This window comes from Conger conger, chromosome 4, assembly GCF_963514075.1.
Source record: "Conger conger chromosome 4, fConCon1.1, whole genome shotgun sequence".
Taxonomy (NCBI): Eukaryota; Metazoa; Chordata; class Actinopteri; order Anguilliformes; family Congridae; genus Conger; species Conger conger.
The window spans coordinates 32,254,121-32,398,299 of NC_083763.1; the positions used below are offsets into that span (position 1 = coordinate 32,254,121).

Consider the following 144,179-nt stretch of genomic DNA (forward strand, 5'->3'; position numbering starts at 1 on the left):
ACTCTGCTTCCAAGGTGAGGTTGCTGAAGACAGTTTAATGTCAGAAGTCTTACACCATGGTAAGACTGAGCACAGCAACAAGACGCAAGCAAGGTCTCTCCCAGACAGAAATTTCAAGGCAGACAGGGGTTTCCAGATGTGCTGTCCAAGCTCTGTTGAAGAAGCACAAAGAAACGGGCAACGTTGAGGACCGTAGACGCAGTGGTCGGCCAAGGAAACTTCATGCTTCATGAAAGACACATCATGCTTACTTCCCATCACAATCTTCAGATGTCCAGCAGTGCCATCAGCTCAGAATTGGCAGAAACCAATGGGACCCAGGTACTCCCATCTACTGTGTGGAGAAGTCTGGTCAGAATTGGTCTTCATGGAAGAATTCTGGCCAAAAAGCCAAGCGACTCAACGTGACTCAACGAGGTTCCTTGCAAGTTTGGGGCTGCATTTCTGAAAATGGAGTTGGGGATTAGGTCAGACTTAATGGTCTCCTCAATGCTTAGAAGTACAAGCAGATACTTATCCATCATGCAATACCACCATGGAGGCATCTGATTGACCCCAAATTTATTCTGCAGCAGGACAACAACCTCAAACATACAGCCAATGTCATTAAGAACCATCTTAAGCGTAAAGAAGAATGAGTCCTGGAAGTGATGGTATGGCCCCCACAGAGCCCTGATCTCAACATCATTAAGTGTGCCTGGGATTACATGGAGACAGAAGCATTTGAGGCTGCCTAAATCCACAGAAGAACTGTGGCTAGTTCTCCAAGATGTTTGGAACAACCTACCTGCAGAGTGAGACGGGTGCGTGGGGGTTGGACCCAAAATGCACGACTCAGAAACAATAGTAATATAAAGACCCCTCAGGGCTTTATTCGGGACGAATCCCAGGAGAGTAGTCAACACAAGCAAAGTCCATACACGTAGATCCAGCCAAACAAAAAGTAAACAAACAAAAAGCACGGTGCCGAGGGAAGAGGCAAACTCGTAGTCGGTAGACGTGCAGGGAGGTCCGGTAGCAGGAGAGCTGTCAGCGGGGCAGATGAACAGACGGACGGCAGGCAGAGGCGTAGTCGTGGACGAAGCGGGAGTCGAAACCATGAAACAATCAGCGGGGCAAAAGTACAAAAACGGTAGGCGGGGACGTAGTCAATAAACAAACGAAGGTCACAAAACAGAAATCAATAATCGATGGTCAGTAAACAGGCGTGGATCGTAACGTGTAATCAACCAGTAAATAATGCTCAAGCGTTGCGTGGAAAACAGAGGCAGACAAATTCGCAGTGAACAGTTGCGCGACTGGGCTATAAATGCAGGTGTAGACAGGTGTAGACAATTAGTTAGAGCGTAGCAAGGAAATGGAAAACAGGTGCGATGGATGACAAGTTTAACAAGGAGATTAGTAATCGTTAGTAATAAACCTATCCTGCCCTAGCATTAGTAAATTAGTAAATGACATGCACGAGAAACGTAAGGTAACATGAACACATGATTAGTCTTGTTAGTTTCTACCCAATCCTGATCTAGCGTTAGTAGTTTTAGTAAATAGACAAATAGGAACACTAGGGGAGTGAAGGACAGAACGAGAGAGAGAGAGAGAGAGAGAGAGAGAGAGAGAGAAAAGGCGGAACGCAAGGTTTGCGGAAAAACATGTAAAAGTGTATGCATAACAACGACCAGTTAACGTAACAATAAACATGCATCGAAACATAACACAAAGCGAAACTAAGACGATAATCACTCAACATAACCAGGTAATATAATCGTAACAAGAAATAAACTAAACAACATGACGAACCTAGACTAACATAATACATGATAAGACACTACGTGACTAAGACAACATGAAAAAACATAAATCAACATAAAACATGGTGAGACAGACCTGAAACGTGACAGGACCCCCCCCTTAACGACCGACTCCTGGCGGTCCTTGGAATTTATCAGGGTGGTCACGATGGAAGTCTCTGATGAGCGATTTGTCCAGAATGAGACTGGGAGCGACCCAGGAACGCTCCTCAGGGCCATAGCCCTCCCAGTCAACCAAGTATTGCACCCCACGGCCCCTCTTACGAATGTTCAAGAGTTTCTTAACAGTGAATGCGGGGTGGTTGTCAATAATGCGGGGGGGAGGTGGTGGGGGATCCGGGGGACATATGGGGTGAGAGGATACAGGCTTAATACATGAGACATGGAATGTGGGGTGAATCTTAAGGGAAGCAGGGAGTGACAGTTTAACAGAGGAAGGGTTAATGATTCTGTGGATCTTAAAGGGACCAATAAAGCGGGGTTGTAGCTTGTGAGAGGTGGCTTGGAGGGGAATGTCCTTAGTGGACAGCCAGACGGAGTCACCTGGTTTGTAGACTGGAGCTGGAGTGTGGTGGCGATCAGCAAAACGCCGATTGCGGTCTGCCGTGCTTAGCAGCGCGGCCTTGGCATCCCTCCAAACCTTGGCGCACCGTTTCATGTGGATGGCGAGGGAGGGAACAGCGATCTCGGCTTCTTGGTCAGGGAACAGTGGAGGTTGGTAGCCCAGGGAGACCTCAAAAGGTGATTTCCCGGTGGCAGCGCAGGGTAGGGTGTTGTGAGCGTACTCCACCCAGGTAAGCATCTTGCTCCAGCCGGCTGGGTTCTTGGCCGATACGCAGCGTAGAGCGGCCCCCAGGTCCTGATTGGCCCTCTCAGTTTGGCCATTGGATTGAGGGTGGTAGCCCGAAGAGAGGCTAGCTGTGGCCCCGAGGGCCACGCAGAACGCTTTCCAGACTTGGGAAATGAATTGGGGGCCGCGGTCAGATACGATGTCTGATGGAAGTCCGTGGATGCGGAACACCTCTCTCACCAGAACATCCGCGGTCTCTTGGGCGGTGGGCAATCCAGCCAGGGGGATGAAGTGTGCCGCCTTGCTGAATCGGTCCACCACCGTCAGGATGGCGGTGTTACCCTCGGAAAGGGGAAGTCCGGTCACGAAGTCCACTCCGATGTGACTCCAGGGTCGGCTGGGCACCGGCAAAGGTTGAAGCAGTCCAGCAGGGGCCTGGTGAGATGCTTTGCTTCTGGCGCATGTGGTGCAAGCCTTGATGAAGCATCTGGTGTCGGGGATCATGGCACTCCACCAGAATCTCCGCTTCAGCACCGCCAAGGTGCGGGTAAAGCCGGGATGGCAGGAAAGGAGGGATGAATGGGCCCATTGCAGCACCTGTGTCCGAGCGGCTGAGGGGACGTATAGGCGTAATCCGGGGTTGGACCTGGGATCGGGATCCTCCCGTAGAGCCCTCTGGATCACCGCCTCGATCTTCCATGTGACAGATCCGATGGTGCAGGAGGTAGGAAGGATGTTTTCGGGGATCTCACGCTCAGAACAGGTGTTGAATTGACGGGACAGGGCATCGGGCTTCACGTTCTTCGAACCTGGAGGGTAGGTCAGAGAGAAAAGGCGGAACGCAAGGTTTGCGGAAAAACATGTAAAAGTGTATGCATAACAACGACCAGTTAACGTAACTATAAACATGCATCGAAACATAACACAAAGCGAAACTAAGACGATAATCACTCAACATAACCAGGTAATATAATCGTAACAAGAAATAAACTAAACAACATGACGAACCTAGACTAACATAATACATGATAAGACACTACGTGACTAAGACAACATGAAAAAACATAAATCAACATAAAACATGGTGAGACAGACCTGAAACGTGACACAGAGTTCCTTAAGAAACGGTGTGCAAGAATACCTAGAAGAAGTGATGCTGTTTTCAAGGCAAAGAATGCTCACACCAAATATTGATTTGATTTAGATTTTTCTTCTGTTCATGCAATTGTTAATTGATCAAAATAAACTATTAATGTTTCTATTTTTGAAAGCATTCTTATTTTACAGCATTTTTTCACACCTACCTAAAACTTTTGCACAGTACTGTGTATTGTGAGCAAGCAAGTTATTTGGCTACGTAACTAGCTGTCTATATGCCTATAACTAAGATATGATAGTCTACCACAAACAATGCAAATAAAGGTTTATGGATGATTGAACACGTAAAGAGACAAAAGGAACGTGTAGCTGCCCAAATTGCACTCCAGACAAGCGATCATTGAAACTGTATACTATTGCTTTTCTAGTTCGCAATAACAAGCAAATTAGTGATTACTAGTTAGCTTCCCGTCTGTACAAATATCCGCCTGAAGCCAAACGCTTGTGCAATCGCTGTTCCTATTGCCTATATTTTATTATAAGTGGATATCTGTAAATTCTTCAAGCTAAAAAGCCTATCGCAAATTTGTTGCTACCGATAACAAACTGGTACTGTTTTATAACTAGATATGTAGTCTTCGCTTGGATAATAAGCAATAGTACACAGAGTTTCAGCGATTGCTTGTCTGGAGTGCAATTTGGGCATCTACACAAAGAATCAGAATAAGCCCCACGCCATTGGCTGTGACGGTTAGAACCAATTTTCAACCAATGAGCTTGAATTCTTGTACAGCTGTACAATGTTTTGATACATTTGACAGCTGGACAAATGTAGGCCTACACTTTGAAACCCGAATTTAAGGGCTATAAACACAGGCAGAGGGTGAGTCAACATGTCAGTGAGCCTTTTTCAATGATAGGAAGGGATTTACAATGGTCTTGTAACAATGTTTTAACACAAAAATCGTACCTATTGTACCTTTAAGGCATAGCTTCTACGTGTAATGTTACTAGGCCCATAAATTACTTTGTATTCAGTGTTGATTTGCCAGAAGCGCAATCTCATTACTGGTGTAATTCACTATTTTCTCTGATTAGCTGACGTTTTCAATAAAAGCGCCCCCATAAGCAAGACGCACCAACACGAAGAAAACAAAGCTTCACATCGACAACGAAATGGAGATATTGTTAGAGGACGTGGTGTTTTAGGACTACGGTGTCCAACAAAACAAAGAACGACCTATGGTTAAACATCGCTCCAGCCCACAGAGACAGTGAAATCGTCAGTTTATAAATATGAGGCAACATGTTCAATAAAGTGCAACATGCATCCTTCGTAATGTGCACTTTTATTCTTTGCATGAAAACAGTCCCATTTATGTGGTATTTTAGTATATTATTTGCCAACTACAACTGTAGAATTATTAGTGTACATATTGCTTAACAGACTGAAATGTAACTAAGAGCAACAGCTGATTTCAGTGGCTTGTGGTCGTAACAGTGGTGGCCACTAGCGGAGTGAGATGACAACATCGATAAGGTATAGCTAAGAGTGGTCCAGACCAACCTTACGAAAGTACCACTTACAGAAGGTAGCCTATACTTAGCTAAGGACGCTTCGGGAAACGCGCTGAAACGTTAAGGTAGAGCTTAAGGTATAATTTACAAACGACGTAGCGTTCTGAAGGCTTCGGGAAACGCAGCCCAAAGGTCTCTGGGAGTGCCCTGGAGAGACGGCGATTTCCAAGGAGTTTATTGGTCAAAGGGCGGTGCTTCTATGTTTCAAATCGATCGCCTGAACATAACCTGCCCGGGACCAGTTTATCCGTGCAGCATATGTTGCCCCGGAGATATACCCAGATTTAAAGTAACTCATCTTCGTAGTACGCGAAACCCAGGCGATCTAGGCCTACCTCCCAAACGCCGTAATCTCGAATCGTAGTATGGATCGTTCGTAATGTACATCATAAACCATGTGACCTTACCTCATCCGCTGTGTTGGAGGACAAGCTGCCCATTAACTCAAAATACTTTTTTTTTTTTTTTTCAGCTCAGGTCAACGAAAACGAATATAAATACAGCGACAACAGATTCATTATGGTTCATTTCTGCGCAGTTTATGATTGCTCAAATCGAGCTGGCCGGGAGAGAGACGTTGTTTTGTTTGCCAAAGATTATTACCCACCAGGGATAATAAAATTGAAGGTTGTCAACAGAAGGAAGAGCAAGGTGGATTTGCAATATAAGTAGGCCTAGGCAAGATCTTACACCAGAAAAATGCAATATATACGAGTTTGTTCGGATGACTTTGCTACTGGTAAATTACGTTTTAATGCGTTCTATCGTATAACTTCCTCACATTCAGCATGAGCCAGTAAGCAGAAAACCCCTAAGGACCAGTTTTACCAAGTGTATAGCCCAAACTAGCGAGCTACGATGTTCTTTACAACAAAATCAGCTAATACATTTCGTGGCACCATTATTACTTATATATCCTAGCGAACTGGTTATATCTGTTTTGGACGGAGTCATAACTAAAACTAATCGACTATGAACACGTTGTCTCCTCGTGGTTAAGTTACATCTTCTACTTGGCATCGTAGCTGGTTTTCTAGCTTGATCACAACTGAAATTTCATATCCATAAATGAAACCTCTACTTGATTACCCAGTTGCAAAATGATGCTGTACGATGAATACCGTTAGTGACTGTGTGATCATACCTGCTGAGTGTAGGTGTAGGCTTTATGACTGTTAGCTAGTTGTTTTTTATTTCCGTTGCGTCAGCGCTTTTATGTTAGTAATGCATAAATCATGAGTATTAGTAAAATTTAAAGTTATACCTAACTAGGCTACGTTTGAACTGATGCAACCCAGTCCTATAGATGGCACGCAGAGGGTTGCTGCAGCAGTGAAGTCCCTCCCCCCTTAGATCTTTGTTTTCTTGTTACAGGTCAAACATCCAATCTTTACATGAAAACTGATATTGACTGGGCACCATCATAGTATTTTTTAATGGATTCCATGTCATCTAGGCCTAGTTTAACCCGCTTTTTACCGCAAAAATGAATAGGTTGCTATGGCCGCTTGTCCTCAACACGTCAGTGAAATTGTCACGTGATTAAGAACGATCAATACACCCGCCAACCAGGACAAGGAGTGAGGACCACTGTCAAGCCATCGAAAACCCCATGTGTTCATCACCAGTTGCAGCTGGTCATCCGGATATAACTATCCTTGGTGAAAGTGCATTGTGTGTAGGCCTAGTCAGCCAGCGGTCTGGTGACCATGCTGACCGTAAACTGTGATTGCATTGGCATTCATAGACAAAGTGTCATATCAATGGGACTCCCGGACACAAATTGGGGACCCCTGCAAAATGAAGCCATCAACTGAACAATGCATGCTTCAAGAGAACCAGAGTGGGTCCTGTAGATGTTCTGCTAGATTCCCACACTCACCTCGTGGAGACAAAGGCCAACCTCGCTGCTTCATATTGCTACAACATAGCAGTAGAAAACTATCATTTATTGATCATTGCATTACATGTTTTAAATCGTGGCAGTGAATATACCAGCAAGAACATGGAGCTTACTTTTCAAGCAACTTCAACTGTCAACATCACAATTGTAATTCATGACTCCCCCCCCCCCCCCCCCCCCCACAAAAAATGAAGAAAATAGCATTTGCCGTTTATCTAGTTGCAGACTACCTTTACCTGTTCTAAACTGTGAGGAATTGCTTAGATATTACGACAGTTGGAGCCCTAAGAATAGCATCACCAACCATTTTAGTACAACTCTGCAACAGATGAAATGTTTACCACTCTTGTTTATACCACTTCTCTAATAATAGCACAGTGAAGCAGTAAAAGTCTTTCAATCACCAATTCTGATTTGGATTGTTTTGAATTTTTCTTAAGTTTCTTTTTGGTCAACACACAGGAATCACAATACAAATGAAAACTTAAGCCTAAAATGAAAATCTAAAATTACAACCAAAAGGTCACTGAGGTATTTGCGGGGCAAAACATAAAAGGTGTGCAAGGTTTAAAAAATAAAAAATAAAAACACACACAAAAACTACATAGCATTTTCCAAGGTTTGCTTGTTTTCAAAAAATATTTTTGCCCACCAAAAAATGCTTACAACCCAAAACATAGGAAAACTATGTAGACTGGACACAAATGACATTGTCTTTCCTATGGCTTCAAAAACACTACCTGACCACATTCACAGGATGTGCCACCAGGGGGCGTGTTTCAGTCTGTGATCGCAACCGGACCAGGCAGAAGACATTCGGTCAATAGCCAATCAGTCATGACCAAAACTCTAAACACTCCTCTGTCCATGAGGTCCAGGTGTGGTCACGATGTGAGAGGACTCCCTGGGATAAAACTACTGATTTCCAAAGGGTGCCATTAAATTGGTCATAGCAAAAGACACCTGAACATTCTTTTACTTTTCTACACTGGGTGAAGTATTGTTGTGTGTGCATTCTGTGTGCAAAATCAAAAGGCTCCTCTACCAAGAAGTTGCACCTGGCATTGATGCAAACAATAACCCCATCCTACAAGAATTTGAAATACAGCATTTCCTTCCTGGCACTACCACCCTAAGAACAGGGATTGGTATTTGTCAATGATGAGAAAATGTATACTTAAAAGGGCTCTCCCTGCTCACACACCCCTTATGTTCTGCTGATACAACTGTTAATATTATGCACTCCCAACCCTCGGGAACCTGAGGAAATGTGTTTGGGGGGTAAGCAAGGGTCATCAGTTTCAATGTGCCATGTGAGAAAAACCACAGAAGCAATGGATGGGCGCGCATCATGTGGGGAACAAGGCGCAGAGCCTCAAGAGGGGGTCTTTTTAAATGGTCTGTAATGTTGTTGCCGTAGTTACCAAGTCAGTCAGTACTTATTAATCATGTTAAGTGCTTAATCCCACAGTCCTTGCCTACAAGAGGAGCAGATAAGGCCAGTGCACACCTCTTTAATTAAGCCACAGACTATTTCTGTGCTTTATTGGCCGGCTTATCAAACAAAGTGTCTGTGACTGGATCATGCTTTGGGAGTTTTTTTTTTTTTTTTTTTTTTTTTTTTTTTTTTTTTCTCACCTCTTCTCCTCCCCCCCATTGCTGTGTGTGCTCTGTAGTACATAAAACACGTCATCTAATACATTCAAGATGAAAATGCAGAGAACAAAGTAAGAATAAAATCAACAATGATAATAAGGTTTTCCTTTTCATTTTTGTGGAAATATGTTACATTTATATTACAGTTTTTAAATGCCCCACGGGAAAAAATACAATGTTTTTTCTGAGACAGCAGAAACTAGCACAAACAGGACAGCAACATAATTTAGACAGAAACCGTAGGTACTGCATCTCTCTTCTTTGCATCTGTAGAAATGGTATCCTGATGGTGCCCTATAGACAGTACTCTATGTTAGATGACATCCAATAAATACTGCAAATGTTGTTAATGTAACTTATAAAATATATCATAAAATGTATCTTTAAATGGAATTTGATAAGTCTGTGTACAAAAAAAACAAAGAAAAAAGATAGATTATAAATACAACCAGTTTCTACTGACATTGCAGGTACCATTTCTCGAACACATCTGCATTTATTTATTTTTTTGTAACCTGAACCGTTCATTCGATTCTGCACATATCATGACCCACAACAACGAGGTCGAGTTTCTCTTGCCAAAGATCATGTACCATAAACCACTTGTAGTATTAAAAATAAAAAAAGAAAGAAAACTTACAGCAATATTCCTTCCCCCTTTTCAAACCTGCAGCAGTGTCTAAGACAGAATGCACAATACAAGTGATTCACAGGCATGAGCTTTGGCAATTTACTAATTTACTACTAATCTGAACTGGAACACAGTAGCTGCCATATTGTAGGACCCCCCCCTCCTGACTCCGACTCTTTTCCCTCCCCCATCCGACCTCACAGAAAATGTATATGGGCGGTAGAGGGAAAAGGGGGAGGGCAATATCGTCACGTCCACATGGCTCAGCAGTCAAACCTCATGTCGAGAGTTTCATCAAAGCTCTTGTCGTCATGAGGGCTGGTGGCCAGGAACGAAGTGACGGGGGAACCGGCCGTGACATTGAGGACGCTGGGGCTGGCACCTGCGTTCCGCACGGCGATACTGGTGACATTAATGCCTAGCGTGAGCCGGGTCTGCTCCAGGGCCTTCTCCGGCACTGCGAAGGCCTCCAGCTTCTTCTCGCCGTTGGCCATGTAGGAGTTCTGGCAGCCCCGGCAGATGCAGTCCAGGCAGGCCTTGCGGTTGGAGTAGCACGGGCACCGCTGGCCGCGGCACGTAAGAACACTTGGGTTTTGGGTGGCCCGGCCGCACTTACAGCCCTTCTTCTCCTGGGGCTTCTTGTAGACCACTTTTGTGGGGCTCCCTGGAATCAAGCTATTGTTGGGGGTCCTCTCTCTAATCTTGTCCTTGGTCTTAGGGACCCCCTGCTTGGCCTTGGTGTAGGCCTTCTTGGCCCCATGTTCAGGGGCTTTCTTAATGCCCTTGCTGGACAACAGTAGGGTCTTGGTGACCTTAGGCGCCCCGCCGTTGGGAACCGCGGCTACAGGCTGGACCAAGGCCTTGGGCTCCCGCTTGATCGCAATGGGCGCTGTGCCGAGGGGCGGGCCCCGGATGATGGTGGAGATGGGCAGGGGCTGGATCTTCTCGCTGTCGCTTTCCGACCGCGAGCGCTTCCTGTTGGGCCGTGCCCTGGGCGTGGCGGCGGAGCAGGACATCCCAGACAGGGGGGGCTGTAGATGACAGGGGGCGAAGGCCCCAGAGTCCATGGGGAGGGAAGGCTGCCGGTGCGCCTCGAGGAAAGGCCCGTTGAGGGTCCCAGAGGCCTGCAAGCAGGAGGGGGACAGGACCTCAGGCTCGTCCTCAGCTAGCAGGTCGGGGTCGGGGTCAGGTTCGAGGCTCCGAAGCACCTCCTCCACGCTCAGCAGCAGAGGGTCGCTCCCGTGCTTAATGTCCTCGCCGAAGCTGCATATGTGGATGCCGTCCGTGCACAGTTCTCCCGCTGCCACCGCCTCGCAGACGGGAATCTCACGGCTGAAACTCTCCACCTTCAGCTCTTCCTCCTCCTCGTCCTCATCCTCCTCCTCCTCCACCACCGCCACCGTGCCGCACACGTCAATTGCGACAGATGCCGCCGTCCCCGGGGAGGGCAAAATGGCCGCCAGCTCATCCGCCGTGGTCAGGCCGTTGCAGTCATGCAGCCCGTTGACGCTCGGCGGCGTCAGCGGGGCCTCCGGGAGTTCGCCGGGGGCCTCCAGCTGGGCCGCGCTTTGCTCCTCTGAAGTGGAGGGACTCGGGGAATGTGACAGGTCGGGCGACAGGCAGACCTCGGTCTCTTCGGGTTTCACCTCAGTCAACGACAGGCCCTCTCTCAGCATAGCCAAAATGTCAGACGAGCCACCGACAACGCTGGCGATCTGCTGGGCCAGGGGCGACTCGGTGATGTACTCGCAGAGCTTCCTGTAACACTCCACCAGGATGCAGAGCTGCTTGTTTTCCTCAAACTGCTCGTAGTCCTTACACCAGCTACACGATGGCTTCATCATCATCTTCTTTCCCTTGCAGGCTTTGCAAACATAGTGCTGGCAAGAGGAGTTAGTGGGAGCTATAGGATCTTGCAGCAGATTCCCTAAACAAACAAAGAAAATAAGAAAATTAATACTGAACACTTACAATCAAGCCTCCATTGTTGAGCTATGGTAATATAAAAAAATTATTCTGGTAATATACACTGACAACATGCAATTAAGCACAAAATAGCATACTTAATTCCAGTGATATTGAATACAAAAATGTTGCTGCATCTTCTGAACAATAGGAAGCACCACCACTGCCCACATAGCCAACAAGCGGAAAATACTGCACAGGTGTAAAAGTAATGAATATGGTAAAATAAAAGATGGAGCTAACGCCCAGACAACCACAAATGCAAATCTTTTCTTCAGTTAGGCTTCCTTAGCAACGCCGGTTGGTAGGGAATGTGGCTGATGGGCCATTGTTTGCTGCAGCCTGAAGAGCACGGGATTCCTTGGAGATCCAGAGCAACAACAAAAAAACGCTTGTACAGAGCTCGTGAGAACCAGCTGAGCGAGGTGACTGTTGCTACACGCCGGGTGGGCATGTAGATGGACAACGATACATTTCGTTGGAAATATATAGCTAACCGAAATCACGTGTCGATAAAGTACACTGCGAGCAACATTCACACAGTAATAGTCACGTAAAACGAGGATCTACGGACACCAAACTATCTGGTTAGGTAGCTAGCTACTTCATTAGGAGCTAAGTTTAGCTTAGTAGTTAGTTATTGACAGTGTTTGACAGACCATGCACGTTTGCATTTCTAAATCGCTTTTAAGTTACTCAAAGCCCTTCTCCAGTCCCAGTTGACATTATTATTAATAAAGTTCATATGTATCCCTTAAAAGATGTACAAGTCATTCGCCACACATTTTAAAGACAGCATAAGCGCTGTAATAAACAACGGAAACAGGGGCACCACGTGTCTTTAAAGCAGAACCATAACTCCAGGAAAAGGGGTAGATTTGCTCGCCCGCTAGTGATCTTAGGCATAAAACCGCACGGACACGTAAACGCGTGGAACATTGGCGAACCCAGACACAAGTACATTAAAGCCCCATGATGAGAGAACACAAAAGCGGGATTTTTTCAGTTAGATTGCAATGCACTCGAGTACAAACCACAGCTGTGATTTAAACCAGTTGTGGAACTTATCAATGATATCAGCAGCTAAAACGTATTCAGTTATTTATTGTTAATAATGAATGGGCGATGTGAATATGGCTGGAAAGCGAAATTATTAGTTCTGCAGATCTATGTTGTTCAATCTTATAAAAACATCATCAAACTTCCTTTGGCTAACGGAATTTATTAGCTAGCTAGTGGTGACCTTAAAAAACTGCACGCCTATTCACAATAGACCGCTCCCAAGTATGATACGCTGATTGGCAAAGTAAACTACATTAGTTAACAGTCGATCAAGTTTATCATCAAGACTAACTTGTGATATAACTTGTTAACGTTATATCACAACAAGCAATTACCTAGCTATATCATAAGTCTAACATTACCTCATTCATGATGTTTAGCATAACCAACGTTAGAACGCACCATGTCGCAATTGGTAACTAAGCAGGTAATGTTAGTTTAGCTACCATACGTTAGACAATTAAAAAAACGACTTAAAAACTATCCAGCTGGACTGGGCTTTCAAACCTATAACGATAGCAGTCGGATTGCAGGTCCTTCCGTTGCGTTTTTCGCGTGACAGTGGCGTCATGATGCTCCCGCCAGCAAATCCACCCATGCCAATCTGTCAAACACCGGCCAGTTTCACAGGTGCAGATTGAGCCTAGACATAGATTAATTTAATTTTGAATGAAAAATTCTCCATACAAGACCCAGTTTAGTCCAGGACTAAGATTATTCTGTGTGAAACCGACCCGATGACTAACGTTACCAAACCAGCGTTGGTGTATTTACATCTCCTCATTCGTAATAATCCACCAGGTCATTATAGCTCGTGTAATTGTGCCATACTGGCTAATGGCTGCTCGTGAAACTAGCGACACACAACTACAGAAATGGCAACATTTGAAAGAAAAAACTCACCGCAAACGAGGCATGAGAGGGACTGCCTGAAAAAAGGCAGGAGCTTACAAAGCTCGGCAAAGGACTGAGGGTCCCGCGGATCACACTGCAGCACCGAACGACAAGCTGACACGTAGAGAGCGGTGGCATTCACCGGGTTCATTTCAGCAGCTTCACACCAGATAGATCCAGTTCTGGAGAAATTGAAGACACGCTACAGATCCGCCGTTTGACACAGGAGATGATTTCCTTTATTTCGGTCAAATGTTGATAATGTGGTAGACCTGGTTCGATACTTCGTCGACCCTAGCTTCCAAGGAGGGCGAGGAGCTCGCTACTCTTGCCGTGAGCATGGATGTATAAAATGTATCGTGGCAGTATCAGTTCTGGGGGATAAAAAGATGAATAGGTGGCTCGTTGCTGTATCCCAAATGTTAGGGACGATGCAATGTGATCCCTCTAACTCAAGCTGTCACTACACACATAAAACAGTCTGTATTTAGGAGCAAAATGTAAAACAACAGCGTGTCATCATCAGTTAGCTTTAGCGCTTTCCCCTCTTCCATGGCACGAAATACGCCCAAACCATCATCATCAAATGGACGTCTTTAACTTGAATATATATATTTAAAAATAATAATGACATACAAGGAAAAAATTATTCCAATTGTATTTCCTTTCAAAACAGATCACTTGTCTTCCATAACAGCCGCACTAGCTACTCCTATTTTGAGCTATAATTCAACAACAAAACGCTAGTGGCGCTCTATTACTGTCGAGTCAAATCTGGCTTCCAATTACTAGCTAGCTGGTAGTACGCAGGCTGTACCAGAATTCAAACCGAGCCCTTAGATCCCAGTCGTTCTCTTTTTCTTGCTCCTCTGTGATTTCGATGTTTGCTTCTGGAGTAATACCACTTCTTCCTCCCCCGGATACTGCACCGATCCAAAGCATTAAGAGACCTCCGAAAAAATATTAAGATGGAAAAAAAATGTTTATTGTCCGCCGTTTCTCATGGCGGTGTCGTTGCAAAAACAAAACAGGCCGCTCCACACAATCCCCTCCTACTTCGTTACTTTTAAAGCTGGCTAGCTAGCTAAACAGCTAGCTGGCTTATAGATCAAACGCAGACAAAGCAAGAAATCGACGCAAGGACTTGTTAAACCAGTTAACAAATAAAGCAAACGACAGAAACGCTGCTAGATGTTTACTGCGACCGCGAGTCTGCAGCAGCGGCTCCTGGATATCGGAAACAAAATAGGCCGCTTTTTCTTTTCTTTGGAATTATCCCTCCATTTCACCTCCTATCCGATAGGTGTCGAGTAGCCAGCGAGTTAATGCGACGTTGTTCAGGTTTTTAATCTTGGTTCCAATGAGCTTCCGTTTTTGTATTTAAAATAATTATTTTGGTGCGATATTAATAATTATTTATAATTCAGCTATAGCTTGCTTATGGAGGCTTCTCCCCTCCTTTTTCCTCTCCGCATAAGAATGAGGAGGGGGGGCGCTGCGGTTCACTTCTCGCGAGAATACACATGAAAAGTCCCGCGAGACACTTGTTCCCTTGGTTACATAAGATTTTCCTGTACTCTGTGAATATATAGCTACTCTACTACGTAAGGATGTAGGCGAAGTCTTTTTGTCCTGGTGGATTAGTTTGCGAATTTGGTTGGCCCGTACTTTCTACACCTTTTCAGCGCTTTATGTACACATACAAGCTGCTACGACCGTCGATGTTCAGTTTTAAATGTAATGTATCTGATGTTAACTAACAATAGCTAGCTATCCATTTACTAGTGAGCTAGCTAACTGTAACATAGCCGACGTTACCGAGCTAGGGCGAATTGCATAATAAAACGAAATAATTCGATTAATGTTAACTTGGTCTAGCTAGCGAGTTCAAATTTGTTGATCTGTCAGAGATCATGCTGGATGGGCAGTAACGTTACACTCTACGTTTAAAGCGAAATTATCCATATTTTTCTATTGCTGGTATACAGCTAGCTTGTTGTTGTCGTGGTGATTATAGCCTGATATCACCGTGTGTTATTGTTGTGAAATAGATAATTTACTCGAAGCTAATTCCGTTAATAATGTACCAGTTTTAGAGATGTTCTTTATCCAATCCCCATACTTAACACATCACCACAACTGCATTTGTAGCAATTTACTGATTCAATGCTTTTTTAAATGTGGGCGTGTTGTGGGTGTTGTTAGAATTGACCACTCACGCCACACCAAAACAAACGGATTTCCTCTGATTGGATAGATGGAAATGGTAGCTGGGATTTATAGTTCTGTCGTGCAGCTGCGTGGACTAACGTTATATACATTTCCTATAATCTTGAGATTATAAAAAAGAAACAACACGCCCAAGTAAAAAAAAGAAATGCAACGAAGCTCACGCACACGATACAGTCAGATCAAATCAGGCGTTATGTCAGGCTTTTGTAATAAAGTTGGTCCTCATTCCCCACATGACGCAATGAGTGAACATTTTTTCTTCAACAATTTGTTCACACTGCAGTAATTTGAAGGCTCAGACCAACGGTCCTCAGCTGGAGAAATCGAAGCTGCATAATAACGTGTACTTTAGTAGAAGAGAATTTCAACGGAATATATAATATTGATACACAACAGCCACAATCATTTGGCGTAATTCACAGCTCCAAAAGACTTGAATGAAAAAAGGCTCTTAGGCGCATCATTTAGAGGTGTTTCTCTGAATAATTTGATAAGGGCTGCATGAGTTATTCCTTTCATGCTCTGTTCCCAGATCTTGTCCTAACCTGGTCCTAATACAGCACTGCTTGTCCTTCCTAGTAATGAATCTGGGAAAGGGGGACGTTTCTTTTCAGTTTCGTGTGTCTGGCATTGCAAGACGTTCATGGAATTTCCTTCTGTACTCAAGCACATTGTATTTGAAATGAAGCAATGAATATGAGGCTAAAGTGAAGGCTGTCAACTTTAATTCAAGGGTATTTACATTGATATTTGTTGACCCATGTTGGAATTGCCTTCAAAAAGTATTTGCCCCCTTTCTAATTTCCTCTTATTGCATATTTCTTGCACTGAATGGTTTCTGGTTTTTAGACAAAATGTAATCTTAGACTAAAGGAACCTGGGTAAACACAGAACACTATATCTTTCATTTATTTAAAGAAAAAAGATATGGGAATAATAGAGGAAATCAGGAAAGGGGCACATACTATTTCATGGCACTGTATATAGTCCCCCATTTTGGGAAACCAAAAGTAATTGGGCTGTTAGCTACCTAGCTATTTCTTCGCTATCTCTGTGTTGTATCATCATTAATTAATGCAAAGAAAGTGAACAAAAGTCCTTGAGTTGATTCTAGGCATGGAATTTGCATTTGGAGTTTGTTCCTGTTGTCTCAACAACTGTGTCACTGTCCAAATATTTATGGACTGTACAAGCTCCTTGCAAAATCAGTGAATTTCAGCTTCAAGTGAGGTGGTATGACAGGTAGCTACAAGGAAATTATTATTGATACTGTCACATACCAAATGAATGATTTGAGAGAACTTGGCGCATTCACCAATTTTCAGATATTTAGACATTTTTGACAAAATATGTAAGTGGTCCCAAACTGTCATACAAATCCTGTACACTAAAGGTACTCACACGGCGACCATGCATGGTGACACATTGGACCCCCAAGCTGTCTGTTTTATGGGCGGTACTGTTAGTGGGTTCTGTCAGATAGATGGCTCCATGGGATCAGTATGATTGGACATAGTCTACCACGGAACACTGTAGGCACCTGATTGGTAGATGCACTGCTTTCGTTGGCTTTGGCGAAACAGAAGAATATGTTCAAGCTGTTGATAAACTTTCTCTTAATTCCTCCTACAGGAATAGGAACAGTCCACTAAAATACTGAAAACCTCAATTTTTTCACATTTGAGCTGTGAAAAGGCAAATATTTAAGGCATGAGTGAGAAGTGACATGATTTAAATTATGATAGTCAAAATATTATTGGAAATGATGTGCAGTTCTTAAACGCGTAGTAATCATGGTAAAACATTTCAGGTCAGAGCATTGGTGTACAGAAAATCTGAGGGATCCATTTCTACAGTGAAGTTGCTATTTATTGATAAGACTTCTGAGCCATGTAAACCAAAATGAGTGAATTAATAATATGCTCTAAAAATAAGCCCTGACAGAATGATGTGACCCTGATGAGAACCAGATGGGATTAAATGACCTGAAGGGATTAAAAAAAAATTGTACCACTTCTTAAAATGTGATTATAATAAAGTATAATATAAAAACTGTATATTATACAGTCGGCGTACAAAAACATCACTCTTATTTTAGAGAATTGCCATCTTTGGCTCATAATGTCACAGTGATATCATGAGAAAATGTGTTGTGATGTGTTCAGGTTACAAGACTAGAACTGACATAATTAAATTCCAGTTTAAAAAGTGGATAATTGTCCTAAAGTAAAGCATTTTGGGACATGTGAATTTGTAAAGTTTTATTGATAGCTGCACCCACCAAATTTGGCATTTCACGTCAGCAGGCAACAGTCTTTCTGATGTTTAAAATATAACACAATCTGTTACTCACCAGTCCTCAAATCTTGTGATCCAAGACAGATAGTATATGGGGTATCAAAAGTGTAGGACATTGTTGGAAGACATTAAGAGTTCAAAAAAATGACTATCCATCCACACCATGGCATAAATCTAATTGACCTCATTCAGTGATTTCAAATTTGAGGCGGAATTCACAAAGCCTCTAAATACCCCAAGCAGCACAGTAAAATGTCAGTTGCATGATTAAATAGATAGATCATCATTTGTAGACTGTAAAATGCCCAGTGTTAATCCCATGGTATCACTGGGCATTTTACAGTCTACACATGATGATCTATCTATTTAATCATGCAACTGAAATGCTTGCCAAGTACTGAATCCCTGAAAAAGAAAACACAGTTCAGCCAGTCAGGTTTTTTTTACCGTCTACAAGTTTACAGCCTGGATGTAGAAAACCTCTACTTAGTTATATATTCCAGGCTTGAAAAGGACTGTCACTCTGAATGCCAAAATTACAAAGGGTTACAAATTACTTTGGATCAGTTCTGGGATACATGCATCTATAAAAAAATCCCAGTATAACAGAGAGGCAAACATAACAGGCAAAATGTTACTCTGTATCCTTTAATGGATCATTTCATTTCATCAGTGTGAATCAGTCAATCCATGAAAGTAGACACTAAACCAACTGACAATTATTACATGCAACTACAAGATTTAAAGCGTTGACTTTTTCCTTTAATTCACAGCTGCCCCTGTTTTTATTTATGTGCCCCTGCTACAGCTTGCTTTTTTCACATTACAATATTTATTCACATATACAGCAGACTGCTCATTTGAACGTTTTCCATATTTCATCACATATTTTAATGCAACAATATCTCACAAGAATCAGGATAGACAATACACCAATCTTAGTTGTTAAATAAAATGATAGAATAAAATGGTTGGGTACTTGGGAACTTCACCAGGACACCAGGAATCCCCTACACTTCACGATGAGTGTCATGGGATCTTTAATGACCTCATTTTTACGTCTCATCCAAAAGATGAAATCTCCTATAGCATGGTGTCCCCATCACTGCACACAGGTTTATTTGGTGACCCCCTACTGGCCCACCAACACCAGTCCCAACAGCATTTTCCAAGGTGGTTTACAATCCAAGTACTAACAAAGCCCACACATGCTTAGCTTCTGCCATTCAGCCGGAGCATAGTACACAGGACACAGACTGCTGGCTAAATGTGATCCAATTTTATACTTCACTACCTCATTCTGACATTAGGAGCCAGGGCAAAATTGAGCTTTAGAATGTAGGCCTGTGTGTGCACGTGAACTCATCAGTACATTGGCCATTCGAACGATAGAAATTAAAGCATTCGATTTCATCCATCCATCCATCCATCCATTATCTGAACCTGCTTATCCTGAACAGGGTTGCAGGGGGGCTGGAGCCTATCCCAGCATACATTGGGCGAAAGGCAGGAATACACCCTGGACAGGTCACCAGTCCATCGCAGGGCACACACACCATTCACTCACACACTCATACCTACGGGCAATTTAGACTCTCCAATCAGCCTAACCTGCATGTCTTTGGACTGTGGGAGGAAACCGGAGTACCCGGAGGAAACCCACGCAGACACGGGGAGAACATTCAAACTCCGCACAGAGAGGCCCCGGCCAACGGGGATTCGAACCCCGGACCTCCTCGCTGTGAGGCGCCAGTGCTACCCACTGCACCATCCGTGCCGCCGCATTCGTTTTCAGTCAACAAAATTTCTGTCGCACCGTGCATAAATATTAATAATAATATAGTACCACCATAGGACCGATCTTTTAAAAGTTATAAATTTTCTAGTCATTGGTTTCTCTCGGCCGCTATTGGTTCGCCAGTGTGATCCGAGAGTTCAGTTGCTATGTAAATTACATCAGGAAGACGTTATTTGCTACCTAAACTTTGGCGCACGCTCGAAAGAGTTAACATGATGACATGTCTATTATCAAAATCCATTTAAATTATTCACAAATCACTAGGGACTTTGGACTTATAAGGCGGGACAGACCGATTCACACCAAATGTCCTGCTGAATATCAGGTTACGTTACTTCAAAGGGTACCACCACTGTAGCCCAGTTCCTTGACATCCACCACTGCACTCACAGGTGAAAGCTTTGGCTGGCTTTCGTAGTATGTGGCAGCCTGTAGCCAAGTGAATAAGTGCATGTGATCGAAACAAAGTGATGGCCCTAGTCATCATTTCTGAAGAAACAGGAATCTAAACTACTAGATTTAAAATGTATTTTATTTTATTTTTTCAGAATTACACTTGCAAAGACATGACTTCTGGTCCTTGTCATGACAGAGAACACCATTAAGCTGGGCAATATTTTGTTAGAGAATATCTTACCATCTGTTTTGTCACATTATAAAAAGTTGCCCAAGATTCATATTTATGTTCATGGGAATGCCTGGGCCATCGGATAAAAGGTTTCTAAGGTTCAAATAACAGAAGATAATGTTGGAGAAAGGTATCCACGATAAGACTCCATTGCTGTGCATACTTTCTTTTGAAGGCAGAATTGAAATATTTGGAGACATGAACAGAACAGCCTACATCACATTTTTATTCTTTGTGGCATGCATAGCCATTTCTGATATAATAGCTTAAATGGGGAAATGATCCATTAAAACATGGAAAGTGTAAAGTTAAAAAAGTTATGTTTTAGCTCAGCATTATGACACATGATTCAACTAATTAATCACAGTCTCCAATAAAAACCTTGATATGTAGAGCCAGGTGTTTTTGTATTGGGATAGAACAAAAACCTGCACCCAACTGACCCTTTTTGTCAGAGGTGTCAAATTTCAGTCCACACCACAGTTCCTTTCAATCAGCATCCACAGCTTTGAGAATAAAGTGTGTGGACTCTTTAGCCAATCAATGACTTAAATTAATCATGTGTGCTGAAACAAACCAAAAGCTAGCAAGACTGTGGCCATCCAGTACAATGCACCTGGTTTATGTTGTTTTACCTTGATCTTGATGGCATGTACCTTTGAACACCAATATTTAGCACCACAATTTAGCCTTCTATTTGGACAGTCTTGATACTTCTTCTTCATCACCCTTTGCAGTTTTACTTTAGATGAATCACATTTAAAAAAATAAAATCTGTGTTTAAACTTGCAAATGAAGATGGTAAAACTGTGCCCTCTAGTGGTACTGTTCCACAATAGCAGAAATCCTCAAAATTTTACATGAACGTCAGACCTGTCACTGACTATCTTATTCTGAGATTGGACACAATAGTTTCTTCCAAAAGATTGATGTGTTTAATGGGTTTATGTGTTCATGTGTTTAAAGAGAGCCATATGCTGCATTCACAGTAGTGAATTCTAGTGTTATCAACCTTAAATAAACCATAAAAACAGCAGCATGCATTACTTAGAGTGAACGCTAATGCAAATATGCCGTGCTGATTGGTCAAGACATGTGACGTGGGTAGTCAATAATTTATTCTAACCTTGCTAGTGAGAACAGATCAAACAGGTGTGTAGAACAAATATCAATTACATATTCTACTATGCAATGCATTTCTAATTCATGCAAGTAGGTTATCATAGCCGACCTGGTGACAAAAATCTGTTAATGTAGGTTACATTGCATTGAATTACACTTTGTGTTTTCGGAAATATAACTATGGGAGTATGGCGTTTCTTAAATGTTAAAAGTTGAGCGTGCAAGAAATTAATTTGAGAGCAGAACTCCTCTTGCCCGCAAACAGATGTATTCTGTCCACGCTCAAGCCTCTGAGGGCACACTCAGATTTGGCCTGCCTACACACAGATGTATTCCCTATGCTCTCAAAACTTAATCTCCTCACTCTCAAAATTTAGCCCTCTCACATTCAGATTTTCGGAGCTGCAACATTACCGCCAAAGCATATTAAAAAGATTTCTTATACCGTAAAAATTTAAATAGTTTTAAAGGGACAATAGGTAAGATTTTTGTGTTAAAACATTGTTACAAGACCATTGTAAATCCTTTGAAAAAGGCTCACTGACATGTTGACTCACCCTCTGCCTGTGTTTATACTCCTTAAATTCGGGTTTCAAAATATACGGTTGATGGGCTGTCACTCTATCAAAACATTGTACAGCTGTACAATAATTCAAGCTCATTTGTTGAAAGATTGCCACAGTTGGTTCCAGTTGCCACAGCCAATGACATGGGGGCTTATTCTGATTGTTTACATGTAGCTTCCCAAATTGCACTCCAGACAAGCGATCACTGAAACTCTTTGTACGATTGCTCATTATCCAAGTGAAGACAACATATCTATTCATAAAACAATACCAGTTTGCTTTCGGTAGCAATGGATATTTGTGAATTTGGCAAGCTAACTAACAGCTAATTTGCTTGTTGCTACCGATAGTGAACTGCTATCGTTTTATAACTTGAAATGTAATTTTCACTTGAATAATAAGCAATAGTATACAGAGTTTCAGTGATCGCTTGTCTGGAGTGCAATTTGGGCAGCTGCACGTTTATTTCATCTCTTTACGTCTTCAATCATGCGTGTTTAGCTAAATCTTTATTTCTCTCAAACTGTAAGTTACAGTTGTATCGTTTGTGGTAGACTATCATATCTTAGTTATATAGCCAGCTAGTTACGTATCCAAATAAAGTGGTTGCTCACGATATAGTTGGTTAGCTAAAGTTTAACAAAAAATAACAAAAAATATAAAAGTCAACATTTCGGGCGGCCTGTAGCGTTGTGGTTAAGGTACATGATTGGGACACAAGGTCGGTGGTTTGATCCCCGGTGTAGCCAGAATAAGATCTGCACAGCCGTTGGGCCCTTGAGCAAGGTCCTTACCCCTGCATTGCTCCAGGGGTGGATTGTCTCCTAATCAATGAAAAGACAGGAGGCTCTGTTGCGTTTGTCACAGTCAGCTTTCCAAAACAGTGCATTACAACACTGAACTGTATAATCGGCTTTATATTACCCGTTATATTCATAGACGGGGGGATAGAATAAACAGTGGTTTGAGGGTGTTTGTTGCTGTAATTCCTCTCTTGACCATTAGGAGTCTGAAATTACCTATTGTATTATTACTTCTTTGTATAATAAAGCTGAAAGAAATTATGGATATAAAGCCTCAGAGATGGCACTAATATCTTATACTGAAGCGATATAACTTATTAAGTCTTGACAGTTTTATACAGGTTTCTTACCTTTTTAAATGCTGGAACGTCTAGTGCCCGATACACAAAGTAAATTAATTTGTAAATTGGGGAAGAACAGCATTACCAATGTCAGGTTCTGTGTTTTCTGTTATCTGTTTCGTCTAAGTCCAGTACTCGTCTAAGTGTTTTTGTTCATTGTTACCCTCTGTACCCTAGTCTGTCTGTCAGGTCATTCATTCCCTGTCATTCGTCTCCCACTTCCTGATCGTTTCCACACCTGATTGTAATTCCCTCTCATTACCTATGTATAAAAACCCCTCTGTTTGTGTAGCTAATTGCCAGATTGTCATGAGCCTTTGTCATACTTTCCAGCGGTTTTTCCTGTCTGATTTCCGGTGACTGACCCGTTTTGTTTTTCAGATTTTGATTTTGGATTTAGTTTCTGCCTGGACTGTCTGTGTGTTTTCAACCCTTTGCCTGTGACATCAACCATTCTCTGGATCATCCTTTATCCGTTATCAAACTATTGCCCGGACTCTTGTTTTTGAACTGCCTTATCTTCATCTCCTTTGCTCTTGCTATTGGGTTCAGTGTTCTGGAGTCTGACAGAACAATCTGACCAAGCGTCAACCCAGTGAGCCTAACCCCGATCCAGGAGGTACTGAGACTGCAGGGACAGGGGCTCATCTTTCCCACCAGGTGGCCACCTTGCCTAACACCCTGGCCGGTGCACAAGCCCCACTGCCCCTGTCCATTCCTGCACCTGAACCTATCCGGTCCTGTCCAGAACCTCGTCTGCCACCACCTACGATGGTGCTACGATGGAGAACCCCGCTACTGCGCCTCATTCCTGTCCCAGTGTTCGCTGAAATTCGAGCTTCAGCTGTCTACATTCCTCACTGAATGCTCCTGTGTGGCATGCGTCATCACCCTCCTGTCTGGCAGCGCTTGGGACTCTGCCGCCCTAGAGTGCTGTAGGTTCCGAAGGGTAATATCGTATTTCAAATCAGTCTCATTTAGTTATTTCAATTTAGCTACGTTATTAATAACAGACGCAATAGTAATGATTGAATAAATCATTCAACAGTCATACAGTTGAATTAATACTATGAATTCAACAACAACTTATATGAGTTCGATTTTATATAAGCAGCCTAAAATATCGTTCTTAAATAGCTAGTTGGCTTAGTTCAGTGTTGGAAAAACATTGAGACGGACAACTGGTTACAATAAAGAGTATTTATTGAACACAAATTTTAATCATAAACACAGCTAAATAAAAAGGGCGTGACGGAAAAGTAATGTATTGAAGAGGGAAGAAAGATGGAGGACAAAGGAATGCGTGTACACGTATGCCCGCGTCGAGAAAGCGAGGGAAGGAGACAAAGGAAGAGAGAAAGAGCGCGTGCACGTGAGTACACGTAGAGGATGAGGATGGGGGAAGGAAGAGGATGGGGGAAGGAATTGGTAGAGAATATAGCTTGGGCCTTATAATGGTGGACTATGGTTATAGCGCGTAATGGTGCGTACACCTAGTTGAAATTTGGGTGGTCAAGAGACAAATTAATGAAATTACCGCAACAAGGGTACTTACGCTTTGGGGAGCGTTTCTGCGAGTTTGCGGTGCTTGATTAAATTCATTTAGAAACTTAGTTCACCTAATTTAACAGTCCACTGACTATAAGCCCGGAGAGCCGTAGGCCATTCTCTAAGGGTTATTTGTACGGAAGAGAGAGAGTACAATGTAATGGATGATAATGCGTCAGTTGTAAACAAGAAAAACAATTTAAACAAAGTTACACAAACAATTAATCTAGAAGATACAATGTATTATAACATGAACAAGACTAATGCCCAGATGCGCAGCCTTACTTGGTGGCGAATATCCGATGATATTCGACCAGTCTCAAATAGCTGACCGTTGTCAGTAGGCAAAGTTTCTTGTTTGGAGAATCTGGGATGCTCCAGGGAATGAACGCTGCCCAGGTACCGTTGTCCCGTGGGAAGGGCATCTCTGGCGGGACCAGGGAAATCCGTCTCTGGCCTGACCAGGGTAAGGCGTCGTCGACTCACGCGTGGGTGGAGTTGGAAGAGAGGCCGGCCGTCTTCTGGCTCCAAAGGTGATTAAAACCGCACAATGTATGTGCGATCTCCGATAAAATATCGGGTCCTTGCAAGTATTCGGATGTATATAATTTCAGAACTAGCAGGCCCAATGAATAGAACCATGATCAAGGGTTCAGACACAAAGGGAGTGTTCTTAAAATTAATTAGGTGGGAGTCTCTTTTGGAACGAACAGCACGGGATAGCCATAGGTTAGGAAGAGGCCGTTAAATTCGCGCCTGAGGCTTTTGTGAGGTCCAGCAGTTCCGTATTTCCGGCTGTTACTGTATTGGTTAAATTTCCATTAAAATTACAGTGGGAGGAGGTGGATTGCGTCATCAATGGTATCGACAAATGTGTTTCCCTGTTTCAAAAAGTTCTTATGTTGGCCCCAACAGTGCTATGAATTCACCCTTTTAGCCATGAAGAGGGTGTTTGACCAGGCTGTATTGGGACCTGTTGCCATGCATGAGCTCTTCCGCATCTGCCAGGGCAATCGTTCTGTCTCAGACTACTCCATTGAGTTCCGGACCCTGGCGGCCTCGGCCGGTTGCAGGCACACCGCCCTTCTTGGTGCCTTCCAGAATGGACTGTCGGAGCAGATCTTCCTCCACCTGTAAGCTGCAAACCTCCCTCAACGCCCTCATTGATCTCACCATCCAAGTGGACTCCTGACTGAGGGAATGGCATGCTACCTGACGTGACCGGGAACCTGACGGCTGGAGCCCCAGGTGTTACCAATCCTGTCTCCTGTCTGCCTCCAGCCAGCCCGCGTCCTCTCCTGTCATTCCTGAGACCCCTCCTGACCTGTCCTCTGTCTCTCCTGTCTACCACGACATCGAACAAGTATTCAGCAAGTCTCGAGCCTGCTCCCTGCCACACCAGTTTTACGACTTCGCCATAGACTTGCTACCCGGCTCCACTCCCCCTAGGGGTTGTTCTTCCTGTCTGCTCCTGAGACCCAAGCCATAGAGAATTATGTCAATGAGTCCCTGGCTGCTGGTCTGATTTGCCCCTCCTCTTCTCCAGCGGGAGACTTCTTCTTTATGAAGTTCCTATGCTACCCCATTCCACTCATCTCCTCTGCATTCTTCACTAACACCCCCACTGTATTCCAGAACCTCATCAACAACATCCTCCGGGACATTATATCCAAATCTGTGTTCATTTACCTTGATGACATCCTGATCTTCTCGGCCTCCTTGGAAGAACACATCTGTCACATCCGCCAAGTCCTCCATTGTCTCCTGGAGAATCAACTTTTTGTCAAAGCCGAAAAGTACAAATTCCACTGCTCCACCGTCCAGTAAGTCGGGTTTGTCGTCTCGAGGGGGCAGATCAAGATGGACCCCGAAAAATCCTCCGCCGCAGCCAATTGGCCTCCTTCCACCAACCACATGGAGCTTCAATGCTTGTGAATTTACCGGTTCATCAGGAACTACAGTTCTGTTGTTGCCCCCCTGACCTCCAGCAAGGTTACCTTTGGCTGGATTCCTGAAGCCAACTCTGCCTTCCTTGAGCTCAAGAAGCACTTTTCCTCTGCCCCTGTCCTGCCCTGACCATGCCTGATCCCGAGAAACAGTTCAACCTCGAGGTGGACGCCTCCGACACAGGTGTCAGAGCAGTACTCTCCCAGAGGTCCCCGGACAACAAGGTCCATTACTGTACCTTCTTCTCTCGCCGTCTCTCCTCTACTGAGATAAATTACAGCATCGGCAACCATGAGCTTCTGGCGGTGACGTTGGTGTTCGAAGAATGGTGCCATCAGTTGGAAGGATGGTCCGGTTCATTGTCTGGACTGACCACCGCAATCTAGAGTACCTGAGGTCAGCCAAGAGACTCAACCCCTGCCAGGCCTGGTGGTCCCTTGTTAACCAGTTTAAGTTTACCCTTACCTACCGGCCTGGCTCCAAGAACGTTAAGCCTGATGCTCTGATTGGTGACCAGTGCCCTCAGTTCTCCAGTTAGTTTTGGAATGCCTTCTGCACGCTCATCGGCAACCAAGACCAACTTGTCAGGTTTCCACCCCCAGACCAACGGGCAGACGGAGCGCCTCAACCAGAAGTCGGAGAAGACCCTGCGTTGCATGGTGGAGAAATTGCCTTCCTCTTGGGTCGAGTATACCCACAACCGTCTCCTCTACTGGCCTGTCTCCTTTTGCCTGCTGTCTGGGCTATCAGCCACCCCTGCTTGGATGTGGAGGTGCCAGCCGCCCAACTTCTGGTTCGACATGCTCATGGAGTCTGGAAAAGGGCCCAAACCCCATATTTGATGAGTAAGAAAGAATGACATGGATTGGTAAAAAAATGGATGGCCACAACAAGTCCTTATTGGTCAGAAATGGAGCACAGAGAGGGGGAGATTTCATTGGCAAAACATGGACAGAGTAGAGCATGTGATTGGAAAGAAATGGAATTGAAAATGGAACTTGGACCACATGATTGGTTTTCACTTGCCAGACTCTCCTGGTCCAGTGGTTAGCTCAGTTGCCTCCAAGAACAAAAGCCATGGGTTTGAATCCAGTCAGGGCCCTTTCTGGATAGTGTTTGCATATTCTCCAGGTACCTGTGTGGGTTCCCTTAATTGCATTTGATGGACCAAGGTCAAATCCTCTTGAAATTTGGTCCATGTGTTACTACTGTGACATTTGGTCCATGTGTTACCTACTGGTCAGCGTGTCCTAGAAATGGACCAATAGGGGGACTACAATCATTTATCAAACAAGCACAAAGTTTAAGAAATAATGTTGGCAATCTCTTTCCTCCATTTCTAAATCTTTTTTTTGCTTCTACAAACTTGATCTAATCTTGAAAGAGTGTACCTTTGGCTATTCTTAAGGGAAAATACAATAACTTACATCAATCAGCCTCAGGGATTTGCAAATAGTTGAGGTCAGGGATTTGGATGCTTTTTCTTGTCAGCATATTGTACTCTAAGCTCTAAGTTAAAACAGAAGTACCCCTTTTTCTTTTTAGACACTTCTGGCTTGAAAAGTGTAAATTATTTCAGTCTGAGACCAAGAGATTATCTAGAAATAGAATGAGAGTGTCAAGAAATAATTCCGTACAGAATAATTCAGGCCTACAGAGACTTTAATTTTGGTCCAGCATTATTTCATGATCATGGAGAGAAATACAAGCATTCGTAGTTCTCTGAAACTGTTCAGGTTTTCCTATCTTAATACCTAGACAGACACTTTCCCAAACAGAAAAGGGATCCATGAGAACAATAAGCCATTATTGGTTAACCAGTGAGATAGGAGCCTCCCAGTTCAAATCATTTTCCAAATTCCTCTACAGTCAGCCCCCAGACTTATAACCACTGTGATGAAGTGATGTGATGCTCTCCCATCAGGCTGAGGAGAGTGACTGCAGTGTATTTCTCCATCTGTTCAAACTGAAATATGAGCAGATGTCCTGAAGTTGTTTTCAAGTCTAGATTTCTATCAAATTATATGAGGGCAGTCAGCCTTTTTATGTACCTATTTTCAGTGTAGAGACCAGAGGGTAGTGCCCTCTCTTCTGTGATTCCATTCCACTCTGGCCTAGCTCAGTGGTTCATAAAATATTTCACAAAATAAAATAACACAAAAGAACATTTGTTTCGTTGGGAAGCAATTCATCAGAGGTGGACAATCCAGGTTAGAAAGTAAAAGCCCACCTCAGTATTTCCTGGATTTGCTAATGAGCACAGCTCTTCAGCCCGGAGATACAACTAACCAGTGAAATCAGCTGGCTGAGTTCATAGGTGGAAGAAACACATGGCAGAAACTTTCTGATTCTTGGACTTTCTACCACCTCTGCATTGAAAGTGTGACAGTGAAATCATTAAGGCTTCATTCAGTAGGCTACATGTGATGTTCCATTCATCAGTCAGCATCAGAGCTGAAAACCTGGTATAAAACACCACATTAAGAAGGCTGATCTCAGATCAGTTTTCCGCCATCTGCATTTGGGTGTTATTCAATGTTTAAGAGATCTGAAGTGCAAATATTTCACTACATAATCTCAACAAGCTTGTACAAAAACAGCAGGACCATCCATCAGCTAGACAGCTTCAACAGATTATGTGCCTCTGAACAATGCTTTGCATAAAATCTTAATTAAAGCACAGTCAACTGACAACTGACAGCACATCTGTGGTCATGGACAAATTAACAGAGGAGACAGGCAATTATGTTTTACATTTATTTTTTTATTTGTTCTTAAGTAAAATCCATCAAACTATTTGAAAGTTTTCCTTGTTGTTGCAATATCTTACTTCTGTGACTTTTTTCCACAGTTGCAAATGGTAATGAGTTTAGAGCAGGTCTTGGTCATAGAGTTCCGCAGGGTGTGCTGGTTTTTGTTTTTGCCTTATCAGCGACCAATTCAGACCCAAGAAACCAGGTGAGGTGACAATTTATCAATTTATCAATTTATCCATCTACTAAAGTAGTTAATTGCAGTGATGAGTAACAGCAAAAGTCAGTACACCCTGCTACCCTGCTGATTTAGAGGAATCCAATGTTAATACATTTGTTTGTGTAGGACAGGGAGTTGTTTGTTAAACGCATATAAGGCATATTTATACAGCTATATAGTCCAGTGCCGTTATTTGTACATAATACTGACATTTTTAAATATTGCCTAAGTCGAAGCATATTAGCAGCGATATTACATAGAAACCCTCTTCGTCATCAATACAACTCCCCTGTAAATCATATACAGTAAAACTAGGAGACAGTTGGCATGGAGAGTACCAAAGTTTGTCAGTTCTTACCCCAGACTTTTGGAAATGTAGATCAATATCACACCAAAAAGAAAGTGTGCTGACAGAACAGAAGCATTGTTGTGGGGAAAAAAAGGGTTTGTAGTTTAGGCTCTTCATAGCTGAAAATGTCAGGGTCTGATTGATACTGTCTGGGGGTTTGAAAGTCAAAATCTGTAAAACCTAAAATAAAAATTAACTGTTCACAAATAAATCTCATGTAGATGCAACACAATGAACCACCAATGCATTCAAATGTTAAATTAAGTTGCAGAGAAACACATTACAACACTGATTGTAAGTCACTTCTCTCTACCAGCTCACACATTTCTGCCCAAACTTCTAAGGGAGGGTGCAAACTCAACCTGACATCTCTTCCACTAGCCTCTAGTTCTTTTGGCTAGAACTGGCTAGAAATAACTGGGTGAATTCTGAGATACAATGAAATAATTATTTCTAAAATGTTAGTTAATTAAAAGGCAAAATGATACTTGTCTATTGAAACCAAATGTGTCAATCTAGAAAGGTCACTTTATATGGACATTTTCACAAAGCACCATCAATCGATGACAACTTAAACAATTGACCTGGATCAAACTTAAGTCTTTAATTTGTCTCATCAGACCAGATAATCATTTTATTTATGCTCTCAGGGTCCTTTAAATGCTGGCATATGCCTTTTACACAAGTGGCTTCTGTCTAGCCACTCTACCATAAAGGCCTGATTGATAGAGTGCTGCTGAGATGGCCATCCTTCTGGCAGGTTCTCCCATCTCTGCAGAGGACTTCCAAAGAGTGACCTTTGGGTTCTTGGTCACCTCCCTGACTAAGGCCCTTCTTGCCCAGTTATTCAGTTTGCCTGGCCAGCCAAATCTAGGAAGAGTCCTGGTGGTCCAAACTTCTTCCATTTCAGTTATTGAGGCCACTGTGCACCTGGGAACAGCTTCAGAAATGGTTTTATACCCTTACCCTGATCTATGCCTCACCACACTTTTATCACAGTGGTCTACAGAGTGTTTCTGAGACCTCAAGGCCTGGTTCTCATTCTGACCTGCAGTGTGAATTGTGGGACCTTATATACACAGGTGTGCCTTCCTAAACTATGTCCAATCAATTCAATTTGCTACAGGTGAATTCCAATCAAGTTCTAGACCAATCTCAAGGATAATTAAAGCAAACAGGATGTACCTGACCACAAGGGTCTGAATACTTACTGTATGTAAAAGAGATTTCAGTGTTTGATTTTTAATAAATTAGTAAATTAGCAAAAATGTCTATAAACATGTTTTCACTTTGTCATTTGATGGGCAAAAAAGATTGATGGGCAAAAAAGGCAATTTGATCAATTCAAAATTAAATCTACAACACAATAAATTGTGCAAAAAGTAAAGGGGTCTGAATATTTTTTGAAGCCACTGTACATGCAACAAAAGGAGACAAACTGGTGACCCTAATAGTGTTAGTAGATCATTTCATCTACAGGCATTCAGCACATGTTTAATGTGCAATTCATTCACACAGCAATGCCCTTAGAAGCTCAGTTCCTTTCCAGTCAAGCTACTCGGCCTCAGCACACAATAGCAGCTCTCCCCATATGCTACCCTGTGCTCCTTCAGTTATTCTAGCTGCCTGATCCCACGTTCCCAGACCTCCATAGAAACAGTTTGCCTCTTAAATAGGAATGGTCCCAGCTACCCCAGTCAGAACAGCAGTAATTGGTCAGACTCCCGCAAGCTTGTCAAACTTGTCAAGATGCTGCAGCTGACTGATCCTGGGACAGCAGAGTCACTTACCACCTTCAGAAAACACCCGAAACACATTCACAAAACACCTGAAACATGAGTTAGCATTTTCAATTCGTATTTATGATTCATATTGGAGTTCCTAAACGTTGATTGTCCTGCACTTGCTTAGTAAGTAAATACTAGAAAACACTGGTAACCATTTTCAGAGATTAGTTTATATTTAATATATCGGAGCCATTTCTAACGTCCGGATCACAAGCAATTTCACATAATTTTGATATTTAGTTCACACTAGCAATGTGAATAACTTTGAATGACAATGTACAAGATTTAACACACACAGGAAAGATTACATATTTTATTTCAAAAACAAAAATGTTAAATTTTCTCAAATTCACAAAAACAAAGTATAAGAACAGTTTATTAAAGAAAAAACAAATGTATTTCTTTTGAGGTGTACAAATAAAAAAGGCAGTTGTTTCAATATGAAAAATGTCCAATATACAGGATTAACAATCATGGTGACACTGCGAATATAAAAAGTTGGCAAACGGAATCAAACAGGGAAGTACAATGCTGGCTGGATTTAAGTGCTACTCTTCAAGCTTTGAATGCAAGTAACACTTTTAACTGAATTAACTGAAAGAGTTTAAGCACCCTGTGAACCTCCAGGCAGATTTGTCCATATGGTAGAGAGTCATTTCTTCAGATTTTGGGTCATTGCCGATAAGATGCTTTCTGAATTTCCCTTGGAAGAGGATTCACACTTTTTTTGAGAAGTCTGCTGCCAGTTCCATGTGCTGGGATTATCACCAAGTCGCCAAAGAAAATGGGATAAAGTTCAACTGGCTGATTAAATCTGGACTACAAGTCATCCCTAACTGTAGCACTGTGTGGCCGAGAAACGGTGCTGCTCCTCAATTTTGTATGTTGGCACTGAAATGTGGGCCTCTACAGTTAGGCAATCAGAGGATGAATATTTGAATCTCTCTCCAAAGGACAACCTCCACCCTGCAAGAACAGACTGGCTACAGGGATACATTCCATGACAGCAAGGGCACAGATTCCCAAACTGTGGAAATTGCAGCACATTGTTTCCAAGGCTAAACTGGCTGCTGATTTGAAAGGGAACAACAAAAGCAGACAAGGTGGCCCTTGGGGACTCGCAATCGGCTTGGTTTGGGGATTTCTGTGGCCAGCCCAGCCCTGTACACCGCCCGCCTCCTCTCCCACAGGCTGGTGAGTGCTTGGGAGCATTCCACAGGCATATAGTCTACGATTTGACAGCAGAGCTGTACAGCAATATATAAATCCAAAAATAACAATCACACTTGATTTTACTTTTACTAAAAACTACTAAACTCTTATATATATTTCATATTGAATTTGTCTTTCAAACAATTTCTTTAAAACTCACTCCCCTCACCAGGCTGGATAATCTGTGATTGTATTGGAAAATAAAGAGCATTACACTCATCATTAATCTGTTTACCTTAAAAAGGCTTGAGTTTAAGAGTTGGGCGAGATATGAGTCCCTGTCTTTTCTCAGGAATCTCCTGAATCCGAAAACATGCTACCCAGTATCATCTGACATTCCAGTGTTTTTATCCCCCCACATACAAATAAATGCATCCCAGCAAATAATTACCTATCATCTGGCCCCTTTGATAGTTGGAAGCAGTTCCCAATCGACGGGCAATATCCTCAACAGGCAAGAGTTGCCGCAATATTGGAACATAACCAACAAGGCCGATCTCTGTCAGGGGCGAAACCTTCATATTTTCAACAACTGCGCAATCAAAGTGTCTGACAAATTGCAACACCCTACAACAGACACAATACTTTTTGTGCATTAGTCACATCACACCACAATATTAACATTTTGTTGGGGGGGAGAGCGGGGGCATTTTTACTTTGATCTTGATATTTCCGTTTTCCAGTGTAAGAAATTTAAATAAGACGATTACAAATCCATCAAAGACAAAGGAGTACATCAGTCTGTTCAGAGAAGGGCATCGTCTCCCCATTGTAAAATGGCATACCTCAGTAATGCCTTGCTGTTCTTACTATAGGTATGCTAATGTGAGGCATACATTTGAAACTCTTTTTTCCCCATTTTGTCATAAGTATGACTTGTTAAATCATTTAAAAAATATTCAGATGAAAGGGGTCTCAGGGTCATGCAGTATGACGGCAGAGTGCCCAGCACAAGGTGAGGTGCTCCATTGCCTCTGGTCACCCAGGTGAGGGGATGTACTTGTAGATTTGAGGTTTTTTTTGGGAAGGGGGGATCCACTGGAGTCCCCATCCCTCATCTCCATTTTAACTGCATCACTGACTGCTCTGCATGTCCCACATATAATGAATCTTTTCTAAAGTGTCCCAAGCAGTTGTCACAGTATGAAGGCCACCATTGCTGCAACCCCCTAACAATCCACCCCCAACACCATTTTCTCTTCTTTCAATGCAACTTCAGCATCTTCAGAACATCTGCATTCCGAACCCCTGTATCCAAAAATTAGAAAACAAAAAATCAGCATGCACATTGTTTTCATGTCTCACTTTGTCCCTGATTTTGATATTCCAAGATCAGGCTCGGCTGCACGTTTGGCCAAAGCTTAAAGATTGCACCTCACACATTTCCTCTATAACTGTAATATTTGAATTAATCTTAAACCAACACCTTAAACACTTGCAACACAGCACAGCAAGTGTTTGTAACAAGGGATAACCACATGCCTTACAGTTCAGGGAGGGCTCTGGCTGCTTTGAGGATTTTTTCTGGCCATACTCACCGAGTCATCCTCTATGATGGCTGCAGAGTCAAAGAAGTCCGGTCTCAGCTCTGCCCTCTCACGTCGGTTTCTGGAGGGTGGCTAGAAAGCAGAGTGACTGTAAATGACAGCATTCTGCTGTTCAGAAGGATGCTTAACCCCCTGCAGTCAGAATTATCTGGGGTCCAGAAAAAAGAATCCTTATCATTTGCTGCCTTTCAGTGGTTTTAGAAAGATTCCCATTCCACTTCACACACAACAAAAAACTGCCTCTGGGTGTCAAGACAATCTGGATGTCATTATTATAACAATATTCATCTCATAAACATTCATATGCAAGTATTTAAAACTGGGCTTAAGCATAGCTCCCTATATGCATTTTCTTTAGGAGACTTCCTGTGGTGAAATCTTGTGGGTGTGACAAGATCGCAAAACTGAACTTCCTATAAAGCCAGAATGAACCTTTATTGTTTTTTTTCTTAGTCATTTTTCCCATAGTATACTAAACCAGGCACCACTGATCAGGATTTAAAGTAGTAGGGCCAAACATTGCAGCTTGCGGGAGTGACAGCAGGAGGTTTACTGGGGAGCGCTGCCAGCTGGGGATAGAAGAGAAGCTCACCAGATCAATGACCATGGTGTCCTCAAACTCCTCGTTCATGTCCTCCAGCTGGCCACGGGATGACATCATCACGTCTTCAAAGATCGGCTCGGCGTCATCCTCCATGAGACCCCGGCTGGAACGCAGATCTGCCTTTATACCCCTCTCTCTCCTGCTTTTATACCCCTCACTCTCCTGCTTTTATACCCCTCACTCTCCTGCTTTTATACCCCTCGCTCTCCTGCTTTTATACCCCTCACTCTCCTGCTTTTATATCCCTCACTCCCCTGCTTTTATACCCCTCGCTCTACTGCTTTTATACCCCTCGCTCTCCTGCTTTTATACCCCTCGCTCTCCTGCTTTATACCCCATCACAATCCCGCTTTCATACCCCTCACTCCAGCTTTTATTTCTTGTTTCAGCTTAATTTTAAGAGCCCAACATTGTAAGTATGGCTATTGGCTCAACTTGGCTATTGAATACCTCTAACATTAATGTACTCTGTGCCATCTACAACATAGATGTACGTATAATAAAATTGAGTCCCCTCTACATTGAAATCACCATTTTTAGAGGAGAATATCCAACAAAGTCTGTTGGCAATGTTTAGACTTACAGCTTACACTGTACTTACACTGTTTGTCGAACTCCTGCAGTCCTGCCTTTCATGTAGTTCATATTGGCTCTGTCTTTTCTGTTCAACTCCTCCAGTTTCTGCTGTCCGAGCCAGGACATTTGCATCTGTGGACTGAAAGCACCACCCCTGGTTGACACTGTGAGCGAACCACCAGAACCAGAAGAGTGAAACGAATCAAACAAAGGGTGAAGGGTGAACCTGCAGCCATCGCAGTTCCTTACTTGTGCATGTAGTCTGGTTCAGAGCTGGGCTCGGAGTCCTGGTCTGGGAGGTGCTGGGGTGCCTGGCGGGGGTTCTCTCTCAGGACAGTGGAGGTGAGCTGAGGTGTCTGCAGTGCACTCGGCGTGGGGAGAGTGTCGTTCCTCACCAGCCACGAGCCCTCCACACTCTCCTCTGCAACAGAGAACACCACAGAGGAAGAAGTTCAGCAGGGGGGCTCAGAGGGCAACGTGCTGAATTAGCTTAATAACTCACCGCCTCTCCAACTCAACACAGCTCAGGTCTGTATGTGAACCACAGCACAGTTTAATATACAATCAGTGACCACTTTATTAGAAAGACCTGTACACCAGCTTGTTAATGCACAGCAACTCAATGCATAAAGGCATGCAGACATGGTCAAAAAGTTCAATTGTTGTTCAGACCAAATATCAGAATGGGGAAGTAATATGATCAAAGTGAATTTGGCTGTGGATTGATTGTTGGTGCCAGATGAGGTGGTTTGGGTATCACAGAAACGGCTGATCTCCTGAGATATTCATGCACAACAGTCTCTAGAGTTTACAGAGAATGGTAGAAAAAACGAACAAAAGAATACATCCAATGAGCAGCAGATGGACGAAAACAGCTTGTTATTGAGAGAGTTCAAAGGAGAATGGGCAGACTGGTCAAAGCTGACAGGAAGGTGACAGTAACACAAATAACAACACATTACAACAGTGGTATGCAGAAGAGCATCTCTTAACAGACAACATGAAGTGGATGGGCCAATTATACCTCAAAAATAAATCTAATAAGTACCTAATAGGGCCTAATAGTTCACATAAGTACCTAACAGGGGCGACATGGGCGACATGGCTCAGGCAGTAAGAGCAGTCGTCTGGCAGTTGGAGGGTTGCCGGTTCGATCCTCTGCCCGGGCTGTGTCGAAGTGTCCCTGAGCAAGACACCTAACCCCTAAATGCTCCTGACGAGCTGGTCGGCGCCTTGCATGGCAGCCAACCGCCGTTGGTGTTTCAATGTGTGTATGAATGGGTTAATGAGAAGCATTAATTGTACAGCGCTTTGGATAAAGGCGCTATATAAATGCCAACCATTTACCAACCATTTAATATACCGGTAACTGAGTGAGTGAAGCTCAGCACAGCACAGTTTAATATAGCTCAGCAAGCTTGTGTCTGTGTGAAGCACAGCACAGTTTAATATAGCTCAGCAAGCTTGTGTGTGTGAAGCACAGCACAGTGTAATATAGCTCAGCACAGCATAGGTCTGTGTATAGCTCAGCACAGTAATTTCATTGTGCACCAGCGATACCCACTAGTTGATGGGGCACTGTCACCCTCCAACTTGTGAACTGCGGTGTGATAAGTGGTGCTTGGCATCACATGCTTGTCTGCAGCCAGTCCACCAATATATTATGTAAATAATAACATTAAAATGAAAAAAAGAAAAAAAAAGGCTTGGCTCTTTGCGTGTGAATCTCGTTCTCATTGCTAGTGCTTTAATTTTTTTATTTATTATTTCTTCCCACCACACCACCATCCCGCAGGACATTTTTGTTATTACTTCAATATTTCAGCCATTGTGGCCCCTTGGTGTCCAACCCTGCCCCTGATCCTTTACCGAGCTAATATTTAATATCAAACTGCATCGTATTTGTATGACAGATTGGTGGTAGTAATAATAATAATAACACTTTATTTTTTATTTTTATTATTATCATTACTATGATTATTAGGATTATTATTATTTTTTAAAAACTACAGCAACATTTTGTACAACAATAATAAGGATAATACTAATAACAAGGACAGTACCTGCAAGAACATTTTCATATTCTTATCATAAATTTACTGTGGCAAGGGCACGGTTTGGAAGCAGGGCAATCTGAGGACCATGCCTACTGGTTAAGTAAGCACACCTGGACTGTGTTTCAAATTAGTCCAGGCTGTTAAAGTGTCTGGTCTTTTCCACAGTAGGTGGCTGAGACCAAGGAACCACCGTACAAGAGAGCCGTACCTGGGAGAGCTATGTTTGTGTGAGTTGCAAGCAAAGCTGAAAAGCTACCATTAAAATTTTGGTTTACTTTGCCTGTCTATCCTTTCAGGGGTGTGTCATGGCGTGTGACACTTACAGAGGGCTCATACAAGAGTGCCACGGCAGATTCAACAAACGCCCATTCAGACAACTGTCAAATAGATGGCCAACAGGATTAACAAGAAGAAGGGACATCTGCCATGTAGTCGGTACCTCATTGGGTAGACTGCGGTTCCTTGGTTTTTAGCAAATAATATGGGGGACTATTGATAAACTTTCCTATTCCTCCTAGACAGTACACTACAATAAGTTTCTGAAAACTTTTGAGGCGGAAAATAAGTAATGCAGTTGCAGAATCTGCATTTATATTTGATCTGCAACGCCTAGTTTGAAAGTTTCTGTTTGCCAGGTGAGCTGCGCTGATATGCACCATAAGCCTCTCAATAGGTAGTGAATGGAATGGGCTGCACGACAGGTCTGGACCACTCATAAATCTTGCTCCTTCATAAGAATAAATTGGTGAATTACCAAGTTCTCTTAAATCACTCGTACAAGAGAAAGACCAAATCTGTTCGCAAGGGTGGTTCTTGCATGAGGCCCAATGTAGCAGAAGTGCTCTGACCGTCTATCTTCTTCTTGTTCAGGGGTGGTCGGCCCTTCTTGCTGCGGACCGAGCCAGTCTTGTTGCTGCTGCTGCCGCTGATGAGGGACACGCGGTCGTCGTCTCCGCCCGTCAGCAGGGAGTTCCTGTAGGCGATCAGCGGCAGCCAAATGTCCTCCCTCCTCTCCATCATCTGCTCCGTCATGAACTTCTCCAGGTACGAGTGACTGTAGGCACATTACAGGATATGAGAGGGACTTTCCACCACTGAGGAAGCAAAACAGCCGTGAACGTGCCCGACCACCTGGTGCTCGTAATTAGTACACACATTCTACTGGAGGAGACAAGGTAACGTGGACATACGGCGCTTCTGTACTTACACTGTCTTCTTGTCTTGCCGCAGGAGTTTGGAGGAGAACTCGCAGAGCACTTCCAGAAAAGCCAGGTTTGGAGGAGGGAAATCTGGCCCTTTCGGGTTCTGATATTTGAAGGCAAACTCAATTCCATCCCTGATTGACAGGGAAGCAGTAGGAGAATTAACAACAAAAGGAAAAAAAGCCGCCTTTTTCCACACTCACCAGTTGAATAGTTCATGTAGCTGCTAACCTAACCAACAAGCAGACACATTGGGCCTCATGCAAGAACCACTCGTACAAATAGATTTGTTCTGGAATTGCTTGTACAAGTGATTTAAGAGAACTTGGTAAATTCAGCAATATTTTGAATTTTAGGTAGGAACAACATTTATCCCTTCGAGTGGTCCCGACCAGTCATACAAATCATGTAAACGACACATTGCTTATTTCTCGCCTCCAATATTTTTATGAAACCTATTTTAGTGGACGGTTTAGGATAAATAAGAGGAAGTTTATCAAAACAAATGAATCAGGTACCAACTACGTGGTAGACTTGGTTGTGCCTTGTTCTTGTTAATCCCATTGGCCATGATGGAGCCCACCTACTGTATATACTGCATTATAACTGACATCTGAATTTAGGACAGTTGTCGGAAGTTGGTGAGTTTGTTGAGTCTGACGTGGCACACTTGAGCACTCTTATCAAATTTATATGAATATATATATATATATATTATATATATAATATATATAATGAATATGAAAATGTTCTTGCATGAGGCACATTTTCCTGAAACGTGGCATCACGCTCCAGTAATGTTAAGCCCTGCTGTAGGGAAGAGGGGGGCACTCACTTGTGCAGTGTGGCCACAGCCTCTCTGGTCTTTATCTGATCAAGGCCGAAGGTGAGGGCAAAGCGGCGGGCCAGCTCCTTGATCCCGCTCACGTGGGACGAGGTACGGTCCAGGTTGGGTCCCTGGTCCTGCAGGAGCTCATTAAAGAGCTGGGGATTGGGAAATGGAGGTGGTCACCTCAGTGTCTTTCAACCACGGTATCTGACACTCCAAGCCCATTACCCACTTCAAAGAAAACATTTTATGTGACCAATGCCATATTCTCAGTAAGATCCACCCATTCATGCCATCACACAACACCTTTACCTGCTTGTTAACTAAAACATAAGTTTGGGGAACACCAATTTTGCTTTAAGCTTACCTGCTGTAAGCTGAGGATCAGAGTCTTGGCGCAAAGGATCTTGTCTATCTGTCTGGTCTTACTCAGCGTCTCCTTGATGATGTCACCATAATCGTTGTAGTACTGAGAGAAAAAACAAGAGCAGTGACGATCAAAACAGTTCAGATGAATGCAGATAGAACCTTATATTTCCAAGGTCATACTTTCCAAGGCCAGTAATACTTTCAGAACCAATATGAAACAACATGCAATCACAAACATGTCTTCTCTCTCAAAGCTCTCACCTTCATGTAGTGTTTGAAGATGTCGGCGGCGGCAGGCATGTCTACAATGTCATATATGATGAGCTTGCTGAAGGCAGCCAGCAGGTTCCTTCTCTTGTGCAAGGCCTCGATCTTATTTGCCTCGTCCTCTTCATCACCCTCTAGGGGATGAGCACAGGACAGTCAGGGAGAGGCACTTCAAAGAACCACAAAAATGCGCAGGACCCTCATGGGTTATGTGCATATTCCCTGATTAGAACAGATTACTAATGGCGGTTGAGGTGAGCATCCCCCTTTCACTTTGAAATGAGATTCTGAGATATGGAGCTCTATATACATGCTTTACAGAATGTTTTGCAATGGACTCTGCTGTCAAATCTTGCTATGCCAGCCTAACCAGCTTCAAAATTGAGCGGGTAAAGCTGGTCATAAGGTGAATCTAGCTGGGTATGAGCTGGCCAACCAGCTAGTGCTGGTAAGCCTGTCTGAGCTTATAACTGGTCAACCAACTACCAGCTGTTTCAAAACATAGCTTGAGCTGGTCTGAACTGAGGTGCGTTCAAGATCGCAAACATTAGCTAACATTCGCGAACATAGTCAAACTTTTTTCTGTTCACCACAAACTATTTGAAAAGGTAGTGCACCGCGAACAGAAATGGCTGCCGACGGGGGAAGACAAGGAGAAAACAAGGTGTGTGGTCTATGCTACCGGAACGCAAGGCACGGGACAGGTAGGAAGCATGGGGTGAGGGTTGAGAGGGGCTCACCCATGCTCTGGTTTTCCTCGTCCTGGTCGACGAAGACGTGGTCGAGGATGAAGCCGAGGAGCTCGTTCTGCAGAGGGCCATCAGGGTTGAAGACCAGTGGCTGCAGGCCCTCCCGCCCTCCGGTGGTCAGCTGGTGGCTGAAGATCATCAGGAGGTCGCACAGCAGCATGAATGCCTGGGGAAGGGAGTGGGATTAGGGTAGGGCCGTTCAACCGATCAGCTCCCATCTGTGGCAGGACAAAATGTTTGTAACTGTATGTTTGTCTTAGTGCATAGGGTCAGGGGTCAGGGGAGGGGGGTGAGATGACTCAGTCAATCAATATCAATCAATGAATACTTCAATTTGTGAGAGGGTTTCAAAAATAATTGTATTACCACAAAATGATTGGAGATAGAATGTTTACCAAACTGAATCATAACCACAAAAACCTGTTAGAAAGCCAAGTACGGGATGCACATACAGATGTGTACTGGTACAGAAAAAATATAATTTTGCATAAACATAACATGCATAAAGTACATACAAGTACAATAAAGCAAAATCCAATTCAAGCCATTTCATTACCTGCATTTGTCACATTCAAAAGTTTTTGTGTTCCTTGACTGTCAACTCATGTTGACAAACGACAACAACGGACCCCAAAGGAAATTATAAGCCTAGAATCAAGACTCGATACTGAAAGATTTCTTATACCTGCACTAAGGAAGCATTTGAATACACCTGACTATTCAGAAGCAACTGAGAAGTCAAGTGTCCAATCACTTATGGTCCCTTACAATTGGGGGGACAATGTAATAAAAAAGGATTAAAGGGGGCAGTCTGCACTTTAACCTCACCTTTCATTTCAAATCCAGTGCGTTGGACTACAGAGCCAAGACAATATAAATTGTGGCAACTCTACAAATACATATCAACTGCACTGTACAGTTTGGAAACCCATGAGAACCCCTTTCACCATATGATAATAATTATGGGGGTGCTAAAACAAAGGAACCCTGCATCCCTGGACAACCTTTGGATGGTGATTCCAGACACACCTGCTCTTTGACCGGAGTGTTGACGTTTGACAGGCACTGTTGGCAAATGGCCAGGAAGGACTTGACTACCCTCCTCAGAGCGATGAGGTCATCCTGTACAGACAGAAACGGGAACACCACGTCCACTTAACGTATGCATGGGAATTCCTGTGTGACTGAGAGATGTTGATTTGAACATGAAGAATAACATTGTTGCAGTGCATGAGGATATCAGAAAGCCTTATATGAGGAGCCCACTACAGCACGTTATTTGGCTTTAATCAAGACCAAATACAGCAGGGATAGTGAAATGTGGCCCGCAAGTCCAAATCCGGCCCTGGGTTTCTTTCCTCCCAGGTAATGACATGAACAATTAGTGCTACTGGCAGAACAATCAGTGCTAATTGGCCAGACTGTCCTCACACCAAACTCTCAGGTAAAGGGAGGGTGGAAAACCAGCAGTCTGTGGCCCTTGAGGACAGAGGTACAATTTCCAGCTAATTAACACATTTATAACTGTTAGAGAAAGGCTTGTTTCAAGCTCATTTACACTTCACATCTTCAAGTGTAACCAGGTAATTTCTAAAACCTCTCCTTTTTTAAAGTTTTTAGAAACTTCACGTGTGTGTGTGTGTGTGTGGATGTACACACACACACGTCCTAGCGCTTGTGGCTTTGTCTGTGGCCACACACATGCATGCACCCAAGCCTGCGTGCGCGCGCACACACACACATCGGCATCCGTACACATATCTATTACCTACCTTGGATGGTGAATCCTCTGTTACCCTGATCAGCTGCCACAGGATGGAGTAGTGCGAGCACTGTAGAGCCTGCACCGCAATCTGAACACACATCAAGAGTGAACCACAACTCACTGAACAATATGACCATACATGACCTTGTAGAGAGAGTAGACTCACTGAACCATAATATGACCACATGAGCTTGTAGAGAGAGTAGACTCATTGAACCACAATATGACCACACATGACCTTGTAGAGAGAGTAGACTCACTGAACCATAATATGACCACATGACCTTGTAGAGAGAGTAGACTCATTGAACCATAATATGACCACATGACCTTGTAGAGAGAGTAGACTCATTGAACCATAATATGACCACACAGGATTCCACAGAATTACAATGTGACCACACATTACCACATAAAGGCCTCATTGAACAGCAATACAGCTTTGGCCCTTACCTGCTCTGGCATGGAGCCCTGTTCTATCCCAATCTTCAACAACCGGTAGCAGTTCCCAAACAAGTCCCATCTTGTCAAGTCATGCGTGCTGAAACACACATTTTGCTACATTTAAAGGAAAGATTTACATTAAAATGTGTATGTATTTTTACAGTCTGCACACATACAAACTCAAGCACACATAGCACAGTAAGTGCAATACTCTGCTTGGCAAGGAAGAGCCTCTCAGTCTTTGACAAATCACATGATGATATCAGCTAGAATAATCGCATATCAAAAGTACATTTCAAAATTATAAATCTACATAGGTATGGGTACATGTCTCCTGTCAATCAAGCCAATAAAATTATCCTTTTTTTAAAGAAAGCGTAGGTAGAATTCCCTTGCCTCATGTTGAAAAAAAGATACATACTGTGCCCTATTTTGTTATTGTTCATTATGTCACGTTTCAGGTCTGTCTCACCATGTTTTATGTTGATTTATGTTTATTCATGTTGTCTTAGTCAGGTAGTGTTTTATCATGTATTATGTTGTCTAGGTTCGTCATGTTGTTTAGTTATGTTTCGTTACGATTTATTTTCTTGTCATGTTTAGTTATGTTATCGTACGATTTTATTACCTGGTTATGTTGAGTGATTATCGTCTTAGTTTCGCGTTGTGTTATGTTTCGATGCATGTTTATTGTTTAGTTAACTGGTCGTTGTTATGCATACACTTTTACATGTTTTTCCGCAAACCTTGCGTTCCGCCTTCTCTCTCTCTCTCTCTCTCTCTCTCTCTCTCTCTCTCTCTCTCTCTCTCTCTCTCTCTCTCTCTCTCTCTCTCTCTCTCTCTCTCTCTCTCTCTCTCTCTCTCTCTCTCTCTCTCTCTCTCTCTCTCTCTCTCTCTCTCGTTCTGTCCTTCACTCCCCTTATGTTCTATTTGTCTATTTACTAAAACTACTAACGCTAGATCAGGATTGGGTAGAAACTAACAAGACTAATCATGTGTTCATGTTACCTTACGTTTCTCGTGCATGTCATTTACTAATTTACTAATGCTAGGGCAGGATAGGTTTATTACTAACGATTACTAATCTCCTTGTTAAACTTGTCATCCATCGCACCTGTTTTCCATTTCCTTGCTACGCTCTTACTAATTGTCTACACCTGTCTACACCTGCATTTATAGCCCAGTCGCGCAACTGTTCACTGCGAAATTGTCTGCCTCTGTCTTTTCACGCAACTCTTGAGCAGTACTTACTGTCTTGATTACACGTTACGATCCACGCCTGTTACTGACCATCGACCATTGATTTCTGTTTTGTGACCTTCGTTTTGTTTTTCGACTACGTCCCCGCCTACCGTTTATGTACTTTTGCCCCGCTGATTGTTTCATGGTTTCGACTCCCGCTTCGCCCACGACTACGCCTCTGCCTGCCGTCCGCCTGTTCATCTGCCCCGCTGACTGCTCTCCTGCTACCGGACCTCCCCGCACGCCTACCGACTACGAGATTGCCTCTTCCCTCGGCACCGTGCTTTTTGTTCGTTTTGTATTTGTTTGGCTGGATCTTCGTGTATGGACTTTGTTTGTATTGACTACGCTCCTGGGACTCGTCCCGAATAAAGCCCTAACGGGACTTTATCTTACTATTGTTTCTGAGTCGTGCATTTTGGGTCCAACCCCCACGCACCCGTCTCACATTAAAGAGAAAGCCAAAAAGACCTGTATAATAATTTTCTGATAATTAATTCTCCTCAATATGTGCAGCATCCTGTCCACATTTCCGTGAAATCATCAGCAAAATTTAGGTGAAGCTGCCAAAGTTGGTCACACAAACAAAAAAGGCTGAAGAGCCTTGACTTCATTTCAATATTCCAGCTTATGTTTGTCATGACTATTCCATTTCTAGAGTACTTATGTTTCTCATGTTCCTCATCTGGTTCTGCATCATGGTTCAGCAGATTGTAGATTATATTTTAGTCTTATCTTTCTTATCTTTCAAATATTTATGTTCTTACCATTCTTATATTTAAGATTCTTGTGCTTTTCACATTTCTTATGTTCTTAATTGTCTTACAGAAAATAAGTTAATGCATTTCTTAATTGTGTGATTGTAATTGTTTTTAAGTTTCCTAGGTTTGTAAGTTGTGAGGCACAGTTGGTTTCACATTGAAGTAACTGCAGTGGAGATGCTTCAGCACACACTTGTGGAAGGCCGTGAGCCTCTTGAGGGCAGCGAGCACACTGTAGATGTCGTCGTCATCCGCCTCTTCCCCCTGGAGAGGAATAAACCCGGTCATCTCTAGACAGGTCTGCCTAGATAAAAATGAACCTTATCCTCATGCCTGAAAAATCTAGCCCATAGCTACTTTGTGAATGCTTTACGTGTTCCCAGATAGCCATCAACCGTCCCCCTCCCTCTGCCCCCACAGTAGCATGGCCCACACCTCCTGCAGCAGGTCCTGCAAGGACAGTGTGAAGCGGTCGGCCAGCTCATCGATGAGTTGGCTGCGGGCGATGTCCACACGGTTCATGATGGTATACTCTTCGCTGCACAGGATGCTGTAGGTGCGGCTGCAGGACTCCAGCACCTCCAAGTCAGTGTGCTTCTCCACCACAAACTTTATCTGCTTCAGTAGGGCATCCAGGTGCTGTGGGGCAAATGACCGATTACAATCATCGGCTGGCAGTGATGTTATATCACATGAGAACAATAGAATTTCAGGATGTTCCATGGAGAGAGCAAGCCATTTAGCCAGTCTTGGCTTGTTGTCTCATTGCATCATTGTATTGCATTATAAAGATGAAGGAACTGGGCTTGAAAGTTTGTGGGTTCAATTCCAAGCTAGGGCGCTGCCATTGAACGCATGAGCAAGGTACTTAACCTGGTGTGACACTGCTCTGTTGAAATACACATTTATGGATTAGCAGAGTTGTATATGGAACTATAAAGTAGGCAGTATACTCAAAATTATGTACAAACCTTTCATCACTGGAAAACATGTTGCCAGACACCATTGTCAGTATACTCAATTCAAACTCCACTCAAGTCACTCTAAGCCACTGGGGGGGAGCTTTTTTCCAAGTTGCTTTGTACAATTCGGGATTATTGACAAGCAGCATTTCGTTGTCTGAGTTCAGCAACACTTTGTACAAAAGTACTCATCTTAAAAGTATTCCAGTCACTACCACAAAGATGCTACTATGGTCATGTCAAGATGAGATACAGAATATTTCAGGAAGTGGTGTCCTATCTCATAGGTTAATCATGAAAGCGGAATTAAAATGAGTAAAGTTTGACCCGATTTGTTAGCCAAGCTAAGGATAAATCATTTGGACAGAAATGTAGCCAAATAAAAGACGAAGAAACTACTAATTGAAAATTGGGGAAATTAGTACCACTAGGTAGATAGCTACCCATCTAGCATTACTAGTTTCCTCATCTTTTATTTCTGTCGAAAGGATTTATCCTTATTTTGGCGAACTTGAAAAAATTGCCTGGACGAACTGCAGACAGGGGAGGGCAAATCCAAATTTGTTCTCCTGATTATATGGATGCTCAAACCGGTTACTACAGGTCCCAACCTTTACCAAATTAGTGACTTGTAGCCCCTGAATGTGCGGGAGGGGGTGGGCAACCATTTTTAGTCACAGACCATAAAATCTTTACCCCGAATGTCATTTGAGACTGAATATTGGGCTTGGGACTGAAAGGGTTAAGACTGAAAATGTAAAAATGCGTAACATATAAAAGTAATCAAAAAGTGTTCATCATGTGTTTGGCAATCAATTCAAAAAGTACAGGAAGGAAGCAAGTTCCTCATAAAACAGCAGTAACTGATATGTGAAGGAGTGTTTCCCCTGGGCCTCACCTTCTCCATCCTGGCAGCGCAGTACACGTCCAGGTCGAAGAACTGCGGGATCTGAAGCAGGTTCGCAACTTTTTCTGAGTCTGTCTGATACTGGAATAATCACCACAAAAACAATGTCAGGCCACAATTTCACAGACAGACGTTTTAACCAATGAGACAGAATGGAACCATAACATTTTGGTAACCTGTGTGTGTGTGCATTTGTGTCCGTGTTCACTTTGTGTGTGTGTGTGCATGCACATGCGTGAGTGTGTTTGTGCACCCATGGGTGTGTGCGTTTACGTGGTATACCTTTGAAAGCAGCATGGGTAGAGCCATGATAAAGTGCTCTGTCAGTTTGTTTCTGTCATCCATCTGAATCTTGCGCTCTTTGGCCGTCAGCACCTGGAGGAGGGTGGGTAAAGGGTAAAAGAGGGACAAGCAGTTCAGAGATGAGTGGGAGGGAAAAACAGAACACAGAGTCTATGGCGCTTAAGAGACTTCAGGGTGATAATACTTAAATTCTGGTATCCACAGAAACCACATTTTTGAGCTTTGAAACTTTGAAGAGAAACCAAAAAACAAATAACCAACCTCACAGATTTATTTTTGATTATCTATCCCCTTGGAGTATTTCTGTACCCAGGGAAAACAAACGTTTTTTGCAGCTGCTCTGATCAAAGTACTGTAACTGTTCCATTTCTGAGATACAGCAAAAGTACGATAGCATTCTGGTTCTCATGTCATTACTAAAACTCAACACGGAGAAGAAATGTATGTATGGTTTGTTGCAGGTATCATGCAGTAAAACCTCTATGGTTATTGATAATGGGGCAGAGCTCAGTTTGACCAAATCAGAACAGCTCCCAGCTTGACATGGTTTGACCAGCTCAAGCTATGTTATGAAACAGCTGGTAGCTGGTTGACCAGCTCATACCCATAGGCCAGCTCAATTGTCAAGCTGGTCAAGCTAGTATAGCTGGATTTTACAGCAGGGTCCCTTCCTATGGTTTGCCAGAGACCCTGCCACCAAAAGCATGGCGGGTGGCCTTACCCTCTTCCCTGTCCCCCGTCCTATGGGGGGGTGAGCCTCGGCCGCCTGTCGAATGGTGCACACCATCAGCTCGATGAGGGCGCTCTCCTGCCGGTCCGCTAAAACTGCATCATGGGACAGAAAGAATCGGTCCTCATTGAGCTCAGACCAGTCATTCAGGAGCTTCCAGCTGCAGATAGAAATGCAGTCATACAGGAAAAGGCTGAAGATACAGAAGGATCAGTCCCACTGAGAGGAAGATCAGTTAGATGGAGAAAGATCAGTCAGATGGGGAGAAAGATCAGTCAGAAGGAGAGAGAAAGATTAGTTAGATGCAGAAAGATCAGTCAGATGGAGAGAGGAAGATCAGTCAGACGGAGAGAGGAAGATCAGTCAGATGGAGAGAGAGATCAGTCAGATGGGGAGAAAGATCAGTCAGGAGATGTAGGTGAGAAAGAGAGAAAGGCAGACACAGAAAAACAGTCAGAGAAAGGAAGATCATCCTGACAAAACCAAGAACGGAGACAAAAATTAAACGGACACAGAAAAAGATCAGCCAGAAACAGAGAGCATGAAAGGCAGGACACCTCAGTCAGAAAGACTAACGAGACGGACAGACAGACGGAGGGCTCGTACCCTCCTCTCCCTGCACAGGCTCCTCCAGGAGTAGCTCACTCATGCACTCCCAGTCCTTCAGCAGCTCATGAGAGCTGTCCCACAGGCTGTCAACCAGGTAGGCCGCATGCTCGTGCAGCTGAGACAAACAGAACAAAAAGAAGTGTGTGCGTGAGTCAGTGTGTGCATGTGGGTGTGACAGAGAAAGAGCCAGAGCAACATATGTCACAGACATATTTATAATTAATGTATTGATACTATTTTGCTCTTTTGTATTAAGAATAATCAGTTTCATTATTTACTGTACAGAAGTATTTTTCTATTAAATGTGGCAATATTTATAAATGTATTTTCTGCCAATTAAGCAATGTGAATATGTATTTCTGACCACTAAAGCTTAGTATAACCCAGGCTTCAGATTCTTCAGGTGAGAGGTGACCTGGCTGGCTAAATGCATGTTTCTTCTGAAATTCAGAGTTTGGTGAAAGGGAGCTCAAGAAGCAAAGCTTGTTGTTTTGGGCGTTCCCCGTACCTCACTCTCTAGGAAGAAAAGCACCAGCATGCGGATGAGGTTCCCATTGGGGCTGTTCCTCCCCCTCCTCCGGGCTAGAGCCTCCTCTGCCTGGGGATCGTGTCTGCTGAACAACCTGGTAGAGAGTAAGGCCGGAACAGAGGTCAACCTCCCCCTCACACACACAACCCCCTAAAACAGAGTGCCCCCTCACAAGCACATGCCCACACAGATGCACACACACAGACACAGACTCACTCATTCAGTCACACAAACACACAAATTATTATTTAACTATTTTAGACCTTGCCCCAAAAAAAGCAGGGTGTGGTGTTTAGTCTGATGTCAATGTCAGCGTGGGGGCATGGAGGGAGGGCCTAGGGGATTGAGGAACGGTTTTGAGGGGGGGGGGGGGGGGTGCAGACTCACTTGCGATGGAGGAATTCTCCCGCTGCACCTGCCACGGGCCGGTGGGCAGAGTACACCAGGTGGTAAACATTTTCACAGTCCTCATTTGAAAGGGCATCCTCACTGCCTCTAAAACAACAACACCCAGCAGGTCATGGGGGCAGAGACAGACAGAGACAAACAGACAGGGGTGGATGTTTATGAGCTAAGGAGATAGAATAACAGGGTGGACAGACAGACAGGCAGACTGGAACGAATGAAGAGGAAAACTGTTGGAGAAAGAGATGAACAGACAGACTTATAAATAGAATAACAAGATGGGAGCAGTATACCCTCACAACGCTGAAAGAGGGGGCAGCCTGTAGCCTAGTAGTTCATAAATGGCTGGGACCTGGAAGGTTGGACCCTTGAGCAAGGCCCTTAACCCTGCATTGCTCCAGAGGGGATTGCTGCTGCTTAGTCCAATCAACTGTAAGTCGCTTTAGATAAAAGCATCAACTAAAAAACAAATTATTTATTATTATTTATTTAAGTATGAGTCTGAATCAATATTGGGAAATGTGAACAGCTATGGCTGTGGTGACTGAAGGAAGAAAACAGTCAATCCAAAAATCACACAAAGGCCACCTGGAACTAGACAAAGAAGGCGGTGAGATGAGGGTGATAGTATGGTAAGCCCACTCCCCCTTGATGACACTCACTGCAAGATTAGCGTCACCAATCGGATGGCTTCAACGGCCACATCGTACTCTTTATCCAGGGTCATGGACACAATACGGTCCTGGAGGAAAACAGAACAACTTTTCATGTGATGTCATTACTAGAGGGACAGCATGCCCTGATAGTAACAGGCTGGGTCTAGTCTACTCTGCTCCCAGGTGAAGCCCTGCTGCTGCTCCCCTACTTTCACCTGAACAGCTTCACAAAACTTCAAACGGTATAAATTGACAGTGTGTAAGATGCTAACTATTTTGGTCACCATGGTTATGTAAAATAAATACAAATAAATTATAATAACTATTTTAAAAACTGCTGAACACAGGAAGATATATCTGAGACCTGATTGATCCATAAATACTCTAGGCAGTGAATACCGGAATGCCAATAGCTTTCTGCAAGCCAGGGAGCCAACATAAGCTATTATTAAGACCAACACCAGAAAACTGACACTACTAGGTTTGACAGCTAACAGCATAAATCTAATGATCTACAAGGAAAGATAATTTACTCACTTTTTGTATTTGGGCATTTTCCCATGAATGGAAAGTACAGTGATATATCTATGATATCTATGATATAGTGAACCATCTCTTCTGACTTTTCCAGGATTCCATCAAGGATTTTAAATCAGCTTGGCAATGCTCGGAAGGGCAGGATGGCAAGTTTGTGGGTTTGTTTCATACCTTAAAGCGGTTAGTGAAGAGCTCAAGCTTAGGGAAGAGTTCTCGGTTGGTGTACAGATTCTGAAGAGCTTTCAAACACTTGAGCCGCACTTCACCTTGCTGTGGCCAAACAAACAGCAACAAGATTACAGTCATATTTACGATACCGCTCAGTCCTGCTCCACAGGCTCCTATTAACAACCAAGAGGAGGAAAGACGAAAAAGAACAACAAAACCAATTGAGTTTTTTCTGATAATAAAATCTGATGAGAATATTATTATATTTTTATACATTTTGTACATCTATTACTACCCAAAACAGAATACACAACATCGTCTTAAAGGAGTAACATGGTGGTTAGTCACACTTTATAGGTTTATTTGCACAAGGGGGCATTGAAGAAGCACGATGAAAGTATTAAATATGTCCGTTCTTTAGTTATGGATAAGTAGGCATTTTACATTTATCGTCCTATTTTCAACTGGATGACAATGTTCTTGTCATAATGTGTCACACAAGGATAACCACTCCCCTCATCCTTCCCCTATAACTTTTATAGAGACTTTTATAGAAATTTAGGCTTAGATGTTTTATAATACATTTAAATGACTGAATAATAAAATGATTATGCACATTCTTTTTACTGTTGCCTAAATACAACTGGCAAGTGTCACATTTAACCAGCATGTTACTCCTTTAATTGTCACATATTTCACCCAATTCTTTAAAAATAAAATAAAACCTGAAAGATTAGCCTTAGCTAGACAGTATGCAGGAGACTACTGCGCGGCTATGCACACGGCTTCAATTTCACTCCCACTTTCTAAATTCTCAGAGCACACCTCCGTAGATCACGTCATTAGCCTTTGAAGTTTGACGTAACCTAGAGCAAAACCGTTGCCCATATATGAATTTCTGGATCAAAGCACAATTTCTCTATGGGAAAAATGAATGGGCTTGTTGCAGCACTGTTCGTCATACTGCTATTGTGCGTCAGGTTGCTAACAACTTAGCCTGGATGAAAAGCATTCTTTTTTAATATACAAACAAACGTCCAAATGTCACAATTTAATTTAAAGGATAAAAAAAAAAACTATAGACCTTCGGATTTTTGATCCCAAAGTATAGAAAATGCAAACAAGCCATAGATATTTCAGAAGGGAATGACTTCTGAGGCCTATTGCTCTGCGTTTCCTGTGATCCTTCATATTTAGGTGCCCAGTGCGCATATTCTGACGCCAAAAGCCCCATAGTCCTCCATTAATTTGCTTCTCGCGCCATTGAGCAACTCCCATAGGAATCCATGAGACTGGAAAAAGGACGCTGTCTCCAGTATATATATCTATCTATCTCTCTCTCTCTCACTCTCGATATATATATATATATATATAACGGACCTACTATCCCACCATTCATTGCAAGATGGCAGGCGAGCCGAGCCAGCAAAGCTCAAAACGAAGTTTTTAGTTTAACTCACCCCACCTGGTTTCTTGGGCCTGAATTGGTTGCTGATATTTAGGCGAAAACAAAAACCAGCACACCCTGCGGCTCTTCAGGACCAGGAGTGAGGACCACTGCCCTAATGTGTCATCATGTACTTCCTGATGATGATTGTACTCGAGATTGATAGTCATGATAGTTCATAAATCCGAAGCTGCATATCATAAAGCTTAACTGTGTTCAGCATGTCGCGCATCTCTCTTCCGGAATGAAAATGTGTGCACTGATTGACTGATTAATTTATGTATTAATCTGTTAGGAAATTATTTTGCCATCATACAGTCAGCAGATGAGAAAACATAACAGTTGAATCTAGTTCAAATTATTCTAGTTCTGGAATATGGTCTAGAATAATTATTCAAGACCACGTAGGCTACACCATAATCAGTAATACAACCACACCCTCACACTCATGCTGCCTACACACAGGAGGGGAGGGAGTCAAACAAATGTCTCCATTCTTGCTTGATTGTTACATGATATGTAATTTATTGGTACCCTTTATTAGGCTACCATAATTAGCTAGAAGTCAGACATCATATGATCATATCCTGTTTTAATTTAAAACAAAAAAATAAAATAAAGGGTCAATACGTAAGCAACAAATAAGTAAAAACAGCTAACATTTCACACGCAATCCATTTATAGGCCTTGATATTAACTGAAACACTTCATGTTAAAAACTTAGGCTCAAAGGTACAAAAGCACCGCACGTGGGCATTGAGGGCAGGGTAGTCCAGCACCACTTGAGGGTCCATCAAAGTTGTGGCCCTGCATTGAGAAGAGGATTTCTTTGAGGCAGACTCACCCTGTCGTGGAGCGTCCACCCAACATACTTCAGGTAGCTGTCGTTCAGAAAGGCATCGCTGTACATTTTCATCCAGACGCCAATCTCCTCTATGCAGATGGCCCGGATCTCCGCTATTGCGTCCCTAGAAAATAAAATAGACAAGCAAAAAGAAAGCAATATTTTCAAATGACAAATGCCAATTTTAATTCCTTTTGAAGATGAGGGTTAGGATTCTGTAGGTGGGTGGTTGACACACACCTGTAGCGGTGAACGAAAATGCCCTTGAAGATCGAGTTCATCATATTTTCAATTTCATCTTGGTTCTCCTGGAGCTGGGAAACAAATAGAGAAATGGCATGACTCAGAGTCTGATTTTTTGAGACATTTTTAACTGATGTTTGGGCAAAACTAAAAGGCCAAATGCCAAATTATGTCACAAAACTGGACAAATAAACATTTGATATTCAACTGTCAACTACTAAAGAACCTTTTGAATATTTAAAATGACACAATAACATACCTTCATAACTATATGTTTAAAGGATTGCTATGACAACAGAGATGGCTAAGAAGCTATAAAAAGCAAAGACATTGTTAAATATTTAAAATAACCCAAACCCTGTTGCCATTTCAAATAATTTGATTCTCATACTTGTGCTTTATTTGCATATGCAATGATCAATAACAAGCAAATCTAAGCCCATTGCCTTCCAAAGAAGTATTGCTACCATGTAATGGAGGAAGATGCACAAAAAACTGAAGAAACAGTAGAAAAGTAGAGGAGTGGAAAGAGATGAATTAGAGGGGATGAAAGGTAAGGAGGTGGCACAAAATACAAAGAAAAATGCAAAAGACAAAGTGGGAGAATAGCTCACTTCCTTCCTTTTATCCAACAGTAGCTCCAGCTTCTCATTGGCCCTCTTCCCTGCGACCTTGTTCCTCTCAGCTTCGTACTGCCGCTGCGTATTGTCCTGGTTGATGCTCAAGTTCAAGGCCACATTTACAAGAGCCGTCATGAGTTTCATCGCTGCACCAGGGAAAACACATACATAGTCACCATATGCTTAAGCATCTCTTTGTCATAGTGACACTGTTTGTGCACATGCTCCAAGTGTCTCTTACCTGTAGCTACACCCCATGTGAGAGGCACATGGACTTATGTCTCTTGTGTATCTCTTGCCTCTAGCTATTCACCACTTTACCTGTAGCTACATTCTTTGTTTTGCTTATAACCTAGTGTCTCTTACCTGTAGATATGCCCTGTGCCTTACCTGTAACTGTGTCTCTTACCTGTACTTTTGCTGTCTTATCTGTGACTGTGTCTCTTAACTGTAGCTATGCCCTGTGTCTTACCTGTAACTGTGTGTCTCTTACCTGTAGCTATGCTCTGTATCTTACCTGTACCTGTGTCTCTTACCTGTAGATATGCTCTATATCTTACCTGTAACAGTGTCTCTTACCGGCCAGGGTGCTGGTGTGCCTAAAGGCTCGGACCTGGGAGTCGGACAGCCCGGTCAGCAGGGAGATGACCGTGTCCATCATGTATTCGTCATAGATGATGCTGTACTGGCATTGCCGGATCAGAACCCCGATGAACTCGCAGAAGTTGTACCTGAACTTCTTCCAAAGTGGGCCAGGCATGGTGAGGGGGTAGTCACCGCTGTCCTGAAAAAGTATCATTCGTAAATTCTCACAGTAACATGCTTTGAGAAAGTTGGCGTGTTATGAGTTACCGTGTTATAGAGTACATATAGTTATGGTCAAAGTAAGGTACAGTTCTGTGCAAAAGTCTTAGGCACATGTAAAAGAAAAAGATACTTTCAAAAATAATAACATTAAAGGTACAATATGTTTAAAGATAAAGACATTGTTAGAAGACTTCCCTTCCTATCATTGAATAAGGCTCCCTGACATGTTGACTCACCCTCTGTCTGTGCTTATAGTTCTTAAATTTAAAATATACAGTTGACAGACTGACAACTGTACAATAATTCAAGCTCATTGGTTGAAAATTGGTTCTAATTGCCACAGCCAATGGTGTGGGGAGGGGGGGCTTATTCTGAAACATGCACGAGCATAAACATGTACGAGCCTATCAACAATGGCGGAGTCTACCAGCAAGCGATCCTTAGATGCTACATCTCCTGTGGTTAAACCAAAGAAAATGAGACTGTAGGGACTACAACTTCCACATTCCCACAGGAAAATTCTGCGACGTCCACCACGAATGACGTCTAACTTGGTTCAGCCAATCCCGTAATGGCGGGAGCAATAAACGGTCCCGTATAAGAGCAAGACACGTTCTTGGGATCTCTCTTCTGCTTCTTCTGCCTCTTCTGCTTCTTCTCTTGGACGCACCCTTTTTGGCCATTCGCTTCAGCTCATCTGCTCCGAGACTCGGACAGAGGCTGAATGCTGCACAGCGCACTACCAGGCCTACGGACACACCCAGTTACCTCGCGGTAACTTCGTGGCCTATAGCGAGTGGAAACTGGTGTACGTGGAACGCTACATCAGTTTACCCCTGCAAAGCTCACCAAAGAACAACAGCAACAAACTTTTACACCTGAAAAAGGACAAGCGAACATCCTTCCAGCAACCGAGTGGACCAGACGACAGCGCGCGGCTAAGACGTCCCAGCCTGCGCATCTCTCCAGGACACGCATTCACAGCACCATCGCGGCTCCTATAAGGACAGCACGTCTTTTGGATCCAATGCGTATGGACTCAGTAAGAGAACAAACATTCAGGCATAGCCAGTGTTTAGTTTAGTCTTAACTGTTTTTGTGAATCTGTGTTTCAATATTTACCATCCTACTATTGTAATGTGTTTGGTTAGCTACATATATATGTACGTGAATTGATTCGCCGTCTTTTGCGCATATATAGAGTAAAACTACTCAAGTAGTCCCATCCCACAGCTAACTCTAACTCATTACCATATCCAGAACTCCAGCTTCCTCCTTACATATTTTGGTGCCCCATGTGAGGAAGACTAGCTTTGGCTCAAATTTCATGTCTTGTGACTTCATAACGAATTCCCCATCCTAATTTGGAGCTCTGCGTGAGAAAGACGAGCTTTGGCTCATGTCACGTGACTCCAGAACGAATTCTCGGCATTCTTTCTCAGCTAAATTGCCACAAGTGCAATTTCCTTAAAAGACCACTAGACCACCCTTGTACCATTTTTGAAAGCCTGCATGAGCCGCTTTCTCAATATACTGCCCCCTCGTGTAACATTGTGGCATTACATTCGTAATCTTACACGGTAGTTTGTTGATTGGCATTTACCTTCCGGTATAATACGTATTATCAATAATAGGATTATTAGCCGCACTGTATTATTAATTATAATTACTTTGTCAAAGTAATTTTAATAATTAATTGAATTTTACATTTAAATCCAAATTTAATTGTAATTTCAACCAATCACATTCTGGTATTTAGGATTAATGTGATCAGCATCACAGTTCCTATTTTACGGTCTGAATATCCGCCATATGTTCGGTCATTTTGCTGTTGTTGCATTGCAGTACCGCTAGTGCAACTCGAGTCCCTGTGTGATGCTATAGCTACCTTGTACTATAGTTATAGAGAATATTCAAAGAGCGTTTTAAATTCTTTATCCTTCATCACAACTTGTATGTTGGATTGTGATATTGGGAAACAATTCATTGCCAACTGTTAGGAGCTCAAGGCCCTTGTCAAATTGTTAACTTCAAGAGTACCCTCTTAAGTTACTGATTTTAGCTTTTAGCTTTATTTGGCTTGAGATATGGAACCCATATCTATTGATGAGTACCTTTCCTTTTTAGCCCATGGTTTAGCACCTGGCTACATAACTTTCCTGAATCAGATTAACCTCACTGATTGTAGGAAAGAAATGTTCTCATTAATCAACGAGAAAGGCCACTCCCCTTCTAAGTTGTCTGGTCTTGAATTTTGCCAGACAGATTAGTCTTGCTCTTCAGAGCAACAAAAACTTAGAATCAGAGATGGCATACCTCAAAGGACAACACACCAGTGTTTTACTTGAGCTTCAAACTGTTGGCAAGAAAGCAGTACAATACTTGCGTGATCTGCATTCAGCCGAATCAGATCTTTGTTCCTACAGAGAGGAATTATTTCAGTTGAAGAGTGGATGCCACAAGCTACTGCATCCACTCTCTTCTGTAAGCCTGCTTTCTCAGGCTTGCCCAACTCCAGCTTCTCCTGCTTCCTCCTTACACCCACAAGGCAGGGGAAGGGGGGTCACAAATTGATTCGGGTTTGTCAGATCCCGGTTTCACAGCTTGCTCTGATGGAGACTCGTCAGTCTCCTCAGATTGCAGTGCTGTTGACCACCCATGCAATGGTTTGCCCACCTCTTCCCTGGAGAGGGAAAGGGGGGACTCCATCCCAACGGTGGTCCATCTCCGCAAGGGAGAAACAGTCAGGCAAGTACAGGACTGCACCTTCCATGCCCACCCCTCTCGTGAGGAGGTCAGGGAACCCTCCCGTGGACACGGTAGAGGAGATTCTGCTATTAATTGGGCACACAAAAAGCAACGCTACTCCCGCTAGCTTTCCCTTTATAACTGAGAGGATAGGTGACAGCTCTGTACAGTACACTGACAGCGACAATTCATCTTCTGCCAACCATTGCGAGAATGACTGTTTTGTAGCTCCGCCCCCTAAACCAAACCGAGGACGTCGAGCTCCGCATGAAACGCATTCACATTCAAATGTGATTTCAGTCTCTCCTTCTCCAAACAGGCAGACTAGGGCAACTTCACATGGTCTTCGCTTTGAGGAGCTAGAGGCCATGGCGAAGTATGTCCACACATTTGACCCCAAGGACTCCGAATTTAACATTCAGAGTTACTTGAGAGAAGTTGACTACTGTCTCTCGGATCTGCCCAGGGCAACCGATCGAGAAAAGGTACGACTTGTATGGAAAACCTCAACCAGAGAGATCCATACATTTATGGAACAACTTCCACCACAGGTTCGTTCCAGCTATCCCAAGGTTTGTGACGCATTGGTAGCTGAGTACCTGCCACGGTTTGATCAGGCCACAGCCATGATCAAATCTGTGGAGGTTAAACATAGCCGTGCAGAACGACCAAAAGACTTTTACCAACGACTTAAACATGCTTTTTTCCAGGGCAGAAACGGACCAGGCTTAGATGAAGATCAAGCCTTCAAATCCCTTTTTGTGCACAACCTGCACCCCTGTGTCCGAACTCATGTTTCACTGTTTTCAAGGGGCCAACACTCAGCCCTTGAATTAAGAAATGAAGCCCAAATGGTCTGGGACACTTTAAGGATTGTGCCCAGGAACGAGGTATTGGAAACAGCTAAGCACGTTGTTCCAACCAAGCCCGCCGGGACTTCCCAAGTTGCCCCATTAAAGTCTAATGGCTCAAAACAACGGCATGTGAGTAAGTTCCCGGTTAAGAGCCACCGTGGTCGCTTCTCACACTCTGATTCCAGCCGGAATTGGAGAGAAGACCGACCCGGTAGGCCCAAGCCTCAGAGTCACCAGCATGACTCTGATAGGGAAGATACCTTGTCTGAAGAGAGCTTCTTCAGTTCCTCTGAGGACAACTAAAGCCTCTAACCTTTGTTCAGTAGTGTGTATGCCTTGAGTAACCACTCCAAAGAGCTATCTGGTCTTGTTCAACCTCCATCAAAAGACGTTGAATAAGACTGATCTATAGCCGTGGTCTCCTCACAGGCAGACTCCCAGCTGAAGCTTTGACCACTTTCTTTTGCACACCTTTCCTACCAAAGGGGGGTGACAAAATAAACTGGTAGTTCATAGCAGCCACTTAGATTTGCATGTAGCAGCAGCAAACGCAGATCGTAAGTAGGTACTGTAGAGTTAAATCCGACACCTGTTATAACTCGTAAACGTTCATTGCTTCTTTCTACACCTACTGAACCATCGTAAAGTATTGCATGTAGAAACTACAGTGTAATCTTTACAAGTATATTGCCACACCCCAGTGTGCCTTACTCCACCTCTTCCCCAAGCAAGACAAGACCACTTGTGAGCTTACCACATCATTTAGAAATGAGACCACCTCTCCATTTCCTTCCTGATGACACAGCCATAAGGTTAAGCTTGGATACAGAAAGCTGCCCTAATTTGAAAATGCCCCCACATATTTCAGATGACAACCCTCGTCAGCAACCTGACTGTAGGGACTAGAACAATTGGTCAGTCTGAAGACTTCCAAAAAGGCTACAGCCTCTCCATCCTAGACCCCTACATCATCTGAGCATTTTCATGGCTGGGTCATTCCTGTTGGTGCTCCACCTTCTGGACACCATCCAATAACTAACAAAACACCTGAACTAACAAAACGACTAACCCTTTCACCAAGGTTTCTCATGTTTTGTGACAATGTATTCACTGTTCGACCTTAGTGTTTCACATTGTTTGTATCGTGTTTTAGACCAGTTTAGTTAATTGTTGATAAATGCCTGGATGTTTGTCAGTCAATTGTGAACTGTGTTACCGACCCAATGTACTTGACCTGTGGACTGTGAACTGACTTTTGTGCTCTCGAGGAACACTGGCTTCAGCCGCATCCTGAGACCACAGGGGGGATGTAGGGACTACAACTTCCACATTCCCACAGGAAAATTCTGCGACGTCCACCACGAATGACGTCTAACTTGGTTCAGCCAATCCCGTAATGGCGGGAGCAATAAACGGTCCCGTATAAGAGCAAGACACGTTCTTGGGATCTCTCTTCTGCTTCTTCTGCCTCTTCTGCTTCTTCTCTTGGACGCACCCTTTTTGGCCATTCGCTTCAGCTCATCTGCTCCGAGACTCGGACAGAGGCTGAATGCTGCACAGCGCACTACCAGGCCTACGGACACACCCAGTTACCTTGCGGTAACTTCGTGGCCTATAGCGAGTGGAAACTGGTGTACGTGGAACGCTACATCAGTTTACCCCTGCAAAGCTCACCAAAGAACAACAGCAACAAACTTTTACACCTGAAAAAGGACAAGCGAACATCCTTCCAGCAACCGAGTGGACCAGACGACAGCGCGCGGCTAAGACGCCCCAGCCTGCGCATCTCTCCAGGACACGCATTCACAGCACCATCGCGGCTCCTATAAGGACAGCACGTCTTTTGGATCCAATGCGTATGGACTCAGTAAGAGAACAAACATTCAGGCATAGCCAGTGTTTAGTTTAGTCTTAACTGTTTTTGTGAATCTGTGTTTCAATATTTACCATCCTACTATTGTAATGTGTTTGGTTAGCTACATATATATGTACGTGAATTGATTCGCCGTCTTTTGCGCATATATAGAGTAAAACTACTCAAGTAGTCCCATCCCACAGCTAACTCTAACTCATTACCATATCCAGAACTCTAGCTTACTCAAGCTAGCTACTCCCACCTTTCCTTTGTTCAAGCGACACGCGCGCCCACACACACGCACACACACACCCTAACTTCCCCTACTAATCCCCGTTAGTTTATCTGTTCTGTGTTTAATAAATAAATAAATATATTTTATTGAACCCCGGTGTCCGTTTTGGAATCGCATAGACATGAGAGCCGAGTTAAAGCAGTCTTTCGAAGAACTTCCAACCTTCAGGTTATCGGTATGTTTAATCATTAATATTGGTTATTTTAATTATTAATTAAAATACTAAATTTGTGGTTAGATATTCCTGATAATAGTAATTTTATGAGACTGATTACTTTTTGCAGTTATACTGCTACACAACGTTTAACTGGCGCCCTGGTTTCGTAGAGAGTAAAATCCCTGCGTTATTTGGCGGCCCGTGCGAGGACCCTACATAATTTGGAGTCCCGTGCGAGGACCCCTACAAGACCTATGTGTCGTGTGTGTCGTGACAAATCTCGGGGGTGTGTTTTGCTAAACCTATATTTGTCTCAAACTGTAAGTTATAGTTGCATTGTTTGCGGTAGACTATCATATCTTGGTTATATAGCCAGCTAGTTACATAGCCAAATAACTTGCTTGCTCATAATATAGTTTGTTACCTAAAGTTAAAACTTAAAAAAGACAAAGATGTGTTGTGTAGCACAATAATGTCAACATTTCATAAAGTCAGCATTAAGTCACCTGTTCGGCGAACATTTTCTTACTAGAACACTACAAAAAGACGGCCGGCTCTGTTGCCGTTTATCAATGTCAGCTTTCAAAAAGAGTGCATGAGAACCTGGAGTGAGCGGGGGGGGGGGGTTTCAACATCAACACGGTCAAGAGAGGAATTGCAGCAACCCCTTCAAATGACAACACTGTTTATCCCTCCCCCTTCTCTGTAAACGTGGTGACGTTGAAATGCCATTGGCTATGGCAATTAGAACCAATTTTCAACCTATGAGCTTGAATTATTGGACAGTTATACAATATTTTGGTACAGAGTGTCAACTGTATATTCTGAAACCCGAAGTCAAGGACTATGAACACAGGCAGAGGGTGAGTCAACATGTCAGTCAACCTTTTTCAATCATAGGAAGGGATTTACAATGGTCTTGTAACAATGCATTAAGACATAAATCTTACGTATTGTACCTTTAAGTTTCTAAATATCCAAAAAATACTATAAAGAGCAGTGAACAGTTAAAAACTACATTTAATAAATATTTTTTGTGACTACACTTCTCCTTTAAGACTGAATAAATTATCTTAAGCCGGGTATACATTGTGCGATTTTTGCCATGATTCTGTAGTCACAGACAAAATGTCCAAATCATAGAAGAAATCTTTCATTTTGAGCCAAGATCGGCCACCTTGGAACTCTCAGTGTGACATACTCACAGACAGTTTTAGGGAATCCTAGCCTCCAACGGAAGGCTAAGCAAGGAAAAGTAAGGAAACAAAAAGTGTTTAGAATACATTTTTCCGGGCAAAAAACGGCACCACCCTCAAAATTGTAAAAGACGGCGGACATCGCACAGTGTACAGCCAGCATTAGGTACTGTCCTGCAGTTTTATAAGAAAATCAGCCGGTAGGTTGTTCCAGCCATATTGGAGAACTTGCCACAGTTCTTTTGCAGACTTTGGCTGTCGTGCTTCTGGCTCTCCAGGTAATCCCAGGCAGCCTCAATCAAGTTTTGTATCTGAAAAGTGGTCTATTACTTAATATGTTACTTAATTTAATGAATACAAAAAAATCTCTTTTTAGGAAAATGAATGTTTAAAAACATTCACATTTTCTCTTTTCTACTGACACACAAATACAGAAAACAAAAAATAAACATCTAAGACCGAATATCTATAAAATAGATCAAGGGTGCCTAAGACTTTTGCACAAAACTAACAATACACAATACTTGTTCAGTCAAAATGACCCGTGTTCCCATCAAGAATCAAGGACTAAAAGAAGAAACACGCATGAAGAAACAAAGAATTACCTCATCAAACTCTTCTGTCATTTTCCTGATAATCTCTGCATTCTGCATGTTGCGGAACATCTCGATTCTTACAGTGCCTGTTACAAGGAGAATAATCAGTCCATAAATATATACAGACATCATATAAAAATAACTATTGATTACAATTCAATTTAAAGTGCAAAAAAAAATTGGGCTGGGGTTCTCATGCTATTTTCACAAACAAACACAATTTTATGCCTGCCTGACTCCTGACAAAAATGTGTGAAATAACAATTTACTTCTTACAATCGGATAACTAACGCTTCAAACTGAAGTCATACCTAATGAAAAAGCAGCATCAGATTATGCATTAGGTTATTTTCCAGTAGGGCAAACATGCCCTTGGAAGGAAATAATAAATAAACAGAGAAAAAACGTGAAAGTCAATGAAAGAGGAGATGAGGAGGGAGGAGAGGCTGGCTACCTTTGCACCCAGAGCACTGGATGAAAAAGTTAATGAGGTCCAGCAGGGCGATGTCACGGTCCAGTTTGTACGACTCGATCCAGTCATCTACGACAGCCTATAGGGGATGATAAAAAACACAGTGGCTCTGTATGTTTATTCATATACAATTATTCTACGTATACATCATTCTCCCAGTCAGCGGGTTTTATTCACTTTGCTCATTAGAGACCGGCACTTAGGGTAACGATTACTAAGTTCCATTTTGGCCTGACCAACCTGGTTCTCTCAATAAAATCAGGTCATCATCCCCCTTAACTGTATGTATCCGTCGTATTCAAAACTAATTTTCTTTTTCATTAACAATACAATGCAGTGACAAGGTTTACGGGTTTAGCGGTTATAAAATGTAGGAAATAAAGAGATCAAAGGGGAAGAGGGGGAAGCGGGGGTAACTCTACCTGCATAGCACTTTTGCCCAGTTTGACCACCTCGAACAACGTGACTGGATCCCGCTCCCCATTCTGTTGGGTCACACCATTGGCTTTCCTCCCACGTGGGGGCCCGAGTTGGCCCTTCTCCACTGGAGACTTTCGAGGCTTCTTATTGGCTGACTTGAAAAGAGAGATTGGTACATGAAAACAATACTATTAATATTTTAAATAACAACCAATAATTTATTTATATGCATGTAAAACCACATCCTTAGATACAAGTAGTCAACTGGCCTCAAAAAATTTGGCATTGAAGCCAGAGAGTCAGCCATCTCATAGTGCATTGCTTTATTTTGTTTGCAGCAATAACAAAAAAGTATATTTTTGAAATGTTTCAATTTTGAAACAGTAACTAATGCCAAGAGGCATTTCTCATTCTTTGCATTTTAATTTCCCCTTTTATGTGATCATGTGCAGACTAAACAAAAAAAAAGCATCTGATTGGATGTGCAGCAGCAGAGTCAGTACAGCTAATGCTAATCTGTGGGCAGATAACCCATTTTACTCCAACCATTTTGCTGAACACTCTTGGCGAAATCACTCTTGAACTACTGTATCTCTGTCATTAGCTGAATTAAGTTAGAAAAGTTAAATTATTAAAAGCAAAGCAATTAAATACTATTTATTGTGTCTTTATATAAAATTTTATAGAACTCTAAGCCAACCTTTCAAAACGTTTTGAAAAGTTTTGCTGTATTAAAATAATTATTACTTCAAATTAAATATTTCAAACTGCTTTAGCTTACAATGATCATTTTCAATTATCCACCATAAAAATACTGAATAATATTGCAATAATAATGAACAGCAAAGCAGGAATACATGCATAATAAATTTAACAGAAATGATGTGTATGTGTGTAATGAACAAAACAGGGTTGTTTACATGTGGAATTAAAGGAAATAGGGAGAGATTCATGTGTAATGAAAATGACAGGAACAGGAAGAGGCATACTGGTGGTCTCCCGGGTCGGCCCCTCTTCTTCTTCCCCTTGACCTCTCCGGTGTCCCCCAGGTCACTGACGCTCACGCTCAGACTGACTGTTTCAGTTTGGCTCAATTCATTAGCTGACTCCCTGCAGAGAGAAGAGGCAGGGAAGTAATGAAGGACAGTGCAGATCCAGCACAATTTCATAAAACTGACAAATGGATATTAATTGTAACTCATCGTCAGATTGTGAGTGCATCATTTCATCCTAGTGTATATGTTCCACTGTAGTCAGTTCTAAAGAGCAGGTTGAGTACAGTTTTTTAAATTTATCCGAAATCCGATTGTGGAATTTCTTTCATCAAGTGATGATTAGCCAATAGTAAATTAGCAAGGCGTAGCTGATAGGTGTGCTCAGTCCTGGTTTCTTATGTTCTGTTTCACCCCATTCCAGTCTGCTCTCTCCCCCACAGAAGGTGCTTGCGACATGGCCCTCCACGGTGTCAGAAACCCTCCAACCTCTGCTACCCCGCTGCTGACCCCCTGTGAGAACTTTGCAGTCACAGGGGGGCTATGGAACTGCCAGTCTGCCACTCACAAGGCTGATTTCATCCCCGCATACGCCTCCCTCCAGTCCCTACAGTTCCTCACCCTCACGAGACCTGGATTACACCTGACAACACCGCTGCCCTCTCATCCTCCTTCTCCTTCTCTCACACTCCTAACCTATCCTGCTCTGGTGGTGGTACTGGTTTGTTAATCTCCCCCTCCTGTAAATTCTGTTCTCCCCCTCTCCGACCTGTCTATATCCACTTTTCAGGAGCATTCTGTCTCAATATCCTAACATATTAAGCTCTTTATTGTTGTCTATTGTCCTCCAGGGCCCCTGGGAAGTTTCCTTGATGAACTGGACACCCTTCTCAACTCCTTCCTGAGGATGGCACCCCGCTGATCCTGCTCGGAGACTTCAACATCCACCATGAAGCCTCCCAGGCTCCTGTCTACCACTACTCCACTCCTTCGACCTCTCCATGCAATACTCTCCCCCAACCCACAAGGCTGGCAACCTCCTAGACATGATCTTTGTGGGGAACTGCTCCTGCTCTGATTTCACGGTTACCCCTCTGCATACATCTGATCACCATTTAATTTCCTTCTCCCTCTCTCTGGCTTCCAATCCTCCCTCCTCTCCTCCCACCCCCACTATTTCAGTCCGCTATAACTTCCACTCCCTCTCAGCCTCATCTCTTGCTCCCACTGTCACCGCTTATCTCCCCCTTCAAATCCTTCTCCAACCTCCCCACTGATTCTGCATCTGCCACCCTGCTTTCATCTCTCTCCTCTGCCTTTGACTCTCTCTATGCTCTTATTCCGAGGCCACCTTGCACATCTCCTCCCAGTCCTTGGACATCCGACACCCTACTTACCTCTCGGGCCAGCCTTTACACAGCTGATAGGATGTGAGGGAAATTCAGGGACCCATCAGACCTCTCAACCAACAAGTCCCTCCTGACGTCCTCTGCTGTCACATAACTCCACACTTCTAACCCTTGGCAACCTTTTCCTCTCTCCTCAGCACGCCTCCTCCTCCACCTCAGCCCTCCTTCGCTGCTGATTACTTTTTCTTCAATGAGAAGATCGAAGACATCCACAGCTCCTTCTCAACCACCGCCCCCCTCTCTGTGCCCATCCCCCTCTCTATGCCCGCCCCCTCTTTCTCCACTTTCTCTCCCCTTACAGACTCTGATGTTCCCCTACTCCTGCTCTTGAACGAGCTGCTTCTCATCAACTCTGTTCTTTCTTTTCCCAGAACAACCGGCTAGAGCCGCACAAGCAGCCTCCCTCTCCTCTGTCCTGATTATTGTATACCCTAGATTATTCTGCTGCCTTCAACACTGTGGATCACTCCGTCCTCTTGTCCTCCCTTTCAGCAACAGGGATTTTTGGCACAGCCCTGAACTGGACTGAGTCCTACCTAATATAGTCGCTCCTTCCAGGTTGCCAGGGCTGGTACAGTATCGGCACCTCATCCCCTTGCCAGAGAGGTTCCCCAGGGCTCAGTCCTTGCCCCCCCTTTTTTCTCTCCCTTTACACTAAATCCCTTAGCCCTATTATTACTGCCATGGTTTGTCTTACCACTGCTATACTGATGACACCCAACTCTTCTCCTTCTCACCATCTGACACATAGGTTTCAGCCCGCATCTCTGCTTGCCTGAGTGACATCCAAAGCTGGATGGACAACCACTAAAGCTCAACCCAGGCAGATGGAAATTATCATCATTCCTACTCTAACCCGTTCTTGATTTCTCCATTTCCCTAGGGGACCCCCCAGAGATGCCCTCTCCAGGAACATCTGAGCGGTTACCCGGTCATGCAAATTCTTCCTGTACAACATCCAGAGAATCTGCCCCTTTCTCACCCCCTACTCGACCCAGCTCCTGGTCCAAGCAATGGTTCTGTCCCATCTGGACTACTGCAACTCTCTCTTGGCTGGCCTTCTGGCATCTATCATCAGACCCCTCCAACTCATCAAGAATGCAGCAGCTTGTCTGGTCCTTAACCTTCCCAGACACTCCCACGCCACGCCCCTGCTCACTTCCCTCAACTGGCTGCCTGTCATGGCTCGCATCAAATTCAAAACATTGGTGCTAGCTTTCCAAGCAGTTAAGAGGTTAGCCCCAGCTTACCTCCAAAGATCATCAGACCATACACACCTGCCAGACCTTTTTGTTCAGCCACCACAGGACGCCTGGTGCCTCACCCTCTCCACACTTTCACCTCCTGGTCACGACTACTTTCTGTTCTGGCTCCATGGTGGTGGAACGACTTCCCCATGAAGATCAGAATAGCAGAGACTCTGACCACCTTGAAGCACAGACTGAAGCTGCACCTCTCCCCACCCCTCTCTACCTTCCGGTAATCTCTAAGTGATTGCTAGTTGTTATTTTTCAGTTCTCACAATAGTGTCCATTACTTGTGTTTGCTAGGATTATATTATTGCTAATTTTGTTTGGCTATGTAAGCTGTTTATGGTTGTTCTTATGTACGCGTAAATTATTCTATTGTGTTGTATAAAAAAATGGTTTTATAGACATAATCCATTTCCAGATTAATCAAATGGGTCTAAGTACTTGTCTTTGTTGTATTCTTAGCACTTGAAATTGTACTTCCCTTTAGAGTCTTTCAGCACACTAGTCCCTGATTGTGGGTATGCACTTTGTTGTACGTCACTCTGGATGAGAGCATCTGCCAAATGCCAATAATGTAATGTAAATGTAATGTAATCAGAGCAGCCAATTGGATAATTCTGTTAAGGCACTGTTCTAGTGTGTGGGCACGCCCCTCGATTCTGTATGAAATCAGGGCTATGCCAAACTTGGGTCAAATATTTGTACACTTTCATACTTTCTATACTTTATAGAATGTGTCTAATATATTGGAACAAATGAAATACTCTCAAAAAGTGCAAACCCCACCTTTGGGACCTGTCAGCTCAATTGCACTAGGCAAAATCATTTGAGCACAGAAAAGTATTTGAATCCAAAACAATTGCTTATTTGTGCCAAGTCTGCTGGTGCTGAGTGTGGTTGTTCCGAACAGCAACAAAGTACATGCATGGAGCATCACACACGGAAAAGGGAATTCAGTTGGTCAGAATGAGGTATGTCAAGGCAACACCCACTGGCCTATTGGTTACACATAATCTTCTAGTTCAACCTCCTCTGACTCATTTGTAATGGCCTAGCGGGTATACACAAATCACAAACTAGCGGGTATATTACAAACAGCCCAGGGTTGATTTCTATTAAAAGTGTCCGCTAAATGACTAAATATAAAATGTAATGTCTGTGGGTGCTCAACTTGTGGAACGCAATATGAAAGGAAGCAGCAGGTACATGTCATATTAGGACAGCACATGCCTAGCTGCACTCTCCCAAACCAATAGCAGAGGTAGTAGCAGTGAATACTTCTCCAAATTGGGAGAGACAGGGGGAGTAAGAAATATTAACTCATCCATCCGGAATACTCACTGTAAAACTGGTAGCTCTGAGGTAATCATGTCTGAAGTGTGATGTCTCAAATGTACTCCAGTTTAGGGGTGTAGTGTTTTAATAGGGAATTGGGTCTTCTTTCGCCTCTAAGCACTGTTGATGGTTCCGTTTCAACCGGTATGTCTTCAAGCACTAGAGAGGCTGTCAGATTAGGAACAGCTGGCCTTCCGATGCATCCAAATGAGGCACATGAAGTCATAGCACACAATCTGGAGTGAGAGAAAAACAACTGTAATCAAAATGCATTCTTTTAGTCACAACAGCTGTTCACACAAAACACTGTTTAAAGCCGTGGTCCTCACTCCTGGTCCTGCAGAGTGTTGATCAGGAGTGAGGAGCACTGCTTTAAAGAGTAGAGATGACTGTAACTTTATACCTGACATATACCTAACTGAAAACACTGTATCCCACACTGTTTCCTAATAGTAAAAGCTAGACTTTGACACAGTAACTAATATCATGTGCAATGAGATGGATCTGGAAAACCATCTCATTGCACATGATATTGGATCTGGTTTAGAACTGGTGATATTTTTCTTAAAGGGTATCATATGAAACCTAAGGGCCCCCCCACACACACACACACAGACACAATGCATTCTGGGTATTTTACGTACTCCAGCAGACTATCGATTTTCTCATTCATCAGTGGTGGAACATGGGAGAAACAGAGACACTGACTGGCCATTTCAAGAACTGCAGCAAAGCAAGTTCCTTTCGCCAGATGCAGACCAATTCTTCGAGATGACGATTAACGGTTTTATTTAATAAAAACAAATTTTATTGATAAATTTGATTTGTTTAAAGGGGTATGAGGCAAACCTGTATTTCCCAGTTTTGTACAAAAATGTTTAATTATTTTAAGTAAATATAATTTTCAATTTGCATAAGACTAAACACATTTATCCATGCATATGGTTGAATTGAGGAGTAGTGACCACCATCAGTAGATCAGAACCACATGCATTAATTCTGGATTGCTCATTGTTCTCGTCCTAGAGAAAAGCTGATAAATAGATTCCAAAATAAATAGAATAGGAATTAAGATTTAAAATAAACTAGTTCACAAAACAAGTTAATGAGGTGAGGTAAACAAAATCAACAATGCTGAATATTTTCCAAGAAAACAAAACAAAAAAAGCATTATTTTCTTCTTTAAAGTTTTATTTTCTAATTTTTTCTCTTTTTCTTCCAATTTGGTTGCCAATTGTACCCCATCTGATTCAATTAGAGCTAGTATTAGATACACCGCCGACACCCCGTCCCTCGGCGGCCCGAAGGAGAGCGACACGCCTTCTTCAAGCCATCTCGTCTCATGCTCGTCTTCTGTGATTCTACTAACCCTGCCAAGTCCCTCCCTCTGGAGCAGCAAGCCAATTATGCTGCTCCACGTGGAAAGGCGACGTGAGCTGGCCAAAACTTGGCTTTTTCGGAATCGAACCCCGGTCAACTGCAACTGCAGTGAACTGCAACCGCATGTCCGCTGCGTCTTAGCCTGTTGTGCCACCGCGGCCCTCACAAAAAATGCATTCTAACAATATACTCCAGTATTACCTTGCTTCACTGACCTGAATTTGGAAAAGCCAGCAATATGAAAAAATGTAAATGATGCAAACGTAAATAAAAATATTAATTGACCTCATTAATTTTATAAAATATACACAACACATATTTTTGTAATTTGGAATACCACCACAAGGGGCAGTGTGAACCACAAAGTGATAGAGCCACAGACAAAAACGCAAGTAAACAATTTGTTTTGATTAACAAATGCATTCATCCATAATATAAAATTAATTTGTAACTCCAAATTGCATTTTATACATGCAAGTTATGAATCTGAAGCTTTGTTTTTGAGCCAGGCAGAAAAGATAATTTGGGACATGTCTAAAGTATGATAAGTGTATCAGTAGGGGGCAGGATAGGTAAGTTCTTTCATTTAAATGTTTCCATATCATCCCACAAAGACAGGCAGATCGAGAGAGCGCAGAGGAGCAGATCGGAGAGGAAGCCAGATCAATTTCCAAACTTTTGAACCTGAGAAGTGCTTGAATTGAGACAATTGGTTTGTGACCACATCCAACATAGTACTTTCCACAGGGGAGAGGAGGCTCAGGATTTCATCCCACAACTTTCAGGACCAGAGTCCAGTGCACTGCACTGCAGGGCTACAGGCTCATCTGTACCTAGTACCCTCATCCACTATATTTTAGGATATTCACTGAAGCAGTTGAAGTAAACTACCTTGCTCAATGGTCAAACAGCAGTGCCAGAGCTGGGAAGTGAACCCACAATTACAAGCCCAATTCCTTAACCATTAAAGCACAGTATGGTCCTACCTGAGGGCTAATTGTGCTGGAACGCCCAGGTATATGTACATAATGTAGATAACAATTTCTGTATATAGCAGAGGCACCGGGGCATATGCTTTTGTTCCAACCATTTACCCACACGTTACTGTTCTGGCCATGTCCATTTACAACAGTGCAGTTCCAAAAATACATGGTCGTAAAATATTGAGTATCATATAAAAAAATTATAAAAAGAGGCCTTGTGGTTTTGGAACTTACAGCCAAAACACTGTGGATTTGATTCCCACATGGGCAACTATTGCTGAGCCAGGCACTTAACAGGTACAATAGGTAAGATTTTTGTGTTAAAACATTGTTACAAGACCATTCCTATCATTGAAAAGGGCTCACTCACATGTTGACTCACCCTCTGCCTGAGTTTATAGCCCTTCAATGTGGGTTTCAAAATGTGCAGTTGACGGGCCGACACTCTGTACCAAAACATAGTATAGCTGTGCAATAATTCAAGCTCATTGGTTGAAAATTGCCACAGCCAATGGCGGTTCAACGCCAGCGCGTTCACAGAGAAGGGGTGGGTTAAACAGTGTTGTGGTTTGAGCATGTTTGTTGCTGCAATTCCTCTCTTGACCGTTAGAAGTCCAAAATTACCTATTGTACCTTTAAGCTTAACAGAGAAATGTTCACTGTTAAATCAAACTCTTACGCAAAAGTGGGACCAAATATTGTCTATAAGAGTTGATTTTACACTGAACAGTTTACTGTGCACGTAAAAAATGAAAAATAGTTTCAGCTAAATGCCTAACTGGAAATGTGAAAATCAAAGAGGAAAAAAAAGAAATAGTAGAAAGCTTTACACTGACTTTTTCCTCAATTAAAAGATACAGCTTTAGGTGCATTTGAGGGATTGCTGTGGGTTTCATTTCAAGATGAGTTACTGCTGAAGTAAGCATCCAGCTGTAGAACTTAATGTTAAGATTTCTGTGTACGTACACCCTAGATGAGACGATCTTTAGATTTTAAATTTCTTTTCTTTTTTTACTTTTTATTTTGAATAATAATTAACAAAAATGAGGGAAGGGTAGAAACAAAAACAAAAAACAAATTAAGCAAACTGATCAAATAAAACAAAACAAAGAGCAACATACTGATGAATTAAAAAATAAAAAGCAGACAAACAGGCAGACAAACACACATAATAGTCCAACGCACAGGCCCACAGATAGTCCAGCACACATGAGTAGACAAATATACAAGCAGACAATCTTACACAAGGACCAGACTATCAAGTAGACAAACTATGACAAACAAAATCAATTATTGATTTAACTTTTCTAAGTAGAGGAAGGGAATATACAGCAGAGTGCAAGATTTCTGAAAGGCAGTTGGTACATGCTCCATGGCAGTTGTCCCTGAGTGTCACCAGCTCAGGTCGAAAGGCCAGCAGTGGCAGTATACCCAGAATTCAGCATGTCTGAATGTGTACTTGCCTGCGTTTGCTAGGAGCAATCATGTAATTTTAGGGTGTGAAAATATAGTAATTTATCAAATCACAAAAAAGCAATGACCAGAGTAACCACAGATAATTGGCTGGTGTACAAGCTGTTGCCAACCGGGTCCTTGGAATTTCTATGTGTTTGGAACAATTCTAACAGAGCCGATGCTGCAGGGTCGGTGACAATCAAGCTGGAGAGTATGTGGGCATGTGGAGAGCAGGGAGGGCAAGAGCCATGTCCAAAACAGCCCCTGTGAATTCAGTTCTTTCTTTTCCCCTTTCCATAATTCAGTCTTGTGGTTTGTGCTTTGATATTTAAAAATCCGAAGCACTTGCTGATTTATACTAAAACTTGCATGAAGAGATCGCCAACGAGCAGAAATGTTATATTTATAGACTCACTTGTGTGGGGGTGGTGTAAGAAAACATAGTATTATGTCCTGCTCGGCTGTATATAGAGGCAGTTGTTTGCTGATGGCATTCTCTAGTTGGCAGTTGATGCACATTTATGCGCGCATATGAATACACACAAGCTCAGAGCGAGAGGGAGAGAGAGAGAGAGAGAGAGAGGGTAGATAAGAATAACTCCGCTTCTCTGCTGCCTTAGCAGTTATTATGCAAGGAGCTCACACGGGTCGACCATGTCCTCTGAGCACCTCCCCCTTTCCACCTCTTTTTGTTCAAATTTCCTTTTTCTGCCCCCTCTAAATCACTCATGTTTGTCTGTCTCTTTTGTTATTTCTTCTGGTCTCATACTGGGGGAGAGAGAGGAAGAGAGAGTGAGCTGCATTTCTCTGAGCACGGTGACTGCACGCAGTCACATGTGTATACTCTGGGGATTCACAGAACTTTGAAAATGTGGCCTTGGCTGCCCTTATCCCACAGACAGTCCAGCTCTAAACTGGACTGGCTGGCAGGAGAATTTACCACATTCTGAACCACATGCTTTCATTTAGCATAATAACTGGCAATTATGTCAGTCTTGAAATAATTATTATCATTACAGGGTTTTGCCTGACATTTTCCCTGTATTTTATTATTAAAAAATGTATCTTACTTACCTATGCATTTGAACATAATTTTGGACCATTGTCATTACCATATTTGTGAATGTGATTAACAATATGATGTGTTTCAATTGTATGTAGTCTATAATATGAACAAAACTTACTGCCAGATGTCGCAGCCTTCTTTTGAGCATTTGACCCTCCTGTTTCTGTTAGTGTAAATCCTCCTGACCAGCTTTGTGTTAACTAAATTGCCAAATAGATACATCGTAAAAACAATGCTGAGGTCTGCATAAGCATAAGCAGATTGAAGCGTGGACTGATTTAGCCTCTAGGGTGAACGTCTGGCTGTAAACGGTGGTTAAAGAATTTTAAGTGCCAGTGATGACATTCATTGTTCAACCGATGCTGAGGGTTACACGTGCATTCATTCAGCAAGAGTAGCCAAGCAACGTATCTTTTCCGTTGGTTTAGGCAAGTGGTCCAAAACCAACAAAACATTTTTTTTGGCTATACGGCTAACGGCGAGTGAGCTACACAAATTCGATGTATGAATGCCTTGCTTGAGCACGACAAATCCCCAATTTATTACCTCATTTTTCAAAAAATTTGAACTATCCTTAAATATTAGCTAAAACCAAGCAAAACTCTCCAAATACAGATGGCTCGCAGAGACGAACGCTAGAAAGCTGTCCACATGGTCATTATTTACACATAACGTTAACATAACTAGTAGGTTAGTTGATTTAAAAAAAACTACATTTGCGCTCCCACTAAACTTGATTGATTTAATTTACTAACTTAACAATTTAGTCCAGGTCGCGACATAGAGTTGGCCCTTTAAGGATACCAGGACTGGCGTTGCCAGGACTGGCGCGAGCCTGTAACCGAAACGGATATTCTGCTGCAAGCCATCTACCACCTAGGAGGCTGCTATCGACAGACAGTCCGACACTATAACGGATACAGGCAAAACGTTTTTATGAGGTAGGCAAAAATATTTCCTGTTCATTCGGCTCTGACGCTGTGCAAAAACAATTAGGCACGGCGCCCAAGTTTTATAATGGCAGGGGAAACCCTGTCATTATCATCATTAAAATATTAAGAGCCCTGGACAGGTCGCCAGTCCATCGCAGGGCACACACACCATTCACTCACACCATTCACTCACACACTCCTATGGGCAATTTAGACTCTCCAATCAGCCTAACCTGCATGTCTTTGGACTGTGGGAGGAAACCGGAGTACCCGGAGGAAACTCATGCACGGGGAGAACATGCAAACTCCGCACAGAGAGGCCCCTGCCAAACAAACCATCATTATCATAATAATCATGTGTTATTTAGCTGATGCTTCAATCCAAAGTGATTTGCAATTGATTAGACTAAGCAATGCATTGTTAAGGGCCTCCCTGGAGCAATGCAGTGTTAAGGGCCTTGCTCAAGGACCCAACAGCAGTGCTGAGTGGCTACACCAGGGATTTTGAACCACCAACCTCCTGGGTTCCAGTGATGAATCTTAGCCACTAAGCTACATCCCCATTATCCCCCTATCCTTCAGAGAAACTAGGATCTTTATTACTGTCATTTGGTCAAACTATGATTCGTCATCTCTTACTGCACACCAGTTTCCCCGAAATCCCTGCTCCACATTTTGAACCCAATGGCCTATGACTAACCCAGCCACAGTCTTGTTAATAATTACCCATCTTTATCTCATTGGGCCCAATTGAATCCAGCAGCTGTGCCTGCTTGCCTTTATCCAGTATAACAGCACAGTCAGATAAAGCTTGGCAGCACTGCTGTGTACACATAGCCCATAGGCTGTTCATTTCCAAAAGTAATAGCCCAAGAGATGCCGTGGCCTTGTTGCTGTAGCACAAGAGATGCCGAAGACCCTGACTTGGTCAAAGTCAAGGACTTCATTTATTCAATTCCAAACCAAGAAAGGGCCAGGACAGTAGAAGAGCACAACAGCTGTCAGAAAAACAGTTTGGGGGTCAGCAGCACTAAAGCATCTGATAAGACTTTTTGAAAGCCATTTCTGAAATCAAACTACTGTTCAGTGGCAGCCGATGAGCTGAAAATTGGTGGGCCGTAATTTTCCTTGATTTACAAGTGTGCCAATGATCTGACTAATCAATTGGCAAGTAACGCAGCTTCTTCACATCAATTTGTTTTAATCACTAAAATATCACTTTTCAATATCAGATAGCTCCTCCCAGTTAGGGAGTTTAACATAGGTTTAATACATTGATTTAATTTGCACGGCAAACTTGTGCACATTTTATAAACATGATTTGCTGATGCATGCAAACATCTTTCTTCTCCACACTCGACTATTCTTGCAAAGATCTGCAATGCTTAGATTTGAAACAATCTTGAAGCACAGCATTTTGGTATTGCTGGCTATTATGAAATTGTAGATAACAGTGTGGTGTATCTTTTTTTGTTAATCGTAGACCACTTGGTGATTAAAACAGATTTTTAAGGGATCTGAATGTCTCAGTCAATCCCCCCCAACACGATATGAAAAAGCATGTTTGCACCAACTGATTAGTCCAATCGCTAGCACATTTATTAAACAAGGAAAACTAATGAAAACAGGTTCTGATCAATGATTAATTTAAAGGAAAGTTTTCCCAGCAATTTTCAGGTCACCAACCGCCCATGCTGAGTATTGCATTCCATTTATTACATTCTTATCCAGACTGACTTATTATATCAAAGATTCACCAAATTTACTTCAGCGATAGTGCCAGTCCTGGATAATGACTTTTGCAGAACAACACCCGTTTATGCAACATCACTAATGCAGGTCTAAAATACTAATCCTGAATACACACAGATTACAGCCATGAGAAGTCCTAAAAAGAAAAACTCAATGCCAGCACATGATGGAATTAAGGTGAATCAGTGTAAACATTACTGAGATCATTTTTCAGGCATTAAACTGGTTAGCCCTCGAACACATTCACTCCTTATTTGACTCAATGGGTCCTTATATCTTCAAAAAAGATTTTCCTCTCAGTACAGCAAGTCACTTAAAAACACAGTATGGCAAGGCTTTCTCTGAACAGGCCCTGAAATTTAGGACTGCTAACAAGACTTTGCAGATGGTCTCTAATTAAAAAATGATTGTTAAGAACTCATCTTAAAAGAAGTTTTATGTTTAATAATTGTTTCACTGGGATTTTTATTGCACGATCTGTTCTTTATTTTTTTGGAAAATGTTCTTAGTAACTGTATGAGAAATGCTGTATACATAACTAGCATATTACATACTGTAAAACACAGGTTTTAGAGAGCAACATTCCTGTGTGGATTTACAGATGCTTTTCTGCACCAGGAGATTGACACCTTAAGAACTGAGCAGTATTAAATCAAGTCAAGTCTTGAAACACTATTCAATGACAGCTCAATCACCTTGTCAGTTAATCTCCCAGGAGCTTCTCAAAGCGTAACCTAGCGATGGCCGACGACCATCGAGCAACCAGCGAGGGCAGTCAACCATGAATGCTTCTGAATCTGAACCTTGCTCATGAAAGACACACTGCCTCTGCCTCACAATTTGTTGTTTATATCTTATTTTACCACAGTCTGCCGGTACAGCAGAAATTTCCATTGACTCAGGAAGAAACTGCAGGACAATTATGAGTCATCTGAGGTCATCTCATTCTTACTGGTCTAATTAATGGGGCTGTTGGACATGTGGGTATGGGTTGGGCAGGTCATTTAACCATACAGAGCAGTCCAAACTCCGAAGGGTGAAATTAGTAATATTATAAGACTTTGCATTTATTAATTCCCCAATCTCATCACATAGTTTCATGGCTGGTCAGAGAAAAATAGCTCTCCTTGAAAAGATTAGCTCTGAATGGGGCAGCCTGTAGCGTAGTGGTTAAGGTAAATGACTGGGACATGCAAGGTCGTTGGTTCTAATCCCGGTGTAGCCACAATAAGATCCGCATAGCCGTTGGGCCCTTGAGCAAGGCCCTTAACCCTGCATTGCTCCAGGGGAGGATTGTCTCCTGCTTAGTCTAATAAACTGTACATCACTCAGAATAACAGCATCTGCCGAATGCCAATAATGTAATGTAATGAACATCATCTCACTCTTATGACAGTAAGTTTTCTTTCATTAGTCTCTCGCTCTTACACTGGCCTCAAAATACCCCGGATGAATTAGGGACACACAAGCTGAGAGATCGATTCTATCTGCAATGTTCCATCTGCGTCTAAAACTGCAAAAATGCCTCCATAGGGTCAACAATCCATTGGTCGAGTCACATTCAAAAGCTTATCCAAAGGTGTGTATCAAAACTGTTACACACAGTAGCTTACTAGGCTATCTGTATTTATCATGCCAACAAAAAGGGCATGTCAGTGCTAAATTATGCTCAAAAACTAAATTTGTGGTATTTCTGTAAACTGTTACATTCATTATTTGAAAATGGCAGCTGATCGTCAATAACCTAGATGGCTCTATGTGTTTTATTGTCCATTATAGCAAACTTACACAGGATTAAAATGAAGGCTAAGAACGTTAGCTGATTAAAGTAAATGGTAAGAAGTAAATGGTTGGGATTTATATAGCGCCTTAATCCAAAGCGCTGTATAATTGATGCTTCTCATTCACCCATTCATACACACACACACTCACACACCAAGGTGATTGGCTGCCATGCAAGGTACCAACCAGCTCATCAGGAGCATTTGGGGGTTAGGTGTCCTGCTCAGGGACATTTTGACACACCCAGGATGGGATCGAAACAGCAGCCCTCTGACTGCCAGACGACTGCTCTTACCGCCTGAGCCAATGTCGTCCCTAGTTAGCTATAGCACATATCGTTTACATCAGTATGAGAAAAATAAAAGATGCCACCTAATTACTCCTGTTATTTTGCTTAATAGAAACATGTTGCAGTTCCACGACAAGCCCAGCTGCTATCCTGAACGTGGCCCTGGAGTCACACAGACATCGGTCTGTGAAGCATGGATAACGTTTTTTACCCGGTTAAGTTGATGCGACTTATTGTGCAATATCTTAACCAGTTTGTCGTCACAATAATTGCTGTACAATAACGATAGTATTTTATCACAAGTTGGTACATCGATATTGGATTTTTACATTTATTTACGAACACGACGAGTGGCACAAATGTCGCAGCGCATTGAGTACCACTACAACATAAATTCAACATTCCGATCCAGGTGTTCTTTCTAATTTGTTGGATGGCAGCTAGAGGGTACACATAAACCATTCTAAATTTGAAGTCCATTGTTGTTGACCCACTGTTTCTATTAGAAAGATGGATTATCCATTCAATTTACCCTGCTGATTGATGAAACAGATAGAAAATCGTTAACAGTGTTGTAGAGGTAGCATTTTTTAAAAATTATTGTCAGCAGGGTGCCAGGGTCCCTTTCCTGCAGGTGATTGTTGGTTCACAGTAGATTCCAAACACACATAAGAGACTTTGGTTCTCTTTGTCTGAACTACCAATGTACTAATGTACTGTAATATACGGTACATTACATTACATTACATAATTGGCATTTGGCAGATGCTCTTATCCAGAGCGACGTACAGTTGATTAGACTTATCAGGAGACAATCCTCCCCTGGAGCAATGCACGGTTAAGGGCCTTGCTCAAGGGCCCAACGGCTGTGCGGATCTTATTGTGGCTACACCAGGGATCGAACCACTGACCTTGCATGTCCCGGTCATTTACCTTAACCACTACGTTACAGGCCGCCCCCACGGCGTAAAATTAATAATGTCAAATTATGTTTGGTTTTGGTGATGGTCTCACTTGTAATGTGGTACAGTGAGTGCTTAATAAAGTTATCAAAATGCTGTCTAAAAGTATATTAGGTTCAGCAATTGTAAACATAAATACAGTGATAACCCAGATTTATAATGGTTCATTTCTGCAGTTCATAGGTCCTCAAATCAAGCTGATCGGGAGAGAAAGAAGTCATACTTTCTCTCAGAAACTGATTTTTAAAATTTCTTTGGGGGGCACTCTTTATTCAGGGCTCAGTGTGTTTTGGCTCTGTACTCCAGCACATTGGAAATGAAATAATGAATATGAGGTTACAGTGCAAACTGTTAATGTAGCTCTGATTTGCGGCTATTGTCTGATCTTCCAGATTGTGCATTCTGCAGCGTTAAACTAATGGGCAACATGGGCTGCAGCCAAGGGCCTCCCCTACCTAAGGGGCCTCCCCAGGATATCTTCAATCGTTTTTTTCATTGATCACTTGCTATTAATTACAGTGCAACAAATACATGTTCATGTAGTATATAATACATATAAAACAACATTTAATAAAAGAAAGAAAACCTTATGTAAAATGTTGGCTTATTTTTGTTGTAACTCACTCCTCTGCCGTCCTAACTAGCTGACGTTCACATTTCATTTCACTGCCAAAACAAGCTAATTACAGCATTCTGCATCATCACACTATTAAAAATTGACACTTGACATTGGACAAAAACATTCACAGGCATGTTTCCCAGAACACTTTGCATATCAGAAAAGAGGACAATTCTGATTTCAAAGAAAGTAGCTTACCACAAATCATGTCATTAATAGTGTTCACGATATAGACTACATTCTCTGCACATGTTATGCTATGCTATGCTAGCACACATCACCTCAAGCTGGTTCCACAAACATTACAAGTTCAGTAAACTCCAATCGCCTACGCAGTCACCAGATCTTAATCCAAATGTGATGTGGTGCAATCGCATGAATGTGCAGCTGAGAGATCTGCAGCAAATTCTGTCATGTCAAAATAGATCAGAATATCTAAGGAATGTTTCCAGCACCTTTTCAAATCTATGCCACAAGAATTTAGGCTGTTCTCAGGCCAAAGGGTGGTCCTACCCAGTACTAGAAAGGTGTACCTAATAAAGTGGTCAAACTGAGTGTATGTTTGTATATTTTGTACACATGCAAAAAAAATAACAAAGACTCCCATTACTCGAAAATATGAATCCTTCCCTCATGTCATCCTCCTACTTGGTCCAGAAGGAGATGAGTAGAGGAAAGGGGGAAGCATCTTTTGAGTATGCCACCTTTTGTTCCTTCATTCAATTAGACTATGAGCCAATGTACCCACCAATGTGATATTTTAGAACACAGTCTAACAGATACGTACACTCGCAGACATGCACACTGTCACAAACTAATAGACACACACTGTCACACACGCAAATTAACACATGTAAGGCCAGTTATTCTTCCAAAGTGTACCTTGAGCTCTCTGGCCTGGAACTGGGGGCATGGGACAACAAGGTGACTTGATTCCCAGCCAGCACACTGACAGCATGGGTAACAATCATTAAAAAACATAGCACACCTGAATATCAGAGCACATCAGCGGCACAGAGCAAGTGTACATAACCAAAGACATTTCATTTTGTCTGTAAAAGCCAGCTGGAGTCACAGAGCTTCATTCAATCACTACTGAAATGCACTGTGCAATTCACTACTGTAAATAGCTTGTTAGAGCTGCTTGTAGTATTAATTAAGAGTATCAAACTGATCTAGTGCTAAGGCATTTAGACTCAATTATTCATTAGAAGCGTTCCGATACTAATACCAGTATCGGAAATGCCTCCAATACAGCCCAAAAAGCTGGATCGGGACTCGGTGAGTATGTGTGTCTATGCACAGATCCGATACCACATAATTTATCATGTGATAGCTCATTTACGCTACTCAGGCAAACAACAACATGTGCAGTGCTAGCGGAGAATGTAGTAAGAGCTAGCAAAATGTCAACAGCTGGCAATATTTTACACTGGAAAATCCCACCAGTAAAATGGCGATGTGCACAGAATGCAAGGCTTTAGTTTCGAAGGGTGGCACTAGTGCTGCCAATTTCAACACCAGTAATCGTATAAAGTATTTGAAGGCACGTCACGCAAAAGAGCAGATCGGTTCATCAAGGCAAAGGGGAACTGAGTTTTAAAAGATCCGTGTTTATTCGTTGAGACACAAATTCAAACTACCAGCAAATTGAACACGAATTTAAATTACTGACTAAACTATCTACATAAAAATAAACAAAGTGGCTAATACATCACTGGACAAATGCGGCACAGAATATTACAATACAACTTCTAAACTAGCAATCTGCGGCTATTTCAGAGGGTTAAAAATACAAACACCGCTAAAATACTATCGTTATCAAATAATTTATTGTGTTTTTTAATTTAGTGTGTTTTAAATCTGTAATTGATGGTTCACTTATGGCTTATTGTATAGCGTTTCTTCATCTGTGTTTATTCCTTGACACGCAAATTCAAACTACCGATAAACTGAACATCGCTTTCCACTATGCAATATGTATAGAAATAAATGAAGCAATACGTTATCATTAGGCTATTTATCCATCCGATATTGAAAGCGAAAATTCCCTGCTTTCAGCAAAAAATGGACCACGTTAATCTCACCACCACGATTGTCCCGCGCCATATAAAATGCATTGGCGAAGTTTACCATTACATAAAAATATATCAAATTGTACAGAGACCTATATTGCCGTACAAGTAAAATCATTAGACCAGTCACCTATGGTAAAATAGACTTGCATATTATATCAGGCAAATATTGCGTGACCAAAGTTCTTAACAGCAGTATATTTACAGATGCAATGCCAATCAAGTCTATCAGGCAGAAGCCATAGGGAAGAGGGACGAAAACATGAAGAATTATCATTTTAACCAATGCATTTAAAAAATGACACACAATTGACCAGCAAGCCTGGACGTAAACTACAGGGATTTAACTACAGCCATCTGCAACTGTGAGGTTGCACAATGTCAATGTAATGTCAATGTACCTAAATGTAAATCTTTAATTTGGCAATTAGGCTATTATCTGACTTACAATGTTGACATGAAACTATTAAGATGGCCCAAAATAAAGTTTGAAAATTAAATGACCCCTAGCGGTCATAAGCAGTATCAGTTACACACGGTTAAGTTCAGGTATCGGAATCGGTATCGGGAAGGAAAAAATGGTATCGGAACACCTCTATTATTCATACTCAACACTCATTACTGGGGAGGTAGCTGTATCCCTGTCCCCTGCTAACCCGCTAAATTATGCATCATGTCACTTCTAGAACCAGGCATATAAATATGAATTTATTGTAGCTGTCCTCTGCTGCTGCTGGCCCACCGTGTCTCTCGAGAAGCATATGGGGCACTGGTGCCAGTGTAAACCAGGACAAGACAGGGCAGCTGTAGTGCAGGTCACAGCTGGCCACTAGGTTATTTGTAAACATTTACCATACCATTTTGTAAATGTTTAACCGTGTAACCGATACTGTTCATGACCGCTAGGGGCTGTATTAATAAAAAATGAAAACTGAAGTAGGGGAGAGCAGGGCATGTCTACCTTCGCCGATGAGAGCAGGCCATGTCACACTTCACATTCTTTCTTGGGCGCAATACATTACATTACATTACAATACATTACTATGAATATGTCTCAGGCAGATATATTGTATACATTACATCTTCATATCTTATTTCAGTACAAAGTTATAGACAGTTAAGTAGAGGGTGTGTACTTACGACAACTTGCCCCATTAGTGGGTAAGTTGTCACACAAATAAAACAACCAAGTAATTATTGTGAATAGAGATTTTTTTTTAATTGAAAACCAAATATAACTTAATGTGGCAAAAATCTCTGTGACAAACAACTGCAGAACATCTCCCTTCACCCCCCCCCCCCCCCCCCCCCCCCATTAACGATCTCCAAAATGAACAGCAGAACACTGTGGCATGTCACAGTTGTAGTCAACTGTATATCTGACTACTCAAACTCTTCAAAGTCAGATTCACAGTTCTGGCACACATAAGTTGTCTGGTCTTGGATACAAGCATCAGTTTTATAGTAAGACTCAGCTAAAATCCTGTCCTGTGTTGTCCAGGGATATGTCTGCTGCTCTAAAGTATATAATAATCAATTTACATTAACATGTGTACTATTGTAAGGAACCAAGTTGCTGATACACAATATCGCAGGGATTTTTGAGCAAGATCTTTGTGTCAATTTATAGTGGGGCATAGTTGTTGTGACTTGCCCCTGAAATGTGCGCTAATGTCGGCTATATCTGAACGTCAGCTTACATAGGACCGCACTTTATTCTGCACCCAAAAAACCCTTTATTCTCTCCTACTAAGTATAAAAATATAATTTTGAACATTCATACCTAAAAATGTTTTATGACAAATTGTGAAGTGCCATTCTTTTACTTTTGAAAAATAAGAAAATTTCCCTCAGAATAGTGTGACTTTGACAATGTTTGAAGTTTTGGCCCATCTTAAAAAGTTTCATTTAAATTTCAACATCCATTATCTTAACCCGCTTATCCTGAACAGGGTCGCAGAGGGGCTGGAGCCTATCCCAGCATACATTTGGCAAAAGGCAGGAATACACCCTGGACAGGTCGCCAGTCCATCACAGGGCACACACACCATTCACCATTCACTCACACACTCATACCCATGGGCAATTTAGACTCTCATGCATGTCTTTAGACTGTGGGAGGAAACCCACGCAAACACAGGCCGGACATGCAAACTCCACACAGAGAGGCCCGGCCGACCAGGATTGAAACCCAGGACCTCCTTACTGTGAGGGATTCAAACCCAGGACCTCTTTACTGTGAGGCAGCAGTGCTACCCACTGCACCATCCATGCTGCCTTAAATTTCAACATTTTACGTCAAATAACTGCCTAATTGGCAAATGAAAAGAAACATGTGCATCAACTCCTTGTTCACAGATGTCCAGCAGTCTGTAGTTAAAGCCATGTAGGCTATTTGACATTAATGAGCTCACATTTAGCACCAGAAGAAAGGTCATTATAGTTTCTCAACCCGGGCTGTCATGGTCTTCCAATAAGGAATTTTGTTGTCGCATTCTAACCCTGCTTTCATGTGGTGACACCATGTGGTGCTTTCAGTTTCCCACCAGAAAGGTCCACATGCATGCCTTATTATGTTGGATGATGAAGTCGGGGAAATTGGGATTCTAGATGCAACACAAATTGGCCAATTTCTGACATACTCGGTCTTGCCAATGTGGTTTGTGAACCTGAAAAAATGTCATACAATAAAGCCACAAGTGAACCACTGCTAGATTTAAAACAGACATTCCTTGATAATTGTAATACTGCATCATTTAATTTCCTGTGGTGTTTGCATTCGTAACCCCCTGAAATAGCCAAAACGTATAACTAGCAAGTCGACTGCTAGCCTGGAATGCAAGCAGCCTGACAGGAAGAAATGCACAGCCACACATAATCTTTCTTTGTTTGACCATAAAGCTTATGAAAGGGAATGAGTCGAGACAGAATTAGTTTTGTCTTTTTTGTCTTTAAGTAGTGAAAGAGCATTTATTTTAATCCACGTTTACCATTTCAGCTTTAGAAAAATCAGTTATCTCCAACTGACCACAGCATCAGCTAGGTTGCAAGCAATGAGATCTCTGATACCAAGGGCTGCAATTCAGATGGTGGACTGTAGAGTAGGAAGCAACTGGCATCACACAAGTAAACATACTTCTACATGCTGTCCAGAAGCGGCAGAAGATATTGTAACATCTGCTCCTGGTCGAAGCTCCATCTCTGCCTGTTCATTCCTTGTGAGGTATTACTGTTTGTAGCATTAAACTGAGCCTTTGTATTTCCCAATCCAATAATATGAATTAATTGACTCCCTGTATATGACCTGGTTTTGGATACTCTTTGTGACTTCTGCCTACTGTTTGTGAAAGACTGTTGCTGATGATTTCTCTGACTTGCTGTGTATGAATTCTATGTTTCTGGATTGCTCTCTGTGATTGTGCTTACTCCTTGTGAAAGACCTTTGCTGGATTTTCTGACTCTAATCTGCACCGGGATCCACCTGTTCCAACTAGTCTACAATCAGTGTACCATTTCAAATTTGTGTATTGAGAAAAATGGGGCATGTAATGCTGTTCAAGCAAACATGTTTCAAAACACAGATATAAAGAAAACAATGCAAAACCAGACCCAGATACTAGAAAATAGTTGCTATAATTCAGCCATATGGGTAGTGCAGCTGGGCCATGTAATAGGTCTGGGCTTTGCTAGGTGTAGTCAATACAGTGTACTTGGCTAATAGAGACTTCTTGGCTATCGCAAACTGTTTGGCTAATAAAGCCTGCCTGGCTAATAAAGACTGTTTGGTTAATAAAGCCTGCTTAGCTAATACAGTCTGCTAGGCTGACATAGCCTGAATGGCTAATATAACCTCCTTGGCTAATATAGTCTGCTTGGTTAATAAAGTCTGCTTGGCTAAAAGCCTGTTTGGCTAAAATAATGTGCTTGGTTAATGCAACTGTATTTGGCAATTCAAAGGAACGTGTACCAGTGTTTTGTGGGACTAGAGCAGGACACCAGGGTTAACACACCTACTCTTTTTAAAAGTGCCATGGGATCTTTAATGAGCACAGCGACCTCAGAGTCAGAACCCCCACAATTATAGCCCTCTACTGTTGCACAAACACCTTTTCCAGCAGGAACTTGCCAAAGTTTCCATCCAAGTGCTAACCCAGCCAATATCTACATAGCTTCAGCAATTTGAAATGAGAAGGGTACAGCAAGGTTGCTTGTACTTATGCTGGAAGCATTTATTCAGAAGTGCATTTACCTGGGAGCTGGTTGTCTGAGAACTCATCACTTTATCTGGCAGAACAAATTACACATTCCCTGGTTTTCAGTGGCTGTTATCACTTTATGAAAAGTATGACAAAGATACAGGACAATAGGGCCATGTAGCTAATGTACATGTAATACACAAAACTTTTTTCATTTTTTGTCATTAACCAATGCTTCTTTCCCATGTGTTGTGAGCTACGCAGTGCTTGAAGGAGAGAGGTATTTTGCCTGCTACAGGCACAGCTGAAACAGGTATAGCACTCTCTGTAGAAATTGCTGGAGCCATGAGAGAGAAGGAATGAGGGAACAATCCTGGTTAACTATCCCTCTTATGGGGACGTCGATTACGTCCCTGGGGTGCCCTGTCAGCAGCTGACAAATGATTAAAACCTACACAGGAATGATGAGTTCTGCACCAAAACATAGTGCCATTACTGGCTGCAACAATGAGATGTCATTCACTGTGATTTAATGTAATGAATTCATGCTCAACATAAAAACTTCTAAAAAGCTAAAAATGAAAATGTATTGCACAGCAGGGGTCTAAATTAGCCTTTATAACAGGAATGGCAGGAAAGCACTAAGGACATTACATTGCAGTCAGTTTTGTCTTCCACACTGTCACCAGACTATCCCCAAGTTTGGTTTGATTTCCAGTACTTCAGTGGGTGACCTCTACCCTACTGTGGGGTCCAACACACAGGCCTGAAGGAAACTCAAAGATGTACTTAATATATATTTTGGAGGACATGTGGAGTGACCAGTGCTTTTACTGACAATGCTCCTTCTTTCACATTGAGAATTAAAAATAAAAACATACCAAATTACCAAAGTCAACATTGTAAATCCTCAAATTGTGTCCGGGATTCTATTTGAAGCCGGGCCTCGGATAATAGCCGGGGGCGTGGTCGATTTGGACAATTAAAGGCCGGCCCCCAAATACAAGCCGGGGTAATATTGCCTACCAGTAGGGCTATCAGTCCATGAGCACTAGAAGACATTGTTTCGATTTAACTCAATGAAATAAAAGAGCTCTTCTTAATATTTTATATTGTTGGTTGGTTTAATACTGTTGCCAATGAAAAGTTGTTGTCCTACACCATGGGTCTCCAACACGTTGCTCTCAAGCTACCAGTCGCTTGCTGCCCCCTTCTGAGTAGCTTGCCAAAGGCTGAAGCAGTATACATTTAAACACAATTGCTGCCGCGAGGCATTCCAGCCTACGAATTTAATAAAAAAATTTAAAATTAACTCAATTTAGGCTACTTGGCTACGCAAGAAGGTATTTAATGTATTTACAGCACAGCGCACGTTCAATGAATGAATGAAAGCGGCTGCCTTGGCTCGCAATAAACAGACAGGTGGAAATCCCGACACTCTTTCAACTACATAAAACTTAACAGTGAACCATCAAATACCCCCCAGATTTCAGTGCCCATCAGTCCCAACATTTAGCAATAGAATCAAACAGTCCATAAGTAAATTAAATCCCAAACCAAAGCGAAAATCTTTTGATAGCCGGCTCCAAACAAAACGCATGTCTCACAATAAAACGCACTTTAGGAAAAAAAGATCCTTAACTTGCTAATCTACGCTAATTTATTATTGTTCATGAAGGCGTGTCTGGCAAGTTGTTATTTTATGGATTCTGCACTTGCATGTGATTTATTGTGTTTGAGAATATTTGCAATAAACTAAGTCTGTTAAGACTGACACTATGACTTATCAAACGGTGTTTCCTGATTAGCCTACACTAATTGATTTCTGAACGGTTACAGGAAGTGTTGAACAGTGTTGGCCCACTTTTAAGTGCAGCCTTTTACTTTATTTCTAAGAATAAAATTCTACAACAGAAGCCTAATAAGAAATAAAGGCCTGCCTCAAATACAAGCCTGCCCCAAATAAAGGCCTGTGCTTTGTGCATTTACATTACATTTTACATTTTAGTCATTTGGCAGACGCTTTTAATCCAAAGCGATTTACAAGTGCATAGGTTCTACCACAAGTCAAAGCATCACATCCAGAACTAGGAAAATACACCTGGACTGCTGTTCTAAACATATAGTCGTCATCATAAGTGAAATTTTTTTTTTTTTTTGGGGGGAGGGTTAGACAGGGATAGGGGTATCAGAAGGGGGGGGCGGGGTAAATCAGGAGGGAGGACTAAGGTAGAGTTTGAAGAGGTGTATTTTGATTCTGCGTCGAAATAGGGGGAGGGATTCTGCTGTCCTGACAGTGGTAGGCAAGTCATTCCACCACTGAGGAACCAGAACGGAAAACAGGCGTGAACGTGCAGCTCGACCGCCAGGTGCCCGTAGAGAGGGAACCGTAAGGCGACCAGAGCTGGCAGACCGGAGTGGTCTAGCTGGGGAGTAGGGAGTGATCAGGGATTGTATGTAATGTGGGGCAGTCCCCTTAGCAGCCTGAAATGCCAACATTAGGGCCTTGAATCGGATGCGTGCGGCAATAGGAAGCCAGTGGAGGCCAATGAGAAGCGGGGTGACATGAGCCGACCTGGGCTGACTGGTGATCAAGCGGGCTGCAGCATTCTGGACCAGCTGGAGGGGCTTGATGGCGCATGCTGGGAGACCGGCTAGGAGGGAGTTGCAGTAATCCAGGCGGGAAATGACGAGCGCCTGGACTAGGAGCTGGGTGGCTTTCTCCGTCAGGAGATGACGGATTCGGCGTATATTATACAGAAAGAACCTGCAGGTTCTGGCAGTGGAGGATACTTGTGGAGCCAGGGAGAGGCAGTTATCAAGAGTCACCCCAAGATTCTTTGCCGTACGGGAGGAGGAAACTACAAAGTCCTCCACAGTCAGTGAGAGGTCGATTGACGGAGAGGACTTAGCAGGGATGTAGAGAAGCTCAGTTTTGGCAAGGTTGAGCTTCAGGTGATGGGAAGTCATCCACGCAGAGATATCAGCCAAGCAGGCAGAGATCTGTGTGGTGATTTGGGTGTCGGGGGGGAAGGAAATGAAGAGTTGGGTGTCATCAGCGTAGGAGTGATAAGAGAAGCCGTGGGAAGAGATAACAGAACCAAGGGACATGGTGTATAGCGAGAAGAGGAGAGGCCCAAGAACCGAGCCCTGCGGGACTCCAGCTCGTAGGGGTTGAGGGTCGGAGACTGCGCCCCTCCAAGTCACCTGGTAGGAGCGACCAGAGAGGTAGGAGGAGCAGCCTAACTTACTTGTGCAGCCTAAGTAAATAAAAGACCCTGGCCACAATTTAAGGATTTACGGTATTTTCTCATATGTAGATAAAACAACCAAATGATTGTCGAAATGGAGTAAATCATAATGCATTCGACTCCCTGCTTTATTATTTAGTGCTCCTATCATATAATTTTCAACGAAGCATGCCTAATTAAATGCTTACAGCAAGTACTGGGACAGTGCCACAATTTTTGTTATTTTGGTTCTGTGCTGGAGAATATCCACCTGCACAGCGCAGACTATCAACTTTAATTTGAAGTTATTTACATCCATATCAGGTGATCCATGTAGGAATTACAGCCCTTTTTATCAACAGTCCCCCATTTTAGGGAAGCAAAAGTAATTGGACAAATTGGTTGCTCAAGTCTTTCTTGGCCAGCGGTGTGTCTTTGCATCATTATTTAATACAAAGTGGAAATGCGACTTATGATGCTTGTAGCCCTGCTCATAGCTCAACAAATTGACTCACTGTTGATGCATGACTGTCGGTGGCAGATGTGTATGTCTGAAATAGGGCTGTTACAGTTACACTAGAACTTCAAATGATATTAGAATATGTAGTACATTAACTGTCATGTTTAAACGTGAGAGAGAACATTCGAAACATGCGGTATTCATTCCTTCTGCCACAAACTCAATTGTGTGACTAAAATAGTCAATATGATTGGGTAGATCATTTAGTTGGCAAAAAAATACTTTAGGGTGTGAACCAAGAAATTAAACTTAATCAGTAGCCTACACACACACTCACCCGCATTTTGTTTCTCAGGTAATAGCATTATATAAATGGAATACATTGTTATACAAGGTTGGAGAGCTGACAAGAACAACGTGTAATAGTGCGTGCATAGACACTTATGTTTATGATTCTTACATTTCAATGTTCTGTTAATAAATGTTGTTAAATTGAGAAACCACACTTGTGGTGTTTTTGGCCTTTCTTTTTTGGCCTTCTTGTGGACATAGCTAGCACAACACCAGATATGTAGGTCACCTATGATAAGTGGTCATATTTGACATTATAATTATTGTAAAAAAAATAATATATATATATATATAAACAGGAGTCTGAACATATTCAAACTAGTATTTAGAATTTACATATTCAAAGTGCAGTTTTTCAATCAAAGTGATAGCCCCAGTTTGCAATCACCAAATCAAGGCTGTTTATTCAAAACATGGAAGAGTGACAATGCCCATAAACAGAACTGAAATTATAATTTCTTATCGTTTACCCCGTTCTTGGAATTTTGGATCCGGTTCTAATTTGGAACTGGTTCTTGGTTTCCAACCCTAAACATTGCTGCCAAAAGTCCAGCCAATAAGAATTAGCCGGAAATCTAAAAGTGCCCATTTAACCAATCAAATCATTATTTGGGCAGGCATCAACCTCTACCAATATAATATAAAGAGGAAAGTGTGGAGAGAGAAAGGAACTGTTGGAAATGATCCAAAGCCCATCCTCACCTGTGAAACATGGGGGAGGTAGTTTTATGGCTTTGGCATATAGGGCTGCCACTGGATCAGGCTCACTTGTCACTGATGATATAATTGTTGGCAGCAGGATTAATGGAATCCAATACAGAAAAAGTGTATCTGCCTAGATCCAACTCAATGCCTCAAAATCCATTGCATAGCAATTCACATTGCAGCAAGACAAAGACCTCAAATGTAGTGCTAGAGCAACCAAGGAGCTTTTAAGTAGAATGTTATTGATAGGCTAAGTCAACCACCCATCCTGAATCTAACTTGTGTTTCACTTGCTGCAGACAGGACTTGGGGCAAAATGCCCCAGAAACAAACAGGAACTTAAGATACAGTAACTACATTACTAATAGCACTGGCATTTTAAACAGACCAAAATGGGTTTTTTTAATTCACACTGAAGAACAATAAGGCTATCTTTCTCTGGCATGAAAATGATTAATTCCATAGATAACTGAAAAGTTTTGTTGAAAAGTACACTTTTCAACTCTGAAGCTTCATATTTTTACCATACTACATAAAACAGATACAACTCAAAAAGTGGAAAATGGCAAACAAGGTAGACAAGAGCACACCCCACCCCCTGGTCTCAACTGTAACTACCTAATACTGTTCACTGATATCCTCCAGTGAGCTATTTTCTGCATTCAACCAATGAAATCAATCCTGGAACTCATGACCTACAGTAAGAGTTGCCATGGAAACAACTGCCTTCTGGAATAAAAGTCATGCATTTTAAGTGTCTTCCAGACAGAGAGATACACACCCGCATGCACACACATGAACATGCTATCTGCCATGGGCTGTACCATTTCAAACAATACAGGACAAAAAGCAGATAGTTAGGAAAATTATTCTAAAGAACAGTGTAATTGCCATAGGCATTACATTATGCACATAGCATCCCAATTAATCTCTCTTTTCAGACCCAATCCCTGTTGAGTCCCTGTGGGTCCGCAATACAAAGCATAATGGGGGTAGTCTGGCATCTGGTAATTCAGCTTTGATGTCTATAATAATAAATTACATTTGCTTGTGTGAACATGTGTACACCTTGGCTTTAGGAAGTTCCAACCCTCAAGTCACCACCAGACAGAGAGTATGCTTTATTCAACATGAATAACTAAAGAATAATTTGTGTTTCATGCAACAAAGCTAAATTACCACAGTTCCACTACTGTGATGCGGAATCATTTGCAACTTACAAGTTTAGCTGAAAAGATTTGTGGATTTGATGAGATATAAACCTGAAATAGTGTGTGTAAAGGAAACTTGGCTGAAGCCGTGTTTGGACTTTTGGACTTTGTTATTGCAGGATATGTGTTTGAGGGTGATAGGCATGGTAGGGCAGGTGGAGGTTGTGCAGTTTTTATGAAAACTGGGATCCAGTATAGAAAGTTGCGATCATCACTAGAGTGTGTAGTGGTGGAGGTATGGAGTTCACAGGGCAAGATATCGGTGGGGAATCTGTATAACCCATGTCTGAGGCAGACAGACGCTGAGCTGGATGGAATTATGGAAGGAGTTCAGCAAATGGTTATATGGGTGGGGAACATGAGAGCAATTCCACAATAACATCAACCTGAGCATTAAAAATGTAACTGCTTACTTCCCAATTAAACTTATTGTGTCCCAAACAGACGATTGTGACCATTTTGGAATCTGATCAAATGTAGGCTAACAACAGGAAAATGCTTAAAAATTGATTTATTAGTCCCACTACCATTGAAATCAATGCTATTCAGCAGCCATCTTGAAAAGATTCAAAACTACTTCAGATGGTTTTCTCAATGTCAAAACTGATTCAGATGACAACAAATGTGTTATGATAAAATTTGATTGGGAAGTACATTGTCAAGTGATGTGCATTTCAGACATGTCACATCCATAATGCTGGTATCTCCTCATAAAAATCAAGACAAAGATAAAAAATATTGTCATTTTTATGTTCAGCCAAGTCTCCTACATTACATGTATATGAAACATTCTGCATTAGACTATTCACAGAGTTTTTAGAAAGTGTATAGTCTCCCCAAAGTACCTGTCTTTTTGCATTTTTTATCATGTAAGATTTTTGAGGGATTGTGTTTGTCATTTTGTGTCCAAATGTCACATCCATAACGCTGGAATTGCCCATTAATTCTCACAGTCCATTATGGGGTAGTAGGGTTAGGGATGCAAAGAGTAATGTATAGGTACATGCATATATAAACATATTTACATACACACATCCATACCTACAGAAATGTTGTGTTTTGTTTATTGGGTTATTTAAAGGTACAATAGGTAAGATTTTTGTGTTAAAACATTGTTACAAGACCATTGTAGATCCCTTCCTATCATTGAAAAAGGCTCACTGACACGTTGACTCACCCTCTGCCTGTGTTTATAGTCCTTAAATTTGGGTTTCAAAGTGTACATTTGTTGGGCCGTCAAACGTATCAAAACATTGTACAACAATTCAAGCTCATTGGTGAAAATTGGTTCTAACTGCCACAGCCAATGGCATGGGGATTATTCTAATTGTTAGTGTAGCTGCCCAAATTGCACAAGCAATCACTGAAACTCTGTGTACTATTGCTTATTATCCAAGCGAACACTACATATCTAGTTATAAAACAATACCAGTTTGTTATCGGTAGCAACAAGCAAATTAGCTTGGAGAATTTACAAATATCCACTTACAATAAAATATAGGCAATATGAACACAATTTCACATTGTGTTTCAGGTGGATATTTGTACATTCGTGAAGGTGAGTAGTAATTGCTAATTCGCTTGTTTTAGCAAACTGAACTGAACTCAATAATAGTATTATTAGCCGTACTTTATTCATTATAATTACTCTATCAAAGTCATTTTAATAATTAATTGAATGTTACTTTAAAATTCTAATTTAATTGTCATTTCAACTTCTGGTATTTAGGATTAATGTGACGAGCATCACAGTTCCTATTTTACGGTCTGACTATCCGCTATATGTTCGGTCATTTTGCTGTTGTTGCATTGCAGTACCGCTTGTGCAACTCAAGTCCTTGTGTGATGCTATAGCTACCTTGTACTATAGTTAGAGAATACTCGAAAAGCGTTTTAAATTCTTTATCCTTCATCACAACTTGTTTGTTGGATTGTGATATTGGGAAAAATTGCATTGCCAACTGTTAGGAGCTCAAGGCCCTTGTCAAATTGTTAACTTCAAGAGTACCCTCTTAAGTTACCGATTTAGATTTTAGCTTTATTTGGCACTTGAGATATGGAACCCACATCTATTGATGAGTACCTTTCCTTTTTAGCCCATGGTTTAGCACCTGGCTACATAGCTTTCCTGAATCAGATGAACCTCACTGATTGTAGGAAAGAAATGTTCTCACTTATCAACGATAAAGGTCACTCCCCCAACCATTCAGAAGACCCAATTCTAAGTTGTCTGGTCTTGAATTTTGCCAGACAGATTAGTCTTGCTCTTCAGAGCAACAAAAACTTAGAATCAGAGATGGCATACCTCAAAGGAAAACACACCAGTGTTTTACTTGAGCTTCAAACTGTTGGCAAGAAAGCAGTACAATACTTGCGTGATCTGCACTCAGCCGAATCAGATCTTTGTTCCTACAGAGAGGAATTATTTCAGTTGAAGAGTGGATGCTACAAGCTACCACATCCACTCTCTTCTGTAAACCTGCTTTCTCAGGCTTGCCCAACTCCAGCTTCTCCCGCTTCCTCCTTACACCACAAGGTGGGGGAAGGGGGGTCAGAAATTGATTCGGGTTTGTCAGATCCAGGTTCCACAGCTTGCTCTGATGGAGACTCCTCAGTCCCCTCAGATCGCAGTGCTGTTGACCACCCTTGCAATGGTTTGTCCACCTCTTCCCTAGAGAGAGAAAGGGGGGACTCCATCCCAATGGTGGTCCATCTCCACAAAGGAGAAACAGTCAGGCAAGTACAGGACTGCACCTTCCATGCTTACCCCTCTCGCGAGGAGGTCAGGGAACCCTCCTGTGGACACGGTAGAGGAGATTCTGCGTTATTAATTGGGCACACAAAAAGCAACGCTACTCCCGCTAGCTTTCCCTTTATAACTGAGAGGATAGGTGACAGCTCTGTACAGTACACTGACAGTGACAATTCATCTTCTGCCAAGGATTGTGAGAATAATGACTGTTTTGCAGCTCCTCCCCCTAAACCTAACCGAGGACGTCGAGCTCCGCATGAAACGCGTTCACATTCAAATGTGATTTCAGTCTCTCCTTCTCCAAACAGGCAGACTAGTGCAACTTCACATGGTCTTCGCTTTGAGGAGCTAGAGGCCATGGCGAAGTATGTCCACACATTTGACCCCAAGGACTCCGAATTTAACATTCAGAGTTACTTGAGAGAAGTTGACTACTGTCTCTCGGATCTGCCCAGGGCAACCGATCGAGAAAAGGTATGACTTGTATGGAAAACCTCTACCAGAGAGATCCATACATTTATGGAACAACTTCCACCACAGGTTCGTTCCAGCTATCCCAAGGTTTGTGAAGCATTGGTAGCTGAGTACCTGCCACGGTTTGATCAGGCCACAGCCATGATCAAATCTGTAGAGGTTAAACATAGCCGTACAGAACGACCAAAAGACTTTTACCAACGACTTAAACATGCATTTTTCCAGGGCAGAAACGGACCAGGCTTAGATGAAGATCAAGCCTTCAAATCCCTTTTTGTGCACAACCTGCACCCCTGCGTCCGAACTCATGTTTCACTGTTTTCAAGGGGCCAACACTCAGCCCTTGAATTAAGAAATGAAGCCCAAATGGTCTGGGACACTTTAAGGATTGTGCCCAGGAACGAGGTATTGGAAACAGCTAAGCACGTTGTTCCAACCAAGCCCGCTCTCACACTCTGATTCCAGCCGGAATTTGAGAGAAGACTGACCCAGTAGGCCCAAGCCTCAGAGTCACCAGTATGACTCTGATAGGGAAGATACCTTGTCTGAAGAGAGCTTCTTCAGTTCCTCTGAGGACAACTAAAGCCTCTAACCTTTGTTCAGTAGTGTGTATGCCTTGAGTAACCACTCCAAAGAGCTATCTGGTCTTGTTCAACCTCCATCAAAAGACTGAATAAGACTGATCTATAGCCGTGGTCTCCTCACAAGCAGACTCCCAGCTGAAACTTTGACCACTTTCTTTTGCACACCTTTCCTACCAAAGGGGGGTGGCAAAATAAACTGGTAGTTTATAGCAGCCACTTAGATTTGCATGTAGCAGCAGCAAACGCAGATCATAAGTAGGTACTGTAGAGTTAAATCCGACACCTGTTATAACTCGTAAACGTTCATTGCTTCTTTCTACACCTACTGAACCATCGTAAAGTATTGCATGTAGAAACTACAGTGTAATCTTTACAAGTATATTGCCACACCCCAGTGTGCCTTACTCCACCTCTTCCCCCACTTGTGAGCTTACCACATCATTTAGAAATGAGACCACCTCTCCATTTCCTTCCTGATGACACAGCCATAAGGTTAAGCTTGGATACAGAAAGCTGCCCTAATTTGAAAATGTCCCCACATATTTCAGATGACAACCCTCGTCAGCAACCTGACTGTAGGGACTAGAACAATTGGTCAGTCTGAACAAGACTTCCAAAAAGGCTACAGCCTCTCCATCCTACACCCCTACATCATCTGAACATTTTCATGGCTGGGTCATTCCTGTTGGTGCTCCACCTTCTGGACACCATCCAATAACTAACAAAACACCTGAACTAACAAAACGACTAACCCTTTCACCAAGGTTTCTTATGTTTTGTGACAATGTATTCACTGTTCGACCTTAGTGTTTCACATTGTTTGTATCATGTGTTTTAGACCAGTTTAGTTAATTGTTGATAAATGCCTGGATGTTTGTCAGTCAATTGTGAACTGTGTTACCGACCCAATGTACTTGACCTGTGGACTGTGAACTGACTTTTGTGCTCTCAGTGTTTAGTTTAGACTAACTGTTTTTGTGAATCTGTGTTTCCATATTTGCCGTCTTATGATTGGAATGTATTTTGTTAGCTATATATGTCCGTGATTCGCCGTCTTTTGCGCCTATACAGTGGTGTGAAAAAGTGTTTGCCCCCTTCCTGATTTCTTCTTTTTTTGCATGTTTGTCACACTTAAATGTTTCAGATCATCAAACAAATTTAAATATTAGTCAAAGACAACACAAGTAAACACAAAATGCAAGGTTTTTATTATTAAGGGAGAAAAAAGATCCAAACCTACATGGCCCTGTGTAAAAAAGTGATTGCCCCCCCTGTTAAAACATAACTTAACTGTGGTTTATCAAACCTGAGTTCAATTTCTCTAGCCACACCCAGGCCTGATTACTGCCATACCTGTTCTCAATCAAGAAATCACTTAAATAGGACCTGCCTGACAAAGTGAAGTAGACCAAATGATCCTCAAAAGCTAGACATCATGCTGAGATTTAAAGAAATTCAGGAACAAATGAGAAAGAAAGTAATTGAGATCTATCAGTCTGGAAAAGGTTATAAAGCCATTTCTAAAGCTTTGGGACTCCAGCGAACTACAGTGAGAGCCATTATCCACAAATGGCGAAAACATGGAACAGTGGTGAACCTTCCCAGGAGTGGCCGGCCGACCAAAATTACCCCAAGAGCACAGCGACGACTCATCCAAGAGGTCACAAAAGACCCCACAACAACATCCAAAGAACTGCAGGCCTCACTTGCCTCAGTTAAGGTCAGTGTTCATGACTCCACCATAAGAAAGAGACTGGGCAAAAATGGCCTGCATGGCAGAGTTCCTAGACGAAAACCACTGCTGAGCAAAAAGAACATTAAGGCTCGTCTCAATTTTGCCAGAAAACATCTTGATGATCCCCAAGACTTTTGGGAAAATACTCTGTGGTCTGACGAGACAAAAGTTGAACTTTTTGGAAGGTGTGTGTCCCATTACATCTGGCGTAAAAGTAACACCGCATTTCAGAAAAAGAACATCATACCAACAGTAAAATATGGTGGTGGTAGTGTGATGGTCTGGGGCTGTTTTGCTGCTTCAGGACCTGGAAGACTTGCTGTGATAAATGGAACCATGAATTCTGCTGTCTACCAAAAAATCCTGAAGGAGAATGTCCGGCCATCTGTTTGTGACCTCAAGCTGAAACGAACTTGGGTTCTGCAGCATGACAATGATCCAAAACACACCAGCAAGTCCACTTTTGAATGGCTGAAGAAAAACAAAATGAAGACTGGAGTGGGCTAGTCAAAGTCCTGACCTGAATCCTATTGAGATGCTGTGGCATGACCTTAAAAAGGCGGTTCATACTCGAAAACCATCCAATGTGGCTGAATTACAACAATTCTGCAAAGATGAGTGGGCCAAAAATCCTCCACAGCGCTGTAAGAGACTCATTGCAAGTTATTGCAAATGCTTGATTGCAGTTGTTGCTGCTAAGGGTCCCAAGCAGTTATTAGGTTTAGGGGGCAATCACTTTTTCACACAGGGCCATGTAGGTTTGGATTTTTTTTTCTCCCTTAATAATAAAAACCTTCATTTAAAAACTGCATTTCGTGTTTACTTGTGTTGTCTTTGACTAATATTTAAATTTGTTTGATGATCTGAAACATTTAAGTGTGACAAACATGCAAAAAAATAAGAAATCAGGAAGGGGGCAAACACTTTTTCACACCACTGTATAGAGTAACCTACGCAAGTAGTCTTCTCACAGCTAATAATAACCAACACACCCACTTTACTTTCCTTTGTTCAAGTGACACACGCACACGCTCACATACCCAACTAAATTTCCCGTTATTTTATCTGTTCTGTGTTTTACGTTTGTTTAATAAATATATTTTATTAAACCCCGGTGTCCGTTTTGGAATCACATAGACATGAGAGCAGAGTTAAAGCAGTCTTTTGAAGAACTCCTGAGTGACAGCTTAAAATAAGCAAGCGACTCAGACGCAAGAAACCAGGTGAGGTGAGTTAACTGTGTAATCAACGGCTTTCATTGATCAATTAATGCCAAGCAACAACGAAAGCCAGCACACCCTGCGGCTCTCCAGGACCAGGGTTGCCGACCCCTGTTCTATGCAATTGTCTACTCCCTAGTCCGGAGCGGTTTGTATTACATGTGTGACTCCACACTCCAGTCCGCGTTTTCGTTTCCCCCCGGTTCTTGTGTTATTACGCTTTCATGTGTCTCACCTGATGTTTATTTGTTAGACCACCCTCACTCCCATGCCCCGTCTAGTTTGTCTCATTCTCCTGTGTATTTATACCTGTCCTTTTCAGTTGTACCTTGCTCGTTCGTTTTGCCCTGTTTTTGAGTCCCAAGCCCTTTAATTCCTTCCCCCTGTTCTAGCCCCCTTGCCCTTGCCCTTGTGGCATTCTGTTTCTTATTTTGTTTCCTGGATTTCTGTGTTTGACTCCTCCCTGGTTCCCGGGACTCTTCGCTCGTTTTTTTGGACTTTGTACCTCTGCCCTGATTTCGGATTGACTTCCCGGTTTTGACCCATTGCCATTACGCTCTCTCTGCCCCTTCATCTGCTGTCATTAAAACCTGCCATTTTTTCCACACCCCTGTGTCTGCTTCTGGTTCCTCTGCCCACCCCCCGTCGTGACAGTTGCAGTTGCATCGTTTGTGGTAGACTATCATATATAGTTACATCGCCAAATCACAATATAGTTGGTTAGCTAAAGTGAAAACTATAAGTAGTGTTGCATAGCACACAAAAGTCAAGATCTCATAAAGTCACCATTTTCTTACTAGAAAATAATAATGTAATAGGGATGGTGTCAAGTCTCACAGAGAATTTCCCATGGCCTGATCAGCCAAGATGGCTGTGTTGGGGGGGGGGAGTTGAAGTCAGCATCTAAGTACAAGTAGGCTCATCTCATGCTTGGAAAGTTTGTAGCTTACCACAGCACCCTATCATGTTCACTTTGGGATTTTGGGGACAATGGTAACGTCACCTGTTTTTAAAAATTAATTAAAATTAATAATAAAAATTTAAAAAAAACAACAAAAGAAAACCTTAACTGAAAAGGGAGAGAGACCGAGGAGCTGGTCACTGAAGCGGCAGCAGACAGCAGGCCCCTGGACTGCAGGATTGTATGGGGAGCATGCCACCCTTGCTGGAACTGAAGGTTCTTTCAGTTGTCATGGTTGAAGAAAACAAGCTGTGGCATGTATTGGAACGTAACAACAGATATAGGCTAACGGGACTAAATGATAAGAAGGCAAATTGGCTCTGAGCGAGTACTGCAGCAGCATCCTTTGTTTTAGAAGACGGTTGGTAGCAGAGGAGGCGAGTCAAGTCAGGCAAGACAGCTGAATTATGCCAGGGCAGAATGGGATAAGTTTAGTGACAGGTGTGGGGAGGCAATTGGGCAAGATGTCAGCGATAGTGGGGTAGATGAGTGGAACAGGTCCCTGTGCAAAGTTTCTATCCCTCCCTCCTGTCCCCATATAGGGGGGCTATAAATGTTTTCTTTTTAACATGATATGTTGAAGAGAAAAAAATATGATGAGGGCAATTCAATCGGGGCAGAACTCAGCACCAGGGAGGGATGGAACAATGAGATGCCGAAGCATATTAATGACAATGGAGGAGATATTGGCAGTGATGAGTACAGTGTGGGAGACTGGGCAGGTGCCTGGGGAGTGGAAGCAGACAGTGGTGGTGCCTATTTTAAAGCCAAACAAACAGCCATATAGTCCTTGTACCACCCAATAGCCCTCACTTCAGCGCTGTGCAAGGTAATGGAGAGGATGGTCACAGATAGGCTCTGTTGCTTGAAAAAGGGGGATTTTTGCGATGTACCAGAGTGGGTACAGGCGAGGCCGGTCAATTATGGATTCAATACTGGTGCTAGATTTAGAGGTTCAAAGGGCTCTGGCAAATAAATAGGTAGTAGCAGCTGTGTTCCTGGATATTGAAAAAGCATGATATGCTCTGGAAGGAGGGTCTGGTGATAAAATTATTTGATGCAGGGGTAAAGGGAAGAATGCGGAATTGGATTTGGAGGGGCACTCTCAGAAGCAGTGGTCATAGAAAATGACACCCCACAGGGAAGCGTTATAAGTCCAGTCCTGTTTCACATCATGGTCAATTATATATTTAAAGGTATAATAAAGGTACTTTCACACTCCTAACAGTCAAGAGAGGAATTGCAGTAACACACACCCTCAAACCACTGTTTATCCTTCCCACAGTCTATGAATATAATGAGTAATATAAAGCGTTATTATACCGTTCAGTGTTCTCATGCACTGTTTTGGAAAGCTAACAGTGACAAATGCAAAAGAACCTGCCGTCTTTTCGTAGTGTTCTAGTAAGAAAATGTTTGAACAGGTGACTTTATGAAATGTTGACTTTAGAGTGCTACACAACACTATTTATATTATTTGTCTGTTTGAAGTTTTCACTTTAGCTAACCAACTATATTATGAGCAAGGAATTTATTTGGCTATGTAACTAGCTGGCTATATAACTAAGATATGATAGTCTACCACAAACGATGCAACTTTAACTTGCAGATTGAGACAAATAAAAGTTTGGCTAAACACGCATGATTGAAGACATAAAGAGATAAAAGGAACATGCAGCTGCACAAATTGCACTCAGGACAAGCAATGACAGAAACTCTATGTACTATTGCTTATTATCCAAGCGACTAATACATATCTAGTTATAAGGCGATACAAGTTTGTTATCGGTAGCAACAAGCAAATTAGCTATTAGTTATCTTGCGGAATTTACAAATATCCACTGTATATTCTGAAACCAGAATTTTGGTATTATAAACACAGGCAGAGACACAGGCATGTCAGTGAGCCTTTTTCAACGATAGTAAGGGATTTACAATGTAACAATGTTTTAACAAAAATCTTACCTATTGTACATTACATTACATTACATTAATGGCATTTGGCAGACGCTCTTATCCAGAGCGACGTACAACAAAGTGCATACCCATAACCAGGGATAAGTGCGCTGAAAGACCCTAGAGGGAAGTACAATTTCAACTGCTACCTGCACAACAAAGATAAGGACGTGGGCCCATTTGAATTTTTTTTTTTTAAACAAACAAACAAACAAACAAACAAACAAAGCAAAAGTATGAGCAAACCCCTTAACTAGCCAAACACTGCTTACCTAGCCAAACTAAAAATACTGATACACAAAAATGTAAATCACAGAAAGACAACAATTAAGGTTCACAGGGAGGTAGGGAGGGATGGGAAAAGATGCTGCTTGAAGAGGCACATCTTCAGTTTGCGCTTGAAGGTGGGAAGAGATTCTACAGTTCTGACCTCCACCACGCGGAGCCAGAACAGACAGTAGTCGTGAGCGTGAGGTAGAATTTCGGAGAGGGGGAGGTGCCAAGCGGCCTGTGGAGGCTGAACGAAGAGGTCTGGCAGGGGTGTAGGGTCTAACGATTTTTTTGTAAGTAAGCTGGGGAAGACTCCTTAACTGCTTGGAAGGCTAGCACCAATGTTTTGAATTTGATGCGAGCCATGACTGGCAGCCAGTGGAGGGAAGTAAGCAGGGGGGTGACATGTGAGTATTTGGGAAGGTTGAAGACCAGACAAGCTGCTGCATTCTGGATAAGTTGGAGGGGTCTGATGGCGGACTCTGGGAGGCCAACCAAAAGGGAATTGCAGTAGTCCAGGCGGGACAGAACCATTGCTCGGACCAGGAGCTGGGTCGAGTAGGGGGTGAGAAAGGGGCGGATTCTCCGTATGTTGTATAGGAAGAACCTGTATGACCGGGTCACCGTTGCAATGTTCTCGGAGAGGGACAGTCTGCTGTCCATCACCACGCTGACGTTCCTTGCACTGGGTGATGGCGTAAGTGTAGTATCCCCTAGGGAAATGGAGAGATCCAGATGGGGAGAGGTAATGGCAGGGATGAATATCATTTCAGTCTTACCTGGGTTGAGCTTTAGATGGTGGTTGTCCATCCAGCTCTGGATGTCACTCAGGCAAGCAGAGATACGGGCTGAAGCCTGTGTATCAGATGGTGGGAATGAGATGAAGAGTTGGGTATCGTCCGCATAGCAGTGGTAGGATAGACCATGTGCAGTGATAACAGGGCCAAGGGAACGAGTGTAAAGAGAATAAAGAAGCGGGCCTAGGACTGAGCCCTGGGGAACTCCTGTGGCAAGGGGCCGAGGTGTCGATACCGTACCAGCCCAGACAACCTGGAAGTCCAGGGCTGTGCCACAGATGCCTGTTGCTGACAGGGCGGACAGGAGAATGGAGTGATCCACAGTGTCGAGGGCAGCAGAGAGATCTAGAAGAATGAGGACAGAGGAGAGGGAGGCTGCTCGTGCAGCATGGAGTGATTCACTGATGGAGAGGAGCGAGGTCTCTGTCGAGTGGCCAGATTTGAAGCCAGACTGATGGGGGTCTAGCAGGTTGTTGTTAGAAAAGAAAGAAGAAAGTTGACTAGAAGCGGCTCGTTCTATGGTTTTAGATAGAAAAGGAAGAAGAGATACCGGGCAGTAGTTCTGGATCATGGAGGGATCCAGAGTAGGATTTTTTAGTAGCGGGGTGATGTGGGCCTTCTTGGAGGAAAACAGCCAGAAGACAGGGAGGAGTTAACAAGGGAGGTGACAAATGGGAGAATGTCAGGTGTGATAGTCTGTAGAAGAGAAGAGGGGATAGGGGTCAAGGGCACAGGTTGTAGGGCGGTGGGAGAGCAGGAGTTGAGAAACCATTTGTACCATTTAAGCAGGTGGAAGGTCAGATTGGATTATCATTGTTCGCTGATGATGAAGCTCTGTGGAAACACGGATAGAATGTGAAGTATGTGTTTAGGCAAGTGCTCTGAATAAGGTGGAACAGTGGGCAAGAAACTGTGGGTTAAAATTATCAGTGGCAAAATCTAACATGGGTGTTTGGTAGAAAGAAGGTAGAGTTGGTAATTCCTCCCACCTCCACCTGTATCCACTTTAAATCATCATCTCTAAGCAATTGAACTGTAATGCGTGTCCTAGGCAAGGTTCCAGCAAAATTATTGGAAGGGGATGCAGTGATGACATCGCTAATGTTAAATGACAGAGCTAAATGCAGCATTTAACTCTACATTATTTGACCGTTTCACTGTTTAAGCTGCTTTTCGTAACCTAAGTTACATTCATTGTCAACAGCAGTCAACAGCAAACTGCTTAATATATATGTAACTACAATAGTCAATATAAAACCAATGTTCAATGTTCATCATACAGTGCAGCTCTCGTGATTCCAAGATGATATTGTATCGGCAGTAGCCAGCATATGCATTTAGGCCAGTGATCATACTGATAGCCTAGCAACATTTGCTAACGTAACATAGCCCACTGCCTTGATTCAAAGATTGGAGTCTTCTACCATCTTCTGTAGAACAGGAACGAACACAAAACTGCTTAGCTAGGTGAGTGTTTATGTAAATAGGTGATATAAAATGAATAGTCTTCATCATACATTTCAGTTATTGCAATTAGCTAAGTTGTATGGGGGCAGCCACTATCAGAATTACCATTACCTTTGCTGATAGCAACATTAGCTAATGTTACTGATGCATGTAACAGCGGTGGGAGGTGTTGGAGGAGGTGGGGAGGAGTTCGCCACCTCAGTCCTCAGTTCGCCACCAGACCCCTCTCTTAGAAAGGGTAAGGGAAGTTAAAGTCCTTATTGTATGGCTTGAGGAGAGGATGACAAGGAGGGTACATATAGTGGCTAATGACAGAGCCAGAGATAGATATGTCAATGATGGATGCATTAATATAGGGGGAAGCAGGAGATCCAGCTTGGGTAGTGGGGGAGCATTTGCAGAGAGTTTGCGGTGGATATCTGCATGAGTTTACAGATGGGTCTAGGGAGTCTGAGAGTGGGCGGACAGGGTTTGGGATAAGTATTCCCCAGCTTGGGGTCAGTCAGAGCAGGCCGCTGACAGACGGGGTGTCAGTTGTTACCACAGAGCTGGTGGCGGTGCTTTGGGCACTAGAATAGTTGGGGGGGAATTGAGGTTGTTGTCTGCTCAGATTCAGCTGCTGCTCTGTTGGCCCTAAGAGGGGGGAGGTCGACGGCTAGGCCTAATTTGGTGGGGGAAATTATGACCCAACTTCATGGAGTAGAGTAGTGAAGCAGAAAGGGGTTCCTTTGGGTGCCAGCTCATGTTGGGGTGGAAGGGAATGAGGCTGCAGATGGGGCTGCCAAGGCAGGGAGTCTGTAGATGTCTCTGTGCCCTACAGCCGCTTTGAGTGTAGGAGTTTAATCAGGGTTTGAATAATAAATGGAACAAGGAATGGGTGGAGGAGAATAGGGGTAGGCAGTATTTAAAAATACAGCCTAGTGTTAAAAGAGGAAGAAATTAAACCTGAGCTGGGGTGATGAGGTTAAGATGACTGGGTTGCAGCTGGGTCATTGTGGATTTGAGAGTAGTATGGCACTCATTAAAAAGCACAAGGATGGGAAATGTGAGGGATGTGGAGACAGTAGAGACAGTGCGGCAATACATACGACTGTAAGCTGTATCAACAGGAGAGGACCTTATTTAAGGGGCTGGCTGATGTGGGCATAGAACATTTCTGTTTAAAGACCATACGGGGAAAAGGAGAACAACAGAGGTGGTGGAAGAAAAAGTAATCCAGTTCCTGAGTACAATGGGTTCATTTCCAGGGTATAAATCTGGATGGTGCTAAGGAGCAGGGCACCTCCAAACCGGTTGGAGGCAGCAATGCACTGACGTGCCCAGTCAGAAGAAGAAGAAGAAGAAGAAGAAGAAGAAGAAGAAGAAGAAGAAGAAGAAGAAGAAGAAGAAGAAGAAGAAGAAGAAGAAGAAGAAGAAGAAGAAGAAGAAGAAGAAGAAGAAGAAGAAGAAGAAGAAGAAGAAGAAGAAGAAGAAGAAGAACGCCAACGGCCAAAAGTGTCGGCTTTATGAGAAAACTGACGAATTTGCATCATTTTCTTTTTCATAATCTTACACAATAAACTGCTGCAAAGTGTATGGTGCAATGGTTAATGTAGGCAACAGCAGTAAAGTTGGCCTGTGTGATTAAGTGAATGTGGATTACAGCAGTAACATGCAGTGCTGAATGTAATTAGCAAGATTGGGATCCAGTGATTTAGGTAATTAACAGCAGTATAATCCAGTGATTAACACCGTTCCATGTAATTAAAACAATACAATGTGATGTATAGTTTAATGTAAAGAACAGGGGTGTGAGTTAGTGATAAAGTCCATGTGTAAGTCCATGTTGATAAAACTTCAGTTGCACTTCAGCGATTTCAATCAGCTTGTTCAGCTGCGCAGATGAACATATTTAAAAAATCAGTGCTGTGCATATTTGCCCATTTCTTGATTTTCTCTATTATTGCATATTTGTCACATAGAATGGTTTCATATCTTTAGACAAAATGTTGTATTAGACAAAGGGAAATGGAGTAACATTTTTTAAATTACCATTTCATTTATTTATTGGAAAAAGCACCCATATCGCCCAAATTCCCTTATTTACTTAATCAGCCACTTAATCAAATTTAATTGATAGATTCAGCTGATTGAACACAGCCAGGCTTGATTGCAGCCAGCTCTGTTTAATCTAAATCTCACTCATATGGAACCTTACCATCAGAAAGAAGTAGTCCTCACAATGTTTCTACAAGCACACTATGACATGATCAAAGGAAATGCATCATAACTCTAAAGCAGGGGTGAGCAATACCAGTCCTGGAGGGCTGGTGCGTATGCAGGTTTTTGTTTCCACCAATTACTCTGGCTAAATTAGCTTATTGGCCATATACACCACCACTAGTTCACTCAGATCACAGTAAAACCATATCATATAGAGACACAAGAACAGCCTGTCATTAATGCATTCATCAAGAAATGTCTAAAATGCCAAAATGCCAGATGGGATAAATGTTACAGCCAATTAAATAATTAAGGCCAGACATTGTCATGAAAACAAACAAATATGGCCCTTGTTGCCCACCTCTGCTCTAAAGACTCCACAGAATCTTAAACGTACATTTGTACTCATTTAGACTAATTATAAACTGTTTAGCATTTGATATAGCAAACTTGTATTTTTTTGGACAGCTATTGCATAACCACTTGATGGCAAGCATGCCCCTCGGTGGTCCAACCCTTTAGAAAGGCTCTATAATCTTGCAGTAAAGAATCACTTTTAAATGCCTACATGACATGGCTCTACCATACTTTTGTGATATGGCGAAATATTTGCAGGATTCTGGTCTTGCCACTAGGGGTGCAACTGTGGGGATCTGTAAAGTCCTATATCAGAAAACTTATTTTGGTCAGACAGCCTTTTCTTTTAAGGGATAAAAGGAATTCTCTTGAGCATTTTTAGTCTGTTTTTAAAATACAGTCAGTCATGTAATCGTACATGATCAGGTATTGGCACTTGGCAGGCTTTTATTTTCTTGTTATGATATCTTTATTCAATTTTATCAAAGTAGTATTTTAATTTTATTTGTTTGATGATTTCTATTTTGTGTTGTATCCATGTATGTTTGAAAAGCCCATCTAGGGATAATCATTGGAAATTAGCATATGCAAAACCGAGAGAGGGAGGAAAGGAGGAGGAAAAAGCTGACAACTAAGGAGGAAGCCACGCAGGGAGGAAGATGAGAGAAGGTCGGAGGGGGTCTGTCAGTGGGAGGGATGGAGAGAGGGAAAAAAGCAGAATGGGGGAGTTTTGGGGAGAGGTAAAGAAGAGAGGAAAAGCAGATAAAGGGAGACAGGGAAGAAAAGAGAGTAGCAGAGTGCAATCAAAGGGGGCGGAGAGAAGGCAGAGGAGATATCCAAATTTCTACCCTCATAGATGAAACAGAGATTAGAGGAAATTGGTTCTGGATTCCAGCTGCTGCAATGGAAAATTACACCAGTCCACAAAAAACAAGGACTGAAGGGCCCTAATGGCCAGCGCATATTCAATGAGATGGTAACAGAACAGCATAATAAGCATGTAGCCTGATAACAATTTTGGAAATTTACACACTTATATTTTGGAGGGGTGTGTGGATGGTGTGTATAAATAATATGCACATCCTGAAACAAGGTGCTGGGCTGAGAATTCGCTAATAATAATAAAAAAAACACACACACATGAAATCAGGTCCTGACAGGATCTAGACAGGATTGGTGAAAAAAAAAAAAAAATCACCTATTGAAGGTACATTAGAGTTCAAAAGTGTGAGGGCCTGGATGGTGAAATAAACTTCTATATATATGATATGTGGCTCACAGGCATTCACACAGCTTACCAGCATAATCTTTCATAAACACATGCTTGTTGAAAACCAGCAGATCTGCACACCGCTGTATTTTATGACTTCCATTCAAGATGTGAATTATTTTTTGTGAGAGAACAGAGAGCGAGACAGAAGGTGTAAAAAGAGGGAGAGTGTGACACAAGCAGGGCAGTGTGATCAACAGCAGTGAGATCAAGGGCAAGGAGAAAGATCAAAATGTACAGATTAGCCACAGTTCACAACTTCTAGGCATTATATGTGTGTGAGAGAGAGAATAAGGCTGGATTTTCACAAGTTGCGTTTGAAGAGCTTGCTTCCTTTCAGCGCCCATCCAAATAGTAAGCTCAGTTTAAAATAAATTTACTTTCACCACCAGTGACAAAAAGCACAAACTAGTCAGACAATTGACAGAAAGATTATGTCTGCATTTTAAATCTGTCGATGTGGTTCACTTATGGTTTACTGTATGGTGTTTCTTAAGGTTCATAGGTGACTCAATGTTTATTCCTTGACAGACAAATTCAAACTACCAGCAAACAATGTCGTTTCCACTATGCTGGAACTACAGAAAAATAAATAAAGCAATACATCAATGGACAAATGTTGCATGGAATATTACTAAGTAAACAAGTTAAGCTAGAATTGTGTGCACTGCTCATAATTTTATTAAATCCAACAATTTTCCAACCATTTGTTTTTCTTCCTTCACCTAATTGTGCAATCACTATCCAATGTTTTTTTAAGGGGTTGTGTAGGCCAGACCTAGCTTACCTACATTTTCTAGGACTGTGTACTATTTCTACAATCAAGTAGAATTCTGGTATAGAAGAACAATTCTTTGACCAGCAGCCTATCATTATCCATCGGATATTGAAAGCGAAAATTCCCCTGCCTTAAATGGACCAAATTAATTGTATCAGCACCAAGATTACCCTGCGCCGTATAAAATCAAATGGGTTGGCAAAGTTTACTGTTACATAAAAATGTAATCCAAATTGTATAGAAACTAGGGGTGTGAAAGGTTAACCGCAGAACGGAGTTGTACACGTTTACCAAAAATGTCTAACTGATAACAGATTCGGAAAGCTGAAATGGTAAACTTTACCATAGCTCAGCTACACAGATTTATCATGTTGCCACCATGACAGTGTTATCATATCACACAAATATTGGACAATTACCTGACCACGGACATCAGAGTGCAAACCATTTAATGCATAAAAACATTGGCTGTGTTCGAAACCGCATACTACTCGTATAAAATTTCAGGCTTAATTTCAATTGAAATTGAAATGCCACTACGAGAGGCAACTGTTTGCTTACTGTCTATATATATATCCCAGACCTTGACATGCACCATTATGAGATAAACAATGTTATTCGCTTTGTCTGCGAGTGATCATAATGCTTTGACTAATCTGTGTAAATCCCAGTCACTGTGCTACATTATGTGAAAATGCAGCATAACTCGAAAATGTAGCATAACCCATAACCCACTTTAAAATCACCCTAAATGTGGGTAGTATAAAAATCAATGCTCCAGATTATCATAACATATTAGGTCCCAGGTCACACAGATAAAGAAGTCACTCCACCGCACGTAACTGCTTTGACTAGAAAGCAAAAAGGAATCCAAATTAAAAATAAAATGTTCTTGACAGCATGGCTACTTGAGACTTTTCTCCACCCTAGCACATCCATACTGGAAACAGCTGGTACATTCTTGTTTGAAGAGAGCTGAAGCCCAGGCAAATTGAATTTTGTCATATTTGGCAAAATCAGAAGGCAATAAGGCCATCACATCAAAGCTAAAAACTCATTGTTGAAGCACTTATCTGGTTAATTCAATCAATAATTCAATCTCAAAAGAAAGGAGCATACAGCTGTAAAACTGTATATAGTCATACCATAAAACAGAAATATAGCAAGAACTGGTACCATAAGCACTGAGATTGGATAGCTGTACATTAGGACACTGTTGTCCTCACATTGTTTATTCAAACCAAAACTATTAATTATAGAGCAGGTACCTGTAATATCGCTGTAGTACGTGGACAGCTTGTACTATATTATTGAAAACATCATATTAGTCATTTCTATTGTTATCCTTCCTATGGCAGTTGTTATTTTCAAATTATATTTGGATGGCTGTGTATTTCCAGACATATTCATACTCTAGACAGTATATTTCAATTTATACCTATATTTAATAAGTGATCTAAATAAGTCCTACTTCTTCTCTGACTAAATGGTTGCTTATCAACATTATTAAATATAGCTATGCCGCAAGCTAAATACAAATTTGTCCTTTCGCAATAGGATTTGGCACCTCAGTGATTTATTTCATGGATGTTCTCCTGTTAGGCTGATATACACTCAGTTAGGTAGACCTGTACACCAGCTTGTTAAAGGAGCATTGTCACGCTTTTTTCAGTTGAGCTTATTTGGACTAAATTATGTGTATAGGCATTTTTTATATCAACATCAGTGTAGCCATTTCCTAAATATGGGGCAAAACTCAAAACAAACGCGTCCAGTGAATCTTCAGCCTGTGTTACCCAGAAGGCACTCAAACTCCACCCTTGAATGCAACTTCTAGGCTAAGAAAGGCTACGAAAAGCAGCTTAAACAGTGAAACGGTCAAGTTGACTGCAGTATTTAGCTTTGTCATTTAACATTAGCATCAAAGTGCGATTTTGATGACATCCCCTCCCATTAATTTTGTTGGAACCTTGCCTTCATTCTCTCTTCTAAGCTCTTTGCTATGTGTGCCTAGTACACGCATTACAGTTCAATAGCTTAGAGATGACGATTGAAAGTGGGAGGAGTTGGAGGTGTCCTCAGTCCGCCGCCAGACTCGCAGGTTACGTGATCGCCTGGATGGGTGGCCGTACATAAACCAGTCTCTGCATTCAAGGGTGGAGTTTGAGCACTCGTTAACACAGGCTGGAGATTGATTGTTTTGAGAAGTTTTGCCCCATATTTAGGAAACGGCTACACTGACGGTGATTTTAAAAATGCCTACACAAAAGCCTTTTACCCAAACAGCTGAAAAAAGTGTGACAGTGCTCCTTTAATGCAAATATTTAATCAGCCAATCATGTGGCAGCAACTAAATGCATAAAATGTCAGAATGGGAAGAAATGTGATCTAAGTGACTTTGACTGTGGAATGACTGTTGGTGCCGGACAGGGTGATTTGAGTATCTCAAACTGCTGATCTCCTGCACAAAAGTCTCAAGAGTTTGCAGAGAATGGTACAAAAAAAACATCCAGTGAGGAGCAGAAACGCGTATGGCTGCCGCTTACCTCCAGCCATGGAAATCATGATGAGACTGGAGCAGCTTGCATAAACTTGGCATTACCCACAGACCCTATACACAAAAAACACTGTTTTCACTTAACCTATTCCAGTCACTCTAGGCACACATAAGTCTGAGACTTAATGAGAACAGAAAAAAGCAAACAAAGCATTGACTGTTTAATGTCAGCATGCTTTCCGCCTCAGCAGCAGTTCTCTTTGATCATGCTAGGGAATCCTTCTCTCTATTTTGAGAGGATGCAGTTTGCTAAGTGTTGTTGCCGGTTTTGAATTCTCACACCACTTCAAATGGGAAATCCCCCACAAAAACCACATGTATGGGTTCATGGGGAACTCTGCTTGTATGCAGGATATTACTTATGATATTACTGTACTTTTTATAATTTGTATTGATATTTTGCCGGAAATCAGATCCAGATTTCTCACTGTACAACTATGATGTAAATTTGCATGCTCCAAGAATTATTATCGACTGTATGCACGTCCAGATGCATCAAAACATTACCAAAGCCTACCAACCCTGTCTGGTTCACTTGGCAACTACAAACATTAGCTGTGTGGCTGTTCTGGTTTTGGCGAAAAACTAATTAAGAAAAAAAAGCAATGAGTTAACCAACATGAGGAAATCCAATTACACCGGTGTCATTACACCGAAGTGCACACTAGGGACTAAAGGCAGCATATCCTAGCTACAGGAATTACTCCTACATGATACAAAGTTTCACAAGCATAGCAACTGTATGATATTGTTCCACAATATTTCACTGTATCATTCTGTAAGAATAATATAATTCAGTGAAGTGTCATTTGGACGACGGAGGACAACTATTTCATGTCATACAACTGTGAAGGTCACAGTCTAGGCAACTTAACTCTCATTCAAACTGTATGACTCTCATTCAAACTGAATGAAATGCTGAATAATGTAAGTAGGAGGGGATTTGCCTGCAAACATTTGCCGGCATCTGGAGACAGCAACATAAACAAAAAGCATGGCTGAACTGTCAGAGAAATACGCCATACACGCCGCTTTCAATGATTAAACTCAGCGGGGTATCCGGCGGCAGGCTGAGACACATTTCAAATGTGCAGACTCCGCCCACCGGGCGCACCGCAGACGTAGGCAACGCCGGCGTGCAACTGTAGCGGACCCACTGGAAGTTTCAAGCTAAACCACTCATTACAGAAGTCAGTGCAAGTTTGAGGGAACAATTTCACTGTTTAGAAAGTTACTTTTTTAATTTTTTTTATTCCGTTTAATTTGTGGTTTAACAAATTAAGGAAGGTGTAAGCATTCTTATCGACCAGTAAAGTGAAATATTTACATTGTCATATTTGCGGTACTACCTCGAACAATTTGATAAATTAATTTAGCAAACTTTACTAACTATAATCAGATGGTTGCTCAGTCAGCTAACTTGCGCTTTGCTATCTCACTTGTCAACGAACTAACTTACTTTGTAAAGTATCCACACACTCTCCAAAGACCGCTAACTAGCATGCTCTCATTCATTTGTATTAAGCTAAATGATTGTATCCAAATTATTTGAGGTCATTCCAGTTCTTGACGCACATTATAACAATGTTAAATTGTTTGTTTATAAAAGGAATACATGGGATATGCATATTATATCTTTTTTTGTGGGTTACTTTATGTTTCTGGATGTTTGACCCCCTAAAGAAGCATTGGACGCCCCATGGACACCAAATTTATATAGTTCTAGAAACGCCACTGCACCTAGGATATCAAAATACATCCATGTATTATGTACTATGTATTAAATAGTACTATGTACTATTTATATTGTACCTTGGTTTAACTAGCCCAATTAGTTAACCACTTGGGGTAATGCAGTTGCTAAGAACAGACTGACACTCGAGGTGCTAGCCCTGTCTGGTAACGTTAGGTAATGCATTAGCTAAGGTTAATAACTTATTAACTCACGAAGTACATTGGAGTAAACTACATGCCATATAATCGTATAATCGAGGCTGGAAGCAGCCAACTATGTTGCTGTGTAAACCCAGGAATACTCTACATAGATCTGTCACTTTGGGGGGTGTGACTGATAAGTGTGCCTGTTCTCAATGCTTTTAATGCACACGGGGACCACTGCCAGTGTGTGACTGCGTGTGACCGGCGCAGCTGCGCGAACGGTTTTGCTTCCGCTCCGCGCTTACTGCAGAAATCTAATTTCAACAATTTTACGCGCTAAATGTCCAAAATGCACTCCCGGTTAAAAAATTTGATAAAGTCATGGCAATAAACATGTCACATTGTAATTGGGTGTGCGACCAGGATTATTTAGGAGATAGATTTGTATCACCAAGCTAGCTGTCCTCCAAATAAAATGAGATTGGCATTGCCCGTCATTTTAATAATAAAAAAATAAGCATGCGATTTATGAACAACTTCTACGCGATTTCATATATGCTCCCATTATGACTTGATTATACCGTAAACAAAAACAAATAGGTTACAAGTAAATAGCTACCATCGCTGTAAAACAGGCAAAGAAACTGGAAGAACTGAGCAGACACCAGTATGCAAATCGTTTATTTATGTCTGATTTAGCTGTAACTAGGCAGTTTGTCTGTCTTGCACACAGAATGACACGTCGCTCTGTTATCAACGCTAATTTTGTGGCACTCTACATCAGACTACATTCTTGCAACTTATAAATAAAATGCATGGAAATCATCAGGGCACGGTCACACTGAAAGCGTTATTTTAGAACCTATAGCTACCGATAACAGATCAAGCTGTTCAACATTGCAAACAACGGAAAGAACGCACATTCTCCCCTTCAGTCCAATCCTTCCCATCCCCCACCCTGTGCGTCTCTCTCTCTTCCTCTGCGCCCTCCATCTTTAATGTGTACCCCAACTGCTAGTTCGGGGTGAAAAACCCAAAATCAGAAGTCAACTTACCTATGGCGTTCATTTTGGTGCCATTAATCACTTTCCGAAAGCAAAATGAAAAAATATTTTTTGAAACTACAAATATGTTTTTACAGAAATTGGACCACGACCGGAACCGCGCCTTTCAGAAGAGCAGCAATCCTAAACCGCCATCTGGTGGCATTTTCCACAATCGAATGGCGTATTTGCAGACCGGGATAAGAGTGCCTTCTGGCGGACACAATCAGTATAGCAGAGGCGTGCCTGGGGATCCAACTTAAAAGACCCCGGGTGCGCGCCTGTTTAACATAGATGTGAATAATGTTTTTGAAAATGATGTACCAGCAACCTCCATCCCTCCTTGAAACAAGTGTGCATCATGTGCATGTATGCATATTTTAAATGTATTCAATTGTTAAAGGGAATCTTTTGGATTTGGTTAATGATTGGCACAATGAATTTCAATGAAAAGGAAAAATATCAAGTTCAAGAAATAGTTAGTCTCTACAGCAATGTACCTTTTACTTGAAATATTAGTTTTCCAATGATTACAATCTACAGTTTCACATTGCACCTTGATCTTTATCAATGTAGCATTGATTAAAATCTCTCAAGCAGAAGTCAGGAGCACAGTTCTATCTTTTTGGAATAAGCATTGGAATCTCATAGCATATAGGAACATGATGATGTTTCATGACAAGAACATCCAGGATTCTCTGTTCTTACTAATGTTATAGGACCATGCAAGCTATTCAAGGCATGAAAAACTACATGAAAACATATCTTGATAGTAGTGTGATTTCCACTTATGCCTGCTTGCTCTGTTAATAATAATAATAATAATGGATTTAATTTATAATGCACTTTCCATTCGAGAATCTCAAAGTGCTACAGGAGTCAAAAACATCAGAGAATACAAATAAAAAATAAAAATAACAAAAAACAGCAAAATAAAACAGCAGTATCCAGACATCGTCATCACTAAAACTAAAAATGTGGGTAGGCTCTTCCAAATAGGTGGGTCTTAAGTTCTCTAGTTCTGCTCTGTTGGCAGAACTAGAATCCTCTTTATTTGTCCGTAACAGGTGTAGTTCCTCAATTAAATCGCTGACATGTTGGCCATTTGATAAGGCCTTAAGCTGAAAAGTTAAGGAGCCACTCTTCTAACCTTTAGGAAATTAGGAAATAATCACCATGTCTGTAGTGATGGGCAGTTCTCAAATTAATCTTTTAGAACAAATCTTTCAAATGAACGAACTGAGCCGAGGCTTCTCCATGAAAGATTCTTTGTTTCACACTCTCCCCAAGCGCTGAGATCTGCCCACCCCGCTTAGCCAAAGACAGTGATTTTAGTGACTTGCACAGTGGCCAATGGCTACTTAACAGGACAGCATTGTGTGATTAAGCCGATAGCCTTACCAAAATGCCAATCAACCAACCACAAATGAATGACCGTACGTATCTACATCACTGAGCCGTGGAGCCATACTGAGCCGGTGAACGAATGACCAAAAGGAGTGAACGAACGAAAGAGCCACTGAGCCGGTGAACTAGTTCGTGAACGAAGAGCCAAATGGGCCATTGAATGAGTGTGCCAAAAGAGCCATTGAACGACTCAATGAACAAGTAAATGTTAAATGGTTGGCATTTATATAGCGCCTTTATCCAAAGCGCTGTACAATTGATGCTTCTCATTCACCCATTCATACATACACTCACACACCAACACACCGACGGCAATTGGCTGCCATGCAAGGCGCCGACCAGCTCGTCAGGAGCATTTGGGGGTTCGGTGTCTTGCACAGGGACACTTCGACACAGCCCGGGCAGGGGATCGAACCGGCAAACCCTCCGACTGCTCTTACTGCCTGAGCCATGTCGCCCCAAGTGAGCCAGAAGAGCCATTGAATGAATGAACGAACAAGCCATGAGCTGTTGAGCCATAAGGCATAAAGTTAATGCCACCAGGAGACATTCCGTAGACCAGCTGAATAGTTAGGATATCACAGATAATATTTAGGTAAATCATGTGGTCTTTTAATTTTCTGTAATATAGTCAGCTTGGCTATGCAATAAAAGTGATTAATAGTTTTGCAAAGACCACAATGTACATCATGTCATTTTATTTTTGTAGGTAGTATATTGAAACATAGCTAGCTATGTGTGGGCTGCAGTAATATATTGCAGGTGTACTCTTAATTGCATTAAAGTTTAATTTTAGCTAATGTTACATTATATACAATGTAATTGCAGCCTATGTAATTTAACTTTAACATCAGTGTCTCATAGCTTACAATTTCTTAAGAAACCCTGAAATGAACTTTGGAAGATTAAAAACGTTTATTAATGCTATTCATAGCTGATGTATTATTCTGCCTACTAAGCAGATGGCTTTTGTGCAGTATCATCCATACTGAAAAGCATAATTAAATTGCTTCGGGCCAGATCCGATCGCTTACTGTGTGGGTGCTATCCAAAAAATTAAAATATTGCGTTAGTTTTATTTTCCTCGGATTAATAAACTATGCTACAACAGGGTAACAAGTGGCGTCATCAAATGCTGTCTAAAAGAGGGGTAATGATTATGGTAATTGAACCAATTACACGTTATACTAAATTAATATTACAAGGGGGAATGTTAAATCAATTCCGCAACTAGACCTGGGTGATATTCCGAGGGAGCCGCACGCGCGCGGCTTGTTGACGCAGTGAACCAATACAGTCCAATGCTGCGAACGAACCGAGTAACATATGAGACTCATGCCCCTACTTTCCGGAACTACATCATTAGTCCAATGCTGCGAACGAACTGAGTAACATATGAAACTCATGCCCGTACTTTCCGGAAGTACATCATTAGTCCAATGCTGCGAACGAACTGAGTAACATATGAGACTCATGCGCGTACTTTCCAGAAGTATAAGTGAACGAACGAGTGAGCCGAACGAGTGAGCCAAGCGAACGAATCTTTTGAACGAATGGAGCCAAAAGATCCGGCTCACCGAAATGAACGAACGTTGCCATCACTACATGTCTGAACATGTTCCATATACTGGGAACAGGATAGTTTCTAATTTATAGAGGGGGATGGAGTCAAATGGTATGGTCTGCTTCTTCTATTGTACAATGCATATCTATCTGTAATTGCTTGAAATGCAAAAGGCACTAGTAGAATTCCACACGATTATGTTTTTTGTCTGTGTCTGCTTTGTTAGTTTTGTGGTCTATTGTAAACCTGCATCCATCCATGAGTCATGAAATACATTCAAGTTAAGGTACTTTTGTGCAAACTGGCAACAATACATTTTTGCTTTATTTCCTATTTATTGCTCACTTTCTCCATTTCCCCACTGATTGACAGTAATCACTTTATTAGGAAGATGCAAATGTTGCCATTGTTGATGCAAATATTTAATCAGCCAAGCCATGTGGCAACAACTGAATGTATTAAAGCATGCAGGCGTAGTCAAGAGGTTCAGCTTTTTTTCAGATGGGTAAGAAAAGTGATCTTTGACCGATGATGGTGCCAGACAGGGTGGTTTGAATATCTCAGAAACTGCTGATCTCCTGGGATTTTCATGCATGGCAGTCTCTAGAGTTTGCAGAGAATGGTGCATAAAAACAAAAAACATGCTTTGAGCAGTAGTTCTGTTGGTCAGAAGAGGAGGTCCAAACTGGTCAAAGCTGACAGGAAGGTGACAGTAACGCAAAAAACCACACATTACAACAGTGGTATGCGGAAGAGCATCTCTGAACACACAATGCGTCAAACCTCTATGTGGATAAGCTACAGCAGCAGAAGACCAATAAGTCTAATAAATAATTAATAAAATGCTCAGTGAATGTATATACAGTGGTGTGAAAAAGTGTTTCCTGATTTCTTATTTTTTTGCATGTTTGTCACACTTAAATGTTTCAGATCATCAAACAAATTAGAATATTAGTCAAAGACAACACAAGTAAACACAAAATGCAGTTTTTAAATGAAGGTTTTTATTATTAAGGGAGAAAAAAAATCCAAACTTACATGGCCCTGTGTGAAAAAGTGATTGCCCCCTAAACCTAATAACTGGTTGGGCCACCCTTAGCAGCAACAACTGCAATCAAGCGTTTGCGATAACTTGCAATGAGTCTCTTACAGCGCTGTGGAGGAATTTTGGCCCACTCATCTTTGCAGAATTGTTGTAATTCAGCCACATTGGATGGTTTTCGAGTATGAACCGCCTTTTTAAGGTCATGCCACAGCATCTCAATAGGATTCAGGTCATGACTTTGACTAGGCCACTCCAAAGTCTTCATTTTGTTTTTCTTCAGCCATTCAGAGGTGGACTTGCTGGTGTGTTTTGGATCATTGTCCTGCTGCAGAACCCAAGTTCGTTTCAGCTTGAGGTCACGAACAGATGGCCGGACATTCTCCTTCAGGATTTTTTGGTAGACAGCAGAATTCATGGTTCCATTTATTACAGCAAGTCTTCCAGGTCCTGAAGCAGCAAAACAGCCCCAGACCATCACACTACCACCACCATATTTTACTGTTGGTATGATGTTCTTTTTCTGAAATGCAGTGTTACTTTTACGCCAGATGTAATGGGACACACACCTTCCAAAAAGTTCAACTTTTGTCTCGTCAGACCACAGAGTATTTTCCCAAAAGTCTTGGGGATCATCAAGATGTTTTCTGGCAAAATTGAGACAAGCCTTAACGTTCTTTTTGCTCAGCAGTGGTTTTCGTCTTGGAACTCTGCCATGCAGGCCATTTTTGCCCAGTCTCTTTCTTATGGTGGAGTCATGAACACTGACCTTAACTGAGGCAAGTGAGGCCTGCAGTTCTTTGGATGTTGTTGTGGGGTCTTTTGTGACGTCTTGGATGAGTCGTCGCTGCGCTCTTGGGGTAATTTTGGTCGGCCGGCCACTCCTGGGAAGGTTCACCACTGTTCCATGTTTTCGCCATTTGTGGATAATGGCTCTCACTGTGGTTCGCTGGAGTCCCAAAGCTTTAGAAATGGCTTTATAACCTTTTCCAGACTGATAGATCTCAATTACTTTCTTTCTCATTTGTTCCTGAATTTCTTTAGATCTCGGCATTATGTCTAGATTTTGAGGATCATTTGGTCTACTTCACTTTGTCAGGCAGGTCCTATTTAAGTGATTTCTTGATTGAGAACAGGTATGGCAGTAATCAGGCCTGGGTGTGGCTAGAGAAATTGAACTCAGGTTTGATAAACCACAGTTAAGTTATGTTTTAACAGGGAGGGCAATCACTTTTTCACACAGGGCCACGTAGGTTTGGATTTTTTTTCTTCATTTAAAAACTGCATTTTGTGTTTACTTGTGTTGTCTTTGACTAATATTTAAATTTGTTTGATTATCTGAAGCATTTAAGTGTGACAAACATGCAAAAAAATAAGAAATCAGGAAGGGGGCAAACACTTTTTCACACCACTGTATTATAAGTTAGAAAATAAAAACTTACCTCTCTCCATGTATGTGATCGGTGTCCTCCTTCGCTGCTGATGACTTTGCTGATTTCTTCGATGAGAAGGTCACAGTCATCCGCAGATCCTTTACAACCACCGCCCCCCTCACTGTGCCCTTCCCCCCCTCTAGGCCCATCCCTTCCTTTTCCACTTTCTCCCCCCTTACAGACTCTGATGTTTCTCAACTCCTGCTCTGCCACCGCCCTACAACCTGTGCCCTTGACCCTATCCCCTCTTCTCTTCTCCAAACTATCACACCTGACATTCTCCCATTTGTCACCTCCCTTGTCAACTCCTCCCTGTCTTCCGGCTGTTTTCCGGCATCCTCCAAGAGGGCCCACATCACTCCGCTGCTAAAAAAGCCTACCCTGGATCCCTCCATCATCCAGAACTACCGCCCGGTATCTCTTCTTCCTTTCCTTTCTAAAACTTTAGAACGAGCCGCTTCTACTCAACTTTCTTCTTTCTTTTCTAATAACAACCTGCTAGACCCCCATCAGTCTGGCTTCAGATCGGGCCACTCGACAGAGACTGCGCTCCTCTCCGTCAGTGAGTCACTCCATGCCGCACGAGCAGCCTCCCTCTCCTCTGTCCTCATTCTTCTAGATCTCTCTGCTGCCTTCGACACTGTGGATCACTCCATCCTCCTGTCTGCCCTGTCAGCAACGGGCATCTGTGGCACAGCCCTGGACTGGATTGAGTCCTACCTCTCTGGTCGCTCCTTCCAGGTTGCCTGGGCTGGTTCGGTATCGACACCTCGGCCCCTCGCCACAGGAGTTCCCCAGGGCTCAGTCCTTGGCCCGCTTCTTTTTTCTCTTTACACTCGCTCCCTTGGCCCTGTGATCACTGCACATGGGCTACCCTACCACTGCTACGCGGGCAATACCCAACTCTTTGTCTCGTTCCCGCCGTCTGATACGCAGGTTTCAGCCCGTATCTCTGCTTGCCTGAGGGACATCCAGAGCTGGATGGACAACCACCATCTAAAGCTCAACCCAGGTAAAACTGAAATGATATTCATCCCTGCTAATACCTCTCCCCATCTGGATCTCTCCATTTCCCTCGGGGATACCACACTCACGCCGTCACCCAGTGCAAGGAACCTCGGCGTGGTGATGGACAGCAGACTGTCCCTTTCCGAGAACATTGCGGCGGTGACCCGGTCTTGCAGGTTCTTCCTATACAACATATGGAGAATCCGCCCCTTTCTCGCCCCCTACCTGACCCAGCTCCTGGTCCAAGCGATGGTTTTGTCCCACCTGGACTACTGCAACTCCCTCTTGGCTGGCCTCCCAGCGTCCGCCATCAGACCCCTCCAACTCCAACCAGAATGCAGCAGCTTGTCTGGTCTTCAACCTTCCCAAACACTCACATGTCACCCCCCTGCTTACTTCCCTTCACTGGCTGCCTGTCATGGTTCGCATCAAATTCAAAACATTGGTGCTAGCCTTCCAAGCAATTAAGGGGTCTTCCCCAGCTTACCTACAAAAAATCATCAGACCCTACACCCCTGCCAGACCTCTTCGTTCAGCCTCCACAGGCCGCTTGGCACCTCCCCCTCTCCGAACCTCCACCTCACGCAGGTCAGAACAGTAGAATCTCTTTCCATCTTCAAGCGCAAACTGAAGACGCACCTCTTCAAGCTGCACCTCTCCCTGTCCCTCCCTACCTCCCTGTAAACCTGAATTGTTGTCTTTCTGTGATATTTACTTGTGTATTAGGATGTTTAGTTTGGCTAGGTAAGTGGTTTGTTCATACATGTGCATGTTGCGGTATTATGATTTAAAAAATGTAATAAAAAAAATAAAATAAAATAATAATCTGATGATCAAATAGGCCCTGGTCCTTATCTTTGTTGTGCAGGTAGCAGTTGAAATTGTATTTCCCTCTAGGGTCTTTCAGCGCACTTATCCCTGGTTATAGGTATGCACTTTGCACTTTGTTGTACGTCGCTCTGGATAAGAGCGTCTGCCAAATGCCATTAATATAATGTAGTAGTGTTTTATACAAATGTAAGAACTGTATTATTTGTCCCATCCATCCATTATCTTAACCCACTTATCCTGAACAGGGTCGCAGGGGAGCTGGAGCTTATCCCAGCATACATTGGGCGAAAGGCAGGAATACACTCTGGACAGGTCACCAGTCCATCACAGGGCACACACACCATTCACTCACACACTCATACCCACAGGCAATTTAGACTCTCCAATCAAACCTGACCTGCATGTCTTTGGACTATGGGAGGAAACCGGAGTACCCGGAGGAAACCCATGCGAACACAGGGAGAACATGCAAACTCCACACAGAGAGGCCCCGGCCGACCGGGATTTGAACCCAGGACCTTCTTGCTGTGAGGCAAGCTACCCACTGCACCATCTGTGCCACCATTGTATAATTTGTATCTTCTTTTATATCTTATTTACGGGATTATCTGTTGCTAGAAGATAACTACCTCTTTCATTTTTATTTCACCCCAAGGCTCTTCATGCTTGCTAAGATAATTATTTGTTTATTGTGACTGTAAAGAACTACAATGTACAGCATTGTGGTGTTGTAGTATGAGAGGAATAATGGTTAGTAACTGTTTTGTAATAACATTCTTATGTTGTTTGTGTATTTCAAGGAATAGCCTGCTGGCTGCGACCCAGTGGATGGTCAGTATTGAGGGCAAGGTGGCTTGTGTACTGGACAGCCAGATTTTGTAGCTGCCCTAACAGTCCTATTCAGCTGCTTCTATGTCAGACTGTGCCACCCTGGGGCTGGGTGAGCATTTATCATTTGATGCAGTGAGCAGTTACAAAGGTGTTTTTTTTTTGTTTTTTTTTTACGAGTGAGCCACAAGTCGGGTACAGTTGTGGCGAGGAAAGCAGCTGCTGTCAACCTCCACATCAAAACGTTCCTCCTCTTCCTCATCAGACTTCAAATTAAAGACCACTCAACACACTCATACATGTGCACACACATACATCGGCATACACGCACTTACACTCACATCTGCACAGTACACTCACATACATACATATACAGCACACACTCATTGACACTCACAGCACACACTGAGACACACACACACAGCATGCACTCATACATCAAATAGTCTAATACATAACATATTAAATTGGTACTGGGTAATGTTATCTTTTAATCAGTCAAAGCCAAATAATTCATTTAGGTGACATGCCTTCTGACTCTTTCTCTTGACACTAGTTCCCTCTCTCTGTGTGGCTGACAGGCCTTTGTCTTTTTCTTTTTGCAGTGTGGTCCCTAAAGGAGCAGCAACAGAACCTACACCTGCAACTCCTATTTTAGCTATGCTGACATACACACACTGTCTGTGACATGCAGACTAAATATAATACATTTTAATTAAAATATATATATATATATTTTAGAATGTTCCCTTTCACTCCATCTTCATCTCTCTCTAATATGCGCGCACACACACACACACACACAAGTTGTTGTGAAATGTATGGTTGTTTGACAATGGAATACATTGTATATATTTGTTTCTCTTGTTATTGTATCCATTATTGTACTCATTAATTATTATAGAGATGTTCCATATTTAATTTTACAGTACAGTAGCCCCTAAAATACTGTATTCCTGTTTTACAGCATCAGTCACTGTACTGTACATGAATTACAGTCACTCTACTGTAATATAAAAATACAGTAACTTACTGGCAGCCGAGTTATGCCCAACTGTTACGACCCGGTCTAGGGTCAGGCCATAACAGGGTAGATGATAGGGAAATGGTGTGTAGAATGGTGGGTGGGAACGAAACGAACACTGCAGACCGACGAGCAACTCCGGTCCTGTCTGCCTAAACAAATCTAAATACACTTCGGCTAGTCTTCAAAGGCTTACTGGACTTGAAGTGGCATGTAGCCAATACCTCAATGGAGAACAAGTCTCCTCCCAGGATCACCTTAAAAAAATAAATAAAAGGAAAAATAACAAAGGCAAAAAACAAACAGTGTCAAGATGGAAGGATGCAATTCAGCTGTTGACACACTAACTTTACCGGAGTCACTATATGGCGAGCAGAGGGGCAAATCAAAGTCACAGTCAGGGTGGGCAAACAGGGGCGAACAGATCAAAAAGGGCTGGAAAAAGTCGTTAGGGATGCAAGGGTCAAAATCCAATCAGCAAACAGATCCAAAACGGGCTAGGCAGGAATCAAAGTGGAAAACAAATAAAGCAATGGTCATACACACTATCCGAATAGTAAACAAAGCAAAAGGACTAAGCAAAAGTCGTAGGTCAAACAAAAATACGGTCATACACAAGTTCAATCACAAAGTCAAAGTCAAACGCAAAAGGGTCATAGGTAGGATTGGCAGCCTTTTCAAATGAACGACCTGGTAGCAGAAATGACCAATTCTGTGGCAAACCGGAAGTAAACAAAGATACTTGCGCATCCCGCAAAGATGCAAATATAAAAGCTTGCGACAGAGGTCATAACACATCTTGCAGGAGATTTCTTTACAGTGTTATTATGTTGTATATAATTGTTACGCCTTTCCCCCTCCTTCTGCTGTTACTTCTCTACTGCTTGTGTTCTCCTCCGCTTTCAGGAAGTGGCAGCCATGCAGAGGTCGCTAGTGAGGGGAGGCTCACCTGGGTGGTGGGATTGAAGCTCCTATTTAACCAGCTGGCTCAGTCTCTTTCAGTCTCTCAGCTCCCACATGTGCTTCATTGTTTGTTTATTGGTTAGTTTGAATGATCAGTTGTTACTTTTTTGTTGTTCACACACCCAGGCATTTACAGACATCACTGATTTCTACTGATTGCACTTCATTTATGTTACTTGTTGTTAAGTTAATAAATCCTTTTCTTTATATTGACCACCCGTGTATGTTCTCCCTCCTGACTATTTGTATGAACCATGAGCCAGTTCATGACAGTAATATATACAATTAATTTTGTATCTGTTGAATTTATCAAAATAATAATATGCTGCCATGGTAATGCTATGCAAATAATTGGGTATAAATTATAAAGTTTTATTCTGCACAAACTGAATATAAACTACAGGACTGTAGCACGTTGTTAAAGATTTGTGCTGATACCTTGATGGAAAGCAGACTGATATTAGTGTTTGGGCTGATAAATGTAATTTCCTGTCTTTTGAGGCTTTCAGCAAATGCAAACATCTCACTTGCAACATTGTTTTTTGTGATTCATTCGTTTTTACACCAGGAGGTTCATTTAACTGTCCTATTATGTTAAGAGTTTATGCTTTTATGTTTGGGGTCGAATTGACAATTTAAATAAACGGTAAATGATTGCAAAAGGAAAATGTTGACACATTGGGTCTCATTCATGAAACGTTAGTAAGTCTATGTGCAGATTTCCACATAAACGTCCACGCTACTAAAAACCTACTCCGGATTCATGAACGCCGCGGGAAACCCAGATCTGATCGTAAACACATGTGTATGATCATGAATGCCAATCCATCGTAAAGTGAAAGCGCGCTCCCGGTAATCAGCAATTAGCATAAATCCCCGCCCATGAATAGACAATGATTGCCATATAAGGAGGTGTAGACGCATCCAGTCGACCTGTCAGTCATCATGGCGCAAACAAGGAAAGAGAGAGAAAGAAAGAAAGAAAAAAAAAAAAAATTTTCCGAAATAATCTTGGGTGAAATATATATTTTATTGAGTAAAAAATGTTTTATTTTCTTCTATCAGTAGTGGTGTTGTGACAGGGACAGGCAAAGCGAAGGCCTGGAAGGAGGTGACAGATGCTGTTAATGTTGCCTCTGTAGACAATAGAACCATATCCGAGGTTAAACGTAAATGGTTTGACATGAAACTGAAGGCAAAGAAACGCATAAGAGCACAAAAAAAAACATGCATCAGCCACAGGAGGAGGAGGCTCACAGGCACAAATATCACCTGCTGACGAGCGCATCGCTGGCATTGGGGAGACCTCTCTGTTAGGAATTATACCTGACGGAGACACCGACATGCCTCCACTGGAGACAACATCAAACCCAGATGGTAAGGTGATAATTGTTGTATCATAATACATTCTGAATACCATCACTGATAGCTTAGTGGTTAGTGTAGTTTAACCTAGGTCGTACAGTCCCACCAAACAAACAGAACATTTGTGGGGGTTTCTCTTCGGATTGAATGAAGTGGAAACGGGAAACCAGTAATGTTATATTGTGCGATATGGTGCGTAATGGATATCAGTGTCGGAATGTAGAGCTATTTAACATTCATTTCAAGAAAGGATACGGATAGCGTATAGCCCACTGCAGTTTTGTATGCATCGTCTTCAAATTATTTGAATCTTAATAGCCTAAAGCTCTGTTTTATACTATACAGCTCCAAACAACTCTTCAAGGGTTCTGAATTTCTGTATGTTTACACTAGCACTCGGAACTGTACTGTCCTCTCAGGTCCACTTTTGCACGTGTTCTTGTGTTTGATTTGCACTTTGTTGTACGTCGCTCTGGATATGAGCGTCTGCCACGTAATGTAACGTAATGTAATGTAAAAATAAGTCAGTCTGCAGCCAACGTAAATTAAAGATTTTTCAAATAAGATTTATTTAATGTTTCTTTCAAATGAAAAAAGAGCCACACATAAAACGAAAAAAAACAAACGTTGTGTCATATTTCTAGCTGGCGAGTGCTCCTCCCATGATGTGGCTCCACCACCTGCTGCCGCCGCTGCTGCTCCTGCTGCACCCAGGTACCGAGGCCGAAGAGGTGATCCGGCTGTCCTTACGGATGAGGTCCTGAGGAATCAAGAAAGTCTACTTACAGCAGTCAACCAAATCAACACGTCCCTCCAAGAAATTAACACCAGCTTGAAGGAAATCTGCAAGGCACTTTTGCGTCCTCAACAATAAAGTGTTATGTTGTCAGTATTGTGTGATGTCTGTGTTTATCCTGGGAAAACACTTATTTACTACAAGATAATCAAGCTACTCTCTTTTACTCTGATAATTAAATATAGCCTATTTGTATACATTTTAAAGAGCATGACCTGAAAATGAACTGAGGTAGCCTACTGAAACAGGATGTTGTATATAAATATAAAACAAAATACAAATGAAACTAACTTTTTGCAAAGCTTGTCGGCCTAAAATGTGCACAGCTTATTCAGTCTTAGCAACACTTACCTTGAAATTGCTCTACAAGTCGCTGGCGTGTCTATAGCAGCCGCATTTCGAGGCCCAAGAGCTGGTTCCGGAGGCAGTCGTTCCTCTGCATTGGGGACTTCAGGTAGGGGAATGCCCTGTTTAATGGCCACATTGTGCAGGACACAGCAGGCTAATATTATTTTGCACACCTTCACGGGTGCATAAAGAAGGGTACCACCTTTATTGTCCAGGCAGATCCATCTTGCCTTCAAGACCCCGTTTGTGCGCTCCACAACGGCCTGAGTAGCAGCGTGTGCCTCACAGATCAGTTGCACATTAACGGAATGAAAGTTTTTCCGGTTTATGTAAGCAAATGCATCACAAAGAATGTGTAATCTATTGAGTTGATTTTCATAGATAATTCACAATCATGAACCTAATCTGGATCTTAAACCTGCTAATTGCCAACTAATTTAACTAAATGTATTATATTTTTAATTGTCATGTTCATATCAAAGGCATCTGCGTATTGTTTACATAACAGCGCAATATGAATAAAAACGTAAATTTCCAATAGTGACAAGCATTATTTATGTGCATTCTTGAATTTACACAAGCACTACGCGTGGTCAGCAGCAGGTGTAGATTTTGTTAGTAGCTACGAAAAGATCGGAGCTACTAAAATATTGATGAATGCCAAAAACCCGTAAATTTCCCTCTACTCGCATTTTACACACAAATTCGTTCAGCTCACGTTTCATGAATGAGACCCATTGTGTGTCACCTTATTGTCTCCCAAATTGACAGATAGCCCATAAATATGAAAAATCCAAAGCAATCACGACGCAAAGGTTTGGCACCTGTATGGGAAAGTGCCACCAGAATCATCCACAAAGAAATCTGAGATGAAAATTACATTACATTAGATTAGAATAAGCAGGAGACAATCCTCCCCTGGAGCAATGCAGGGTTAAGGGCCCACCGGCCGCGCGGATGTTATTTTGGCTACACCTGGGATTGAACTGTCGTGTCTAGGAAACGACAGAGTCCAAATCTTCAGTTTGTCGAAAAACATCTTCGCGAGGGAAAAGACGACACCAGGCAGCAAGATCTTCAGGAAAATCAGACTTTATTAGCACACGTGCATAAAGCCGGATCAGCTCTCCAGAACTGAACCCCGACTGTCATTTGTACACCCATTTTATACACAGTTACTCCACCTACAACTCCTCCTCAAACCTCATTCTGGCAAATCACCCACACTTTTCTTATCGTAACTCCTCCCAACGCTCCTCCCACAACGTCATTGTGGAAAATTGCCAACGGTCCTTATGCTCTGCCAACTCTGTACAAAGTTCAGGGCATTCTGCCAACTACGTGTCCTCACTTCACCCCGCACCTGCTCTTGGCAAACTACCAGACCTCATAAAGTTCTGGATGCCCTCCCTCTAACACGTCATCCATACACGTCACTCTGTATCTTTCGCTTTTATAAGACAAACTAAGCAGCAGTAATCATTGAAAATATGCAGACAAACTAAACATTTCATTAATATTCACTTCTAATATACTTTTCTAATATACAGACATACTAAACATTTGATTAATTATTCTTTGCTCTCATTTCAACAGTTTTCACTGTGGTTCCTTGCGTTTTCATAAGCTCAGCTATAATTAATGTTCAAGGTCAAATAGATACACTTCTGGCATAAAACATTGAGAGTCCCGGAGAAATCAGCTGTACAGTCATATCTTGCTCTGCCCGTGTCCTTGACAGTTTGGTCTACACAGTACACAGTTCAAGACGGGGCCCCCCCCTGCCAGCTGGCTGGGCTCACTGTGTAATCCTAGCACAATTTAGCAGTTAATCAGTTTGAAACTATACAGGGTACATATCAAACTTTAATACAGATATATTGATAAACTTTTAGCACACATCGTCGAGAGTTTTGGAGGAACCAGCCTGCTCACTAAGGCGGAGTCTGATTTTGACTTGTGATTGGTTATCATGCTTTTAGGAGAGAGATCTTTCGTTCTGTGAATTTTCCCCTACAGAACCACCGACCTTATGGGTCCCAGTCATGTACCTTAACCACTACACTACTGGCCGCCCCTATAAATGGTTGTATATATTTTGACATACTATCAGAAATGAAATTATAAGAAGCAGATCTATTTCTGAATTCTCTACAGAATAACTGGTCTTGTGTAGGGATGTGTTTGATTTGGGTTATTTTTGCATACATTTTCTAGCGGTATCCAAAACACAGAAATGGCCCAATTTGAGATTGAGATTGGTTTTGAAACCAGTGATACATCAATGTAGCTATTTTCAAAGGAAGATCCAACCAGTGCAAACATAATGGAAGGTCGAACTTTTATTTTGAAATGCACATTAAATAACCGGAAGTAGAATTGTTAAACTCCTTCTTTTTCCTTTCGCTGGTTACCTTCCACCCGAGGAGGACCGAATAACGATGGCTCTTTATAACTTTAAGAAGATTATGGTGGTTCCCACCGCAAAGGTACAAGCTCTACTCTTTTATTTTGCCTTAATGTTTAGGTTATTTATGGATTTGTTCAAGTCTGAGCTTTTGTAGAGTCGGGAAATATAAGTCTTTAGGCGGGTAGGCACTGACTGTATCAGACACGTGTTTTGAACTCGTGGAGCCGACGTCTAATTTGCTAGCAAGCTAGCTGGTTACCAAAATCAGCACGTTAGAATGTCTGTTAGCGTCGTTAATCATACGATACTTTCATTGCATTTTATCAGTGAATACTGTTATTGCACGGCAACAACTGAGGCGAAAATACTTGTGCCTAAGGCTGTCAGTGGATACATTTCTAATATTTAGCAAGTTGAGCGAGAATCATTAGACATTTTCTTACGTGCGCTTGTTGGTTAGCTAACGTTAGCTAACGGTCAACTCATTACTAATGACATTCGATGGTTACCACGATAATCAATTTGTGCAACATTGAGGTTTTAGTCAGTCCAAATCTTATTTACGGCTGGAATTCTGGTTTTCAGGTATTTGCGTAGGTGCTAGATTACTTGGCCACTACTTGTTAATTTGTATTTTTCCTCCACCATCTTCGTAGGATTTCATAGACATCACATTATCGAAAACCCAAAGGAAAACCCCCACGGTTGTACATAAGCACTATCAGATCCATCGCATCAGGCATTTCTACATGAGAAAAGTGAAATTCACCCAGCAAAACTATCACGACAGGCTTTCTCAAATCCTGACGGACTTCCCAAAGCTGGACGTAAGTACAGATTAATTTATTTCATTTAGAAAACATTATTTATACAGCACATTTATGTTGATCCTTCCGTTTTAAGTGCATTGAATATTTATTTTGTATTTTCTCAGGACATTCACCCGTTTTATGCTGACTTGATGAATGTGCTGTATGATAAAGACCACTACAAGCTGGCCCTGGGACAGATAAACATAGCAAAGAATCTGATTGACAAGTAAGACTTCAATCTGTGATGTTCGTGGAGTATGGGAATTGGAGTGACATTACAAATAAGTGGTTGCAGGGGCATTTTAATGTTCAAGGAGCAGGGATTGGAACAAGGCTGTAGTTGCAAGTGGGATCCCACTGCTTTATCCTTGAGTTGGACCCTTTTTTGGTTTTATTTTTAATTTCTCTCAGGATTAAGGATGGTTATATGTAATGTAGTGTAATGTCATTGCTTAAAGATACAATTGGTAAGATTTTTGTGTTAAACATTGTTACAAGACCATTCCCATCATTGAAGGCTCACTGACATGTTGACTCACCCTCTGCCTGTGTTTATAGTCCTTAAATTTGGGTTTCAAAACCAAAACATTGTACAGATGTACAATAATTCAAGCTCATTGGTTGTAATTGCCACAGCCAATGGCATATTCACAGAGAAGGGTGAGGGATAAACAGTGTTGTGGTTTGAGGTTGTTTGTTGCTGCAGTTCCTCTTGAAGTCCGAAATGACCTATTGTAGCTTTAAAATCTAAATCATCAACAAAGCAGTATTATGAGTTGATGTCGAGTTGTGCACGTTGGAAAAAGTTAATTAAGTGCCTTTGTTATTTGTGATTGATTAAGTGTGACTTCTATTTGCATTTTTGTTTTTAAAAGTGATGGCTGAAGCAGGCTCTTGTTGTGTTTGTTATGGCAGTGTTGCCAAGGACTATGTGAGGCTAATGAAGTACGGGGATTCCCTGTACCGCTGTAAGCAGCTGAAGCGGGCAGCTCTGGGCAGGATGTGTACCATCCTGAAGAGGCAGAAACAGAGCCTGGAGTACCTGGAGCAAGGTAATCGTTTTGGATTTAAATACTTCTCAAAGCTTTTGTGAGGTAGTTGACCAGAATTCCGTCTGTGATTATTCAGGTGGGTCACTCTCCCAAACTGCAAGCTTTGTTTGCTGTCATTAATAAGTGTCTGGCGAAAAAGTACAATACAATTGTGTTGGTCTTAGTTGGTTCAATAAAGCCAGTGCAGGGTGGCATTCCTTACTATCACTTTTTTAAATACAAAAAATAAATGTGCGAACCAAGACTAGAAGGTAAGACTCTTTTTCCATTTGTCCTTTAGTGCGGCAGCATCTCTCCCGTTTGCCAACCATTGATCCCAACACAAGAACCCTCCTGTTGTGTGGCTACCCCAATGTTGGCAAGTCAAGCTTCATCAACAAGGTATCGGGTGTCTTCAGCTCATGTTCACATTGATCCTATTTTAGAATTTATCATGTTTGTTTATCATTAGAATTGTTAAAATGTCTTGCATTATAACCTGGCTTACATGTTTCCCAGGTAACCAGAGCGGATGTGGAGGTACAGCCATATGCTTTCACCACCAAATCCCTGTTTGTCGGCCACATGGACTACAAGTACCTACGCTGGCAGGTGAGTTCACGTCTCAAGCTATTCCTATCTCAACTCAACCCGCCCCCCCCCCCCCCCCCCCCATCTCAATGCTTCAAGGCCCTGTTTGTTTGTTTGTTTTCAACTGGACAATTAACGTAGCTTGCCTTGTACATCTATTTACGCCGTTGGACTATTTTACTGAAAGAGATCGTAAGTTTCAGGCACTGTAGTTGCAGGTGTCCTACCTGAGAACCTCCAAGCTATTGACTGGATGCCCAGTGTTATTGCTGTTTATTTCATTATTTCTGTTTTTGTTGTTTTTGTCTCCTACTTAATGTCAAACCTAATGTCTTAATCATACCACCACTTGGTTACATGGCAGGCTCACCTGCTAAACTATAGTGGGGGATTGTGTTGCGTGTAGACAGTAGTGTGTCTAAATACTTGATGGTGACCCCCTGCCCCAGGTGGTTGACACCCCTGGGATCCTGGACCACCCGCTGGAGGAGAGGAACACCATCGAGATGCAAGCCATCACCGCCCTGGCCCACCTGCGCTCGGCCGTGCTGTACGTCATGGACGTGTCCGAGCAGTGCGGCCACACCCTGGAGCAGCAGCTGGAGCTCTTTAACAACATCAAGCCCCTCTTCGCCAACAAGGTGAGCTGGCTCCCTGTGCCCATATGCTCCTGGACACGGAACATCAGGGATATGAAACTGACTATGAAACCTGGAGCTGCCTATAGCCTAGTGGCTAAGTTGCTTGACTGGGACCCATAATGTTGCTAGTTCAAACTCCAGTGAAACCACAATAAGATCCATGCAAGTGTGAGCCCTTGAGCAAGGCCCTTAACCCCACATTGCTCCATGGGGAGATTAGCCCCTGCTTAGTCAAATCAACTGTAAGTCACATTGGGTAAAAGCGTCAGGTAAATAACTAACATAATGTAATGGATAAATTATCTTGAAATCCAGTTTGTGTGTTCTTGGGGGCTGCGGTTGACTGATGTATTTGCCGTTTGAAAAAGGAATTGATGGGGCATATGCCATTTTGAAGCTAAACGGCACCATGAGCATGCAGGTAAATCTGTTGATACAACCCCTGGCAAAAATGATGGAATCAAGTAGAGGAAATAAATTATGGAATCACTCAATGTTGAGGGGGAAAAAATTATGGAATCAATTAATACTTTCTTGCTCCTCCTTGGATTTTTATGATGGCCTGAATTCTTCAAGGCATGGACTGCACTAATGAAAAACAATATTCTCCATCAAGCTGGTTCCAGCTTTCTCAAACAGCGGTCGACAGATCAGCTTTGCATGATGGAGCCTTGTCATGGAACATTTTTTATTTATTTCCACCATATATTTTTTATTATCGGATTAAGATCCGGACTGTTTGCTGGCCATGTCATTGAGTTGAGTTCTGAAGAAAAGCTTTCACACTCTTTGCTCTGTGGCAAGATGCATTGTCATCCTGAAAAATGACTTCCTCATCACCAAACCTATTTTCTATCGATAGAATGAGAAAAGTGTCTAAGATTTCAATGTACAACTGTGCATTGACTGTTATGTTTTTTTGGGGGGGTTTGTTAATTGTTTTGATTGCTATCTCCCCTAGTCCTTGACCTGACATGCAGCCCCATATCATAAATGACTGGGGAAATTTGCTTGTTTTCTTCAGGCAGTTATCTATGTATGTTTCATTGGAACGGCACCAGACAAAACCTCCAGCATCATCGCCTTGTCCAATGCAGATTTGTGATTCATCACTGAATATCACTTTCATCCAATCATCCACACTCCATGATTTCTCCTCTTTAGCCTTCTGCCACCTTGTTTTCTTCTGTTTAGGTGTTAGTGCTGGTTTTCGTTTGGCTTTTCTGTATGTAAATCCCATTTCATTCAGCCGATTTCTTACAGTTCTGTCGCAAGCATTGTGCATTTTCTATTTTCAAGGCATATTGATTTGAGTTTTCTATCCTGACACTTTGACTACTTCCGTGGTCTACCTGTATGTTTTCCTTTTATAACCTTCCCATTTTGTTTATACTTGCACCAAAACACAGCTGACTGGGAACGACCAACATTTTTGCCACAACATCTTTTGCCACATTTCCTTCTTGAAGGAGTTTCATAATCTTTTCTGTTGTTTCAACTGACAGCTCTCTTCTTGGAGCCATGTTTCCCATCAATTAGCCAAGTCCAACAGCTTGTTAAGGTCTGCAAACACTCCCTTTTAACTGTCGACTAATTTGCATATGCTGGTATTTGTTTTACAAATACAAATTATAAAGTGATTCCATAATTCTCTCCTCAACATTGAGTGATTCCATAATTTCTTCCTCTACTTGATCTGGAAAAAAGTATGTCATGAATTAAAATATTTTAATCAAATTTGTTTGAGGTATGTTTCATGAAGCCAGACTGTTCAGCTGTTAAACAAAATTAGTTTTGTGTCAGATCTGTGATTTGTTATTTTCTATGAAGTAAAAAAGCTGGATGAACATCCTCTAAGTGTGCTGATTCCATCATTTTTGCCAGGGGTTGTAGGTTAGCTCAAGCTGATGCTACAAACTGCCTCCTTGCAGGGTTGAGTTATGCATGGAGAACTGGAGATGGATACCTTACAGTTTATTGAGACCGTTTTCATAAACTGTTCTTTAGAATACATGCAGACCTTGATGGAAAGGGGGTTTGTGTAGCCTCTTATTAAATCAGGTTCCATGTTTTGTCTGAATTAAACCGAATGCTTGGGCTGCTGTTTTTTCTGCTTTAGCCTTTGATCGTGGTGGCCAACAAGTGTGATGTGAAGAAGATAAACGAGCTCTCGGAGGAGAACCAGGTTAGTGTGTTGGCTGCAGTGCACTATGGTCAAGTTGACCAGGTCTTTCAACATTATTTTGCAATGAGTCTTGTGCTGAGCCGTATTATACTGCATACGGCACATTGGGTCTCAATACACTTATTTATTTTGCGTATCCTTCTGAGCTAATCTTGACCTTTTACAAATTTTTAGAGTAGCCGTAGTGGTGCTGGCAACGGGATTACAAATTGTTTTGATGACATCACTTTTATGGCTGGAAGGGAAAATGAAAATCAAGAACCTGATTGGACCATACTGATTAACAATTGATCACATTGTTCAGCCAACAACCTGGCTCGACTTTTTTTTACCTGGGTCTTGAGAAATGTGGTTATTGCTCTACTGAAAAGTAGTTGGCCAAACAGGTCTATAGTTGGCCATTTTACCAACAGCCTGCACTTTTTTGTTTTTTTCCTATTTTTTTGTTCATGTTTCTGTCTTGTCGCAGAAAATCTTTACAGATATCATTGCTGAGGGCATTTCTGTGATCGAAACCAGCACGTTGACCGAAGAGGGGGTGATTCAGGTCAAAACCGAGGTGAGAAATTCATTCACAGGCAAATTTGAGCATATTAATCAATTCTCCATTTTAGGGATGTCTTGGTGGAGGTGGGAGGCTCCTGTTGTTGATGCGTGAGCATGTGGTGTCACTTGTCAATCATTGACGAATACAAACTAATCAATATAGTCTACTGTCTAGATCAAAATAGTGCTTTTCAAAATTGTGAATCATTGATGGCCAGAAATCATGAATTCTGACCACTAATCCTATAACCTCCTGACTCTGCATGCACCAATTAGATGATTTCACAATCAAATTTTCTCTTTAATTGCAGGCTTGTGATAAGCTGCTTACTCATCGTGTCGAGACGAAAATGAGAGGAAAGAAGGTGCATGACGTTCTCAACAGGCTGCACCTGGCTTTGCCTGCCAAGAGGGATGAGAAGGTCAGTGTGTGTAACTGCTGTAACCGGCCTCTGCTTTACGTTAGTGTGTATGTCTGTCGTAAAAGGCCCCTGATTTACCTCAGTATGCATAACTGCTGTAAAAGGCCCCTGATTTACCTCAGTATGCATAACTGCTGTAACAGGCCCCTGATTTACCTCAGTATGCATAACTGCTGTAAAAGGCCCCTGATTTACCTCAGTATGCATAACTGCTGTAAAAGGCCTCTGCTTTACTTCAGTATGTGTAACTACTGTAAAAGGCTTCTTCTATACTTCAGTCGGTGTAACTGCTGTAAAAGGCTTCTGCTTTACTTCAGTGTGCATAACTGCTGTAAAAGGCCATGTTTTACAAAAACCTAAGCTGTTGGTGAAATGTGAGCCTGTATGACATCTGCACTGGGTTATAGAACTGTTTTGCAGTATAGGCCTTGGAAGTCTGACGTAACCCAGAGCAAACCATTGCCCATATATGGATTTCTGGGTCAAAGCACAATTTCGCTATGGGAAAAATAAATGGGCTTGTCACATAACGGTCTCTGTCACAGTCTGTGATTTAAGATGGCATTTAATATTTGGACGTTTTTCTCCAAACTAATTTCTCTCTTAAGCGGCACTAGGTCCACTGAATTTCTGCTTAACAGAACAGTACATTTACATTTACATTTTAGTCATAGTGCATAGGTTCTTCCACAAGTCAAAGCATCACATCCATAACTAGGAAAATACATAGGAAGTGCTGTTTTAAGCATATAGTCATCATAAGTGCAATTAAAAAAAGAAAATAAAAATTTGGGGGGGGGTTAGACAGGAGAGATAGGGATATCAGAAAGGGGGGCGGGGGAAATCAGGAGGGAGGACTAAGGTATGAAGTTTGAAGAGGTGTGTTTTTAGTCTGCGTCGAAATAGGGGGAGGGATTCTGCTGTCCTGACAGTGGTAGGCAAGTCATTCCACCACTGAGGTACCAGAACGGAAAACAGGCGTGAACGTGCAGCTCGACCGCCAGATGCTCGTAGTGAGGGAACCATAAGGCGACCAGAGCTGGCAGACCGGAGTGGTCTAGCTGGGGAGTAGAGAGTGATCAAGGATTGTATGTAGGGTGGGGCAGTTCCCTTAGCAGCCTGAAATGCCAACACTAGGGCCTTGAATCGGATGCATGCAGCAATAGGAAGCCAGTGGAGGCCAATGAGAAGCGGAGTAACATGAGCCGACCTGGGCTGATTGGTGATCAGGCGGGCTGCAGCATTCTGGACCAGCTGGAGGGGCTTGATGGCACAAGCTGGGAGACCAGCTAGGAGGGAGTTGCAGTAATCCAGGCGGGAAATGACGAGCGCCTGGACTAGGAGCTGGATGGCTTTCTCCGTCAGGAGATGACGGATACGGCGTATATTGTACAGTAGTGTTGCGCATCGGCTTTTAGCCTGTCTAGGGCCTTGTTTCAACACAGCAATCCAGGATAATGTAATGTACACTGATTATCGTTTATTATTAATTAAGGGCTTAATCCATTTTGTTATTTACGGCTCACGTCTTGTGAGATGAGTATCGGACAAGTCCTGTGACTTGGGCTACCAGTGGCTCTGAAATTCTCATTATAAATCGAAATCTTTTGTGATGTGGAAAGGAGGCCTCGATGTATCATCTCATTACATTCCTCTAATTTACACTTTCTTGCTACGTCAATTAGATCTTTGCCTTACATTATTATCTCAACGTACCACGTATTAAAGTCTTTGCTACCTACAGCTCTTAACAATTGGTTGTGATATGATTAGCATGTTCCTTTTTTAATATACATTGAATGGAGGCACAAACAAATAGCTAATCCTTCCAGTTCATTCAATGGGCTGTTCTATGAAGGCTTGCTATTGGCTGATTCATGGGTGGCGTCATTGTAGTTCCTCTTTACGGCACTTGAGTGTGCTGTGAATTGAACTGAGATCAGCACCTAAGAATGCTGCTTACTCTTTCCAAAAAAATGGTCTCAGCTCTGTTATGCACAGCACCTAGGTCATACTTTTTGATGAGAATTTTTTAACTCTTAAGTCAGACTTTGAGACCATTCTGAGCGGCTCCTGGTCTTCATGGAGCTCAGTCAGCCAATGTCATTTCATTTCAGTTTCTCTTGCACTTTCCAACAGGAGCGACCTCCTTTTATTCCGGAAGGTGCCATGGCTCGCAGGAAGGCAATGGATGTCGATGCGCCTAAACGCAAACTGGTATGAACATCCACGAAGTGTAGCATACCCCTCTGAAATTGTGATGACACTGATGTACACACCAACACCATGGAGATGAGTTGAGAGGATTCTGTCATTTTGCACAAAGGTAGGCTATTGGGTTGGATCAGACTAATTTCCCATTATTCTTTTTCAGGAGAAAGATCTGGAGATGGAGCTAGGTGATGATTATGTTCTGGATCTCCAGAGTAAGTTTTTTTTATTTTACTTCAACTAGAATGTCTTTGGGTTAATTTGACACAAACTATTGCAATATCTGAGCTAATTTAATGCCACACTGCTCTCGCACCAGTGTGTAGTTCTGCTGAGCAGTGTCATCATTGTATATTTTTACTGACCTAACGTATCGTTGGAATCTTCCAGAATACTGGGACCTGATGAATGAGGAGGAGAAGAAGGACACAATCCCTGAAATATGGGAAGGCCACAACATTGCCGATTACATTGACCCTGAAATAATGAAGGTCAGTGCAGTCTCACTGACACTCAAGGCTGGGTACCTCTGGGTGGGTGGGGTGGGGTGGGGTTGGTTAGAGAAGGACCAGTTTGGATTCTGGCCCTCATTTCCCTAATCTCCCTGCCACAGAAACTCGAGGAGCTGGAGAAAGAGGAGGAGCTCAAGGAGAAGGCCGGGGAGTACGACTCTGACGAGGAGAGCGAGGACGAGGAGATGCAGGAGATCAGGCAGTTGGCCAAGCAGATCCGTGAGAAGAAGCAACTGAAAGTTTTGCATTCCAGAGAGAAGGACATTCATGGCCCCAGGATGCCCCGAACCGCCAAAAAGGTACAACTAATGAGTCTGCGCTCGGTGACTTCACTCCCCTCCACATTTTTATTCCTGATATTTACTCATAGTAATGTCACAGAGCATCTTGGACCTTCCTTATTTTATGGGGCTGAATCTTTTAAATAAGCTTTGATGAACATGTATTCCTATTACAAATCACTGCGAGTTACGAGTGGTTTTTCACATTAATAGATGGTTATAGTAAACCAATCTCTAATTGAAATCTGATTATCATGATAGTCATGGCTGTGAAATGTCTGGTTCTGACTGCATGTATGTATGCATGTATAGCAGTGTAGTAGCTGTTTTAATTATTCATTATTATTGATTGCAGTCATTCAAGGTTAAAGTAGTCCCTTTAAGTTCATATAGTTATACGTATTTAAATGCATGCTAAATGTATTAAGCCTTAAATTAGTAGGCTTATAAATGAGTCTATAAATAATCTCCTTTAAAATGAATGAATAATCTGTAATAATGAGGATGAATTTAATATAATTTGAGCATAAATATTTGGATGAACGTTGGGTAGATGAACTGGCAGGGTGCATTTGAATTCATGGTCTCTCTTCTGATGTTGCAGGTGGAGAGGAAGACCCTAGAGAAAGAGATGGGTGATCTTGGCCTTGATATGAACAACACAGACGATGTGAGTAGTTTGGTGGATTACGAGTGGGGGTGTGGCGGTGTTTACAGTTGTTGCCATGGGCCATGGGTTCCTTCACTCAAATCCTCAAATTTAGACTGATAAAATAAAGTCTTTTTTTTTACAGAGGTCTTGTAAGGTGATTTACTTTCTTTTCCCCAAATTTCCAAAAGCTTCCCTTTCTGTTCCCTGATCAGATTTAAGAGGTGATCCTGAGGCATTGTTAATCTTCATTGATATTGGGGCTGTTTTCTACTGTTTTATTAGCACACCACAACACTCATGATATAACCTCTCACAGGTTGCACGGGTTCTTGAATGTCAGGGAATGGGACCATGAAAGTATTGCAAGACCTATAATTGGTGAGGTAGATGTGTGGGGCTTGGCTTAGTTTTGGATCTCTCTGTTCTCCCCTCTCTTTCAGACTCATTATGTAGCACAGGCCCGCAGATCCAGGAGCGTCGCCAAGAAACGCAAGCGGGAGGTATCCCAGGCCCCCACATCCCGAACCCGCAGCCAGAGTGCTTCCCGCCCCCCGAGGGACAAGTCCGGAGTCCGAGATGCAAAGGTACGCATCTGACTCGTGTTTGCGTTCGCCTGTGTGGGTGCAGCAGTTCTTGCTACCTGAAGGCTATCGGTGCTGCTGTTGCATTCTTGTACAGGCCATTTCACCATAAACCGGTGGTTCCCAGTTCTCTCCTCACGTACCCCCACCCGGATCAAGGAAAGTAATTTGCGTTGCATTAAATTCCTTGTTCCGGCTGGGGGTCCCATTGGGGGTCCCATTGGTCCCGGCTGGGGGTCCCATTGGTTTAGGAACCACTGCTCTAATTTTCCTTCATGACGTATTTTGCTGCATCAAAGGATGTGCGTCTACTAAGAATGCAAGTGACGTATTGTTGAATGTGCAGTGCTCAACAGCTGTATTTGTGTGGTCAGCCCAGCCATGTCTCAAGCCTCATTACAGACTTTGACAGCTGACCACTGCTAGATATTTTTCTTGATGATTGTATTGATTTGGCAACACTTTCTCTCCCCAGATGTTGAAGAAGGTCAAGACAATAATGAAGAACTCACAAAAGGGCATGAACAGAATGGGCAAAAAAGGAGAGGCTGATAGACATGTTTTCGACCTCAAGCCCAAACATCTGCTATCTGGCAAGAGGAAATCTGGTACCAATGACCGCAGATAATCTCCCATAGAGAGAGTGATGTCTTCTATGCTGGCTCCACTCTCCACCCAGGGTGGTGTCTAACACGCCAGGTTGTTTAACTGATTCTGCTTTTATGAAAGCTAGATTTTTACAGATGCAAATTGCTTTTTTTTTTCCTTCTTTTTTTTGCCCTGTTTCCTTCTTCAAGCAGGATATCCCCTGTAATGTGGTGGAGAGCAGGGAACTTGACTGCTGGTACAAAGCAGGAAAATGCATTTCCTTTAACAAGGTGTATACAAATGAAATGACTTCCTGCCATGTAGAAATGCCACACCAGTCTCTGTACTCTTCAGACTGAGTCTGTGGGCAAGTCCTGCCACAGTATTAATGTGGTCCAAATGAAATTCTTCCACAAGGTTAGTGAGTCGCCCTGTGATGAGTACTGTGTAGGTGTTTCGATCTGTAAAAGCGGAGGTTGTAGGAACAGAACAGATTTCGGGATTTCCATTTATGAGGCTTGTTGCAGGTCTGCCACATGCTATTTAATTCCCTCATACGATTCTGATTGTGATTATGAATGCATTACAGCATATGTGTTGGTGGACCTAAGATGTATTTGTACAGCCTATTTATGGATATCCAGGAATGTAATCTCTTTTCTTTCTGGTAAATCATCATGGACTGTTCCCCCACAGTGACTAATATTAAAACATTCAAAATACAAAGTGTTGTCTGAACATTTATTGTGCTTGTTTGAATGACTAACACTTAAGGTGTTGTGGGTGTTCAGACACCTTAATCAGCAGTGATTAAAATTAACAGTGTTGAGGCCTCCATTTCAGTGAGTTTTTCATTTTGTCACTACAACGCAACAGGCTAGTTGTTCACAGTAATGTTGTAGTACAGTACTACAGGCTGTTTGTGGACAACTCCACACAAGGTGAATTGCCATCAAATTTAGTTTTTGCATGGCCATTTCACATTGCTGCTTTGGCTTGTTGCATACTTTCATATCCTCATTGCAGGTTTTCATGTCCATCTACATCCCAAAAGGCATGAAATATTTGGTGAAATATAATTTTGAGGTAAAAATGAAAACCTAGATATAATACGATTACATTTGCAAGGGAAAAGCTTGTCGTTATTACTCTGATTAATACTTTGTTTGGTTCTCAATTTGTATTTTCAGCTTTATCATCTGGGCCCAGTATTTAAAAACCTTTTTGGATAGGATTTCAGTAATTAGATGGGATTAAATCTCAAAATTGTGTATTTCAAAACAAGAAGCTGTGATCCTGATCCTAAAAATTGGGATCAGGATTTTGTAATACAATCCTGCCTAGAATCTACATTGAATGTTGGTTGGTTTAAAAATAAAGGTGGAGATTAGTTTTGACACTGAAAATCAGAATAATCTTGATCCCACTGAAAGGGTGGATTCAGGATGGATTCTAAGTTAATGTAGGGACATGTGGGACACATTTAAAAAAAGGTTTTATCCAGAGATTGTACATTAATTAACACAAACCCTTTCCAAAACTCAATTCTAAATGGACAATAAAATATTTAAGAACCCACAACACTAAAAGTAGTATAAAGAAAAAACTTGAAAATTGTAAATACTTTGGGGATGTTGTTTGAAAATATATTTTGTTATCTACTCTAAAATAATTGCCTAATGGGTAGGTGCAAATACAAGAATATCATGGTTCTTCTTCAGAGGAGTGCCAGAATCCAGATGGACCAGTTGGACAGTCCGAGATGCACGGTAGTGAACCATTATTTTAACTACGGTTGATTGATCAGTAAAAATATTATGCTCTCTGACCAATTAGAAGTTATTTTTTACACATTTTTAAAGTTAACGTGTTTTTCATTATTGTTATATTGTTCATTATTCACATTGAATTTTTTAATTAGACTGACTTTGGCCTATGTACAGTCACTGAGTACAACTTATTCATGCAATTATCTAATCAGCCAATCATGTGGCAGCAGTGCAATGCATAAAATCATGCAGATACGGGTCAGGAGCTTCAGGTAATGTTCCCATCAACTATAAGAATGAGGAAGAAATGTGATCTAAGTAACTTTGACCTTGGAATTATTTTTGGTGCCATAAAGGGTTTGAGTATCTCAGAAGCTGCTGATCTCCTGGGATTTTCACATACAACAGTCTCTCGAGTTTGCAGAGAATGGTGCAAAGAAATGTGGAGTGAGCAGCAGTTCTGCGGGTTAATGAGAGGTCAGAGGAGAAGGGCCAGACTGGTCAAAGCTGACTGGAAGGTGACAGTAATGCAAACAACCCCACATTACTACGGTGGTATGCAGAAGAGCATTTCTGAACACACAATGCATCAAACCTTTTAAATGAATTGGCAACAGCAGCAGAATTTGGTCAGAATTAATGGTCTACTCAATGGTGAGAAGTACAAGCATACTTATCCAGCATGCAATACCATCAGGGAGGCCCCAAATGAATTCTGCAACAGGACACCGACCCCAAACATACAGCCAATGTCATTAAGAATTGATGCTGTTTTGAAGGCAAAGGGTGGTCACACCAAATATTGATTTGATTTAAATTTTTCTTATGTTCATTCACTTCTTCTGTTCATGCATTTTGTTGATTGATAAAAAATAAACTATTAACATTTCTAGTTTTGATAGCATTCTCATTTTACAGCATTTTTTCACACCAGCCTAAAACTTTTGCACAGTACTGTATATCTTGTTCACCTTGAAGACCAGAGAGCTGTCTTTGGGAGAAAAGAGATCAGATACATTGCACAAGCATTGGGGATAGCTTGTACAACAACTAAGTATGTCCTGAAAAAGAGGGACACTGCTGGCATACTGAGCAACAGATATCAAACTGGTCGACCAAGGAAAACAACAGCATAAGATGTGAAGAAAAACCCCAAAGTGTCAGTCAGTGACATCACAAACAATCTCCATAGGGCAGGGTATCTCAATCAACTGTTAGAAGAAGACTTCTAGAGAGGCTATTCCACAACATGCAAACCACCCATGTATATTGAGGAAACACTACAACAACTCCGTCGCAGGAAGGAGATCCACACGCCTTCTTCAAGCTGCATTGTCTCGAGCCCTGGACTGTGATTCATTACATTACATTATTGGCATTTGGCAGACGCTCTTATCCAGAGCGACGTACAACAAAGTGCATACCCATAACCAGGGATAAGTTCGCTGAAAGACCCTAGAGGGAAGTACAATTTCAACTGCTACCTGTACAACAAAGATAAGGACGAGGGCCTTTTTTTTTTTCTTTTTTTTTTTGAGAACAAACAAACAAACAAACAGAGCAAAAGTAACCAAAGTTAACAATGCAAACACTGCTTACCTAGCCAACTAAAAATACCGATACACAAAGCAAGTCACAGAGACAACAATTAAGGTTTACAGGGAGGTAGGGAGGGATGGGGAGAGGTGCTGCTTGAAGAGGTGTGTCTTCAGCTTGCGCTTGAAGGTGGGGAGAGATTCTACAGTTCTGACCTCAACGGGGAGTTCGTTCCACCACCGTGGAGCCAGAACAGACAGTAGTCGTGAGCGTGATGTGGAGATTCTGAGAGGGGGAGGTGCC

The 144,179-nt window shown here is 42.2% G+C and overlaps 3 protein-coding genes across 5 annotated transcripts; 1 reads left to right on the plus strand and 2 right to left on the minus strand.

Moving 5' to 3' along the window:
• Positions 1 to 8,923: 8,923 nt before the first annotated feature.
• Positions 8,924 to 14,845, minus strand: msl2b (MSL complex subunit 2b). Of its 3 annotated transcripts, XM_061238285.1 has the most exons (4): positions 14,203 to 14,845; positions 13,658 to 13,759; positions 13,395 to 13,567; positions 8,924 to 11,391 (listed from the first exon to the last, which is right to left on the minus strand). In XM_061238285.1, exons 3-4 carry the CDS (start codon positions 13,534 to 13,536, stop codon positions 9,728 to 9,730), a joined length of 1,806 nt encoding a protein of 601 aa, XP_061094269.1. In that variant the 5' UTR covers positions 13,537 to 13,567; positions 13,658 to 13,759; positions 14,203 to 14,845; the 3' UTR covers positions 8,924 to 9,727. The 3 variants fall into 3 exon arrangements, with proteins under 3 accessions (XP_061094269.1, XP_061094267.1, XP_061094268.1); XM_061238283.1 differs by having other exon boundaries at positions 13,395 to 13,759; XM_061238284.1 differs by having other exon boundaries at positions 13,658 to 14,845.
• Positions 14,846 to 32,082: 17,237 nt separating this feature from the next.
• On the minus strand, positions 32,083 to 114,652 carry LOC133126250 (cohesin subunit SA-1-like). The gene is made up of 34 exons (XM_061238264.1): positions 114,512 to 114,652; positions 68,757 to 68,986; positions 64,751 to 64,871; positions 63,764 to 63,916; positions 63,324 to 63,420; positions 62,879 to 62,955; positions 54,941 to 55,145; positions 54,356 to 54,507; positions 53,739 to 53,812; positions 53,499 to 53,622; positions 51,211 to 51,309; positions 50,509 to 50,588; positions 49,829 to 49,936; positions 49,421 to 49,535; positions 48,910 to 49,027; positions 48,295 to 48,398; positions 47,553 to 47,645; positions 47,262 to 47,351; positions 45,837 to 46,040; positions 45,595 to 45,665; positions 43,408 to 43,495; positions 42,962 to 43,042; positions 42,219 to 42,311; positions 41,181 to 41,355; positions 40,435 to 40,574; positions 40,172 to 40,273; positions 39,811 to 39,959; positions 38,981 to 39,109; positions 38,622 to 38,827; positions 35,966 to 36,137; positions 35,742 to 35,855; positions 35,129 to 35,243; positions 34,528 to 34,608; positions 32,083 to 34,237 (listed from the first exon to the last, which is right to left on the minus strand). Exons 2-34 carry the CDS (start codon positions 68,783 to 68,785, stop codon positions 34,214 to 34,216), a joined length of 3,783 nt encoding a protein of 1,260 aa, XP_061094248.1. The 5' UTR covers positions 68,786 to 68,986; positions 114,512 to 114,652; the 3' UTR covers positions 32,083 to 34,213.
• A 14,825-nt stretch (positions 114,653 to 129,477) lies between these two features.
• gtpbp4 (GTP binding protein 4) lies at positions 129,478 to 141,297 on the plus strand. Its single transcript, XM_061238278.1, has 17 exons — positions 129,478 to 129,597; positions 130,175 to 130,345; positions 130,453 to 130,556; positions 131,246 to 131,382; positions 131,663 to 131,763; positions 131,881 to 131,973; positions 132,402 to 132,593; positions 134,713 to 134,778; positions 135,248 to 135,337; positions 135,636 to 135,746; positions 137,886 to 137,963; positions 138,121 to 138,172; positions 138,348 to 138,448; positions 138,571 to 138,768; positions 139,355 to 139,420; positions 139,843 to 139,986; positions 140,459 to 141,297. Exons 1-17 carry the CDS (start codon positions 129,550 to 129,552, stop codon positions 140,609 to 140,611), a joined length of 1,905 nt encoding a protein of 634 aa, XP_061094262.1. The 5' UTR covers positions 129,478 to 129,549; the 3' UTR covers positions 140,612 to 141,297.
• The last annotated feature ends 2,882 nt before the right edge of the window (positions 141,298 to 144,179 follow it).

Excerpts from the sequence above, each read along its gene's own strand:
- msl2b (XM_061238285.1), bottom strand. The coding sequence starts at position 13,536 with ATGAACCCGGTGAATGCCACCGCTCTCTACGTGTCAGCTTGTCGTTCG. Across the intron at positions 11,392-13,394 it reads CCTCTCATGCCTCGTTTGCG|GGAATCTGCTGCAAGATCCT; the intron begins GTGAGTTTTTTC and ends TTGTTTGTTTAG.
- LOC133126250 (XM_061238264.1), bottom strand. The coding sequence starts at position 68,785 with ATGATTACCTCAGAGCTACCAGTTTTACA. Across the intron at positions 64,872-68,756 it reads TCAGAGCTACCAGTTTTACA|GGAGTCAGCTAATGAATTGA; the intron begins GTGAGTATTCCG and ends TTCTCTCTGCAG. Across the intron at positions 36,138-38,621 it reads GAACAAGAAGAAGATAGACG|AGGAGAGTGTGGAGGGCTCG; the intron begins GTCAGAGCACTT and ends TCTCTGTTGCAG.
- gtpbp4 (XM_061238278.1), top strand. The coding sequence starts at position 129,550 with ATGGCTCTTTATAACTTTAAGAAGATTATGGTGGTTCCCACCGCAAAG. Across the intron at positions 134,779-135,247 it reads AGCTCTCGGAGGAGAACCAG|AAAATCTTTACAGATATCAT; the intron begins GTTAGTGTGTTG and ends GTCTTGTCGCAG. Across the intron at positions 139,987-140,458 it reads CCGGAGTCCGAGATGCAAAG|ATGTTGAAGAAGGTCAAGAC; the intron begins GTACGCATCTGA and ends TTCTCTCCCCAG.